Genomic DNA, 135,399 nt, shown 5'->3' on the forward strand with positions numbered 1-135,399 from the left:
ACGGCTCGCACTCGAGCAGCCGACATTGAATTCTATTGCGCCGCACGAAGGTCGTCACTCGTCACCACTGAATGGGCCGCGAACTCGCAGCCGCTGGCATGTACTTGTAGCGCGGCGATAGAATCGCGGAGTGAGCCGCCCCTGATGGTTATAGTAATGATGTGTGGTCTACTTTAATATCGTCTGTGTCCCCGACCTCTATATAAAGTTGTCAGAGGTAAACAGAGATGCAGTGTCAAACATGGCTGTTCTGAAACTAGTGTTGTTGGTGGTGGTGGTGGCGGCGTGGTGTGAGGCAGCTTCGATGGCGCCGAGCGATCGTGAGTGTACTCATGTTATTAGCTTATTTATTACTTAGTACAAAATTAGGCATATCATATACGTTAAACATATGTCCAACATATCTTATGTTTTACAAAGACGGGTGTCTTCTGTCACAGATCCCACTTGCGGTCAAGAAAATTATCCCATTTGATTCTCAACCTGTTTTTATAGCCATCACCTACGTACCTAATGTAAAGGATTGCGTCAAAGATCATGTGCCAGTCTATTTTGAGCGTAATTCAATATACCCAGGATTAAATGAATAGGTATCTACTCGATACCAATTTACCAATACTAAGCATCTAATGTTAAGGTAAGTCTGGGTGGTCCCAAAGGAATCCGACCATTTTCTTGCCGCTATCTAATTCAACCGAGATATACCACAATAATGATTCTACAACTTACACCTAAGTACAGTGTGTAAGGATGTATATTTAGGCTGATTTTGAATTCTATTCCCACTTAACTTTTATTCAAGTTAAGAACACCAACTCGACAATGAATCAATCAGCCCAATAAGCCCATCGCGATCCCAACTCAAAACTTCTTACGATCAGGTCAAAGTACTTGCTTAGATCGATGCTCAAACGCCGCAGAGGCAATAAATAAACCCGGGAATTTCCACGTGAAACAGACGAGTTTTCCAGAAACTTTGTTCCAATTTCGTGTCAAGTTTTCAGCAGAGATGGAAAAACATTCGCCTTCTATTTCGGAGCAGACAATCACGGGTGGCAATATTTTGTCATCCAATTTTATTTACAAGCGTTGAGCCCGCATTTGTGGTCTGCAGAAATGACGGTCCGGCTATTTATATATAATGGATGGCAGAAATATTTTGTTGACGTTAAATTACATATGATACCACGTTATTACGTGATTTTAGATATTAAAATACGAGGCTACAAAATTAATGGCTAACTAACAACGCTTCAAGTAAACCTCTGCGCAAGTACGGACATCATTTACCTATTTAAATTAAAGTGATCACCGATCACAAAGAAGGCATCGGAATCAATTTATCTTCTGCATTATTTTATAGATTCTGGACTTGATAGTTCGTAATGTACTAATTATACGGCGCCGGCGGCGGACACCGCGTAATGTAACTAGGACTCAGCAATCCTCGCTCAGACTAATTCGTACATCAAATGACTGGCGATGAATGGTATGGTGCCTAATGTTCAGTGTTCTTTGATTACCTACAGGCAACTTTTTCCCACCAACGAGGCTATATATAATTATGGCAGTCTTTCCTTAAACTCGCGGGATGCATTATTTTAATATCTAATGTGTGACGTCAACCATTTACAAAAATTTTACACTGACAATATTGTCCTAAAATGTCTCGTTATTTGAAGCCATATATCTGGTTCTGGCAGAAATAAGTAGTTCGGGTTTCACAGAGGCACGATTCGCGTTGCACATGGGCATGGTACACGTTGCATACAATAATAAAATGTTGTTGTACCGACGCAGTGAGCAACTGGGCCATAATAGCGCTTTTTTCGTACCTGCTAGCTTCCTACTCTACAGATAGAATGACACATACCCTATCTGAATGGTACGAAAGTTGTTTTTCTCTAAATTCTTTTTCCTCGTAGTGTAACTAGAGCATCTATTTTTTCAGGCAGTAAAGCTTTATTTTTAACTCGTAAACCGACAGTTCTTCCGCGTACAGCTCACACAGCGAAAAGGGTTGTTCTCGCCCGGGGCGACCGGGGAACTTGAAAAAACCCCAACGCCCCGTGCGGGCATAACGCGAAATAAATTGCCTCGCCGTGGACCCAGCAAGTTTTACTAGGCAAAACCTCGCCGTAATGCGAAATGTTGTTAAACATCAAGAAATACCGGCGTCGTACCCCCAACCCTCGAATTCATTTAAAACAAACCCAAACAAACTGGCATAAAAGCAGCAGTAAAAAGCGAAAGGAGAGACGTTGAGAAATACGCGCTGGTCTGTCCACAGTGCACAGGAGGAACCAGTTTAGGTGAGCCACGCTCCTGATGGTCATATAATTGGTTCCACTGATGTCGATTCGTTTTTTGCCGTGCCACTTAAAATGTAAAGTCGTCTTTTAAATGGAGCCCTGGCGCGTCCGGTCGCGCATTCTCTTGTAATTATTGGTTTGGAATAAAAGGTAATTTGTACCTCGTGTAATAGCAGAGTATTTGGCTTTGAGGAGCCGGTGTTATCTGAGGCGGAGAAAGTACTGCAGAATGGAATGAGTTCAGTTACATTTTGTTTTCATTGCACTGACATCTGACCTTACTTTTGGCACCTACTTAATGCTCACGCGCTCAAATCAATGAAGCTTTTCAAAGCAAGACTTCAATGTAAATCAGGTTACAACGGTGTAACGAAAACGTGCATAGATATCTGTTCTAAATTATAGATATTTACAACTACAAGAGCAATTTTATTATCATTGACCTGAGTGAGTATGCCGCCTTTGAATTATGTGAGTTTTTATATTGATTTAACGAATTGCACTCATAATATTAGAAATAAACGGGGATGAGGGGCATGGAATTTCTTCTTCGTGGAATAAGAACTCACCCACTGATATCGTAAGTGTTGTGTGTAGGCAAAGTGACAACCCTAGCGCAAAAGAGAATAATCAAGAGCATGTGCGGGTAGTTCGAAAAACTCGCGCGGTTAGAAGATGTTGATGCAATTCTCGCCAGTCTACCCGTGACCACGAACATAATGTGATGTTCGAAACTTCGGGCCAAATATAAATGTGAGTGTTTACGCGATTAAGTCCAGTTTAGTTCTAAAATTATGTGAGATTTTCACTTTATGTATCGGTCTTGGTAAGGTTTCTTTGCTCTATAAAAAATATAAAAATAGTGAATATGACCACATCGCATCAGTTAGGCGTCAGACATCAGCAGTAGGGATACTAATTAAGTGTGAGAAGGGTCGAGGCGTTGTTTAAAACGTTCGCCTAAAACATTTTACCTGCTCTCGGGGACCATTTCATAAAAAAATAATTGCTACGAGCTAGATGAGTTCGCCGATAAACAGAAAAAACAAATTACGGTTATCGTTCTAAAGCGGGGTTATAGTTGATTTATGTTAGCTAAATAATATTTCATTTCGTTTTAATTTTTAAGTATTTTTGTTTTCCATAATCTTTTTCTAATTATTATTACGGACTGATCGGCGATTGACCCTAGTCACACCAGATGGAAAAAGAAGACAGAACTAATCGATCCGAAACCTAAAAATCCAAAACAACGTTATCAATCTTAAGGTTAAAGGATAATCAAATTCAAGATTAGATAAGCTAATACTTACTTGGACATAACTAGGTACATACAATCACTGTCTATAATTAATGCTAGATTGTATGGTTATAATTGTGTACAGATTTCGAGCATTTCGCTTAACCGTATCCAAATTAAACCTTAAACTAATGAACAAACCCATTTAACGACTAAAGTCAGAAATAAACTGTCTCATTCGAGGACCTCTAACTCTGAACAATTTGAAACTAGCTAACTAGTTAGACACATTGGTTTCAACCTCATCTATATTCATAAAGGTGCCTGCCGACTTTGACTGACACTCGCCGAGACTAATTACTGCTAGGCTTAGAGCGTACAGTAGGTAATGGAGGAGCTTTAGGACAAGTTAGGACCTAACATACTCATCTGTCAAAAACACAATGACACTGTGCAAAAAATCATAAAGGTATCCACTGACTATCAGTTCGCCGGACTGCAAGTACCGCAACGGCTGTCAGTTCTTTGGCGCTATCAGGTATTTTTTACTTCTAAATGCGTTTTCAGATTATCCGATCCGATATCGGATGTAGGACCGATATCCTATACATTAAGGATGCCATCTTTGATTTATCCCTTTGAAATCCTTCCGAAATCCGATATCGGATCGGATAATGTGAAAACGCGCTAACTGTCAGGCAATAGCCGTCCGAGTCAGTGGGCGCTTGGTGCTATGCGCATATGTGTGCGTCAAAAGGAGAATATATTTTTATTCAAATGTGATGAGTGTGCTACAGTCCTACAGTTGTGCGACTAATCTGTTTTCGATAGTGTGTTTAATCTTTTCTAAGAGTTACTTAATCTTTATCACCCAATACTCGTATTCTGGAGACTTTTTTGCACGAAGTACTAACATACGTCACAAGTCACAAAAGGCTTCTCCAGTTGTTGTATGCTCTAAGACTAGACCTCTTTAGTACTTTAACTCGGATTAACCGCTTGGGAGCCTGGTTTCGGGAGATTAGCTGAAGTACGCCATTAGTTAGGTGTGTCAGGGGGTTACTCAGTGCTTAGTGCTTATAGGTACTGAAATACATGCTTACAGCCCGTGAAATTTTAAAATGGCTTCGGTTTTCGGGTGAATCCGCGCGTAATCCGGTACGTTATCGTGAAATGGACCTGACATATCATATCTTACAGATTTACCTGTAGTCTGAAAGGCCTTTCTGAAAGCTCACGCACTGTAATAATTAGAAAGTCTTGTATTAAACATCTAATATTTAGGGCCGGTTGCATCAAACCGTCTGTCACCGTTAAAGCGTTTTCGTTAAATTTTATTGCATAGGAAGTTCCATAGACGTCTGCTGCGTGACGATGATGTCTGTCAGATGTGGTTGATGCAACTAGCCCTAAGTGCCAGATTCTTACTTACCTACTGTGGTGCAGAGTCAAAAAGTACGAGGCTGACAAATTCCACATTACCTGAAAAACAAAAAACAATTTCAAAATTAGTAATCAATCAATATCGTGCTGAACTTTTCGTTAAATGGTTTTGCTTTCCATACAATTACAGCTAATAAACCACTATTATTAAAGTATGGAAAACAAGCCACCGTCAATATATTACGTAAACTAAACTAGGGATTTGTTTATGCAAATCTACGCCTATTTGTTAACTAAATGACAGAGTATTGCAATCTCAACCAAAATCTTGATAACCAATATCCCAATACGGTCTCCTCATTGATATTCCACAAGCGTATCCATTTAAGTATGACCTTTCATTTCTCAGAGTAAATACGCACAGAGGGACCATATAATTACAATCAGCTTTCATTAAGGGACCCTTAATTCGGATTCAGGTCTATTTAGTGTCATTCTGAGATAACTGAATCTGTTGGTAAACCTAGGCTGAATAAATTATGGTCTAGCTCCTAATTTATATGTGGCGTTCCAAGTCTGAAGGGTCATTTGTAGAATAAGAACAACTTTATTCGAATTGCAACGAAATTCGGATGAGAAGCACCTTATTATGAAGCATAAAGAGTATAAGGGTTATGACATGGAAACCCACATTAAACGTCTATCTAACTTAAATGAGTACATACTAACATTTGGCTGTAAATCCTATTTTATATAAAGTCTATCTGAATTAAACTAAGCACTTATTTTGACCTAAAATTGACTGGACTCTATTAACAAAATAGTTCCAAATTAAACTAATTTTAGTATCAAACATATTCAGTGTTCACATCACTGACCCGTCAAATTAAAGCTTAAAACTGTAAGTCTAAGTTAGAACGGGTCTAATTTAGGTCAGATTTCACGAGAGATCAGACGGGAGCTGCTGCGGTTCTCTGAGAGGGTCAAGCTGATTCAGTGTAACACAATTTGATGATCCGACGATGATACGACTTGAGTCGTTTTGTATTATAAAACATCTTATCCGCATCAATAAGCATCGGTTGCGCAAACTGTCTGTCACCGAATTTAAAATTTGCAAAATTTTTTGGATGAGAATTTCCTTCTGCTGCGTGACGTTGATGTATCTGTTGACTGTTTTTGATGCCATTGCCACTGGCTCTAAGTGCCACCGAAATGGGTCACACACTTAGGTACAGTCAGCTGCTGAGAAAAGTATAACCCTCTATATATAAATTTGTATGTAAGGGCCGGGATATCCTTTTCTCTGCAGCTGACTGTACCAACTGCGTACTCACGGTCAAGGTCATATCAAAACACAATACCAATTTGTTAAATAGGAGTCGGCCGACGGGATTCAGAGAATGTAGGCCTTGTACGGATACTTCACAAATTAAGGGCATTAAGTTAGGGCCAGCCTTGGGCGGGGTAGAATAATTGAGTATTGCGGCTTAGAACAACGCTGAGCAGTTGACATTTTGATTTATTGAGTTAATTTTAGGGTGAAATTGTTCATCTTGTACATGGTGAAATTGGTGATTAGTATACTGAAGAGGGAGACAATGTCTCATGTTGGGCAAATTTCAGTTACTGACAATTATGTTATTGGAATTACTATGTATTTAATTTTGTTTCTTAAACATTAATCATACCCAAACCCATTATCAAACTTCATATTTGTTGAAAGTTAAAATATGAAACAATTATGAAAGCGGAACAAAGTTAGTAACATACATTGGCACTTCAACGACTTCAAACAAAAGTATCAGACACACTTAAAACGACCAAAAATTCCCGAACCTCAAACAATTCAAACTGCTGGAAAGGGTCGACTATCCGCTTAGAATCAAATATCTTCACACGCCAACAATTTTAATACCACCTACAGCTATAAATTTTACAAAATTTAATCCCTTTATCGCGCCCGTGCCTTTTGTTGGGTCCGACCGAATAGGTTTAGGATTAGACCCTGAAAGGGCTGTTTTGGAGATTTTCGCTGGCCGGAGCTTAGCTAAGCTTAGCATGCCATGTAACATGTCACATATATTCTATTAATTTCTATAAGTTTCTAAAGGAACTTCAAACCGTGCGAGAACTCGCACCTAGCCTTCTTCCCGGCCTAGCGCCAGGGTCCGATTTCCTGCTGTGTTCTCCACTTTGCCCGGTCTTCGGCAGCCTGAGGTGTGAGATTCAATGATTAGGAAAGAGAAGACGTTTTTTTAAACGCGTACTTATTAGGTCCAATTACATGTTTTTTCCACTGTTTTCTAATCTGAATAAAAACGCGATACCATTTTATTATACCGTTAAACAGATCCCCAGCCTGTGGCTGTATACCAAAGCTATGTGGCATGGCATATGACGGCATATTCGAGGTTGAAACGGTTGAATTGCGAGCGCGAGCCACTGAACATGTAATTGTGTTTGCTCGTTCTGTCAATACGTTAGGCTGTATCTGTGACACAGTATAAACCAGTAACAACTCTTCTAACAAATGTACGCCGCGCGGTGTACACACAAGCGCATCGTGTACGCACACAACACATGCAAGCGGATTTGGATGAATGCTGGTGAGAATAATATGTACTTTTTTTGTGTTTTCTGACTGAGATGATGTGGTATTGTTATACTAATGCTTATAGTTAATAGTATTAGATAAGTCGAGTAACATTTATAGTAATTTTGTTCAACCACGTGCTTTCGAACACAGTAGCTATGTACCTTTCGCGCGCCGTTGCCGGAGAGTAACTACTGAGTCGTCTTTATACTGTGTCTGTGAGCCACGGTGTGTGTCTGTGAGCCGCGGTGTGTCTGTGTACGCAGAAATTAATTTAAATCTGACAACGATACGAGGATTTATTGGTGTTAGTTTAACAAGTTTGCTTTGAACACATGTTGTTTATGAACTTGGTAGCTAACAATCTTGATGCGAGGAACTTCAATTCTAGTTTTGGCATATCTGGAAGATTTATTAGGGAAATTCAGCAGACAAAAGTGATTGTTGGCTGGCACTCACTAGCTATTTTACCATTTACCAATTTAGATAAATATTTACAACACTATCAATAATAAAAAGAGTGTTTGCAGTACCTACACAGGTAAGGTCAGTGCGGGCAAGACCGGCATAGTTTATTTGAAATAAAGTTTGAGTGGATAAAACTCTATAATTAATGTAGTCTGGCGTAATGCGCATGGTGCTATGGGATAGCAAATATTATATTTTACAAAGCTTTTACAACATTTTTGGTGACTTAAGGCACTTTTAAGTGATAAAAATCACATTTTTTAAGGCTCGGCGGGTTGACCGTCCTCCCGCGATGAGTACGGAAAGACCGTCTAGTGCTTGTTGTCGCGTAATTTCATATGAGACTAGGTTCCAAAATCATGATCATTGTTATTTTACGTAATAACAGGGCAGAATGTGCTAGATAAAGGCAAGACCGGCATATGTCCCGTAGATGGGGTTCATAACCTTTTCTTTTCAAGTCCAGATATTGCATAATACTGTTTTTCCAACGAACACATGCGAATCCAATTTAGTCACGATAATTGACCCATGACACACTGACCCATAATCCGTTGACCCATGACAACTTTTATGTCAAAGTGACAGTCTGCAATGTCAGATTTCAAATTGGTCATTAATTTTGAAGTCAGCACCCCCAAAAACCTATTTGACGACACCCATGACGACTTTTGTGTCAAGCACAGAACTTAATTTAGATAGAAGAAACAAATTCATATATTTGTATAGGGGCCGAGCGTGTCAAATTTTGTACTGAAGTTGATTCTTGCCTGTAATTTTAAATATGTCTCAGGCTCTTGATGGTTATAATTTTTGTGTTGTTGCAATTGAATATCACGTAACGAGGCATTTTTTATATTTTGGTTGACTTCAACTTACAAAAATTGACGCCCGAAAGCTGCAAGCTGCGAGTAAAGACGGACAACTCGGTGGATTTCACTGAGTTCATTTGACACGCTAAGTAGATACGTTTGCTTGATCTATGGTATATATGACATCTGTGGTGTCAAGTGACAGTCATCAATATCAGATTCCAGATTGGTTATTAATTTTAGAATCAGCACCCCCGAGAACCTATTTGACCACACCCATGGCCACTTTTATGTCAAAGTGACAGTCAGCAATGTCAATTAACGGTCGGGTAGCCGTAAAATAGTCGGTCAAAACCGTTTTAAAGGGTACCCATACGGTCCCTGTTGGGTAATGCTGATTATAAAAATAATGACCAATTTGAAACCCTACTCTTTTTGGAAATATTTGTCGTCGCATGTTGTACAATTTTTTTTTTTACTTAATGCTTTCGAATGATTTTAGTAACACCATACGAATCATTATGAAAACTGTATTTCGAAGTTAAAATCAAAAACGGTACAACTATCACAAGCCAAAAACGTACTTATATATTGATATTGTTTACACTCGACTTATTTCCAATGAAACCTAAAAAAGGTTGGCAACTCCTTGTTTATCATATGCCGGTCTTGCCTTTCTCTTTTATGCCGGACTTTCTGAGTAGGCACAATTTCTAAGTTACATATTTCAGAACATAATACTAGAAATTGAGCGCGTTTTCAGTAGATTAATAGTACTAGTCAGAAAGAACGGTTATTAAATGACTACGTTACATACATGATATACAAATATTCCGACTACTTCTATTTTATTTTAATTTTTTGCGGAACCATGTTGAACTCGATGTTCGAGTTCGAAACACGAATCAAGTTTATTGTTAACTAGTGTTCGTCCTAGGGATATGTATGGAAGACCAATGGATTAAGGATGAAAAACTGCTATACCTCCGGAGGTGTGAGAGGCGTAGATATATAAACACAAAAGTTATAGTCAATAGACGGTCTTTCCGGGTAGACGGTCTTCCCCACACTGACCTTAGATGTAGATATATACAAAGATGAAGATTTTTTTTGTTAGTGGTAGACGATAAAACACTGTTTTATTCACTTCACGAGCAGTTGGGTTCTATTTTCATTCGGACATGCAAACTCTTGAAGAAGTTTAAAGCCTCCGTTCTAAAGTTCTTTCACTTCAGCTTTACCGCTCTCCAAACTTGGCTTTAGCTGTATATAAAGTTAGTCGTTGTATTTCAAGAAATTCCAGACTTTTAAAATATTATTAAAATATGAAATAGGTACGAGTAGGTATTAAGTATATTAACCATCATATTTATTGGAATCGGCTTTGTGTGAAACTCCTTTCAGTGTCACATGATTCATGTATTCCTTAATTAAAACCGGCCAAGTGCGAGTCGGGCTCGCGCACAAAGGGTTCCGTAGCAGCAAATATAATAAACTTATTATGTCAATTATCTCAAAAACTATAAGAGATACTTTGATCAAACCAAAAATCGTTGAAAGAGTTAATTAGCATGCATCACCTCTATTTTTTTTAGAATTTTATACCCCGTAGTTATAAAAATAGAGGGGGGGGGACATACTTTTTACGACTTTGAGAGCTGATATCTCAAAAACCGTTCACTTTAAGAAAAATGTTTTTTAGAAAACTTTATATCATTTTAAAAGACCTTTCCATTGATACCCCACACGGGTATGTACATCGAAAAAAAATTTTCATCCCTCAGTTACATGTATGGGGGCCCCACCCCAATTCTTTTTTTTTACTATTTAGTGTCATAATTTTGTAGCGGTTCATACAACACATATTCCCATCAAATTTCATCACTGTAGTACTTATAGTTTCCGAGTAAATCGGCTGTGACAGACGGACAGACGGACAGACGGACAGACGGACAGACGGACATGACGAAACTATAAGGGTTCCGTTTTTGCCATTTTGGCTACGGAACCCTAAAAATTTTCATTAACATGCTCTGCTTTGACACGCTTAATATGACGAAGATTATAACTAACATAAATGGCCCATTTTTTCAAAGTTGTCCACCCCACCTTTTTTTTGGATTTGAAAATTTTTATGTGTTTTCCACTCAGAATCGCGAGTTCTTTCAATCCTAATAGGAGAAAAAGAGTGTCCCAAAGTTTTTTTCCCATTCCATTACTATTATTTCATACATTTTGTATGACGGTAACGGAACGAAAGGTTCGAAAAAAATTATGGAAATCTTGGGACATTTTTTTCTCCTATCAGGATCGAAAGAGCTCTCGATTCTGAGTATGAATCGCGTAAAAAATACCCATGTTACGAAAAAAGTGGGGTGGACAACTTTGAAAAAAATGGCCCAAATGTTCCAGAGATTAAACACAACATTTTATTATACCTACTCGTCGATTTGTATCGTTTTTACGAGTTTCTACATTTTCGCCTAGGTATTTATTTAAACTTTATTGCACAACCAATGAAACATGTACAAATGGCGGGCTTAATGCCAAAAGGCATTCTCTACCAGTCAACCATTGTACACTACAACCTAGGTACACTGTGTGCAGTTAAGTTGATATTAAACTCGGACTAGCGAAATTGTACACTTATGCCACATTTCGCATTGTATTGTGATCGAGTTACTTGCTCCAGTACTTGTTTTTGGAAGAGCCATCGGAAGTCGGAATGGCGTTTGGAAAGTTGTCCGAAATCGGTTAAATTATTAAACATCCACAATAATAACAAAAGATCCAGTCAGTTTATGTCGAATGCATGCCACTGTTCACGTTACTGTACTTTTTATACGCCATTGCTCGCTAATTACCTGGCTTTGCATTTGCACACACCGATCGGCCTGTTGTCGCTAATTTAGACGTGTCGAGCCACATAACGAAAATTCACCAAACATTTTTAGTATTTTCACCTAGTGTCAAGCATATCATGATCTCAAAGCTCGTTCAAATAATTCGTAAAGTGAGATCTTATCTACCGCCTGGTAAAAATTAGTAGAAATGGATTCTGTATTGTTTATTATAGCAACATGACTCAATAGTTGCTACATGCAAAACTATTTACATAGACGGTGGCGCCCCTATTAATTTCTACACTTTTTAACTTGCTTCAGTCCTTTTTAAGTTTTGACGTGTCTGTCTGTGGTATCTATCGTAGCTTTCGAACGGATGAACCGATTTAGATTTCTTTTTTTTTTGTTTGAATGCTGAAGTAGTCAGGAGTTCTTAGCCCATGTTTGATGAAAATCGGACCACTATGTCAGGGGTTTTTGTTTTCAAAACGTTAATTAATTTTGTTGGTTACATAAAATTGTCTTCGGTTACCATAGTTATGAAATAAAACTATGGAAACGGATTCGTATAATGAATTTACAGTTCATCTCGACGTTGACCACGAAGGCTGTAAAATGTTCGAAACGTCGGAATGAACTTTAAATTCATTATACGCGACATAATCCGTTTCCATAGTTTTATTTGTTGGTTATGTTATTTGCTAGGCTGTCCTGATTTGTAAGGCGTTGTGAATACCGCTGTCACGCCAAAATTGGGCACTGAATCTCGGTATTGGCGTAAAACGAGCTAAATAGGATTTATTTTACAATGTTGCCGTGATACAGTGGTCAGTGGACATACTTAGCTATTGAGTAAAGCAGTTTATTAGGGGTTGCTTCGAAATGTTCGCGCTCTAAACATGAGGTGGCTATTTAGCAATTTGTGTGTCTAATAATACAAACATATGGCGATAAGCATCTTATTTTTTTAGGATTAATGATAAGACTTTGTACATGTCATGATGAATAACGGTTTCCTAGTCAAATCTTAGCACCGGTGTTTTTTTTTTTTTTTATTATAAATGGGCTCACTCTTGGCCACAGACTGGCCCACGATGGAGTGAGCTCGTCCAGAAGATGCCTGTTCCCCCTTGATTTGAAGGGTTTTTAAACTAGCACCTAAGTAAAAACCAAGTAGAAAACACGAAAACTTTGAAAAACGGCAACCAGCACGGGTTAGCCAGCGTTCCCACTTAAGCGTCGCGTGTCTCGGGGCGCGCAACGGACGTCCGCGCCACGCCACCTGAGTGTAATTCAAAAAACGTCTCCTCAGTACATTTTGTATAGGAAGGACGTAAGACGCGCCGCCAAGCGGCGGGGCGCGCGCCACGCCGCCGCCACGCCACCTGGGGCGCGTCTTACGTACTGAGGAGACGTTTTTTGAATTAGGCAGCGTTCCCACTTATGCGTCGCGTGTCTCGGGGCGCGCAAAGGGCGTCCGCGCCACGCCACCTGAGTGTAATTCAAAAAGCGTCTCCTCAGTACATTTTGTATAGGAAGGACGTAAGGCGCGCCGCCAAGCGGCGCGGCGCGCGCCCCGCCGCCGCCACGCCACCTGGGGCGCGTCTTACGTCTTTCCTATACAAAATGTACTGAGGAGGCGTTTTTTGAATTACACTGAAGCGGCGTGGCGCGGACGCCCGTTGCGCGCCCCGAGACACGCGACGCTCTGGTGTGGCCGGTCACTTACACTCAGGTGGCGTGGCGCGGACGTCCGTTGCGCGCCCCGAGACACGCAACGCTCTGATGTGGCCGGTCCCTTACATGGTCGCGCGATAGACGATAAAATATCAGGCCGTCCCTATATCGCACTACTAGTAAGTGCGATAGGGACGGCCAGATGTTTTATCATTTATCGCGCGACCATAATTGCCTGCCTGGTCTCGCAAAAGATCACGTTAAAGCATTAAAATCAGTTAGAAGTAATTATTTCGTCAAAATTGTATACAACCGAGGCTTTTATTAGAACCGTCACGCACGGGCTTTTAGGGTTAAGTATTTCATTTTAAATTACATTTATCACTCGTACCTAAATTCTAGAAATTAAATTCCTATTTTGATATTTCGTATTGCTTGTCAACGCCAGTACTAGGTAGGTATGGTATGTATTCACAATAATTGTCATAAGATAAATGAATAACTTGGTCAACAGTGTCAACACAATACCATGTCTTCTGTATCAAACTTGTAAATTTCATAAAAGTGAACCTAGGAGTCGTTAAAGATACTAAAAGTACTGGAACTAACCAATGTAGGGTTTTATGGACGTTAGTTAAAAACGCTAAAATTATTGTCATAAATAGCTTACCGACTAGCATATTTACATTCCAAACTTCAGCAACCCTCGATATGTAAATTCGACACTGAAAATACGCACTACCGACTATTCCGTGCTCGAAATCAATTTAATTTTACGATCCGGCTTGTTTTTCTGCTCACGTCTAAAAGTAATCCAATATCAGGCGATAGTTCCACCATCTAGTCGAATGCTTTAGACAATCCCTTAGGTGAATGTTATTAATTTAAAATCCATTTACAAATGGCGGGCCCGCGAGAGCTCCCCCACTGTAAAACATCCTGATGAATATTTTAGTTGGTGGATTTATACGGTTCGAAGAATTGTTTACATAGGCTCTGGTTCAGAAGAATAAGGCCTGATTTACACGGCGTGCGAACTCGCATGCGATTTTATTTACATTGCGGGCTGTTGAGGTCACTTACAATTTTGCACAGCTATCAAATACCGCCATGTAATAAAACTCGTATGCGAGTTCTCGTACCGTCTAAATGGGCCCTTATGGAGAGAAGATATATACCTACGTAAATGTACCTACTCATTATGGTGAGAAAATGTTGAATATATCAGGGGACCGATATTTGAATCTCGACCGCATGAATTCGCCGTTCGAAAGTCTGTGGAAAACGACGTAATGCGTTCGAGATTCAAAAATCGGCCCCCAGCATAGGAATCAGAAATGAATATATAATTACTGCACAATTAGTTCGATTCGACAATAGTACCTATTAGACTTATATTGACCGGGATATAGACCGTGATTACCTTTTTGATTTTTGTCGAGCTCCCGATATTTCGACGCAGTTGCATGCATCATGATCACGGAAAACTGACGAAGGCGGGTGGATGTTAAAGTTGTATAGACAGCGCGCGATCTACCCTCCTTCGCGCGCGTCGGCTGCGTTCACTTTCAGCGTTACCACTGGTCGCGTTCACACTCCCGTATAACCGTGAATCATTCAAAACTCTTAATAGTACCTATGTATAGAGAACAACATTTTTTTGTGATTCCATCATTCCAGATTACCGGCTCTATTAAAAATTCATAGTAAATAAATATGAGTATACAATCGCCTTTATAATCTGAAAAGAAATATTCCATTATAAAATTAACAGGAAAGAAATAAAAAACTTCACTCTCATGGGAAATGAGTTAGTGTACACGTTTCACTCAATTGTAAGGTTCTAATAAGCAGTTTTGGATGATAAATTGCACGTCAATGGACTACCAACTATTAAAATAAATAGTTAAACAAAACAAAGATATCTAGGAACAACTAAATAAAGCGAGCGAGTAAATTGAGTATGTTAGTCCAAGCTTTACCCTGTCTGTTGCCCATAAAACGGGGATGATTTTACGCAAACACTTTTATTTTTCTAACTACTGGTAGTTTTAACGAACTCTCTCGTGTTTATTGCTGCCAAAGAGTTTTTAGGCTATAAGTGTAGGTAAAATTTACACACGGACGAAATTTCATGAATTACACAACTTTTATAAAACCGCAATATTTATATATCGCACATTAAAAAACAGGCGACTTGTCCATTAGGAAATCAAAATATATTTCGTTAAATAACTAATTTGATTTGCACCCTAGTTCAAGGCAACTTTTATGAAAAAGTTGTGTAAAAGCTTCGAATCACAGGCTTATAAAGGAATAATTTATATTCCCCGCGACACATGACTTGAAAAAGTGGAATGAATTATTTAGGGGTTGTTAGTTACATCACTTTATTCAAAAATTATTACAATTAAAATGGTAAGGCCGATGTGACAAATAAATTATTTGAAATAATTAAACAAAGCGTTTCTGTTTATATGTAAGGTACAGCAGGGCAAATCTCGACTGGAGATTTGCCCCGCTGTACCTTAGTTGTAATTTTCTAACCTGAACCTGACCTTTTATAAGCTCATAGTCCTAATCAAAAGTCCTCCATTTGATTTTTCATAATAGTAATTTTATATGTTTGTGCAATAAAGTTTAATTTAATAAATACATATCCATAGTCCCGTATCTAAACAAAATTTTACATATAAAATTATGTTCAGATACGAGACTGATTTTAGGTAATATTTATGTAGCCGGTCATACATTCTGGGTTTAATTTCAGACGGGCATAGGCACGTGACTGGAATGACCGTTAATTACGTTTTCAGGTTGTTTTTTCAGCGCTGAAAGCGAAAGCGACCCCTCGTATGAAAGAGACAATATTTCTGATTAATGGCAACATTGCCACGATTTATCGTAACGATTATGTTGCGTGATACAATTTGCAACCCTTGTTACATTACAGTTTGATTTACCTAAATTATAGGAGCGTTGAATAGGGGTTTAATTTGAGTCTTAGGCGTTTTAGCTGAAGATGCAATACTGACTGCCGTGGCAGGTTGAATATTTATAAGCAAAGAGCGGAATTCTTCATAGCAAAAATCAAACTGTCAAAGTGATTGACCTAACTGTTTTATCGACTTATCGATATTACGGTATAATATCGCATTAGGTATCCATAATCAACTTAAAAGATTATTCTGTAACATTTTACCTTTTTGATAAGCAACTTGCATCTCCATATTAAAGTAAATCATGTCAGCGTTACATATGTCGTTTATGTCACTTGAGTTTTCATGATAATCCTAAAATAATCCTAAAAGAAAAACAATAAAAAAATGGATACAGAAAGATTCTTCTCTTAGTTCCAAATAAGATTCTTCCACAATATATTGCTCTAAATGTGATGTTCATTTACATCAGCTAAAGAACATTGTGTTGAAAGTCACTTAGTAAGTAAAACATCATTCGTCACAATACTCAAAAAGTACGAGTCCAGACACATTATATATAGATTTAATCATATTTTTAGTTTCGTGCAACATTCCATGGAAAAAGATTAACAATCTACAGTTTATGAAAGTTTTCCAAAAATATATTTGATTTCATTACTTTAACTTTGTTTCGTTAAGTGACAAATATTTATCGATGTCGATAAAACAGTTAGGTCAATCCCTTTGACAGTTTGATTTTTGCTATGAAGAATTCCGCTCTTTGTTTATAAGAGGATCAAATGTTTTCTTCTTCTTCCTCGGTTCCTCATGGCTGAGGGTCGCGACCACATGAGGTCCTTATTTTGTACACCAAAGCTCTCTAAAGCGGGTCTTCTGCAGGATCAAAATCAGGTAGATGAATAAGAAGAACATAACAATATTCTTAATTTGTGTAGTAACAATATCAATGTAAAGTGTGCGTTTCTCCAACAACTTAAATTCTAACTTTTTTACTTATTTAAGTTAGGGAAATATAGTGTCTAGTTTAGTAAATTTATGCCAGGAGGACATTTCTCTGAGATATTTAACCAAAATAAGAGCGAGCTATCTCTGAGATGTTATCCAAAATAAGGTTATAAAAACGCGTTTTAGCGGTAATGTGGGGTGGGACCGTGGGACTACTGAGTGTACTTATTCATATTCATATTTATTGATATTGTACATATACATTACACGACAGAAACATTAAACATTCATTAAACTAAGTAATCAAAGCTTAAGCTTGTAAGTAAGCTTATCAAATAGCTAAATAAAGCCTGGTATATATCATCACAGCCTACGATGTTGCGTGATTCGCTTGTGCATATGTATAACCGAAGAAAACTTAAAAATGGCTCACCCAGAAATATTAAATTCATCACTGGTTGCCATAGGTTGACGTTACCAAAACATATTTTTCTTGAAAACAAACTGTTACTCATAACTTATTTACAAACGAAAACCCCAAGGAAATTAAACACACGCCATTTCTTCCCAATTCAAAGCCATTCCAGTGGATGCAGACTCTCGGACCGTTTGAGCATAATTATTTGGCGAACTTCCGCCATTACGGATTATTGCCGGAAGTGAGCCAGTAAAACTGACAGCTATTGAGTAATGTTAGCAGTGTTAGCACTATGACAAGAAGTCGAGGTTAGGGAATAGAACTGAAAGCCACGAGTATGATCAATGCACAAGAACAGATAAGTTGAAAATACAAGAAACTTAATACAATACACTCCGACAATTTAATGACTTGGTTGGCACGATTACTCAAAATGACCTATTAGACGCGGACCAGGCAAAAATTTTGTGAGCCACTAAGTCCATCCACCAACAAACCGGCAGCTGACGTCCACGAGAGTTTATAACCAACGCCGTTAACCACTATACGAAGTATCGCTGAGAGGCGATTGGTCATGAAAACTGTTCGTGGCTTGGGGTCTTCAACGAAAGAGCACATTTTACCCAGTCCTGCGCAGTATTTTACTAGCTTTCACTGGCACCGAGCTTATAGATGATGGGTCAAGACTCAAGAGTAACATGAGTCACGATTTTATGGCATGTTTAATTTATTCACGATGCAAGTTCGAGTGATAATCTAACCCTAAATAAGTGTTACTTTCCCGATAAATGCATAATTCTTTTCATTTGCAGCTGTAGTTCAAATAAACACCCAATGAAGTCATGACTCACGTTACTTTTAAGTGGATTCACCCTATCCGTCTATCGATGCAGGATGGTATGCAACTATGCAGTTGTGAAATCGACATTACCGACAAAAGAAAACAAACGAATAGGACCCAAAAAAGACAACGAAGAATTTAGGAATAATCTGAGGACGCTTAGTGCGTTTTCACATTATCTGATCCGATATCGGGTGTAACCCGATATCCCATACATTACAGGCGCCATCTGCGATTTTATCTATTGAACTCCTTATCCGATATCGGATCGGATAATGTGAAAACGCACTTAATCGGCAGATTTCCACAAAACTGTTGTATTCAGGAATACTTGCCAAATATAGCAATATACATTTTAATCTAAAGTTTGCTTCCACGGGTAAACAAAGCAAACACCAACAATACATCACAGTATGACTCACAAAGTTCGGGAGCTCAGATGAATCAGATCGATGCTGTATAGACTTCCACTCTCCTCAGTTTATAAACGACTGAAACATCGTATAAATGTAGGGACATACGACGTTTTAAGTGTACGGAGGGTTCTAGACGCAAGTTGTTGTAACATACTTGTTAACAGAGCTTTAGCAGTCGAAGATGATAGTTACCATAGTACTCCTTTAATGAGATAGCTGCTATACCCGTAGTTACCTGCGATTCCTGCGAATAAGTTACTAACGATGTAAGATGTAATATAGTTTTATGGGTGTTATCGCCATACTATTTCATTTTACAACTCCTGTTGATTTACGATAACTTATTGCCCTCATACTTTGATGTTAAAATATGATGCCGAAATATTACCAAAGTAGGTATTTAGTATCCAACTTCATATAGATCGTGTTTTTCACGGCGAGTTTATCCAATCTAATCTTAAATGGTATGACACGAACGAGGGTCGCATCTTTGAGGATGACACGATATAAGTATAAACGTATAGACATGTTGATAATAAGCAGAGGGTAGGTAAACTATACATTTCCAAAATTCTAATGAAATATGACCTTATGGACTGTCAATTCCTAGTCTATCTATCTACCTACACCTGTCAAGTTGAGCTCTTTGCAGCAAGCACACTTTCAGAAGGAAATTTTCAAAGCATCATAACCGTCTACAGGTAATCCATAAGTTTGAGTTCGTGCATTTTGGCCGTAATATCATAACGGCGGTGTAGTAAACACGGCGGATATAAAAGTTGAACATACGAACAAGGCCATAATTTTCACGGGAGTCGTAAAGAGTCGGCCGCCATTTTGGAACATGGCGCGTGTTTTGGCGGGAAACCCCGGTGTTTGTTTTCCTTTGTATAACAACAGGGTGCGCTCTGGCGCGAGTGGATTTTGCTTCGTATTAAACTGAATCAAAAGTGATTCGGCGAATGTTCGTGATGCCATCTCTCGCTAACCGAGGGAAATGAAAGAGACACCGTCAGGAATATTCCCCGAATACCATACATGTGTGGATGCAGCATCACAATATGAGTGTTGAGTTACAGTTAGGGCTGCATGAGATAAGTTTTGGATATAATTGGAGTTGACAGGCGTTCCAGGATTTTGGTTTGAAATTGATCTTGTTTTGGCTCTAAGATTAGTTGAATTTGAATGTAATGAGTCTGCATCGGAGGGTGAATCGATTTTTCCTAGCTACCGACAAAAACATGAGGTCCAAAAATGTTATCAACTAGAAATATTGAGATTTTTGGAACTTTCCGACGGCACATTCAGTATCCACGTTTTCTAGTCGCGCAAATTGTTAATTTATGTTAACCGAACCAATCTTTATCCAACATAAATGTTATCACACGAAACGCGCAGGTCGTTTGATTACAAATTACGAATTATAATTACATTTAGCGGCATTGGGACCGTTAACCGTAATAAACATTTCAACTCACGCCTGATTCTACGATTTCAAATTAAGTTTACTATCCAACAGATATAATTAAGATAACACAGTACATAACACCTGAAAACATCATAATACTTATACCCGTTATAAATTGCACATACCTAAGCCATTCCAAAACTACTTATATTGTGGTTGCTATTAACTGCCAGGTTCCCGTACTTCCCGTTTAACTATTATAAGCAGTATACGGTATATAACTCTTAAAAAGAAAATACCAAACGGTATAGACGGTATATCGTACATATGTAAGCTGCAATAAGACTGTTGCGATATTACTGTTGACGACTGGTCTGGCTCAGTCGGTAGTGACCCTGCCTGCTAAACCGCGGTCCTGGGTTCGAATCCCGGTAAGGGCATTTATTTGTGTGATAAGCACAGATATTTGTTCCTGAGTCATGGATGTTTTCTATGTATATAAGTATGTATGTATCTATTTAAGTATGTATATCGTCGCTTAGCACTCATAGTACAAGCTTTGCTTAGTTTGGGGCTAAGTTGATCTGTGTAAGGTGTCCTCAATATTTATTTATTTATTTTACTGCTGCAGATTTTGTGTCGCTGCATGCAGTATCTGTCAATGGATTTTCTTGATTCAATGAGATTTTTGCCGCGATATTGCTGTCATGATTGTGATATTTGTGATGTAGGTGTAATCACACTTGTTCAGTAGGTAACACCGGCGGCATCAACGCCGAAAACTCTGATTCCAGTTTTATTCAACGAGTAGGATTTTTCTATGGCATCAGAGTTTGAAGTTACGCGCCTCCGATGTTTATAATTAAGGTGATCCTCACATTTCGCAATTATGTATAAAATCACGATATTTCTATGTATCGATATTTCTTTGCAATTAAAATACTGCTATTATTTTTACTGCGCCTCATTCCAAAACGAGCAATGCAGACGCTGATAGGGAAACTTTGTTATCTAATCGTCGTAGGCAACATTGGAATTACACTTACATTGTTTGCGATTAACGGCGTAATCGACTCGCGAAGTGAAACAAACTGACGTTCATAAAAAGTTACGCTGTAAAAGCCTCAGTACTTAAGTTTTAAAGCTTTTTAAAAACACTGTCGTAGTTTAGTGATAATAAAATATTAATGTACATACTCGTATATGGTCAACTGGTCAGTTTTAAATGTTTTGAAACAATAAGACAGACGGACAAACAGAGTAGCACCAAAACCATATTGGCGACAAAACTATAATGTTTTTCTTGTACATTTTCCAGTATATCAACATTAAAACTCAACTGAAAAACAATGAACTAAAGAAATCGAATGTAGGCAAATTTACAACCCCCAGCGAAAGTTGGCAGTTTTTTCTCCGCGCAAAGTTATTAAGCCATAATTCCATTTTTAACCGACTTCAAAAAAGGAGGAGGTTCTCAATTCGACTGAATGTTTTTTTTTTTTTTTTTTTTTTTTTTTGTATGTATGTTACTCGATATCTCCGAGAATCGTGGACCGATTTTCAAAATTTTTTTTTGATCGAACGGGTATAACCCCGAGATGGTCCCATTGGCACCAAGTCAGGGTCTGATGATGGGATCTTGGAGAAATCGAGGGAACTCTTCAAATGTTATAGGCACATGTAATGTTTTTAGTGTATTTTTCAAAGGTACACCAGTATTTACGCCTGACGGTAGTAATTTTATGTGGCTGAGCTGATGATGGAAGGTCAACTCCTCAATGGTTAGGAGTTAAAGGATAATTCTTTCACTACTGTACATATATTCGGACTGATACATATAATATCACTAGGAACCACTAAAAATCAACAAATAAATTAACTTTTTAACAAAAAATAAAACCGCCTTCAAAAATAAGCGCGTTACAAAACACGGAGAAACTAAAAAGCAAAAAATAATAAACCTTTGAATTCAGATTTCTTATCGTATTGCAATAATCTAAACATCCAAATTATAAACAAATCAATTATTTTTGGAGTCGGTACCAGCCTGTGTATGGTTGGGTGGGGCAAACAGGCAATAGCAAGGCGACGAACAGGTCTGGTACCGACCACAAAAATAATTGATTTGTTTATAATTTGGATGTTTATGTTTAATTGTTTAGATTATTGCAATACGATAAGAAATCTGAATTCAAAGGTTTATTATTTTTTGCTTTTTAGTTTCTCCGTGTTTTGTAACGCGCTTATTTTTGAAGGCGGTTTTATTTTTTGTTAAAAAGTTAATTTTTAATTACACACACTTAGTTTTTGATTTATGATTAATGCATGAAGCATCACAAAAATATTCAAATGAGGTGTTAGCGCTAACGACACAGGGGTGAGATGTTTTTATACGTGTCGGCGCGGCGGCGGCATTTTAATATGTTTCCACGCATACATTATCCTAGTGGACAGGAGGATATAGTTTTGATGAATATAGACTCACTTATGACCCTACTACTGAGCAAACACAGCTTGTAGAGTACCTAGGTCTACCTATATCATGATTATCATGAATGTCGGCGGCCGATCGTTCAATCAAGATCCTTTGTAATGCTAATGTTTCGATAGTAGACAATTATTAAACCAATAAATATTGAATAGGTTAGGTTTGGTTGTTTCAGATACTGAAAGCCAAACTGTATATAAATAAAAGAGCCTCGAGGACGCAGTAAAAAAAGATAACCAAGTTCACGTTTCTCGATAATTATGCCTATTAATTTGACGATCATATTACGATCGGCCGCGGACATAGACAAACAGAAAAACGAAGAAGATTCGAGGCTCGAGGCTTGGGTAAAAGGTTTTAAAAATCGAAATTTATGCACTGGGGTAGCGCCGATATTCAGTTATTTACCATTCAACACGGGTATCGGTATTATAAAAAGTTACATTTTCCTTCACAATACGAAATCGATTGGAGGTAATCTAGTGAAAAGGATGAATTTTGACAGAAATTGTTTACTAGTCAATAAAATTGTCTGAACTTGCTTTTTCAATAAATTACGAGCACTTCTCACTAGTCATTACCGTCTAAGCGAGGCTGAGGACAAATTAAATTCGTTTTACTGTAAAAAATAAACAGCGTCAGGCCAGGCGTAGACCAGGTATTACCTACACCTAAAAAAATATAAGGTACTATTATTAGCTGCAAAAGTGCATGGCGAATTTATCAATGAATTCATTCATAATTTCTCCATGCATAGTACTTACTACCTCGATTTTTTTCACATCCGATCCGATATCGTAAGGATTTCTATCCAAGATGGCGCCTAATGTATGGGATTCAAGACTTCCGATATCGGATCGGATAGTGTGAAAACGCACTTATACCTACTAGGCATTCAAGACTTTACAGATATTTTTGTCATAACTTAAAGACATACCTACGTACCCGCCAAGAATGTCCAAAATATAATGAATTGTTATACTTTAGGTCCACGTCATTGCTCATTCCGACTCACAAGACAACTGTTTCAAACTCCGCTCTTAGCTTAGAGTTAGAATTAAATTCCAACTTGGGGCATTCATAAGACAATAAAACAAGTCACAACTTTCCGAAACTAACTCCAAATCAGCATTAAAACGGAATAAGAATTGTTTTGTAGAGTAAAATATGGCCGGAAACTTGTGAAAAGTGTCTAGTCTATGTAGGAAATAAACTTCCATAGGTACTATACTAATATTATAAATAGGAAAGTGTGTGTCTGTTTGTTTGTCGTCTTTCACGGCAAAACGGAGCGACGAATTGACGTGATTTTTTAAGTGGAGATAGTTGAAGGGATGGAGAGTGACATAGGCTACTTTTTGCCTCTTTCTAACCTCCTTACTTCGCTAAAATTGGGGGTTGGGGGTGGAAGTTTGTAATTTTATGGAGCATTTCGCAATTTCCGAATTTAACGCGAGCGAAGCCATGGGCAAAACTAGTAAATAAAAATAATGCCGAATAAAGCGAATTTGTCTAATTTGATTTTGGCGTCAATGACTGTGTGCTCTGTGACATGATAGCACTCAGTCGTCCTATTTCGATACCGGTTTTTACTTGAAACACCTTCATTGATAAAAATCGTTCCTTCAGTTTCAAGAGTATTCATTTTTTGGTTCATTTGCTATCAAATGTAGGTAAATAGGTACATAATTATGCCGTTATTTTAGTAAGTTCACTTACATAAAATCCGTCTGTCTGTGCCGTCGACTGCCTTAATGATTCGCAATAGACTTCTTAAAAGGCCACCAGAGCGCACTAAAGCAAAACGCAAAGTAATTTACACCCCAGCCTTAACAAGGTGCCGTGCCGTCACGGTTATTTCGAATAGTCATGCTAGGAAGTTGAGAACTTTTCAGGAGGGGAATCTTTGAAATCATAACCGCGCGGGGTAGAAGCGTGCGGCGTTGCGGCGTACCTACTTAACTTTTATGTTGGTGAAATACGTGTTTAGATACTTTAGATAAGCTATCGTAGCCTATGGTATAAGTTTTTGACTTTAAAGAATAGCGTAAAAGCACCGTAAAAGTCACGGGAAATGTATGTAATTTTTGGTTAGTACCTTAGAACGCCGTATGGGGGCGCTGTTCAGTTCATCCATGCAATGAATGTCATTATCTGTGACATTTGCTTCGCTATTGCGTAAAGTAATTCTGAAAGTCAAGAACTCGCAGCAATGGCTCTGTAGATGTTATTTTGGTTATTATTCTACTTTTTTCAGCAATATGATAATATTCATATTATGTATAGTATAAGCTTTTCTTCGAACAGACTTAATTACTGGTTATTTAAATATGCGGTGCAGTTGTAATAAAACACAGCCCGGGATAAAAAGATTATGACGGCGAGTTTATTGAAGATTTTAAATTTTAATTTGTATTGATTATACCTAAAACTTTAAGTTCGCGCGTTTTGTACAGGTAAAATAATTATATTGAAGTAATCGCGTTCAACCTGTAGTATAGATCTACTAGATTTTACAATGGAAAATGGAACCATTCAAACTCAACCAATGAAAAGATCTGTAAACTGATTTTGTTGATTATTTACGACAATTTACCAAAATTTAGAGCATAATAGCAATTATTTATGCTTAACGCGTTTCAAGGCGGTCATAAAATTCAATTACATAACTTGACCACGAAAACTGGTTTAGACGCTAGTTTTATCTAACGACATCTTGATTCATATCGATAAAGAGCTTATTAACAAGACGTAAAGAGAGTCAGAAAACTATAAAGTTTTATCAGTTTAATCTATCATGGTGATATTCATATTCATATTCATTTATTTCGTAAATGCACAGATACATTACACGTCAACAGTTAAATAATTAGAATAATAATTGGATTACATTACATAAATGTTTAAATGTCACAAAAATCTTTTACATCGTAGAATGCATTTTTGACTAACCATTTCTTCAATTCTTTATAAAAACAATTAACTTGTGTATAAATAATTTTTAAGAAAAAAAAACCGCCTTCCTTTGGGGTTCTGGTGATAAATACTTTCAAATGTTGGATTATGTTATCAATTCGTCTGTATATATCAACCTGTGAACCAATTTTGAAATTTGGATGATTCTGAAGTACTTACAGATGAGAATGATTATCAGAACGGAACTCTAACCAGGGGCGGCTCACTCTTCATCAGCAGTTCCACTGCACCAAATGTCACTGTTCTGGACGTAAGTTCATGCTGTTCTTATAAAAATACCAAAGTCACTATAAGTGTGCCGTTCAGATTTGAGGAGTTCCGTTCTGACCATCATCAGCAGTTCCACTGCACCAAATGTCACTGTTCTGGACGTAAGTTCATGCTGTTCTTATAAAAATACCAAAGTCACTATAAGTGTGCCGTTCAGATTTGAGGAGTTCCATTCTGACCATCATCAGGAGTTCCACTGCACCAAATGTCACTGTTCCGTACGTAAATGCATGCTGTTCTTTTAAAAACACAATAATCACCATATGTATGCCTTTCAGATTTGAGGAGTTCCCTCGATTTCTCCATGATCCCATCATCAGAACTGCGTTCTGAGAAAAATGGGACCAATCTGTATACTTATACATTCAATCAAAAAAAAATTTCAAAATCGGTCCAGTAACGACGGAGATATCGAGGAACAAACATTAAAAAAAATACAGACGAATTGAGAACCCCTTCCCTTGAAATTTGGAAGGCGGTTAAAAATAGTCACGATTTTTATCAAATTATGCATAGACGCAAGTTATATAGCTAATGTTACAGGATACAGCCATCTCAAGCTGTGACATGGTAGGTCAATTAACAATCGCTGTTACGGTAGCTGAAGGAAAAGACTGAAAATCGGTTTCTTAGAAAAGAATACCAAATCGGGACCCGTGACCGGTCAAGCTCGATAAGACCCTACACACTAATCGAAAAGCTTTTTAAATCTGAACAAGAATAACCAAACTGACAACCTTCAGTAAATACCTATAGTAAAACCATCTAACAACAAGATGTTTGTTTAGTAAAAACACCTGCATATGCTGCATAGAATACAATGAAATTTTCTGATATATTCTAAGACCTCGTTATCATTCAGTAAATAAAATACGAATGGAAAACAAACGGAAGAAAATCAAGTAGCTTGTTCAGAATTACCGTCTCGATCAATTTTTTATCGATTTCAATAATAAAATACCTAAATTGTCGAGAAGTGATAACATCTTGACAAAGAAATGCTTTTATTTCCTCCGAGACTTAAATTATGCCTATTTTTATGCTTTGAATTGGAAGATACTGAGATTATTTTCGTTTTTTTGTTTGATATTCACGTTTTCTCAAACGGCGATTGACAAGATCCGATTTAAATTTCAGTAATAATTTAATGCTTTACCGTTTTCCTGATAAAAAGGTAAAGAAGCTAAGGAACTAAGGATTCATCTCTTATTTAGTTCATCATCTTCTTCATGTTGTTAAAGTTGAATCGATCGAATCGTTTATCTTGATCATTAAACATAATGTACTTACTTTTGTCAACAAATGCACTATAGTTGGAGGCATAATACTTTGGGACCTAATTGCTATATTGTGTGACCAGCTAACTCTCAGCGATTAAAAAAACAATAAGTACCTTTAATTTTATTATACCCGACACCCGACATTGAAGCGCTCTTTCCTTCAGTACGATTTTTACCGATTTGCGAAAACTACAAGTATGTCTTAGAAAAGCAGTAAAAAATATGATTTATAAATTACTACGTACTCCACATATGTAGGTACTATGCATAGCTGGGCATTAACTCGTTAATCCGTTAATCGTTAATTAACGAAGTTAACATTTTGATTAACGGATTAACTTTTAAGTTAACTTTAAAAAATGTTAACGGATTCGTTCACTTCCGTTAAATTTCATAGAGTCCGTTAATCGTTAATCAAGCACCCCAAGCGGCTCGCTGCGCCGCGAAAACCACGTTCTTACTGCTACTGTAAAAGCTCATAGTACGGCAAAACCTAGGTTTTATCGGTAAAAGCAGATCCGTCGGTTATAAAACAGTCTAAAGACCAATTGGCGACTTTGGATCACTTATTCGAGATCTTCTAAATCTTATTAGGCGTGCTAGATCGATCACTAACCTGGGAATAGTGTGCAAATAAATAGTGCAATCATCAGGCATGACAGACAAATCGCGCAACCGACACATCGAGAGTCCGGCGCGGGCCTTATATTACTCTACCGTGTTATCGTGGCCCACAACATCGAGTTGTCATCTCAAATCTCAATCTGAAGAACCAACGCACCACGATCGCGACCGCATGAATGACCCAATAATTACCAATCCGAAGTAAAACCTAGGATTTAGCCAACCAACGGCGGTAAAAGCCCGAAGAGACCGTAATTATTACATTTCGGTTTTTTACCAATTGGCGTCACATGTTTTAATGCTTTTTGGTGGATACTTATTAAATATAAATACATAATACCTACAGTGGAGTCCTATTTTTATGACGTGTTAACGGATTATCGATTAACTTTAACTTCCGTTAAATCTACCGAAATGTATCGCTTTAACGATTAACGAAGTTAACTTTTTAAGTAACGGATTAACGATTATCGAAGTTAACTATTTGATTAACGGTGCCCAGCTATGGTACTATGTACCTAATTAAAAACTTGCTATCGCAGGAAGTGCAGAAAGTCTCACTTATCAAAACGAACACTAACGCACTGTTTCACTGTAAATAAAATTATTTGCGTTAATATTATGGCAGAGTTTTTTTTATCTTAAATTAGTTATAAACACGTGCAGTCAGCATAGATATAGGTACTATGCCAGCCAAAGCGTCAAATATACTGGGGAACACATAATTATCATTAAGATGACAAAGGTATAATATATTGTCTTCGCCGGTTACCGCGATAGTTACTCATGAAATAAAACTATGGAAACGGATTATATCGCGTATAATGAATTTAAAATTCATCCCGACGTTTCAAACACTTTACAGCGTTCGTGGTCAATTCAACGTCGGGATGAATTGTTAATTCATTACACGCGATATAATCCGTTTCCATACTTTTCTTTCATGACAAAGGTATGTTACTTAGATGTTAGGGATATACATATTTGGCGCTTGCTGGCCTATAGACATTTGCACAGTATTCGATGCTAACTGTAAGTACCTGTCGCCTTATAATTCGATCGTAGTTGTAGCGGAAAAATCAACAAATGTGTGCCATAAAGATCATTGCAACAATAAATGGGATAATTTGACTGACAAAATGAGTATCTATTCTAATCGATCGAGTGATAATGCACCGCCCCTTGCATTTTGTACCCCAAAGGTCAACGACCGCGAAACCCCTAAAGTTTTGGGGCGAACTGTACTTTTAATTCAATTATCTGGCGTAATTCATTAGATAACTAAAACAGCTTTAAATAATAGTTAAAAAGTTACTGCGTGACAGTAATATACGTCAAAAGTAAAATATGTAAGAACTAATGACGTGGGTTTATTTGCTAAGGTCCCGCTGGCTTCCTCTACAAAATTCAGATTCTTTAGAATTTCCTGGCACCCGATATAAATATACCTCATTAGTCTATTTTGGAACTAACCTAACCATTGCACTAAATCGACTTAGTAGTGAGTTCTAAGTGCGAAAACAAAAGAGAGCAATATCGACCAAACCCTCAAAAGTGAGGGGGAGATCCTGCCACCCTCTTTATGAGTCAGAGGGGAGGACCCTTGCTCGTAGGTATATTACTGTGCCCTCAGTACCGCGTGCACTCTGCGTTGCTATCGATTTGGGTTTTACGGACTATGCGAGTTTTGACCTCATCCTTTAGAGTCAGGCCAAGCTTCGTTGGCAACCATTTTGATAACGCCTGCGCAAGGGTTAAGGAGTCACAATTTCATAGTAAGTAGTTATCGTGTTCTCACACTGGGCTGTGTTATAAATATAACATAGTTAGTTAACCCGAGGATTAACCCACCATTTTATACGGAATTTTTTGACAGATGACAGCCCACTAACCCTGAGTTAAGTGGTTGGTGCAAGTGGGCCTTAGACGCTTAAAATAAAGCAACATTTCTACAGGCAGAGCTGTCAAAATCGCTGCCAAGTTAGCTTGGCATGTCTTAGAATAGAATAGAAAATATTTATTTGGCAGATACGTGATAAAAACATCAAGTAATTAATAACTAGTACACCAAATAGGATGCCACTCAGCGTCAGCTGTGTCTTATAGACGCAGCACTGAGACACCGGTTTTCAGGGGTCATTGGCTATTTATTATGATCAAGTAAACGGTACAGTCAGAAAAACCTTAACCCTGAAATGTCTGCATAAGTTTCCTGTTTCTTGGTATTGACATATCACTGCTTTTTATTAAAGTCAAGTCTGCAATGAATTTTGTTAGCGATAAAAACTACTGAAGGAATACATGCGGTTTTCACCTAAACCTTCCTAAAGAGTCAAGAGTGATTCTTGAGGAAGGTTCGAGACAATCGAGACATATCATTGAGTGTATATTTTGGTTCAGATTTAAACTGTGCAAAGTTGAGGGTGGCCAAAATTTAGTATAGAAAGATCACATTACCTTATTGTTCCTTCAGTAGGTACATTGGTTTGACATTTGTTGAGCAGACCACAATCGGACTACGTACCAACATAGACTTCTGCATAAAATTCGCCGGTGATTAAAGGGCTCTAGAACAAAAGTAGGTACTTGATGCTTAAACTAAAAGCTAGACAGTTTTAATACTTACCCTACATCTTGAATTGAAATTGAGCAAAACCATGGGAACCACTTTTCTTGACCTGGCAAACTAGCACTTCATGGGCTGTCCCATAGGTACAAACACTTTTTTATCCATTAGGTATATATAAATATTTAATTATTTACCTATATACTCGTAAATGTTTCGACGTGGTTGACAGAAGTTTGACGTTAGTACTAGTACTTTTTTTAATGTAAATGATCTGAAATTATCTTAAATCTGCGTTTAGCAAGTAGGTAGGTAAAGAACGCTTTTTAAGTTCAGACCTTTTAGTGAGTATTATATTCTTTGGTTCAGACACAGAATATTTATTTATTTTATTTATTTGAATATATACGATTTGACAGTACAAATAAACGCTTGTTTTCGAGACCAGTTCAGACAGCAGTATTGGACCTTAAACGTTGGTCTACCATTAACTTACGTAGAGTAAAGTCAACCAATTTATAGAATAGGTACATATAGTTTTTATATTGGAGGCGTATTATCATGACCTGCCCAAACGTCTTGATAACATGGAACCTGTTGAAATAAATTTAATAATTTCCTCAAAAGTCATAATAGAAAGAATTTACCTAATAATTTCCTCATAAGTCGTAACAGAAATTATTTGTACATTACATGGGGGCAAAGTTGCAATAATATTGATATCCGAAGCAAGCGAAAGATAGATCTTTATTTATTTGCATTTCAATATGTTACATATCGTCACTACTTTGAAAAAATCTCGTATCTCACGCTGCTCCTCAAAGTTAAAACGTAGTAAGTCTATATGCATTCCATACATACTTACTACAATTTTCTTTTCATTGACAGACGAAGATACAAGTTTTTTTAACAGTAGTGACGATATGGGCGTATACATAATGGACCCTGTGTTGTTTTGTTTTGCTACACCCTTCCGGGTGTAGCAAAACATTGTTTACAAACATCTTGCATTACTAGTAATAACGATAAATTTTACAAATTTTTCAAATATATCATTTTGGTGAAAATAACATCAATAGTTTAACTACTTATTATTATCATTTATCTACTTAAGGTACCTAATGGCGCCCATTAACGTGGATTCCAATATTGAACTGCGAGCGGAGCGAGTGGTTCAGAAAGTAGAATCTTGAGCGTTGCGAGGGTTTCATGGCATGTTTTTCGAACAATAAAGAGAGCCTTTACAGCCGTTTGGTTGCAATGAAACTAGTGTTTTAACCTCCTTATATACCTAGTAATTATAAAGTGGTAAGATAATCATATCTGCATTCGAACTCCTCTAAATGAAATCCAAAATTCAAAAAATAACGTAAGAGATGCCTAGCCTACGTTACCTACGTAACTATACTAACTACCTCAAATAAGATACCGCTAAAGAAACTTTAAAAATTCTACTTTACCTTTTTCAACCGATAACAGAAACATCGGCATGAATGAAATAATAAAATAACCAATCACGATCAAAAGTTGTAAGTAGACCTTATTCATCAAAGAGGTTAGTGACTTGAGACACCTGCGCGACAGGTTGCACTCAACTTAAACTTACCTTTAAAGTCCTGGAACTAATTGCCCACCTTAACTCCAAAGTTGCAAGTATTTCGTCACTTCAAATAATAACACACACAATAATCACTCACACTTATTTTCACCACTCAAAGAAAGTTCCAAACAAGTTTCTCCGCGAGTTTCCGACGTAGAATTCGAGCGCTACAAAACCAGCTCACGCATTCGAACGCAATCGCAAACTAACGAACAGTAGCTCTGACTCTACTCTACCGGTCCACGAACCCCATAAACTTGATTTACAACTTTATTTCCTACAGCGCCATCTATGCATTGTAGACTACTTTACTTAGTAACCGTGAGCGTACATACCGTGCGGGCCGGCTGCGTTAGAAATCATAGTACGTAACTTGTAGATAACGAGGTAGATGGCGCTTTTAGACATCAATAGAGTTTAAAAGGGTATTTTGATGCCTTAAAGATATCCACCTGTAGTGTGAAATGGTGTGGAAAGGTAACAAGAAGCTCAAATTTAAAAACAGACGGCATTACATTCCACAAATAAGTCATATTTATAATTTATTCAGAGCCGGCATAGGTCAACTTACATTGGCCACTTTCGCGTCAGTAGAGGGACAGTCATACTTCTGTCCCTTTTCATCTGGCGCGACTGCCCGCCGTCCTTGAAACGGCCAATCACAGCGCGCTTAACACATTCCCCGCTCGCTCCTCGCACCCCTGGCACTGGTGACTCGTATCGCGAACAAAATATACAAAATTGCCACTCTATAGGAGGTTCTCTGTGAACTCAGTACTAGAAGGGGAAACATGTTGGGGCACCTGATACGGCACGATACTTACATAAAATCAATAATCGAAGGGCGAATAGAAAAGAGGAGAGGCAGGGGAAGACCGAGGCGTGCGTTTTTAGACCAACTTAAAGAGAAGACCAACGTAGTGAGGTATCAGGACCTCAAAAAAGCGGCAGAGAAAAGAACGGAATGGCGATTACTCCACAGACAAGAGCCTGGCTCTTAAATAATATGATGATGATGTAACTCAGTACATCGCTACACGGCCTACTTAACGCGAGTTATCGTCGCTGGTACCTCTTAGTTTTCGAGTTATTTACAGATGGCGCTATTTTCAATGTTTAAAAGTGCCGTCTAGTGAGATAATAATTAATTACATTGCCGAGTAACCATATCTGAATATGATTCAATATTTTGAGCCGGGCGGCTCCTTGTTTTTTGGCTTAGGGGTTAGTGTATTTGACTTGCACGTCTATGATCCCGAGTTCGAGACCCAGGTCCGGATTTTTTTTAATATGTTTGAAAAACAGTTATATTGTTGTTTTTTACTTTTTTTTATATATAATTGAATATTAGAAAAATAAGTATGATTTGAAGTTGAATCATAGAAAAGTAAGTATTGTTCGCGCCGACTTGTTGTCTGTTTATAAAAACCATAGGTATAGGTCCTATACCTACTCGACTCTCTAATCACTTGCCGCCGAAGTCAAGAGGACGGAATAAAATAATAGGTCATATGAATTATTTAAATCATGAGTTGTATAGTAGGAACATTAAATTGTAGGTATGTAACCTCAACAAATGTACTAGTAAACCCTCAGTACCAAAAAGTACGGAAGAACCGGGATTTACCGGTTCTTTCCCAGTACCGGAAATCTCAGTCACGGTTCTGGGACTGGTACCGGTTCTGTATTCCCTAGTAGTGAGGTGTTTTATGAAAATGAAAAAAATTCTATCTTTTTATTGTATCGTCCAATTTTGACAAAACGTATCTCAAATGAAAGGTATTGCTATATAAAATAAAAAATTCCGAGGATATCATAATTTCATCCCTTAGGACGACGAGCGTAGCGAAAAAAAATCTTATTTTTATAATAATTTTTGTTTAAAATTTTTTTTAATTACATAAAGCAATACCTTTCATTTGAGATACGTTTTGTCAAAATCGGACGATACAACAAAAAGATAGAATTTTTTCATTTTCATAAAACACCTCGCTACGCTCGGTTTCCTAAGGGATGAAATTTCAATATCTTCGGAAAAAATCGTTTACTATGATGTCTACTAGCTATCACCATGCAAAGCGGCTTGCTTCCATCCAAAAGTGCAGCTTTTGGCCAGAAATTCTCCATAACAAGTATGACTATAAAAAAGCTCGTGTTATTATTTTGAAGTTTATTAATAAACGTTACGAAAATTTATGTTTAAGTAAATAAATAATTTTATTTTTAGCAAAGTGCCTTTCTTTTTCTGTATACCTCATGTTCATTTAAGCAAAGATTTCTTTATTATAAATATTATAATAAAGAAAATTTGTTACTTTTCTTAATTATAAATATTATAATAAAAAAGTAACAGAGTAAAACAAGAAAAAATGCAAAACGATATGTCATTCTTGGAATTGGAACCGGGGACCTCACGTTTGCATAGAGTTTAGTTTAGTCGTAATCTTGTAGATGGCGTTGTGTTATGAAATTGTGTGCGACTAGAAGTTCTTAGAAATATACATTGTATTGGTAATTATTGATATTCTATCCATAATCTTGTTTTAAAAGTTCATACTCAAATAATAGAGCTTACTCAAAAGTAGCTTTTTTTTTCGTTCTATCTGTTATACTCAAGGTGAAGGCCAGGCACTATTTCCATCATAGCTTCAATATGAATTCAATCATATTATCAAAGGAAAGTCATGAAATAAAAAAGATAAGAAATTGTTACAATAGGTATAATTAATTAACAATCTTTCGAGATTAATATTTTAGTCCTAGCTGTCCTCCTCTGACTCTGTTTCACTATCGCTGGGAGGCCACATAGGTCTTGTGTCTTTTTCCTTTTGAGCAGACTCCAGATATTTTGCCTGCGCTTCCAGAACACTTTTACTGTCTGTACAAGCAGCATACAGATCTAATGCTTCATTATTAAGTTCTAAAATGAATGACCCCATGAAAACTTAGAAAGGTAAAACTGTGCCTCCTTTTTGTGTCCTGTTATATACATAGCAGCTGCCAATGCCTCCACACAACTCAGTTGGTATGGTTTACCATAATTTATAGGATTAGCTGCGACTAAAAATGGCAACAACCGGGGGTGAGGTGATTTCATCCTACCAAAAGGTGTTTCGTCAATTTTAGCCCATGAACAGTCAATAACTGCGAGTCCAGATTTTTCAATAATATCCTTGTCATTAGGACTGACACATTGGGTACCAACTGGAGATAGCACTAGTCCTGGAAACCGCTGCCCTAGTTTTAAGTTTTTTATTATATTGTGTCGGAGAAGTTTTCTTCCGGAGCATTTCTTTGGATCACAGTGATTTAAATCCCACATGGCTACTGTAAAGGATGCCTCAGTTCCTTCTCCGTCAGAGCTGCTGCCATCGCTGCTATCTTCTGACGACGCTACAGTGAGCTCATTTAGTCTCTCTGCATAGTCTCTTTCCGTATGTTGGTTGGACCGTTTACTGCGATTTTTGTTCTGGTTCTTTCCGGGCGCCATGGTGCTGAAATAAAATAACATGTTATAGGCATGTTTAAATTCACTGTCGTGAATTAAATGCAGCATATTTATAAAACAATGCAATGGTAAAGTAACTATTTTTCTCTTTGTAAATAAACACTGTCAATACTTGGAAAAACATTTGTGTATGCTGCTACATTTAATAACTTAAACATTACCAGTTAGTGATGTTTATTGCATTCACCTCTAATAGCACAGTAATGTGTTCGTTCAAGATGTAAACCTAATATGCTTATAATAAATACAACAAAACAAAGTTTTATTTAACCTCACTGCATTCGACAATTTCAACATGAGATGTTAGCTGTCAATGTCACTGTCACGTGTGCTGTCATATGTCATGATGTCATTGTAGATGAATGGCTGCGTTCGTAATATTCAAGTAGGCACTTGTAAATAAAAAAGTGTATTATTCATTTTACTCGTTACTTTCGAAATTCTCACATTTAATAACATTTTAAATAAATAAAATATATCTGGTCTAGACTAGAGTATTTTCTATTCATATTTATTTGTTTATTTAGCAGGCACGTTGCCAAAGTTACCCAAAAAACTTTATAAGCAAGCGAGCAAATAAATTTGTCACTGTCAAAGTATTAACATCTTTAGATATTGTTTTTACAGAGGTGATTGAATTTGTATTTTTAAAGTTAGCTGATAATCATTCAAAATTGATTTTACACGAGGAAGGATGAGCAGCGCCTCCATGGCAGGTAATTTAAAATTATTGTATATTACTTACAGGCAACTTTACCAACGTAGTTGGAACAGGAAGGGATAGCTGACTATAGTCATGAGGATGGCCGCCGGTATACCGGCGATCCTAAGATAGTGGATTAGTAGTATTATTTATATTACTATTACTATCCTGACCAAAGTACACACTGTCCTACTAATGGTCTCTCGCCAGGCTCATATCACGGATGTGGCAATGTGGCACATGCGAGCACATCGTAGTCGCACTAGCTGTACTTGTTTGTGTGGAGTAAATGATATAATTTTAGTGCACGATGAAGACTACAACGGAGCCAAGCATGAGTGGGCAGCTACAGTATTATCCAATTTAAAGCCAAAGTTATTATGTGGCAGTAGATTGGAGTACAGTCAGCATCGAAGCGGATCAAAGGTCGTTAATTTCGAACGATCGTAAAAAGCGCAATCGGTGCCCGGAATAGTTCCTCATTGCAGGCAGACTATTGAACTTAAAATTATTTAGTCTTAAAGACTGTCACAGTTATTCCGTAAAAACTAGTGCCTAATACTCCCATGAGCATAGCTGGGCATTAACTCGTTAATCCGTTAATCGTTAATTAACGAAGTTAACATTTCGATTAACGGATTAACTTTTAAGTTAACTTTAAAAAATGTTAACGGATTCGTTAACTTCCGTTAAATTTCATAGAGTCCGTTAATCGTTAATTCAGCAGCAGCACCCCAAGCGGCTCGCTGCGCCGCGAAAACCACGTTCTTACTGCTACTGTAAAAGCCCGTAGTACGGCAAAATCTAGGTTTTATCGGTAAAAGCAGATCCGTCGGTTATAAACAGTCTAAAGACCAATTGGCGACTTTGGATCACTTATTCGAGATCTTCTAAATCTTATTAGGCGTGCTAGATCGATCACTAACGAACACCCCCGACGCAAAAACGACGGGGTGTTATAAGTTTGACGTGTCTGTCTGTCTGTCTGTCTGTCTGTCTGTCTGTCTGTCTGTCTGTCTGTTTGTCTGTGTGTGTGTCTGTCTGTGGCATCGTAGCTCCCGAACGGATGAACCGATTTCGATTTAGTTTTTTTTATTTGAAAGCTGTGTTAGTCGGGAGTGTTCTTAGCCATGTTTCATGAAAATCGGTCCACTAGGTCGCGGTCGGGGGTTTTTCAAAATTTTAATTTTGTGGTTAGGTTAGGTTATTATGACGTGTTAACGGATTATCGATTAACTTTAACTTCCGTTAAATCTACCGAAATGTATCGCTTTAACGATTAACGAAGTTAACTTTTTAAGTAACGGATTAACGATTATCGAAGTTAACTATTCAGCTATGCCCATGAGCCGTGGCAAATACCGGGATAACGCAAGGAGGATGATGATGAGAGTTATTTCGGAACGACCACTGTAGAGATACTAAATAATATAATAAATACTTATCTCTGTAATCTGTAATGTACTTAGAAAATTATTCCATGGTAGGTACTGCTTGAGTCAGATCGCAGTAGGTGGGTGAAAGGGTACCATCGCAAAAATTCACGATAACACCTGGTTTAAGGATTAATTGAGTCAGAAAATGCGAAATGAGGTATACCCACAGACCAACCCCTATAGACATCCATTACAAGACGACTCGCGGTCGCCAGCCTTCCTAGTATTTGCACTGATATAAGCGCGGGCGCTCGCCGTGCCCGATCAGTATCGACCAAGTAACAGACCCGAAAGCAGCGCGTGTTTTTCGCACTAAAAAATTGGAAAAGGGTATTTTGATGCCTTAAAGATATCCACCTGTAGTGTGAAATGGTGTGGAAAGGTAACAAGAAGCTCAAATTTAAAAACAGACGGCATTACATTCCACAAATAAGTCATATTTATAATTTATTCAGAGCCGGCATAGGTCAACTTACATTGGCCACTTTCGCGTCAGTAGAGGGACAGTCATACTTCTGTCCCTTTTCATCTGGCGCGACTGCCCGCCGTCCTTGAAACGGCCAATCACAGCGCGCTTAACACATTCCCCGCTCGCTCCTCGCACCCCTGGCACTGGTGACTCGTATCGCGAACAAAATATACAAAATTGCCACTCTATAGGAGGTTCTCTGTGGGTATACCTAATCCTGTAGATCACGCTGCGGACTTGGCCCATGCGTATTGGACTGTTTAGTCATAAACGTTATCCCTCACGTTACTCACGTTCTAACACGCCTAACAATGACTTTTGGTACTTTATTCTATTATGATGTTGACCGTACCTATAGTTAGCAGGAAAAAATAATTCGATTAGGTAGCTACCTACTTATTGTTTGGGTTTAACAATGGGTATAATCGATAGACCCATGTCGTCATGGTGCCTGCCTGCTATGCTAATCTTATATTGTACTTAGTATATTCCTACTTATGGTACCCAACTTTCGTATGTTCGTAAGTTAGTTACCAATCTTGAGTATATATCACACCTTTTTTTTGCGCCACAATGAAAAAGGCCGTTTTTGGAAATTTTTAGAATTAGAATTAGAATTATTTATTGCGTATCACATTACAAGCATTGGATGGAGTGGAACATATAGGTAGGTATAGGTTTTGATTGGCTCTAGAATCTTTAAAAAGCAGAATATCAAAAAAATCAAAACGGTCCGACACAGATAAAAATAATAACAATCTGTGTTGAAAAAATCATTGCTCTATCTTCAAAAACCAATGAGGAAATAGTCGAGAGCGTTTGTATGGAGAATTGACCTCTACCGTATCGTCTAAAAGTCGCGTTTGATGTATTGGACTCGCGCGCGACAAGGCAAGTTGTGCTAAAGGGTCAGTATGCTGTCCCGCACACCTCGCTGGTTCCGCAGAAAACCAGCGCCGTTGACACGCCTGTCGTGTCAGCTGCATTGCTGAGTGGAGACCATTTCGGCCTCTCATTTCTATTTCTACTTTGTATTTGCTATTTCTGATGTTTGTAGTGATGTATGGCTGAATATATGAATTCTATTCTATTCTAATATATAATACATATAGTACTGGTACCTTATTTACCTATCACAGCACTAATGTACCTACAGTCCATTAGTGATAGGTACCATTACGAATCAGCTACCATGTTGTGTCATACAGTATCTGTGACATCTGTGTCTTTTATTATTTATAGGCACATCAGATAGGAACTTTAGGTTCAGCAAACAATACGTTAAAACATATTATCAACGGATATTGTTCGATTGTGACTCAGTCGGTCTTTTTGTAGGTTAACCCTATAAACTTGTATCGCGTCATATTTCTCTGAATTTCAATTTTCTTTGCGTCACGGAAAGTTGCTTTTGTAATAATATTTCATAGTACCTATTTACGATTGAAAGTGTTATAGGTAACCAGCCGGCGTAGGCGAATGGCAATCGTCGATGCCAGACGCCGACAGAAATACGGTCTGGCTCTGTCGCGCCAATACCTACGCAAAAGCGATAGAGATAGATAGCTACGAAACAGATATTATCGTGAACGTTTGTGCATTTGGCTACGTACCCTGATACGATAAAGTCAAAGCCATTTCTACGGTGGAATATCGTCTGGTTGATTTGATGAATGATAGCGTTGATGGACAATTTAACGTTCATAAATAATCCGTTTGGTGGGATTTTGGGCAGCTGACGGGCATTTAGTTGATAAATAACTTTCCTTTTAATTTGATTGGTAATACTTTGAAAAGGTACGATGTGTAGTTTCAGACAGGTGTTGAAATAAGTCTATTATTGGTAAATTAAAACGGGGTAGTTTAGAGGTGTTGTAATACTTACCTATACGTTTATATTTGGCCCGACGTTTCGGACGTGACACAGTTTTGACCCTTTCCAATCCTGATTTTTTAGAGATCGAGATGTCGGAAGGAAGGAAGGAGAAAAATGGGTCGAATAATGGGTGGGTCGGCAACTTAGATAGGGTGAACTATCGTATCGGAAACTAACATGGCGCGACAGAGCCAATCGTGTATCGTTCGCCACGGAGCGTCAACGATTACACGTTTGACTAGTCTATATAGATGATCAGCCATGTTCCTTTGGCATTGTTCTGGACTTCCCTACAATCGTGCCAGAGGAAGAAATAAGAATCAATGTTCACATCTCAGTCTCTCCGCATAACATGATTGCTTCTTCTGATTCTTCTGCACTTTTAGCTACTTATATAGTATTTTATGCAACAGGCGTTTAAAGGAGGTCAAAAAAGACGAGTGGTATGGGTAACAATTTGAGGCGAAGCCGAAAATTGTTATTAAGACACCACGAGTTTTTTTTGACTCAGTTAAACACCGTTGCATACAATACTTATTCTACGATCATGCACTTAGTTTTTCAGTTTTCTTGAATAGCTTTCGTGAAATTCACACTGTTTCCTGTATTTTGACGCAAGGGTTTGCACTGTCAGCTCAGCTGCCCAAAGCCTTCCGCGCGCAGTATCGTTATAACAATGCGTTGCCATGGTTACAGAGCCAAACAATGCGTTTTCAGTAGGGATGTACCGACTAGTCGCCGACTAGTCGGGAAAGCCGACTATCCGTCCACATTTGTAGTCGGCGATTAGTCGGCGACTAGTCGGCAAAAAGGGCCGATTAGTCGGCACTTCATTAGTGATCGAAAAACAGTACAAAATTAAATTACCATCTGAAAATTATGGTTGTATTATGTAACTATGTATTCGTAATTCCTTTTTTTTTTGTCAAAATAACAAATATCTGTATTTATCACAGAAATAAATATCCTACCTAGGATTATCAACTTCATAGGCAGGATCACTACCCACTAAGCCAAGCCGGTTGTCAAAAATGGAAAATGTACATAAATATTGTCATGAACCTTTGAGCTTGTAAAAAATCATGAAAAGCGCGTTCCAAGGACCAAAAATGACATTCAAAATGTGAATTTAGTCGAAAATTATGTTTTGGCAACCCAAGCGCCGACTAGTCGGTAGTCGGCCTAGTCGGCCAAAGCGAATATTTGCATTCGCATTCGCATATGCGAATGATTCTAAACATTTGCATTGACATTCGCATTCGCTTCAAACGATGCGAATGTTTTGCGAATGTCGGTTCCTCGCCCGCGCCGGCCGCTCCAATTGCCTACGGTCGACTCGCGCATGCGCAGATAGCTCAAATTCGTACGGCGTGAAGTTCGTACTCGGCATTTTGACCAATAGTAAGCATTTTTAATTGCTTGGTTTTTTATGAAATTCAGCGATATTCGCATTCGGTTCGCATTCATTCGCATTCTGAATATTCGCATTTTCGCGAATGTTTTTCGTGACATCCCTAGATAAACCAATAGTCGCGCGTTTTTTCATACTGCGTGCGTGGAAAGTCGGCGGACGCTGGCTTTGGGGAATAGACTTTTATGTAGGGTTTTAAAGATCTATGCACGACCCTGTAAATGACGAATAACAGTTCGGGAGTAGAAAAAATACTTATCTACGTCCACATCCAAGGCCGTCGCCAAGTTATAAGGCTTCTTATTTATTACACTCTTTATAGAGTAGATAGCCTTCGCCATTAATTATGGGAATCTTTGAGCTTAGTCGCAATTCCTCCCGCAGAACTACTTTCCTTGATCATTACGCAGTACAGCTTCGATTATCGGTCGGTCGGTCTTTTCAGTAGCAGTCATCCTCTAGCCGGGTCACCTCTCAGTCTTCCTTGTACCACCAGGTGCCATAGCCGAATGGCATTTCTGCGACGCGAAACGAAAACGAAACGCCGCGAAAGTAGTCTTAGTTAGTCTGGCTCTGTCGCGCCAATACGCAAGAGCGATAGAGATATATATCTACGAGCGTTTGGTTTCGTGAGCGTTTGTGCCATTCGGCTACGTATCCAGACGATCTGACGTTCTATGGATGATGTTGCCGACGTGCCCAAATAATTTTTAAGAAAAAAAAACCGTCGCCTTTCGGGTTCTGGTGAAAGCTACTTGCGAATGTTGGATTATGTAGAAATGTGTAAGTATTTTTTAAAACTGCTTTTAATGCTTTAATTATTAGATGGCAACACAAATGAATACACGTATAACGTTAAGGTTTGAGGAGTTTCCTCAATTCCTCATGAGGAGTTTCCTCAATTCCTAATGAAAAAGACATACGACTATCCAGCTAAAGAACTTTTTAAGGATTCTAAAATTATAACACTCCCGAGTGTATATATCCTAAACGCCTGTAAATATGTGAGAGCAAACTTGAGCACATACACCACTCATTCCAGTACTCGTAGAAGTGATCTATTAGTAGTTCCACGTTGCAGATACGCAAAGACCCGGAAGTCACTCGCTATCGTGGGTGCAAGATTGTATAACTCACTACCCGTGGAGATAAAACAAATAGAAAGCGACATTGTTTTTAACTTTATTATTAAACCTCGCTTGTTATACAATCGAAGAGTTTGTCGACTCGTGTAGGTACCTAAACCTAACACTTTAAATTAGATTAAATGTAAAAGTGACGAGTGCACGAAATAATAAAGCCATGTATTGTATAATAATACCTAAATAAAAATAATATGTAATTAATAACATTATACCAAACTGTATGTCGCTTGCTTACATAATACTAAGTTAATTTATAAATTGCTATGTATATTATTGACATGTAAAATATTGTGTTTTATGAATAAAGATCTGAATCTGAATCTGAAATCCGATTATATTATAAGAAATCGAAGCTTGACAAACTTTGACTTGAAAACTCAATATGTTTAACAAACATAACTAAATAAATGTCACTGTTCTGAACTTAAATGCATGCTTTTCTTACAAAAATACCAAAGTCACTATGAGTGTGCCGTTCAGATTTGAGGAGTTCGGTTCTGACTATCATCAGCAGTTCCACTGCACCAAATGTCACTGTTCTGGACGTCAGTGCATGCTGTTCTTATAAAAATACCAAAGTCACTATAAGCGTGCCGTTCAGATTTGAGGAGTTCGGTTCTGACCATCATCAGCAGTTCCACTGTACCAAATGTCACTGTTCTAGACGTAAGCGCATGCTGTTCTTATAAAAATGGCAAAGTCACTATAAGCGTGCCGTTCAGATTTGAGGAGTTTGGTTCTGGCCATCATCAGCAGTTCCACTGCACCAAATGTCACTGTTCTGGACGAAAGTGCATGCTGTTCTTATAAAAATACCAAAGTCACTATAAGCGTGCCGTTCAGATTTGAAGAGTTCCGTTCTGGCCATCATCAGCAGTTCCACTGCACCAAATGTCACTGTTCCGTACCTAAATGCATGCTGTTCCTTTAAAAGCACAAAAATCACCATATGTATGCCTTTCAGATTCGAGGAGTTCCCTCGATTTCTCCAGGATCCCATCATCAGAACTGGGTTCTGAGAAAAATGGGACCAATCTGTATGCATATACATTCAATCAAAAAAAATAAAATTTCAAAATCGGTCCAGTAACGACGGAGATATCGAGGAACAAACATAAAAAAAAAAAACATACAGACGACTTGATAACCGTCCTTCTTGAGAGATAAGCTAGGAACATACTACGCGGACGTCCGTCGTAAATCGACCGCGGACGGGAATCTGGACAATGAAATTACATATAACCGTGCAAACTATCGGTCGACGGACGTGGACGTGGCCTTGAGCGCATGGACGTCCGATCGAAATCTGGCTCGCTGGATGTTTTGTGCCGTGCACACTGATCGGTCGCGGTCGCGGTCGATTTACGACGGACGTCCGCGTAGTATGTCCCTAGTTATATGTGGCGACGGTTAAAAAGATGAATTGAATGTATACTCCGTACGCACCGTTTGCACCATAATGTATTCTTGTTTTTTTTTATTTTAGATTACCTAGTAATACGAGTATTTAACGAGTAATGAGCTAACTCTAAACTAAATATGGTAATACCGTTCTTCCTATGGTTGTGGCTGTTATGGCGTCACATAATCTATATCATATGTATATATATATATATATATATATATATATATATATATATATATATAAAATGCTAACGCTAATGTACGTATGTCCGGGGTTTTCTCTATCACCATCAATTCCAATCAACCCCCCGTTCGGGTGGTAAATACCCCTTGGTCTCTAGATGAAAGTAAGAGTTTGGTCGCGGTGGGTGGAAGTGGGTGGCGAAAATGTTAAAAAAATATATATCTGTCCTTCTTCTGTACTGCACATCTGTACTTCTGTATCACGCAATATAATTTTAAATGTGTCACGCAATATAAAAAATGTGGGTAAGTGCATCTGTACTTATACATCTGTACATCTGGAAAGTTCTAAAAATTTCTGGATTGATCTAGAAAAGTCCAGAATTTGTGTAAATGTTTCAATCGATCTGGAATGTTCTAGAAAGTTCTAGAAACTTCATGTTCTGGAAAGTTCTGATATTTTCTAGAATGATCTAAAACGTTCCAAAATGTGTAAAACTGAATGTTTTTTATATATAATGTTCTAGAACGTTCCAAAATGTGTAAAACTGAATGTAGTTGATATAGAATGTTCCGAAAAGTTCTAATATTTTCTAGAATGATCTAGAACGTTCCAAAATGTGCAAAACTGAATGTAGTTGATATAGAATGTTCTGAAATTTTGTAGAATGATCTAGAACGTTCCAAAATGTGTAAAACTGAATGTAGTTGATTTGAAATGTTCTAGAACGTTCCAAAATGTGTTAAACTTAATGTAGTTGATATAGAATGTTCTGAAAAGTTCTAATATTTTCTATAATGTTCTAGAACGTTCCAAAATGTGTTAAACTTAATCAGTTTTACATATTTCTAGAACATTCCATATCGTTTAAGACATTTACACACATCCTGGACTTTTCTAGATCATTTCAGAAATTTTTAGAACATTCTGTCTGTCTGTCTGTCTGTCTGTCTGTCGTCCGTCCGTCCGTCCGTCCGTCCGTCCGTCCGTCCGTCCGTCCGTCCGTCCGTCCGTCCGTCCGTCCGTCCGTCCGTCTGTCCGTCTGTCCGTCTGTCTGTCTGTCTGTCTGTCTGTCTGTCTGTCCGTCCGTCTGTCTGTCTGTTTGTTTGTCTGTTTGTCTGTTTGTCTGTTTGTCTGTCTGTTTGTCTGTCTGTGTGTGTGTCTGTCTGAGGCATCGTAGCTCCCGAACGGATGAACCGATTTAGATTTAGTTTTTTTTGTCTGAAAGCCGAGTTAGTCGGGAGTGTTCTTAGCCATGTTTCATGAAAATCGGTATACTATGTCGCGGTCGGGGGTTTTTTAAATTTTAATTTTTGTATCTGGTTGGTTATTATTATTATGATATACCTAAATCCAGATATAGATTGAAGGAAATATATCACACATTGAACGCGGGGAAAACAACAACACAAACTGCAGAAGTGACTAAACTCAACATACTCCCACGAATAAGGATCAAGGTTGTATGAGTAACTGCAGTCTCAAGGTCAGTCTACGTTATCTCGCCAAACTGACTCATCTTACGCTAAAAATAATCTAAAATAAAGACTGTATCGTTAAGTATAAGGACAAAAAAAACCTGGTCTAAATGTTGACATGTGCATAATTTTGTATTATTATGTTCCGAGAGTATGATCTGAAGGTATTGGTAAGCACTATTTGATATAAGAAGGTCTGATATTGATTTTATTTTAGGGAGTTTATGGTACTTTCATTAAGGTCTAGCAAATACATTTGGGACAACCCAACAAACAAAGGTTAATATCTGCTTATTTTAATATACAGCATTCTTAAATATACAGAGAATATTCCAATGACTCATTAGTACGATTTCAACAAACAAATAGGTTAATATGCTGCCAAAACATATTTTAATGAGATGGTCGTGCTAGATAGGTGGTACTTCCTGGCCCGACCACACTATATTTATGTTTAATTTGATGGTCAAATGAATACTAAACAAGTGTTTTGATATTGTACTATGTAAATTACTTCAAAAACTTAGTGCGGTCGTGCCAGGGAGTACCTATCTAGCACGACCACAACCCATGTCGAAACTCCGAAACCATGAGGGTACTTTTTATAAAAAGGTAAGTACAGAAAAGTACATTTTTTTTCGTGAATTTGTACCACTACAGAAATTTAAAAAATCATTAAATATAGTGTGGTCGTGCCAGGAAGTACCACCTATCTAGCACGACCACACCTCATGTCAAAACTCCGAAACCATGAGGGTATTTTTTTTTAAAGGTAAGTACAAAAAAGTACATTTTTTTTTCGTGAATTTGTACTGCAACAGAAATTTAAAATCTCATTAAATATAGTGTGGTCGTGCCAGGGAGTACTTACCTAGCACGACCACGGGCCCTATGTCGAAACTCCAAAATCATAAGGGTACATTTTTTTTAAACGTCAGTACAAAAAAGTACATTTTTTTTCGTGAATTTGTACCGCATCAGAATTAATAAAATCATCCGTGGTCGTGCTGTATAGTATCACACCTAAACAAACACTGTATGATATATAAATTCGACATCAAAGTCGATGTTAGCGTAAGCGCCATGCCACATTCTCTAAATGGCCGCCATACACAGATCCGAAACTTTATTTTTTTTTAATAACAGTGGCTAGACTATGTCCAGATATTCTGCTTTGTGGATCATGTGTAGTTGAGGTTCGCACCGTACAATTTTTTTTCGCAATCGTATCGTCTTGTACGCAGTTTGTGAATTTTCTAGTAGCATTTGTCCGAAATCGTAATTGGTACTCGGGAAGATTAAGTCAATACTGTCTAAACCACATGCTTCACGTCGAGTTTCTAGGACAAAATGCGCACTTTATTATGTGACTTATTAAGCTCGTGTCTTGTTATAAGATAAAAATATAATATATGATCAAACGAGCTTCGCAAGCGAAGTTCGATCGATATTATATGACTCGCTTCATTGTTCGATATAATTATTAAGTTTACATTATTGTAGTTTATTTAATCTACTGGCAACATATTGCACGCTTATTTTAGAGATTTATAAAAAATAAGTATTTCAATTGCCTCTAAACCCCACCCTCAGGTCGGTGTCAACCGGCGGTGGCAACCTCATTATTTTCAGAGATTATTCCAAGCAAAACTTTGGAATCTGGGTGTATCGGGAGGGAGGGTAATTATATCTTCCAATGAAGCGAGTCATATAATATCGATCGAACTTCGCTTGCGAAGCTCGTTTGATCATATATTATATTTCCTCGCTTCATTGTTCGATATAATTATTAAGTTTACATTATTGTAGTTGTTTAGAGACAAAGTTTTGCGTTTGGCAATTGTGAAAACAAAATTAAATATTTATCATTCAATTTTGTTGCATAATTATTACTAAACAACTAGCAATTACATAGTTATGTAATTTATACACAAGATCAGTCTTATTCAGTAACACAGTTCATAATTAATTATAGCAAACTGATCTTGCAAATAGGTCAACTATTTGACGATGGCAGAATTTAGGAAATATTTGCGAGGTTGAGGTCCAACCCGCAGTTTTTTTGATAATGTCAAACATTGACCCCTGCCGAAACGGCAGTAGACGTGGTAGCATGGCGAGTGCCTGTGTGCACTAAATGTTGCCACGTCCATCCCGATCTCCGCTAGTACTTGTTTTATCCACCTGCTTATTGACTGTGCCATCGCGTCCCTGTGAGGGTGCTTCGCAGTTAATAAGAGGTGTTCTGAGTTCGGAGGCCCTTTTATCGCTTGTTAGAGTAAGATACTCGCGAAGGACCGAAGTCGCGTGACACGTTTCTTTAAGGTACGAAAGGAACAGTATAAGTATGTCGGGGCAGATGGTTATATCTGACACGATAATTTTTACTCCATTTGGGTAGTGTATATTCACTCATTTAATCAGTAAGAATGTTGGCACGCGATGGGCAGTGCATAATGCCAATAATACGACAAGCTTTTTAGTACCTAGGTAATCTGCTCTATAGTCGTATTTGGATACCATTCATCAATGTAATCCAATACTATTTTTGGATCCCAAGAGTAATTATATTTTGGAAAAATAGGTCTCATTTTAAATGTGCGTTTTAACAAACGTTTAACATGTTCTTTTTTTTTTTTTTTTTTTGTCCTGAGAAACAGGGATAATGCTGACCTTATGATTGTTTATGGATCCATAATATGACGATCCTGCGTTAAACTGGTCCGTTAAAAATCTTAGAATCAACTTAATCGAACTACTAAAAAGGTTTTGATCGAGTTGTGATCAAAATGTCCACCATAGTTTAAACCACGTTTAAACGAAACGTTATATTGCTGAATGGTATTTTTAGAAATAGATGCGATCACATGAAGTTTCCTCAGATAACCTTTACCGGAGAGCACCGCTGCACCCAGGAGAAGGCGCTTGTGGAACGGATTCCTGGTGCTGTGATCAGAACAGACCTTATGTTCTTCGGGGCTCATGTAAATAATATCGGATTTTACTAGTGACATTAACAAAGGAAACTACGCTTGGGATTGCCAGACGGGGAAGCTAAACTTCCTGTTACTTTGTCATAAATTATCTTTTTTTTTAAAGATTTTAAAATGATCGGCAATGGAGGAAAACTGTAAAAGTCTAGTGTAAAAGCATCTACAGCTGATGCATCTGGGTCTTTCCACCATGATAAGTAAGTGTACATTTGGCATTGGAGCGAGAAGAGAAAAGATCAATATCAGGCTCACCAGCAGTATACATTATGCGTAGCAGTATAAACGCTTCATGAGATAGTTCCCATTCAGTATCGAGATTCACATTTCGTGATACCCGGTCTACTTCTATATTGTTTTTCGTATATTTAATATTTATATACGATGCAAAAAAACCAAAGGTTTAGCTTCTTCGCACCACTGCCAAATCCGTCTGAAAGGGTCGGTCAAATTTCGAAATTGAACGTTGCCCATGCGATTTTCATCGCTTATATCAGTTATAGCTTTCGTATTGTCTATACGAATTAATATAAAACAGTCACAACGACGGTCATTAAAGAAATATTAAGAGGTAAACATACTGCTAACATTTCCAATTGGTTTATGTGGAAAGCTTTTTCCTCGGATCTCGACGCTCCGTGTGCAAGAGAATATAATATTCATCCCCCAGTTCGGATCATTTAATATTTAATTTTCTTACTATAGTTTGGGTCGCGTTGCAAGGCTAGAAATTTTTGGCGTTCTAGAATTTTAGTATATAGCCACCCAAATTTAGCTGCAGGGCATGCGTCAATAAGTACTCCGATCAGTTGAGATAATTCTCTAACGGAACAAGAGTGTAGTGACAGAGATTTTCTAACCATCACGTCGATTTTTCTCTCATTTTTCCCGTAGGTAAAAAAATCGACTGAGTTGAACATAAAACCTAAGTCTCGACAAACCTGTCGCGGTTTTAATGTCCTATTAGTATAGTTTATGACAAAGCACAAGCATTCTAGTAGGTTAACGTTTACGTTTCGTAAACACTCTACATAAGAGTACCCGACACATAAAATACCGCGCTAAAAAAGACCATAAGACAAAGCCGTAAATTCATTTAAGTTAATAAACTAGGGTTTTCATCTTCAAAATGGACGCTCAGATATTTGCGGCACTGTCTCGCAATAAGAATCAGTGGGTAAGCTTCCTTCAAATCAACTGTAGCCATGAAGCTACCTGTTAGTAAGTATAAGCTTAACAGTTGGTCTGTGGTTTTCCATTTTGAAATGTTCTCTAAGGAATAAATTTGTTCAGCTTTTCGAGATTTGGAATAAAACGTTTGGTGTCATTACATTTTTGTGACAAAAACGTTCTCGAAATAAACTGGTCATGCTGTGGGATGCAAGGGACAACTGCATCCAGCTGAATTAAATTTTGGACGTACCTCCATAACGGCTTTTTCACTACTTGCCCAATTTATTTGAGGTACAACGTCTTGAAAAACCGGACGTTCAAAAGTTACCGAGCAACCGTTTTTAAGCGAATCTAAAATAACTTCATTTGATGTTATTTTTGACCAGCAATCATAAAAAATATTTTATTTTACCAGCGTGAGGTAACTGACTCATTGTTGAGGAGTGGCACGGGGCTTGCCCTGGCCTGCTGGTCTGGCTGGAGGGTTCGGGGTTGGTTGACTGCTGTCCTTCTCTGGGCTCCCCCCCGCCGTTTTCGACTGGTAACGAGGAAGGCCTGACCCGTTTCCCTGAAACTGGTATTGGTTGCGCGCCGACGTTGTTGTCGAAGTTGATGGAGCCGTGTTGCTCTTTCCCGAATATACAGACTTTTTTATCTGTAGCCATTGTTTCTCAATTACTTTTGAGGCTTTTATTTTTTCCGGGAGTATACTTCCATAGAGTAAATCGCCCGCATCTTGAATTATGGTCAAGAAGGGTTTTTATAACCTGGGTGTGACAAGCCTTGTACGTGCTTGGGTTTTGCAATAATGCAAGTCTGATAAGATGCGACAACTGTCGCTTAACAGCTTGGTAGCAGTGATCTTATATATCATCAGACGTCAATAGAACAGCAATAGCTCGGTTTATGGCTGTAATGCCTACACCCAACTGGCAGCTGCCACAAACAGCATGGCTGTAATGGCCGCAGAAATTTCTGCATGAAGCATCTAAATGCTTAAAAAAACGTACAATTTTCGGAGATAAGGTATTCTTTTAATATCTTATCCTTCAAATCTTTGGTAAACCCTTGCGGACTAATGATAACCAAGGGGAGGCTAAGTTACCGTGAATTTTTCCCCAAATATGGGTGTATGGTCGGTATATAGCCTCACCTAAACGCGGTAACCAGGTCTGGGTCCAAATCAGGTACTTTTGGAGCTGAATTTTCAGGAGTTGAGCCTGGCGCCGTACCCGCAGGGTGTTGCGTCTTCAGGTAAGATCTCCGGAACATTCTCGATGTATGGAGAATTCGAGTCCTGGTAATCGAGTTGGTTGTCCGGAATGTACCATTTCGGTCTCCGTGACTTCTTGTTCGAGAAAGCAACGGTGCTTTCTGAACAGAACAAAAACCAAGCCATAATTTAGTTTTATAAAAACTAAAATAAAAATAGTACCAAAATTGTGGGTACACTGAGAGAAAATACAACCAGTTTCATGTTCGTTCAACAAATTTTTTGGTTAAAATAGCACCTACGTGCTCTTTGGTTCAGACAACAAGCTACTTGTCATTTGAATCGGCAATATATTTGAATCAACAAGTCGATTTTATAAAAACAACTTGACACATATTGTTTTAAACATACGTTTGGCTGATTCAAACGGATAAACCGCAACAAGTCGAACTTGTTGAATTCACAATGCAAATTTCTCTCGGTGTAGATTTCACCCATATGCGCGAATGCGCGTCTTACTTAGTGTTATCTCGCGGATAACATTCAGTAACAGAACTAATGTTCATATCAACATGTGTTCGTAATAGAATCACCATGTCTTACATGAGTTATGCCTTCGTGTTGACTCACGGTCAACCCCCAGGCTCGCGTCTTGTTAAAAGTACGCGTTGTGTGATCATCCGTAGATGATGATAAAAATACTAGTCCACTGTTTTTCTTGGTCAGTGCGTTTTACGCTTTGGCATTGCCAACGACCAAGATAAACTTAGTATCAAAAGATAGTGCAGTGGACGCGTGCGTCTGTTGCCGTGCACGAAAAAATAATGAGGTTGCCACCGACCTGAGGGTGGGGTTTAGAGGCAATTGAAATACTTATTTTTTATAAATCTCTAAAATAAGCGTGCAATATGTTGCCAGTAGATTAAATAAACTACAATAATGTAAACTTAATAATTATATCGAACAATGAAGCGAGGAAATATAATAGAAAATAAATACGGCTACTCAAAGTTATGTTTATACAACTTAACGATACAGTCTTTAGATTAGCTAAGTAGTTATGTGTCCCAGACGTCCTAGACTAGGCATATATTATTAACGAAGTGTTTTATAGTTCATCGATTTTCTACAACCGTGTGACAGGTGCTGCCTGTCGACACTGTTGTCTTTGTGCCGATCGGTGGTAGTCGTCCGTAACGGATTCACTGTAAGTACCTATTCATAATGAATAATGACTGAATTACAAATTGCTTGACAGGTAAATATTTTTCTCAAACATGGTATGAAATATTGATGTTATGTGCCTTATAATTGGCAGCGAAGTATGACGTTGCAGGTGCGGCTAGGACGATTGATAGATAATGGAATTTCATACAAACCTTGCAGGCCAAGGCCGGCAAAGTCCTCTTTTTTAATTTCCAAACACAGATAATTGTGACATAACATCCAGGTATTTAGTCAATTAAAAAAAAAACTATAAGGGGCTTTATAGACGTGCCGACTGCAACTGGTACGGGCCCTAGACAATATTTGATTTTGGGTGCGTTTTCATACAAAAAAAATTTTTTCCGTTTTTTTTTGAATTTTTTTTTTAACTTTTTGTTTTTTTATAAGCGTATACGGAGTATCAAAGGGGTATCGATTATTTTTGCGCTACGACGCACCGTTTAGGAGATACAGCCATCCAAAGTTAGAGACTTTATTTATTTCATAACATCTTTGAGAAAAGCACTATACATACCTCGGCGGGAAACCCCCTTTGTCCCGCCCGCCTCTGTAGTAATGTACTATTATTGCCGCTGTTGTAGACTGTACTTAACGGTAGTTCCTATAGAAGGACGTTTTAGGTAAAGTTTATTTTATCCCATTTTTAACCCCCGACGATGCTACAGACAGACACACACACAGACAGACAGACAAACAGACAGACAGACACACACACAGACAGACACGTCAAACTTATAACACCCCAACTTTTGCGTCGGGGGTTAAAAATGGACCAGTTACATTTGCCCCCCAGTCGAGATTTGCCCCGCTGTACCTTATGTGCAATTTTACAGGCAACTACAGTTCGCGTTACCATTTATGTGTAATTAAGTATGCATATTGCATATGTTTCGTATGCAAGAATATCACTACATAGTATAAAACAAAGTCACTTTTTCTGTCCCTATGTCCCTATGTCCCTTTGTATGCTTAAATCTTTGAAACTACGCAACGGATTTTGATGCGGTTTTTTTTAATAGATAGAGTGATTCAAGAGAAAGGTTTATATGTATAATAACATCCATTAAATAGTGGAGAAGTACTGTTATTTTTGAGGTTTCTAATGTGATGTCGTAAATAATTACATGCGGGTAGATTATATTTATTTGTCTACCCCGAACATTTATATAAATTAATATCGGGTAGTTTTGTGTTGTTTACATCTCCGGTGACATTTCGCTGGGACGTCAGTCTTCGCGACCACGGCCAGTGCAACCTGGCCGAAACGTTGGGAAAAAAGGTAAAAATAATGTTAATTAATCGCATTCGACCTGTATGTGACTTTAAATATGTGTACAAAGCGCGAGAACTTAGTGTTATCTTGATAAGGGATAGGGATAGCGATAGGGATAGCGATATCACTACATAGTATAAAACAAAGTCGCTTTCTATGTCCCTATGTCCCTTTGTATGCTTAAATCTTTGAAACTACGCAACGGATTTTGATGCGGTTTTTTTTTAATAGATAGAGTGATTCAAGAGGAAGGTTTATATGTATAATAACATCCATTAAATAGTGGAGAAGTACTGTTATTTTTGAGGTTTCTAATGTGATGTCGTAAATAATTACATGCGGGTAGATTATATTTATTTGTCTACCCCGAACATTTATATAAATTAATATCGGGTAGTTTTGTGTTGTTTACATCTCCGGTGACATTTTGCTGGGACGTCAGTCTTCCGCGACCACGGCCAGTGCAACCTGGCCGAAACGTTGGGAAAAAAGGTAAAAATAATGTTAATTAATCGCTTTCGACCTGTATGTGACTTTAAATATGTGTACAAAGCGCGAGAACTTAGTATTATCTTGATAAGGGATAGGGATAGCGATAGGGATAGCGATAGGGATAGCGATAGCCATAGCGTTAGCGATAGCGATAGCGATAGGGATAGAGATAGGGATACGGATACGGAAACGGATACGGTTACGGATACGGATACGGATACGGATAATATGGGTATCGTTAGAGGGATACGGATAATCGGTCGGCGGTCTCTTACAATCAAAGTGCTCTAAGACGATCGTTGTTTGCTTGCTTGAAGATTACGTTTGCGATAAGTATAAGCAAAATGTAAAAAATTGTAAGGGATAATAGAAAAAAGTACTTTTTACCCACCGATCATATAGTGTCGAAATACGGGCTATGTGGGATGTTTATAAAGGTTTCCCCAGCGTATATAGAATTACCTACGCTGTGGTCGATGTGTAATATTTCTACAATCATTGCAAGCAAAAGTATTATGTGCAATCGAAATAATCGCAGATAAATATACCAGAGAAACCTAAGGATCCAAATGAAAATCTTAATGAATACTTTTATTACGCGGGCGAAGCCGCGGGTAAAAGCTAGTTTACAATAAAAACATGTTTTACCTTAATCATGTTCAATTGTATTGTTATGGCAAGTTATACAGTCTAATATGTGACTAAGTTTGTTTTGTCAATTTGAATTTATTATAATTATCCTGTACTTACAAAATAAACAATATCTGGGCGACCGAGCTTCGCTCGGTTCTATTTTAATATGTCACGTCTTTAGATAAAAAAAAACTCTTATAAATACAAAAACAAAAAAAAAAGACAAAAAACAAAAATTTTATTTCTGGCCGGGATTCGAAACCCTGACACCTACGATCTATCTGCGTACATTAGACCGACCTCGTACGACTGAGCTAAGCGGAATCGATGCGCGCGCGGCGAAATTAACGACCATATTTTACGTTTACTACCGCGAAAGAAAAACTCATGAAAACTCGAAAATTCGCGTTTTCCGGGATTTAAGACTACGCTAGATCGATTTTTCACCCCGAAAACCCCCACATAACAAATTTCGGCGAAATCGTTAGAGCGGTTTCCGAGATCGTCGGTATATATAAATAAATAAATAAATAAATATACAAGAATTGCTCGTTTAAAAGTATAAGATATGTAGTACTAGTACTAGGTATATTATAAGTTTCGCCCATCACACGTACTTTTTACTTTTTCGAGATGAAAAAAAAATTTGAATTTAATTATTATTTTTGTTTCTGAAGTTACATAAGAAAGAAAAACTCGGGTACTCATAGCCCTGATAAGTGCCTAAGGTACTTATGTAAGGCACTTTAAGTATGTGGCTGTAGGTACATACAAACGGTAAAAGGCGCTCAAATTTTTATGTACGCCGACGACGTATCGGCGATAGTAAGCACGACCTCCGAGCAGGAGTTGGAGAGAGCACTAAATGGTGTAATGAATTAGCTGTACGTATGGTTCCAAACCAACGGTTTGGCCCTTAAAAAACGTCCTTCATGACCATCAAACTGAACGGCCATGCCAGCTCACCCCTGAGAGTGTGTGCGGGCGGTGCCCCTATACTATACAGCAGGTGACCTGCACACGCCTCCTCGGGTTCCAGCTGGACAGTGCTTTAACATGGGAAGCACACGTTGACGAGCTGTGCGGCAAGCTTGGACGAGCGTGTTTCGCGCTGCGCAGGCTTACGCACACCGCGGGAAAGTCCGCGGTAAGAGAGTGCTACTTTGCCACAGTGCACTCACTCCTTACATACGGCGTAGAACTGTGGGGCCGTGCAGCTGACTGGAAACGTGTGTTCTCCATGCAAAAAAGAGCAATTCGAGCTATGACAAGCAAGGCAGCGGATACCCCGGCTCGTGATCTCTTTCGGGATATGAAGATCCTCCCCTTACCTTGTCTGTTTATACAACAAATAGCACTATTCATTCACGCGAGAAAATATTGCCAGGTACAAATGTAAAGGTGTTAACGAAAAGTATAACCTCCGCAGTAACAAACATAAAAATAGGTTGGTAGTCGAAACACACCGACTCGCCAAATCAGCAAAATTGACACAGATTTTGGGACCTTGTATATATAATCGGTTGCCCGACACTATTAGAACTGCAGCTACCACCGCGGCGTTCAAAAAAAATTAAAGTTGTGGCTATTGACCCACTTGTTTTATACTCTTGAAGAGTTTTTGAACCTACCTATCCTTACATAATATTATAATGAAATTGTAATTTTTACTCAATTACTCTATAAGAATCCTGATAACTTTTAAAATGTATACAAATCTTATACATAATACCAACCTGACGTGTAACTTTATTATTAATAAACTATTTCATTTCATTTCATGATCATAAATGAACACGCTGTTTATTGTAGGATTTTCAGCTTCAATAAAATGAGTGTTTCCTCTTGAAAACCCCTGGTTATAGGGATAACCTAAATAAAGAAGATATATGGAACAACCAAACTGTACGAATTTACTCAGATAATTTAATCAACAGTGCAGCTACCTAAGTTGAGAATACTTTACTCGTATGTAATTTTTGTTTGTAGGTACTTAGTACCTAAGAGTAATTAAGTAACCGTTTGAGTTTCCACTTTTTTCGTACATTTTCCAAACTCATTCTAGCTGAAAGTTGTAGGTAAGCAAAAAGGACGGATCAAGCTTAAATATTTGTTTTTTGAAATGGTCTAAATAATTGTATTTTTTGTATGCGCAGCCTAGACCCAGGCGGGTGTCATAACCCTCACCCCAACAGGTGTTCGAGTCAATGGCCCTACAAAATAAAACCGGCCAAGAGCGTGTCGGGCAGCACAAGGCCGCACTGGCAGGATCGCCATGTGATGTGGGACGTTGAATCAAACAACTATCTCGGAGTATAGAGTTATATTTCCTCAAATAACCTAAGTGACAGCTTATATAGTAGACGAATACACGTGTGTGGGTGAGGTGTAGTACACACACTACAGTTCCGTAGTTTTCCGTATTCTGCAGAGCCTTGAACATCGTAGGAAGGTGGCATGCTTATCGGTTTTCTACAGGATACATTTTAGGGAGTGTGCGATGGACTTACATAATCTAATCTAGGGATAAGTTCGCCTTTGTACTGAAACTTTTTATTTTAAATATTATGTGCTGTCTCAATAAAGTGTTTACTTTCTGTCAACGCGGGACTAGGCGCGGACTTGCGTTTCACCCTTACGTCGTTTCCTTGCCAATGATTCGCACTAAACGATTTGCATCTAGCTTTATCATGCGAACGGCTAAGGGTCACTTCCTGCATGTCTATTTCCAACCCACTATAATTTGGATCTTTTTAAATCAAGAGTGAATAGACATTTTTTGGGTAAACATGCTTCATCCTAGACTGCATCGGCACTTTCCATCAGGTGAGATTGCGGTCAAATGGTTTACCTGTTCCTCATTAAAAAAAAAAAATCACAAAAACTACTGAACCTATCAAGTTCAAAACAATTTTCCTAGAAAGTCTTTATAAAGTTCTACTTTTGTGATTTTTTGCATATTTTTTAAACATATGGTTCAAAAGATAGAGGGGGGGGGGACGCACTTTTTTTCCTTTAGGAGTGATTATTTCCAAAAATATTAATATTATCAAAAAACGATCTTAGTAAACCCGTATTAATTTTTAAATACCTATCCAACAATATATCACACGTTGGGTTTGGAATGAAAAAAAAAATCAGCCCTCACTTTACATGTAGGGGGAGTACCCTAATAAAACATTTTTTTCCATTTTTTATTTTTGCACTTTGTTGGCGTGATTGATATACATATTGGTACTAAATTTCAGCTTTCTAGTGCTAACGGTTACTGAGATTATCCGCGGACGGACGGACGGACGGACATGGACGGCCCAGCCACGACAGACATGGCGAAACCCATAATGTATGGCCGCCGCTCGCCGCTGTCGCGCTTAGACCAATGTCGTGGGTTCCTAGTTGACTACGGAACCCTAAAAATGCAAGTTCGCGAGCTCGAATCGAATAGGGTTTGATGACTTGATTAAGACCTAAGGGGAGAGGGGAGGTTGAAATGGTCTAATTGTATATTTTGTATGCCCAGCCTAGACCAAGGAGGGTGTTATAACCCTCACCCCAACAGGTGTTCGAGTCAATGGCCCTATACAAAATAAAAATGAAAGGTCGCGAGCTCGAATCGAATAGGGTTTGATGACTCGATTAATACCTGAAGGGAGGGGGGAAGGGTTTTAACCCCCCTGAATCCTCCCCTTATACGAAACGATATAAGAACACCGCCCTATGATCAAAGAACATAACTAGTAAGTTAACAATAACCTCAACCTCAGTTATTTAACCAACTTGTAAATAGTCAATTTACCGCTATTGCATGCGCCATTTAGTTTAGAATTTTTATGTGTCATAGATAGGGGTGTCCTATTACATATTTACATAAATGTAAAAAGATAATACATTCGTGGAAATCACGCGAAGGCCGGCTGCCAGAAGAATGGCGGAAACAGTGGACATACCTTGACCCAGTCAGGAAAGCGTAGCTTACGGGTCGGGAAATGCAACTGCGATATCGAGCCTATTTTATGCGGGGACCGAAAGAATGCATTTCTTGTACACACAGCCAGAAGTATAAAGGTAGCTGTCCAAACATGCTACTCAACTTGTCTTATTTGTACAACTAGGGAACAAATCAAATTATTTTATTGAATTTTTTTTTTTTATTTGAGTCACACTACTATATATAAATTATAAATTTAAATAGATATCATACACGAAAGAAAAAACGACAAGGCCCACTGGTGGCCGAGCCGGGAATCGAACCCGGGTCTTCAGCTTACGCGGCTAACGTCTTCACCACTAGACCACCCGCCCGCCCGGCTATTTAAATTTGTCTTATTTGTTTTCAAGGAAAATAATGGGTTCAATTCAGAGTTAGAGGTGTATCAAGTCAAAACACTGAAACAGAGTAGGTACTTGTTTTCCCCCAAACGGTTTAGTTACAGTAAGTATACATACTAAACCTAAAACACATACATTTTCTGTGACGTTTTCTCTATAGAGTTACGTTTTCTGAACGCATGGTACCCAGACCCACCCTGCTGATCTACTTTAACCTATTTAATTACCCAGTTCCCTAAACATTGAAATGAATCATAGGTACTCCCACTCCACATCAATATCGTATCCATTACCTTTTGTTCAGTGTATAATTAAAAATAAATTGGGTGACCCACAAGCAAAGGATCGCGAACATCATCATTATAATTTTATTTTACCTATTAAAGAGACAAAAGTTCAACGAAGCGGGTATAAGTAGGTGTGGTTGATAGTTTGATAGTGCCTTTTTAAGTATTTGTCAACAGGGGAAAATTAAGACTTGTTTCTGTGTTGAAGCGGTGGTTCACTACACTAGGTACTATTCTAGGTAATATTCACTAGGTATTGTATTAAGTACTTATCTAGTGAGTACGAGCCGGGGCTTGAACCCGCGGAACGTTTGTCTTATTCCTGTACAACGCTTATTAACGCGTAACTTAACGTATAACACTTAAATCCACTGGGCGAAGGCCCTTTTGTAACTCACGCGCTATACCTAATTCCTTGACAAAGATGTTTAAATACCTACATAGAAGAAAGATGTTAAACACTATGTTTTGTTGCAGCCTGCTTCAACTACGACGACAAGGCCAAGGCTGAGAAGAAGTTGAAAGACAGCAACATGGATAGTGGACGTAAGTCTCATAATTATATACAACCTATTGATCCATCCTATTTTATAGAGCGGGTATCTACAGTCGAGTTCGTAAATATGTAAACATTTCTTCACCTTAACTCGTTGCACTAAGGTGAAAAAATGTAGGTACTGATATTTATGAACTCGTCTATACTAGTCTACTTACTTACTTACTGCACTGGCTCAGCGACCTAAAAAGGATCTTGGGCTCCGACACAAGATATCGCCACTCTGCCTCAGGATAGGTCCTGCGCCACATCACGCCAGTTCGGTACACCGAGTGCGGACAGGTCTTTCAGGGTTTCCTGGCACTAGCGATATCTGGGACGCCCACGCGGACGTTTTCCACCCGGGTTATGCTCTTCTCACATTCTCTACTAGTCTACTAGGGATCTAAATATGTACGTAATAGCTACCTAATCTATGCACAAGGTCTTTGTTGGTATTGGCTAGGCTAGGTGCAGACTGGTGCTCATTTTATCGGCTTAGCTTTAAAGTTTCAAATTCTATAAATTTAAGTAGGTCTAGGTAATTTGTATTTGAGACAGCGCGCCTCTTCTGCGCACTTTGCCAATAGGTAGATGATCCAATTTGGGTTATTTTTCTTTTAACTATCTATAAATGGGTTTACCTACTCATGGTCACAGATTAGCCGCGAGTTCGCCCAAAGGGTGTCGTTCAACGACTCTTCATGGCTACAGCCATTGACCATTTTCTCTCACGACTTGTGATATAGCCAAATCACAAACTTTCAAAAAAAGTTGTGTTAAAAAAATCGTAGTTAGGGTTTCTTCAATCGTTTAATTTATATGGGATATCAATTATTTTTGTGGTTTATTTATTAGCGTTTTTGTAAGTATATACTTACTCGGACGAATTTCTGTTAATAATCAAATTATACCTTCCTTCTTTCACGTGAAACCTACCAAACATGAGGTCACCAAGGCTTTCACGGTTAGTAGTTTCACCCCAGGGACATTACATGTCGCATGTTTATTAAAAGCCTTCCACACGCCAACTTTATCCACGAACTAATTATAATTAAATGTTACCAAATGATCCGTATCGTAATAAATACATTTTAGAATATGTCCCAATTTATTATTTTGTACGAAGCTAGAACTAGAGAGCTAGAGCTTTAGCTTTAGACTATATTTAAAAAAAAAGTACTTTTTCACCACACCAACTGGTAAAGGCTTACTTTGCTATTCGAAAACAAATAGCAAAATTGCATATTATATGCTCGCTACGCTCGCGGTTCAATATTATCAAATATCATATTGGCACGTGCGGGGTATCAATATTGGCACGTGTGGTTAAACAACAACTTTGCCCCCTTGTAAAACAAATAACTATCTTCTTCTCGTTTAGTGCAGGAGAGGAAGCCTAAGCCCAGCAGTTCGATGTATTTATATGTATAATCGTAGTCTCAATTATTATATTCGAAATTAATAATTAATATTTATTTACTTCCTTTCTTTAGTTATAATATCTGGGCGACCGAGCTTCGCTCGGTTCTATTTTAATATATCACGTTTTTAGATAATAAAAAACTATTATAAATACAAAAACAAAAAAAAGACAAAAAACAAAAACTTAATTTCGGGCCGGGATTCGAAACGATCTATCTGCGTACATTAGCCTAAGCTGAAACGAGAACTTTGTTAACGCTCGGTCGATATTTTTAATTAGCATTCAGTGCAGGTGCAGGTGACTTAAAGCCAATTTGATATTCAAATATTCAGGCCCGCATACTTTCTCCTTCTAACGGGTATTTTTATCATCGTATTGGTATTGCTATACCTAGTACATATTAGCATATTACATATTACATATACCTTCCTACCTACCTTGTTTATAAATAAATTATTGACAACGCACATGTGTCCTCAGGTGCTAACATCCATAATACGCTTCATGTTTATTTGCTAGCTATTACTAGTAGTATCAGATAATCAGATTAAGTACGAGTATCAAAAAGGTGATTCATATAAAATGTAAGCATATTGATCGTTGCATGAAGTATGTCAAGTTAGATATCTAAAAACAATGAAATAGGTTGTTCATTTATGGATATTGTCTGGGAGCGATCTGAACTAAATTCTAGTTTCACGGTCTATTTCACCAAGACAATGACTAACTGATCAGAATCTAATACCTACATTATTATGTCCTATTGTCGCGACTAAAATCGAATGTACATTGACGTCTTTTTCCGTTTACAATGATATAACATTAATTTAATGTCTGGAATTAGCTAGAGAATCTTTACACTATACATACATATGTGTTGCTTCAAACTCGAGTGAATCAATTCTGCTTTTAAGGTTGATGATCCCTCAGATTATATATTTTTTTAATATTTTAATAGTCAACCTTATAAAGCAGAATTGATTAACTCGAGTTGAAGTTAAGCGACGCCTGTATTGTCATAAGGTTCGGCTGAAACTGCTGAAATATCAGCGGCACTCTTAGCAGTAAAGGGGTTGAAAGAAAAGTTCCCGTCGTCGCTCAATATGTTTTCTCACAGGTCCATTCTAAACTTATACTAATACATAATAAGGATATGCGCACGAGATCGACTATGTAGTAGTAGTAGTAGTAAACACTTTATTGTACAGAACCAATTACATGTACAGAGAATAATTATAAGTTATCTACAAAGGCGAGCTTATCCCTTTAAGGGATCTCTTCCAGCTAACCTTAGAATAACTGAGAGAGGAAAATAGATATGTTCATATTGGTGCGACTTATTGTCGTAGCTAGCGCTACGTCGCCGTCGTAGCCGATAACATTGATTTCCCGGCATGTAGCGAAAGTGCTGTGTAATGCCTATAGAGACAAAATGACAGTTACAATGTCGAGATTAGTGGACAATACCCGAAATAAATTAGTGACGTTTTTTTGGAAGCCTCAATTAGAAATTTTTTAATACCTCGTTTTTTTTAGAATTAGAATTTTGGTAAACAAAGAAGCAGTCGTCGTCAACCTATCTTCTTAGGACAAATATTAGATGTTAAGAATTTTAAGGGACACTTTCTGAGGTGGCTGTATAATCCAATACGGGACTGACAGACACGCGCACATTTTGGACAGGTGTGAGTTGCTGCTGATGTAGCGATAGAGGTGTCGCAGCCCTGCCATCTAGGCCTTCCATATGTCCATACGACTGCCATGACATCTGTCAAACAGTAGTTCGCCATCTTGCTCGATTCGCCAATCGCGTCGTCTTGCGTAGGGATGGACTATCACTCGTTGAACCGTCAAAGCTGTTCAATGCAGTCAAAAAAGCCGTTCTTCTTCTCTGTGCATTAAACACAGAACCGAATGCGCTTTAAATTTTGTTTTTTTGCTGATCACTTTATGATGTAATTAATAATATACTGCTGTATATTATGTAAAAATAGAAGCTACATTAAAAAAAAACAGCGTTGCTAGGTATAATGTGCGTTAGTAATTATTAGCGATGCATTAATGAAAAAGCTTTACTAAAAGATATAATTTTTAAGAAAAAAAAACCGTCGCCTTTCGGGTTCTGGTGAAAGCTACTTGCGAATGTTGGGTTATGTAGAAATGTGTAAGTATTTTTTAAAACTGCTTTTAATGCTTTAATTATTAGATGACAACACAAATGAATATACGTATAACGTTAAGGTTTGAGGAGTTTCCTCAATTCCTCGTGAATCCGATTATATTATAAGAAATCGAAGCTTGACAAACTTTGACTTGAAAACTCAATATGCTTAACAAACATAACTAACTAAATGTCACTGTTCTGAACTTAAATGCATGCTTTTCTTACAAAAATACCAAAGTCACTATGAGTGTGCCGTTCAGATTTGAGGAGTTCGGTTCTGACTATCATCAGCAGTTCCACTGCACCAAATGTCACTGTTCTGGACGTAAGTGCATGCTGTTCTTATAAAAATACCGAAGTCACTATAAGCGTGCCGTTCAGATTTGAGGAGTTCGGTTCTGACCATCATCAGCAGTTCCACTATACCAAATGTCACTGTTCTAGACGTAAGCGCATGCTGTTCTTATAAAAATGGCAAAGTCACTATAAGCGTGCCGTTCAGATTTGAGGAGTTTGGTTCTGGCCATCATCAGTAGTTCCACTGCACCAAATGTCACTGTTCTGGACGTAAGTACATGCTGTTCTTATAAAAATACTGAAGTCACTATAAGCGTGCCGTTCAGATTTGAGGAGTTCGGTTCTGACCATCATCAGCAATTCCACTGCACCAAATGTCACTGTTCTGGACGAAAGTGCACGCTGTTCTTATAAAAATAGCAAAGTCACTATAAGCGTGCCGTTCAGATTTGAAGAGTTCCGTTCTGGCCATCATCAGCAGTTCCACTGCACCAAATGTCACTGTTCCGTACCTAAATGCATGCTGTTCCTTTAAAAACACAAAAATCACCATATGTATGCCTTTCAGATTCGAGGAGTTCCCTCGATTTCTCCAGGATCCCATCATCAGAACTGGGTTCTGAGAAAAATGGGACCAATCTGTATGCATATACATTCAATCAAAAAAAAATTTTCAAAATCGGTCCAGTAACGACGGAGATATCGAGGAACAAACATTAAAAAAAAAAAAAAAAAAAAAAAACATACAGACGACTTGATAACCGTCCTTCTTGAGAGATATGAGGCGACGGTTAAAAATAGATGTACGCCACGAATATATATTGTAGTGTATTTAGTAATATTTTGAGTAGCAAATTTTGCTGTGCAATTAGTATTTTTGATATGAATTTGGACTATTTTTGCGTAAAAAAAGTTATTTTTTTGATTTGCGTTTAAATACCACCCATTAAAAAATACGTTCAAATGAGTATTAGTAGATTTGGTAGTAACTTTGAAAATTGACTGGTATCCCCAATGTATGACAGTGATAACGTCACTGAATAATGTTGACATTGTCAGTAAGTGCGAGAGGGACACCAGCCCAAACAATGACCTCTCATGTGGACACACTTTTTGACCTATAACTACACAATCTAGTTTAATAATTCTAAATCTATGTTTCGGTCATGTTGACCAGCTGTCTCGTCATTGCCCAAAATACCAAGCATGACCGCTTGTCGACGAATATCTGTCGCCGCGGACTGCTTTACCGACGGAGCCGCTTGTTGATTCGCCTTTTGGCCGCTGTACACATATGGCCAACGGTTCCACCAACCCTTTGTGAAACCCCTTGGCCAAGATAAGAGCCGCTGTTTACACATTGGCGAACCAATCACTTGGCATTGGCTCTTCATGAAAGATGGACGTGGAACGGAAAAGTCTAGGAAATTCTAGATCATAGACGTTGACAGAAAACTTTGATTAAAAAATAATAACCCCGTAGTAAAATTAAATTATTTGAAATATTAACAATTTTTTGAATATTATGATAAGAACATTTATCTTTTTTAGGAAATACATTAAACATTTGCAAGGTTATTTTATTTCCTAAAATCTACACTATTATTGACATAGATAAACTTATTATTTTCGTAAATATTTCACTACCGTCCTCTCTGACGGCTGACGACCAACTGAATGAAGCGCCAACGTGTAAACGCAGTTGGCCATTGGCGCCAAGATCCTTTTGGCCGCTGTACACACATGGCCAACAGTTCCACCAACCCCCTTGGCCATGTGTGTAGAGGGCTACTTGGCCGTAAGTTGGCAGTTGGCGCTTGCGCTTGCCGGCCAACCGATTCCATCTTTCTTCCGCGACGTAGGTGCAAAACTGCTTTACCGAAGGAGCCGCGCCGCCTTCTCTCAAAGCAATCTTCAAAGGACATTCACTGCTCATATGGCCATAATTATTGCAAAAAAAGCACTTCAGTCCTTTAGTTCGCTTCTCGCCTTCCCCAATCCCCAACGTTCGCTCGCTCACCGTTCAAACTATGTTCAATAGTATAAGCGTTTATTGACAAAAAGAGGCCAAACCTTTTTTTTCTTGACCAAAGCACGAAACTTGGCACAGTTGTTCCTTATATCAAAATAAGCCGATTAAGATCGGGAGCCTTCGGGAGCCTCCCCCCTGACAAATGACAACATTTTTGTAACGATTGAAGAGTATAGGTTTTCTTGGACACCCTGCCCGCTCGCTTGTGATTTTAGTTAAGCGGCCTACACTGAGGCGCTTATCGCGCCGCGATAAGGGCGCTTTACATTGCGGGCTGTTGAGGTTACATACCTATAATTTAATGTTCCTACTATACAACTCATGATTTAAATAATTAATATGACCTATTATTTTAATCCGTCCTCTTGACCTCGGCGGCAAGTGATTAGAGAGTCGAGTAGGTATAGGACCTATACCTATGGGTTTTATAAACAGACAACAAGTATTTAAAATTGCAAACGGGACTTAATCGCGTATTTACTATGTTTTAAACACTATGACAAGAAGTAGGCGCGAACAATACTTACTTTTCTATGATTCAACTTCAAATCATACTTATTTTTCTAATATTCAATTATATATAAAAAAAGTAAAAAACAACAACATATTAGTGTTTTTCAAACACATAAAAAAAAATCCGGAGCTGGGTCTCGAACTCAAGATCACAGACGTGCAAGTCAAATACACTAACCCCTAAACCAAAAAACAAGGAGCCGCCCGGCTCAAAATATTGAATCATATTCAGATATGGTTACTCGGCAATGTAATTAATTATTATCTCACTAGACGGCACTTTTAAACATTGATAATAGCGCCATCTGTAAATAACTCGAAAACTAAGAGGTACCAGCGACGATAACTCGTGTGAAATAGGCCGTGTAGCGATGTACTGAGTACTGAGTTACATATCTTCCTTTATTTTATTTAATCTATGATACTAATTCTCCGTTTACGCCCCGCACTAATGGAGTATTCTATTGAAATGTCTGTTTATGATACTGACACGTTGATGAATGACAGTTGTGGCAAAAATATCTCATATAAAAGACCTCGTGCTTCGTGCTTTTACGTTCTCTCTAATGCTAAAAAAATGAGGTATAGTGGTGAACTGGTGAATAAACCTTATAGTACGGGGAAATTAGCTAAAATTACGGCATAATTAATGGAAGGGTTTTTTTAATTGAAATATGTACGTTATAGACCGAAGTTATTTTTCATCAATCCTCCCCACTCCTCCCCCCTCTGCGTCACCCCTCTACCCCCTTAAAGTGCCGAAAATGCGGTTTTTCTCGATGTCTGACAAAACTGTTGAAGATACAGAAAAAGCGCGTAGGAACGAAGTAATCCTTAATAAATTTACTACAAATCCTTCATTGACACTTTGGTTCTAGCATTTATAGTTTTCGCGTGATCCGTCACGAAAGTTGGTCCTTTGCTGCAATTTTCTTTAATGAATGTTAAGTTTTCGCCCAAAATGCTTACGAAATCGTCGAAATTTGTTTGATATGACTAAAATATTGTAACTCATGACTAAAATAAGATTAAAGGGGAAAAATCACTACCATAGATTCCATCAACATTGCCTTAAAAAACACCCGACTTATTTAAACCCTTAATTCTATTCGTATTGTTAACTGAGCCACTTAATACAATACAATGACGGCGAGCCAGGTCACGCCCTCTACACCTTTAGTTACAACCTGCAAGGCCTTCCAATTATTAAGTTAAAAGACTCCTAATCAGAAAAGGCGTTTTCCCTTTAATGTGTGTTTTTTAGGGTTCCGTAGTCAACTAGGAACCCTTATAGTTTCTGTCTGTTTGTCCGTCCGTCCGTTCGCGGATAATCTCAGTAACCGTAAGCACTAGAAAGCTGAAATTTGGTACCAATATGTATATCAATCACGCCAACAAAGTGCAAAAATAAAAAATGGAAAAAAATGTTTTATTAGGGTACCCCCCCCCCCTACCTGTAAAATGGGGGTTGATATTTTTTTTCATTCTAACCCCAACGTGTGATATATTGTTGGATAGATATTTAAAAATGAATAAGGGTTTACTAAGATCATTTTTTGATAATATTAATGTTTTCGGAAATAATCGCTCCTAAAGGAAAAAAAAGTGCGGCGTCCAAACCCCCCCCACCCCTCTAATAGTACGGGTCCACCTCCTAACCAAAAAAAATTTATCGGTCCCATCCGGAAGAAAGCATGAAACTTGGCATGAATGTCGCTTTCATATATGTGCTTCAATGTCGATATGGAAGCACGCTGAAGAGTCAATATTTCCCCCCCTTCCCCCCATTTTATCTCCCTCATTATAGTTTTCTGGATTTTATTCCAAAACGGTAGGACTGACGAGTTTACTCTTTAAGAACCAAATCATCGTCGATAAATTACCTATAAAACGATACCAAATACATAGTGATAAGATTAATATTTAAAAAGAAAACAGCCATCAACTTATTATGAAATTGTAAAAAGAGGCACATTTTTTCTTTTTTGTGCCATTTATAGAAAAAGTACAAGAGTTGTTCAAAAATAGGCTAAAGAGGTTAAATGCCTTATTCATTGAGCTACCATATGATACTATTATAATTGTGGTAGAGTAATAACTTCCAGAGTTACAGCTCACCCCGTCTGACTCCATGAAACAAGCACCTAAGTTTTCTGCCTTTTCACAATACGCTGCAACTTTATTTGCTTCCAATTCGAGGTCCAAATAGAAATAAAGTAGAGTTCATGTATTGATCCAGTTTCTAATCTATCTGTACATAAAATTTTATCTAAATCCACCCAGCTACTTTCTCGTGATTGAGTAACAAACCAAACTATAAATTTGTATGTGACCGGCTTAGCGTGCCTTCCAAAGCAATGAGGCTGACAGAGAAGGAGCATTTATATACTGATTTATTATACAGGGTTTACCAGAAACATGAAATAATAATTTTGTAAGTGATTCAGTGTATAATATGTAACAACTTTTCCAAAGAAACTAGCTGAATCCCTCGGATAATTCTGATGTCATAATGCTGTCACACATCGCCCATCACATCCGCACTTTTCAAAGTTTGGATATTCTGGGTTTGCTATCAAACTCTGACCCCAGATCAATCCTGCTTGCAATTATATGCTCGTTTAGTATGCTGTTCAAGAACGTGGAATTCAATGCCAAAAGTGACCAAAGTGTTCGAAATATTGTCATGACCTGAAAACGAGATTGAAACCCATCAATTAAATGTTTTGGCAAGATATGTCATACTGACTTACGACAAAACTAGCGACATAGAAGACATTAACAAAGCTAGAAAAGCGTTATTCGTCAAAGGACGGGCCATGGAAAGGTTGCCACCAACACTCGGTGCTCTTGAACAGTATACAAAACGAGCATTTGCAAGCAGGATTGATCTGAAGTCAGAGTTTGATAGCAAACCCAAAATAAACCCAAACTTTGAAAAGTAGGGATGGAAAAAAGAAGGCGGTGACTGGACTCCATTATGGAGTACCATCAAAGAAACTTCCGCATCCTTGAAGGAATTGACGAAGTGTTCGTGTCACATGCAGCTGCATCAGATTACGGTTCGTTACAACCACATTTTATAACACCATGTTCTTAGAATGTCGCAATGTTAAAACGGATTAGTAGTAAAATGTCTAAAAATACAAAAATACCAATTTTCAGTACATCAAAATGCCAAAATGACGTTGGTCGATTATATCTAATAACCGAAATGTATTAGTTTCATAATAGCCAAAATTCAAAATAACACTTTGTCAGAATACCTAAATTTTATTTACAGTGTGCATTATATGCCTTGCACTGTGTTTTATTTATGAAAAACTGTAAACAGTGTAGGTACAGTTTTCATGGAGTACAGTGCACAGTGTTCAGTTTTCATTTTAGGCATTTTGAGAAAGTGAAGTTTTAGTTTTAAGTTAATTTGACTTTTAGACATTTTGAGAATACGGTAATTTGAGAAGTAGGTTTAAGTAAGTAAAGTAAGTAAGTAAAACACTTTATTGTACCAGAAAATAATACAACACACAGGAAAAAGAGCTTATTATAAGTACAAAGGCGAACTTATCCCTTTAAGGGATCTCTTCCAGTTAACCTTTGAGCAATTGAGGGGAATTGGAGATGGTAGGCATACAGTACAAACGGCGCAGGAAACGGATTCTAGGTAATAATAAATTATAACTTACACTAAAATGCAATATATACTAATAAATACATAATATACAACTATACAAATAGCAAATAACATAAATATATACATATATAATATATATTTACATAATAAAAACGACAACTACAAAACCGCATACATCCAATACCTTAGTTTTCATCAGAGAGCCAAAGCTTTTTTAGATTAGCCTTCAGCGACGCGACCGACTGACACTGTCGAAGAGATAAAGGCAAGGAGTTCCATTTAACTGCGTAGATTGTAAACGATTTATTTATAGGACCTATGTTTGTGGGGCGGGATACTCAAAGTGAGATTCACACTGGAACGGAGCCGGTGCCCGCTACCGTCAGCCAAGTATTTAAATCGTTCTGAAAGATAGGGAGGGGAAGTAGGAGAAAATAAAACATTATACAGGAGAGAAACCACGTGCATGTCTCTACGGCGATGGATGGGCAGCCACTCGAGCTGGGCGCGGAAATGAGAGATGTGGTCAAATTTTCTTAAATTAAAAATGTATCTGATGCACACATTCTGCAAACGTTCGAGCTTGTCAAGTAGCTCCTCGGTAAGGTCCAAAAATGCGATATCCGCATAATCCAGAAGTGGAATCAAAAGCGACTGCGCAAGGACAACCTTTGTACGGAACGGAAGGAAGCTTTGGAGACGCCGAAGCGAGTGAAGAGAGGCAAAGAGTCGCCTGCTAATTTCAGTCACATGGGGTGCCCAAGACAGAGTCTGATCAATGACAATGCCTAAGTTCCTGACGGTCGAAGAGAAAGGAATGAGTGTTCCATCGAAGAAGATTTCAGGCACTGTCACTTCAGACAACTTGGAGATGAAATGAGGACTCCCAATCAAAATCGCTTGCGACTTCTTCGCATTAACCATAAGCCAAAAGAAGCTGCCCAAGAACAAATAGAGTGGAGATCCCGGTTGATTCGGCTTATTAAAAAATCTAAATTGTCTATGCTTGCCGCTGAGTAGATTTGCAGGTCATCTGCATAGAGATGATAAGACGAAGCAAGAGACTTCGTGATCCCATCGATAAACAACGAAAAAAGTAAAGGAGATAGTACAGCGCCCTGCGGCACCCCCGCAGGCAGATCGCACCAGGAGGAGACTGTGTCGTCGACCATGACCCGTTGGCGTCTTCCAAGTAGATAGTCACGAAACCAAGAAGGAGTTAAAGGAGATAGGTTATAATTACGAAGAATAGCCAGAAGAATATCAAAATTCACGGAGTTTCGGAGGTTTACGTCATTTCGAATTTTAGACATTATGAGACTTATCTGTTTTGATATTGCGACGTTTTAGGAATATGGTATTATAAAGTTTGGTTGTAATGAACCGTAATCCACAGAACATTAAATTTAAAATATATTAAAAATAAATAAGCACCTGGTTTCTTTTCACATCCCATATACGTTAAATCCACAGATAATACAAGGTGTGACAGAATCATGACATTGGAATTATCCGAGGGATTCAGCTAGTTTCTTTGAAAAAGTTGTTACATATTATACACTGAATCACTTACAAAATTATTATTTCATGTTTCTATCAAACTCTGTATAATAATCAGTATTTATATGCTTCTTCTCTGCCAGCTTCTTTGTTTTGGAAGGCACGCTAAGACGGTTTGTCACATACAAATTTGTAGTTTGGTTTGTTACTCAATCACGAGAAAGCGGCTAGGCGGATTTAGATAAAATTTTATATACAGATTATAAACTGTATCAATACATGAACTATACTTTATTTCTATTTGGACCTCGAATTGGAAGAAAATAAATTCCAGCGTACCTATTGTGAAAAGGCAGAAAACTTAGGTGCTTGTTTCATGGAGTCAGACGGGGTGAGCTGTAACTCTGAAAGTTATTACTCTACCACAATTATAATAGTATCATATTGTAGCTCAATGAATAAGGCATTTAACCTCTTTAGCCTATTTTTGAACAACTCTTGTACTTTTTCTATAAATAACACAAAAAAGAAAAAATGTGCCTCTTTTTACAATTTCATAATAAGTTGATGGCTGTTTTCTTTTTAAATATTAATCTTATCACTATGTATTTGGTATCGTTTTATAGGTAATTTATCGACGATGATTTGGTTCTTAAAGAGTAAACTCGTCAGTCCTACCGTTTTGAATAAAATCCAGAAAACTAGAATAAGGGAGATAAAATGGGGGGTAAGGGGGGGGGGATGTTGACTCTTCAGCGTGCTTCCATATCGACATTGAAGCACATATATGAAAGCTACATTCATGCCAAGTTTCATGCTTTCTTCCGAATGGGACCGTATTTTTCATTATGGACCCCAACTATTAACTTTTGAACAAAATCACAAAAGTAGAACTTTATAAAGACTTTCTAGGAAAATTGTTTTGAACTTGATAGGTTCAGTAGTTTTTGAGAAAAATACGGAAAACTACGGAACCCTACACTGAGCGTGGCCCGACACGCTCTTGGCCGGTTTTTACATAATTATTACCTTTTCCCGAATGTTGATGAGGCATCTTTTCACATTTTACTGCAATGGGCGACAGTCATGTCTTTATCTGACTTTTAATAGCCATATTAGCGCAAATACAACAAACAAATTCATCCAATTATTCCGATTTAGGTTCTCTTTACCGCCTCGCCGAGACATTGACAACGATGGTCTACTTTTAGTGAGTACTTATGTAAGAAATTTGGCAGCCGCTGTATCTCAGGGTCTAACCCTAGTCTGCTAGTAATGTAATAAATAGCCCAGGGGCCTATTGCATAACAATTTACAACTCATATTACAAGCGGTAGTCCCCCTCCAATTCATTTTATAAGAAAGAGAGTTCCGCTTGTAATACAAGTTGTAAATTGTTATGCAATAGGCCCCAGGGGTGTTTCGCTGACTGTACCCAGTCAGGCGATCTGTAGTCACCGGCGTCACCGCTAAGCTTTTCATTCGGTCGATCAGTCGGCCAAAGGATTCGAAGTCTAAAAGACGTACTGTCCGGATTAAGAATAAGAAAATGTTTACGTTTTGATATAAAAGTGGAGGAATCTTAGTGGTATATTAAATGAACATGTTTACATATAATGGTAACATGTATACCGGTAAATCCAAGACAAATTCAAACAGTAAGTTACTTTGTATTCTAAGTTTTGAAGGTTATAAAATCGTTTGCTACGTATTTTGTTTTGGGAAGATTAATGAATTGCTTTTATAATATTAAGAGTTTATTGTTGCGTGTAGATAATTGTACTTAATTTCCGTCATGGTGGGGATGTTAAACTACGTTTATTGTTAGTTTAATCGACTTTAGAACTGAGCTTACACCCCGTTCGTGTGAATATCGATTAGCTCATGTTTTTAGGTTAACTCAGCTGCCGTAGATGGCGGTTATTATCATTTCATAAAGTTATTATTCAGTGAATCTCGAAAGGTATTGTCATTATTATAATCACATTATGTTTGTTTATAATATATACTTGAAACTGCCACGGCTACTGAACACACGAGAAAATTATACCGGGCTGGAACATGGATGTTTAGCACCGAAAAGATTTGGCCTTGAGTTAGTGTGTCGCAGTACGCAAGACACGGCGATGAGGTCAGACGCTCTATGTATCTTATCTTATACTTTTAAACGAGCAATTCTTGTATATTTATTTATTTATTTATACCGACGATCTCGGAAACCGCTCTAACGATTTCGCTGGCTAACCTAAGAAAATTGGCCCCCGCAGGGGATTTGGTTGTAATTTGAGGTGCAGTAGTGGCAAGCCCTAAGAACACTATATGCGTAATATCAACCCTCGAACTTCTTTTATTTTAGACTTATTTACGAAAATGTCAAAAAATCATGGTAATTTTTAAACTGTGATATTAGCTAAACCAAGTAAGCGAGAGTAACCAAATAAATTCAGAATTAAAGAGCATGAAATGGGATTCATAATGCATATTTTTAAAGACATTCATATCTTTGAACTTGGATGAAAAAAAAAATAGTTCTTTTTTAGGGTTCCGTAGTCAACTAGGAACCCTTATAGTTTCGCCATGTCTGTCTGTCTGTCCGTCCGTCCGTCCGTCCGTCCGCGGATAATCTCAGCAACCGTTAGCTCTAGAAAGCTGAAATTTGGTACCAATATGTATATCAATCACGCTAACAAAGTGCAAAAATAAAAAATGGGATTTTTTTTTATTAGGGTACCCCCTCTACATGTAAAGTGGGGGCTGATATTTTTTTTTATTCTAACCCCAACGTGTGATATATTGTTGGATAGGTATTTAAAAATGAATAAGGGTTTACTAAGATCGTTTTTTGATAATATTAACAGTTTCGGAAATAATCGCTCCTAAAGGAAAAAAAAGTGCGTCCCCCCCCTCTAACTTTTGAACCATATGTTTAAAAAATATGAAAAAAATCACAAAAGTAGAACTTTATAAGGACTTTCTAGGAAAATTGTTTTGAACTTGATAGGTTCAGTAGTTTTTGAGAAAAATATGGAAAACTACGGAACCCTACACTGAGCGTGGCCCGACACGCTCTTGGTCGGTTTTTCGCTTATGTTTTTTGCCACTTCTCGCGGAGGCACAACTACTAAAAAAATTACTTAATAAGCCACAACTGGCAACTACGTATACATTAAAAAAGATTTTGAATAATTTTTAAGAAAAAAAAAACCGCCTTCCTTTGGGGTTCAGGTGATAAATACTTTCAAATGTTGGATTATGTTATCAATTCGTCTGTATATTTTTTAATGTTTGTTATTCGATATCTCCGTAATTTCTGAACTTATTTTGAAATCTGGATGATTCTGAAGTACCTAATTACAGATGAGAATGATTATCAGAACGGAACTCTAACCAGGGGCGGCTCACTCTTCATCAGCAGTTCCACTGCACCAAATGTCACTGTTCTGGACGTAAGTGCATGCTGTTCTTATAAAAATACCAAAGTCACTATAAGTGTGCCGTTCAGATTTGAGGAGTTCCGTTCTGACCATCATCAGCAATTCCACTGCACCAAATATCACTGTTCTGGACGTAAGTGCATGCTGTTCTTATAAAAATACCAAAGTCACTATAAGTGTGCCGTTCAGATTTGAGGAGTTCCATTCTGACCATCATCAGGAGTTCCACTGCACCAAATGTCACTGTTCCGTACGTAAATGCATGCTGTTCCTTTAAAAACACAAAAATCACCATATGTATGCCTTTCAGATTTGAGGAGTTCCCTCGATTTCTCCAGGATCCCATCATCAGAACTGGGTTCTGAGAAAAATGGGACCAATCTGTATGCATATACATTCAATAAAAAAAAAAATTTTCAAAATCGGTCTAGTAACGACGGAGATATCGAGGAACAAACATTAAAAAAAAAAAAAAATAAATAAAAAACATACAGACGACTTGATAACCCCTTCCTTTGAGATTTGGAAGGCGGTTAAAAATCATGGTGCGTCATGTCAAAAAATAGTTATTTGTTATACAAGGGGGCAAAGTTGTATTTTAACGCCGAGTGTGGAATTGAAAAACGAGCAAGTGCAAGGATTCTATAGTTGAACCACGAGCGAAGCGAGTGGTTCGAGAATAGAATCCTGAACTTGCGAGTTTTTTAACACACGAGAAGTAAAATACATTTGCACCCGTGTGTAACACAAAACTTTTCCCCTCACTACAGCGAGGAAACTATAATCCAAAAAATGCGTTTATCACTGCTTCCAGTAGTTCCACAGGTGGTAAATCATCTTTATTACTAGATTCACCTACTTTTATCAATTTTAAAGCAGTTAATTTGACTTTATTCAAGGTCAAATTACTTTACCCACTAGTGGATAAAATGCGTTTTTACCCGCTGGTATTAAAGGACAAAACACGTGTTTCCGAGCTAGTGAGGGGAAAAAACATTTACGAACGTATGTTTACTATATGGTAGTGACAAATGAGTAGAGGCCTTCTAAAGGTAAGTCTGTAGTTGGCACACCACGGTAAGAGGGTTGATGGACACATTACATTAGATAGATGTTGACGTATACAGACTTAGCTTTCTGTATACGTCAACCTCTATCTATTCGCACTATCTGTATAAAAGAACACGACAATCATTGATAAATATTTTTTTATTACCATTACCCTGTGCCATTACCATTGGCCTGTGTGGTGACGGGTTAAGAATTTCACCACCCCCTTTCTTCCCGTGGGTGTCGTAGAAGGCGACTATGGGATATGGGTTAAATTGTGGCGTAGGCGAGAGGCTGGCAACCTGTCACTGCAATGTCACAGTTTCGTTTTCTTTCAACCCCTTATTTGCCAAGAGTGGCACTGAAGCTTTAGTAGTTTCATGTGTTCTGCCTACCCCTTTATGGGATACAGGCGTGATTGTATGTATGTTGTATGTATGTATTACCATTACATTTCAACAAATAACTCAGTAGAGCAAACATAACAATACAAATCTTCCATATTTACAGAATCATACACTTCATCGTCCCAAGTATGACTATATTCGATTCCACAATATTCACATTTTTTTTAGGGGCAATATTTTCATCCGAATTTAATTATTTCATAATGAACGAAAGAGGATAAACCTACTAAAGACTCATTTGCCGCTACTACTCTATTGATATGATAATGTTATAGTAATTAAATATACGTTCGTAAATGTTTTTTTTTTGACATGACGCACCCTGATTTTTCAAAATCTTTTTAAATGTATACGTAGTTGCCAGTTGTGCAGCAATTCCCGAAAAGTTTGTACATTTGGATCACGTCTCTGATTTTGATAAAAATTGGTAGGATGATAGAGTCCATGATGCTGAACATGATCCACTAGGTTTCCCAAAATGTCCCAAGCAGTTTGTATGAAACTTTCCTTTTTTGTTACCGAAAATGTATAGAAATCTGGTAACAAAAAAGGTAGTTTGTATGAAACCTTTCATACAAACTACCTGGGACATTTTGGGAAACCTAGTGGATCTTGCTCAGAATCATGGACTCTATCAGCCTACCAATTTTTATCAAAATCGGAGACGTGATCCAAATGTACAAACTTTTCGGGAATTACTCCATTGATGTGGCTTATTAAGTAATTTTTTTGGTAGTTGTGCCTCCGCGAGAAGTGGCAAAAAACATAAGCGAAAAAAAAACCTATTTTTTTTTCATCCAAGTTCAAAGATATGAATGTCTTTAAAAATATGCAATATGAATCCCATTTCATGCTCTTTAATTCTGAATTTATTTGGTTACTCTCGCTTACTTGGTTTAGCTAATGGCACAGTTTAATAACAAAAAATAAAACCGCCTTCAAAAAAAAGCGCGTTACAAAACACGTAGAAACTAAAAAGCAAAAAATAATAAACCTTTGAATTCAGATTTCTTATCGTATTGCAATAATCTAAACATCCAAATTATAAACAAATCAATTATTTTTGTAGTCGGTGCCAGACCTGTTCGTCGCCTTGCTATATTGCCTGTTTGGCCCCACCCAACCATACTCAGGCTGGCCCCGACTCCAAAAATAATTGATTTGTTTATAATTTGGATGTTTAGATTATTGCAATACGATAAGAAATCTGAATTCAAAGGTTTATTATTTTTTGCTTTTTAGTTTCTACGTGTTTTGTAACGCGCTTTTTTTTGAAGGCGGTTTTATTTTTTGTTAAAAAGTTAATTTATTTGTTGATTTTTAGTGGTTCCTATTGATATTATATGTATCAATCCGAATATATGTACAGTAGTGAAAGAATTATCCTTTAACTCCTAACCATTGAGGAGTTGACCTTCCATCATCAGCTCAGCCACATAAAATTATTACCATCAGGTGTAAATACTGGTGTACCTTTGAAAAATACATTAAAAACATTACATGTGCCTATAACATTTGAAGAGTTCCCTCGATTTCTCCAAGATCCCATCATCAGACCCCGACTTGGTGCCAATGGGACCATCTCGGGGTTATACCCGTTCGATCAAAAAAAAAATTTTGAAAATCGGTCCACGATTCTCGGAGATATCGAGTAACATACATACAAAAAAAAAATAAAAAAAAAAAAAAAAAAAATTCAGTCGAATTGAGAACCTCCTCCTTTTTTGAAGTCGGTTAAAAATTACCACGATTTTTTGACATTTTCGTAAATAAGTCTAAAACAAAAGAAGTTCGAGGGCTGATATTACGCATATAGTGTTCTTAGGGCTTGCCACTACTGCACCTCAAATTGCAACCAAATCCCCTGCGGGGGCCAATCTTCTTAGTGCGTTTTCACATTATGCGATCCGATATCGGATGTAGGACCGATATCCCATACATTTAAGCCGCCATCTTTGATTTTTGCCTTTGAAATCCTTCCGACATCTGATATCGGATCGGATAATGTGAAAACGCACTTAGGTTAGCCTGCTAGACCCTTTGTTATGTGGGCGTAGTCTTAGATCTCGGAAAACGCGAATTTTCGAGTTTTCATGAGTTTTTCTTTCGCGTTAGTAAACGTAAAATATGGTCGTTAATTTCGCCGCGCGCGCATCGATTCCGCTTAGCTCAGTCGTACGAGGTCGGTCTTATGTACGCAGATAGATCGTAGGTGTCAGGATTTCGAAACCCGGCCAGAAATTAAGTTTTTGTTTTTTGTCTTTTTTTTTGTTTTTGTATTTATAAGAGTTTTTTTTTTATCTAAAGACGTGATATATTAAAATAGAACCGAGCGAAGCTCGGTCGCCCAGATATATGTATTATGTAGGCAAAGATTTACGAAGTAATAAACATAAAAAAAGTAAATGTATGAAAATATATACTTACTCGTACTTATATCTGTTTACTTACACACATCCTATACTATTATTAGTACCTATAGGAGTTTGTAAAGTATTGAATTCTGGACGGGGTTCACGGGGTAGCCTAAACGACTAGAGTTAGATTAGGTCTATCTGTGCATACCTACTTTATATACGTTAATATTTATAGGTGCTATGCTTGAGATGGATGGTGCAATTGTTAATTCCTGTTTCCTTAACGAGAGCATGTCACTTTTTCCGATCCCGTGCCGTTTCACTGCACCTTATCGGTTCAGGTTTGATGCAAGTCCGCTTTTACAGTGACGCAAATAACCACCTAAATCTTTTTAAACTTATATCATTAGTTTCTATCAATTATAGACATATTTATAAACTGTAGGACGATGAAAAGAAGATTAAGATTTTCATTGTAATTTCTTGGTTCTACAGTAGCATGGCACCGTCCGCAATCCTCGACGTCTCGCGTCGAGGAAGAGTTGATGCAGAAGAGCGCACGAGCTCTTAACAACACCACGGATCCTCTGGAGAAACTGCGTCTGCTGTGTCTTTCACGGGGTGCTTCGGGTATCATGGGGCTGGCCAGGCGAGTACATAAACTAAGTAAACTGGTTCTAATAGTAGCAATATACCTTTCGTAAACTGCAACGTCCTGCGTCGAGGAAGAGTTGATGCAGAAGATCGCACGAGCTGTCAAAAACACCACGGATCCTCTGGAAACTGTGTCTGCTGTGTCTCTCGCGTGGTGTTTCGGGAATCATGCCTCATGGGCCTCGGCAGGCGAGTACATAAACTAAAGTAAACTGGTTCTATAGTTACACTGTTCGTAAAATGGCTGGGCTGGTGAGTAATATATAAACTTAAGTACTGGTTTTAAGCAGCATGACATTGTGCGCTATTTGTGACGTCTTCTGTGTTGTATAAATAAAGTCTGTTCACTTTTAAACCGACCATATACCTAATATACGTCGTCGGCAAAGATGGTTTGATGAGAATGCTCTTCACATCTGAAATTGTCTCCCATGTAATATACACACATTAACTCATGCCTATATTCCCAAAAAGGGTGGTGAGCACATGAAGTCAAGTGTCAGTGCCACTCTTAGCAATTAAGGGATTAAAAGAAAACGAAATTATGATATTGCAGTGACATGACAGGTTGCTAGCCCATGGCCCACACTAAAATTGCACCCCTATCCCACAGTCGACTTCTACGAAAGCCACGAGAGGAAACGGAGTGGTAAAATGTTTAAACACTAATGGTCACCCGTCCATTTTCGCTCTTCAGAAATTTGTTTTAAGTTAGAAAAATGATTTACTTTCTATGATTATTAAATAGAAAATGAAAATTCACAGGATCTTCCGAAGAATGGATGACGATGGAAGCAAACAACTTAACAAGGAAGAGTTTTTCTCGGGCATCAAGGACACTGGACTTGAAATTAGCAACGAGGTAATCCGCCTTAACGAAGCTTTTTCATTCATGACTTCATAAGTTGTACTTATCAACAATGGACTGTGCTTTTCGCCAATTCATAACTGTTCTTTTTGTCCCAACTTTTCTATCCATATTATGTTATCTATCTTATTATGATTTGTATTCTTTATGCTTATTATTTTTCAGGATACAGAGAAATTGTTCACTCAGTTCGACACAGATAACAGCGGTTCTATTAGTGTCGACGAATTCATCAAACAGCTTCGTGTACGTATGAATTCTTTGTAAATTCATAAGCTTACCTTATTACTTACCTACTTAGAAGAGCGCTTACCTACATCGCTTACATTTACTTAGTAAGTTAATTACTAGGTAGTAAGTAATTAACTAGGTACCGCTTCCGGATTTTAGCACTAATCAAATTTGTGTGCAGCGTTCTCTTCTACTCTCTTTAAAGCGTAGGTATTTAGAGTGACATAGAAAGATGCCCGCAATTTGAGAACTTCCATTTTCGCAGTTTTGGCCCTAGTGTAGGAGTTACCAATGTGCCAAATGTGAAAATTTACTAAAATAATTTTCGTCTTTGTGGGAATCAACTAACTGGTTAAAGTCTGTGTTTCAATTTACAGCCTCCGATGTCCGATGGCCGCCGTGCTATAGTCGAACAGGCGTTCAAGAAGCTGGATAAAACTGGTGACGGAGTCATCGCCACAGAGGATCTCCGCGGCGTTTACTCGGTCTCTGCAAACCCGAGGTACTAATTTAAAAAGACTTTATACAAAGAGGCAGATTACTTATGCCTTGGTCGTTCCAACCCGCCACCGCACAGAGGCGGCGTCTGTAATGCTATGTTTAGAAATTTGGAAGTAGTCGGTTTCACCTACAGCGGGCACACGCTGCTCACCGAAAGCGATGAGTAAAAGCGACCGGGGTCTTGGATTAAATTGCATCGAGAATTTGAGACTACGAGATACTAATGTCACGGCAAAACGGAGCGACGAACTGTCGTGACTTTTGAAGTGGAGATAGCTGAAGAGATGGAGAATGACATAGGGTACTTTGTGTCTCTTTGTAACCCCCCACTTCCCTAACATGGGGGGTGGAAGTTTGTATGGAACATTCCGCAATTTTCGAATTTAACGCGAGCGAAGCCGCGGGCAAAAGCTAGTAAGTTATAAGATAGAGAATGAGATTGGGTATCTAATGACAACACGTTTCATTTCAGGTACAAGAGCGGTGAAGAGACCGAAGAACTGATTATGAACAAATTCTTAGCTAACTTTGAGAGCGAGGGCACCGTCGATGGCAAGGTGGGTACAGACAAACAAAATAATGTGGTAAATTGAAAGTCTTATCACATCACATCACATTGATATCCGTGTATGGCATATAAGAGCTGGTGTGAATTATTTCAATTCACGATCAGTATCATCAGTGCTCACGATTGACAGGCAGTAGTTGACATCATTCACAGCTTCCATCCATAGGTACCACATCACGCTAGGTATATACCTTCTGTCAAAGTAACTTACTTAAACTAAGGCACGCCACAGACAGTCTGTGGCCGTGTGGCGTGTCTTAGATTTATTTCAGATCGTGGTCAAACGTCTAGGTACCTATAAACTAAAAAAAAAAGTTACATCCACGTTTATGGCCTTGAACCACGTTAAGTATGGTCCATTTTACCATATTAACATTTCACAATAAAAATATCACGTGAAGGTATTTTGATGTTTTCGAAGTCGTTTATGTAAATGAGATCTAATATTTTTGTGTAACGTAGGACTTTTGATAATATGATCCATTGTACCTCTGCCACACACTTGTCGAGCGGCGTGGGAAGTAGCGAGGGAAGTAGGCAGAGGCATAGTGTGGCCGCGCTACGTCATGCCGCTCGTCATACCCATCGCTCCGGTTGTCTATTGTTTGCCCGACAGTCATTTAACATAATATACATTTTCCCGAATCTAACTTACCTGAATTTCATTTTCCCGAATGATTTGTTTACCATAAAAATCATATGACATACTCGTTGTTTATCCGAATATTACCTTCCATAATCATACAATGCCATACTATTTGTTAGCCATATTATTAAGTGCAATAATATGGTTTCATAGAATATTCAAACGCCATAAGCAATTATTGCCATATTAATTGTTGCCCATATTATTACCTAACCTAACCTACTTTCTGATAGCAGTTTCATTTTCCAGGGGTCACAGTTCTAACCTAACCTACTTTTCCAGCAGTTTCATTCTCCAGGGGGTCACAGTTCTAACCTAACCTAACCTAACCTACTTTCTGATAGCAGTTTCATTTTCCAGGGGGTCGCAGTTCTAACCTAACCTAACCTACTGTCTGATAGTATTTTCATTTTCCGGGGGGTCACAGTTCTAACCTAACCTAACCTACTTTTCAAGCAGTTTCCTTTTCCAGAGGTTCACAGTTCTAACCTAACCTAACCTACTTTCTGATAGCAGTTTCATTTTCCAGGGGGTCACAGTTCTAACCTAACCTAACCTACTTTCTGATAGCAGTTTCATTCTCTAGTCCTTCTAGTACCTATTATAGTAGTTTTCGATTCTGCCAAAGCACATTATGGAAATTGACTTTTCTGGACGCTAATTTGTATGACAAATGATGGTATGGAATGTGGTAATTACGGATTTCGATGATTCTGACAAATGACATTATGGAAACTGACTTTATGGGAAACAAAGTTTCTGGCACTAGATTAATATAGTAAACAATGATTATGGCATAAGATGTTATGAGAAACAATATTATGATTGTTGAATAGGATGGCAAATAAAATTATGGCAAATGAAATTCTGGCAAATGGGGGTATCCCCCATCGCTCCCTATTTTGTCGGTTTTTTTGACTTTTTTGGCGCGAGTCAAAGGGCCGGCAACAACCTAGTCGATAGTTGGGTAGAGGCCGGAGAGGGAAACATCGCGGCAGCGTAGGAGCATAGTGTAGCAGAGGTACTATGTTTACCCAACTCCCAATGATTTTTATTTCCTATCACCAGGTAACGCTCGAGGAGTTCATGAACTACTACAGCGGCATTAGCGTGTCTATCGACAACGACTGCTACTTCGATCTCATGATGCGGCAGGCCTACAAGCTCTAAAGATCAGGCCAGAAGCATGGACCTAATATACTACGTCGCTAGAAAGAACTGACTTCTTGGCACGCCGATTTTTCGATTAACGCGTTCTCGCACACAAATTTGGGATTAGCGGTCGTTGCCTCCATATTACGACAAGCAAGAGTGTTCTTCTTAATTACTTACCTTGGGGTATCCCAGTCTAGTGCCAGGGCCCGCTTGCCGGTTGGCATGTGTGCGTGAGAAATCAGCGTTCCTCGATGTCATGACTGTTCCGCTTTAGATAACGACGTGGTGTACATTTTTCGTCCATGGCCAGAAGTCTTCGCCAAATGTCCATACAATTTGGACAAACATAGCTCAGCACAATTCACACACACTTTAAGGCTTTTGTCGAAACGATGGATGTCGAGCACTCGGTCACTATGATTTATTCAATATTATTAATGGTAAAGATTTATTTATTTAACAAATTATCTATGTTTGAAACATGCGGTGTTTCCTATTAATTAAATATTTTAAGTAAAATATGCAATGTTTTAATTAACTATGACTACGAGTGAACTACATTTAGATACATGTAATTATTTTTTCCCCTCACTAACTCGGAAACACGTGTTTTGTCCTTTAATACCAGCGGGTAAAAACGCACTTTATCCACTAGTGGGTAAAGTAATTTGACCTTGAATAAAGTCAAATTAACTGCTTTAAAAATGATAACAGTAGGTGAATCTAGTAATAAAGATGATTTACCACCTGTGGAACTACTGGAAGCAGCTATAGTGAGGGGAAAAGTTTTGTGTTACACTCGGGTGCAAATGTATTTTACTTCTCGTGTGTTAAAAACTCGCAAGTTCAGGATTCTATTCTCGAACCACTCGCTTCGAGCTTCGCTCGTGGTTCAACTATAGAATCCTTTCACTTGCTCGTTTTTCAATTCCACACTCTGCGTTAAAATACAACTTTGCCCCCTTGTATAACAATAGTTATTTGTTTTACAAGGGGGCAAAGAAGTTGTTTAACCGCACGTGCCAATATTGATACATGAGCAAGCGAAACATTCCAATATTGAACAAACAAACATCAAAGGTTAAACAAACTTTGCCACCGAGTGAAACACAAACTTTTTCACCACACCAAAACGAACAAAATACTGACTATAAAACATCAAAATAAATCAAATCCATCAATTTATTCAATGTTTGATTCAAAATCATTATTTACTGGTAAAATCTAGCAGCCAGATTAAGACATCGAGTTAAAATTTGTATGAAATTACTTTGCCCCCTTGTGGATAAAATGCATTTTTGCTATCTGTTTTCGAATAGCAAAGAAATACCACTTGGTGTGGTGAAAAAACCTATTATAATGCTCTTCGTCATAACTGGCACCGCGGATGTGTGTGGGATGGTATGGGCACTCCCATACCATCCCACACACATCCGCGGTGCCATTTGGCGTGTGGCTTATTTTTCTTTAGTACCGTTTCGTAACTAAAAATTGGTAACCAGCTTCGGCACGGGAAAAAAATCCCAATTCGTAACTGGCTTCCAATTGGGACTTTCCCATTACCGATTTGTAACCACGTTTCGTAAGCGGCTTCGAAACGGGAAAAATAATCCCGTGTTGAAACTGGTTGCAAAATGAGACTAAATCATTACCGATTCGTAGCCATGGTTGGTAACCAGCTTCCAAACGGGAAAAAATATCCAGTATTGTAACTGGTTACAAAATGGGATTTTTTTTGCCGTCATGAACACATGATTTATTCGAATAATGCCGACATTGAGTAATATTTTAGGGTTCCGTAGTCAACTAAGTTAACTAGGAACCCTTATAGTTTGGCTCTGTCCATCTGTCCGTATATACACCGTCCGTATAAACTCCGAGCTTCGATTTGGTAGAAACTCCGATCAATAACTCGGGCCCAATACGTAACCAGCTACAAACAGGGAATTTCGTATTCCCGTTATGTAGCCAGTTACAAAACTTAGTTATCAAACGGTACTTATTAATAAAAGGCACGAATATCAATTGGTAAATAATATATAATCACTTTCTATTCAGAAATGTACAAGTAATAACTAAGACCCGTTCTCGCTCGAAGTCCAGTACAAAGTGAGGCGCGCCGGTGTTCTCCCTTCCACGTCAACTCGGTGGCGTGAGAACCCGTCGGCCCAGCTCTGCTTGCTCGGATGTGACGTCAGCCGACGTCAACCAGTGCTGCCATCTCTCGGCGACAACATCCGGCCCTCCTGCGTACGCATTACGTCCCCGAATGCGTTGACGTCTAATGCATATGCTGCGAACAAAGTATACCTTTAGTGTTTATCACATCATACGCGACCGATAGGTATTATCAATTTCAACGAGTGGCGTATCGCCGTGTCCCGGCTATTCCATCAGCGGCTAGCTTTTGACACCGATACGCTCACTCAATGTGTTCTCTAGAGTCTATTATTCCATCATCGGCCAATAAACTCAAGTTCTCACATTATAAGTAACTTGTATCATAAAAACATCATGTACGAAAGTATATGCACAGTTTTTCATTTTTATTAGCTTTATTGTTCCATCAGCGGCCAATCTCATGCTAATCTTCACTTCACTGTAACATATACTTATTCGTAGCATTATGCATTAGACACAACATACAATATGACAGTTAACTGATCAATGGAATATTTACTTTATCAATTTCTAAATGTTGTAAACTATATTTTATCGAATAAATGGATTTGCAAAATTAGATTCATCTTTTTATTTATTTATGAAGACTTTATTAATGATTCATACATTGCATACCTGACAACATCCGGTTTACACATCCGGGAATACTTAGTCGGCCTGTGCGTCTGTGACACGAACCCAGGGCTTCATATTCTCTGCACACGTGACACCCTCGTATCGTCTTGTGGTCCTCTCAGCGCCTCGCATGTCTGCTACTTTGTACCGGTCATGACCTAGTACCTCTACAACTTGGAACGGTCCCTTGTAAATAGGCAGTAATTTTGTGCTCTGGCCATCATTGCTTTGACTTGGTATCTTAATAACAACTAGCTCTCCTATAGCGTATACTCGGGCTTCCTTTCTTTTGGCGTCAAATAATTGTTTTTGTTTCTCTGCAGCTTTCTTAATGTTTTCATCAACTTTCTTTCTTAAGGCTGTTACATCTACTGCTTGCTCAATCTCGTCAACAAGGTTATCGGAATCAGTTTGCAATCGATAGCCAAAAAATACTTCGCTGGGGACAGCAGTGGTGGCTTTATTAATTGTGGAATTGATGCCTTGCTGTATATTGGTGACATAGGTGTCCCATTTATTGTTATCGGTATCGGCTCCTTTAGTACGCAACGCTTCCAAAATTGTAAGATTGTACCGTTCAACCTGGCCGTTCGAACGCGGCATTGCTGTAGCTATAACATGTTGCCTAATCTTTCCCTCAATACAAAAATCACGAAACATTTTAGATGTAAACGCACTTCCCGCATCACATATAATCCTCTTGGGGTTTCCGAATACTTTAAAGATCTTATTTAATTCATTTATCACGCATTTACTTTTAGTGTTTTGCACCGGGGCTATAAAAACGAACTTTGTAAATGAATCAACAATGACTAACAAGTAGGTATTCCTTTTTGTGGTTTTCACGAAGGGTCCCAAGTGGTCTATATGTAAGGTGTGGAACGGCCTAGCATATTTAGGTATAGGAAACAATTTACCAGCTTTTCTTCCATGAACATTTTTACTGTAAATGCAGTTAACACAGTTATTTACATACTTTGTTACAATCTTTTTCATGTGAGAAAACCAATATTTACTTTTTATGCGTTCAATCGTCTTGTCTACAGCAAAATGCCCTATATCGTCGTGGTTAGCCCTTATCACCTGCCATATGCATTGTTTAGGTACTAACCATCTCCTACCATATTCAGTTCTACGGTAAACTTTATTTCCCAGCAATTCGTAGTTGTTAAAAATTTGTTTATGCGACTCGGCCTCGCCTGACGCTAAGATATCCTTAATTGAGCATATACACGGATCTTGCAATTGTACTGACAATAGCCAATCAGACTCTAAAACATTTATGGCCATCACACTTTCATTAACAGGGGCCGCGGAATTACCAACTGGATTTCTGCTTAGCGCGTCCACGTGTTGCATTTGCGTTCCAGGTCTATGTATAATTTCAAAATTGAACTCTTGTGTTTGTAGTACCCACCTACCTATTCGCGAATTAATTTCTTGCTTCATAATAGTATACCGCACCGCATTGCAATCAGTTACGATTTTAAATTCGTTTCCCAACAAATAATGCCTAAACTTCTTCAAACTCACGACAATGGCCAAAAACTCGAGTTCAAACGAATGGTATTTTTTTTCTTCGACTGTTGTCTGTCGACTATAGAAATAAATCGGTTTTTCACCATCTTTTGTAACTTGTACCACTATACACCCGATTCCATCACGAGACGCGTCAGTGTATAAAATTATCGGTAATTTGGGGTCAAATATAGTAAGCAGCGCGTTTGTTAATAACTCATGTTTTAATGCGTTTACAGCTTTATTTTGCTCTTCACCCCATTCCCAGGCTACGCCTTTTTTTAACAGTTTTGTCAAAGGACTACACAAAACTGCACAGTTTTTGACAAATTTTCGAAAAAAATTTACTAGACCAAGAAATTGCCTAACTTGATGGACATTTTCAGGTATTGGGTAATCTTTGATTGCTGACAGTTTTTTCGTGCCCGGTCGGACGCCCTCGCCCGATATATCATATCCGAGAAAGTTAATTTTGTTTTGAAAAAAATTGCATTTTTCTAAATTAATTGTTAGACCATTTTCTTGTAAAAGACTCAAAACTGACTCTAGACATTGTATGTTTTCATCTAGTGTCTCTGTCGCTATTAATAAATCGTCCATGAAACATATAACTCGTCCAAATCTAAGTTTACCCAGTACCGTGTCCATCAATCTCTGAAAAACCGCCGGTCCGTTACAATTTCCGAACGGCATCCGTAAAAATTCATACTTTGAATCACATGTAATGAACGCAAATTTGGGGATAGCCTCATCTTTAATTTTAATTTGATAATATCCAGAGACTTTAGATCTAATGATGTAAAATATTTACATCCGCGCATTCTATCTATCAAATCTTCAACAATCGGCATCGGGTATTTTTCCTTTACAGTTATTTTATTTAATTGTCTATAGTCGACACACAATCGCTTCTGGCCATTGGGTTTGTCAACTAATAACACCGGGCTCGCGTACGGTGAGTTACTCTCACGTATTATATTGTTTTTCAATAAATCGTCAACTATTTCGCGTGTAACTTTCTTTTCCGATTCCGACATACGATATGGTCGCTGACATACAGGCTTGTTCGTAGTAACTTCAATGTCGAGCTCCACGCATGATGTTTCCCCCAAATTGGATAAGTCATTTGCTACGCATTTCGGATATTTTGTAAAAAGTTTATTTAGAATTTGTACATGTTCTGCATTATCGGCATTGAACATTGATGTTTCAATCAAACAAATCTGTTCTTTTGTAATTGGTTGAAACATCAATGTGTTGCCCACTCTGGTATACATAATATTTTCATTTTCGGTAAAATTTCTACCTATTAAAGTGTCACATCCAGATAACTCGTTTATGACATAAAAATCCACCTCTAAATGAACTTTATCCAATTTGAGCGTCACTGATACTACTTCCGTAACCTCACTACATATCTCTTTTTTGTATCCCGTGAGCGTAACCGGCACGTCTAACTTTCGCGGTACTAACTTCAACTTTGCAACCAGATCCGATTCCATTAATGAGCACGCGCTGCCCATATCAATAAAAGCTTGATGTTTACAATCATTTAGATACACATCTTTATAAAATTTTTCTTTCGTATTAGACGTACTAATAAACTTCACTTCAGCCGACTTCTCGGTCTTTGTTTTCGGTTTGGATCTACACACCGCCTCTAAATGTCCCGGTTTTTGACAAAAGTTACATTTAATGGAGTCTTTTTAATTACAATCAATCTTTTTGTGCCCCACTTCACCGCAAGAAAAACAAGTAATTCTTGTCTGCGAATGGTCGATACTAACAGAGCCCTGATTATTGGTTTGTTCTATTTTTCTAAAAACCGACCCACCATTGTTAGACCGAGAAGTTTGCTGTTTATGTGTCACATTCATTGTATTATTTTTATTTAACAATTTCGCTTCTACCGTCGAATATGTTTTTCCATGTAAAAATGAAGCTAATTCCTCACAATATTGGAAATTGCCCGCCTCTGCCGCTGTACAAATATTTTTATCGCCTATTGTCCCTACTATAATCGAAACCACATCCTTCTCTTTAAACGCAAGTCGCAGCCGATCAATCTTACTTTTTTGCTGGAAGTAGAACTCATACTCATACTCCGTGGGTTTAGCACTCATTAAATCCGATAACAATGTGAACATATTTCTATTTATTTGGAACGTATCTAACATTTCATTGCGCCAATCTTTCCAGTCCCAAGAAGTCCAACACGTACGGTTTTTTTGTAACGAATCGTACCAAGTTTTTGCAGTATTTCGAAGCTTTTGTAACGCCTGATATTTAATTACTTTATCTGACCAACCGAAAGCCCGAGCATTAGCATCAACAACATTTAGCCACATAGATATATCGTCAATCAAGGGATCAAATTCTGGAATGACCGACGATAATAATGCATTCTGACTCACGGTTTCGGAGCGCTTACGACTTCGCTTGGTTTTCCGCCGATGTCGCCTGTTGTCTCCAGAGCTGCTGCTACTACTACTTGACGACGAACTGCTTCGAGACGTGCTTGACTCCGAGCTCGAACTGTCTTTACGTTTACGTTTTCTATGAGAACTTTTATTTTTACTTCTACTTTTACGACTTATTTCCCTACTTTTCCTTTTTGGCGCCATGGCGCAGGTCGAGCACTTCTGATATTAATAAAAGGCACGAATATCAATTGGTAAATAATATATAATCACTTTCTATTCAGAAATGTACAAGTAATAACTAAGACCCGTTCTCGCTCGAAGTCCAGTACAAAGTGAGGCGCGCCGGTGTTCTCCCTTCCACGTCAACTCGGTGGCGTGAGAACCCGTCGGCCCAGCTCTGCTTGCTCGGATGTGACGTCAGCCGACGTCAACCAGTGCTGCCATCTCTCGGCGACAACATCCCACGCTGGTCCAATACGTAACTGGCTACGAACCGGGAATCTTGATTCCCAATTTGTAGCCAGTTACAAAACTTAGTTACCAAACGGTACTACGCTGGCCCCATACGTAAACCGGCTACAAAATGGGAATCAAGATTCCCGGTTCGTAGCCGGTTACGAAATTTTCGGCTACCAAACGGTATTAAAACCCTAATTTTGCAGTTGCCAAATAGGCAGTATACAGATATCATGGGTTGGTGAAAGAGCATTGAATCACTCCGTTGGTGTAGATACGCGCTTGTTTATTGGCGCCGAAGAAAAATAACTTCATACATAATATGAAATGAATGATATAAAAAAAACATCTGCCAAAGCCAAATGTGATGTGCTAGCAGAAATAGACTTCATGCAGTTCCATATGATAGTATCAAACTTGATATTTAATTTATGGCCGTTTGCTGACAGAAACTACTGAAAGTATGTGACATATCTGACTTTTAGAATATTCCTGTGTCCTGTTTATAATCATAAATTTTACGCTTCGTTAATTCTATTCATCATTACATTATACCTTTTGTTTTTGATTTACCGACGACCCAAAATCAATCAAGATGTGTCGAGCACTGAATGCCTTGATCCAGAGCATAATATGCCTGCTCCAGGTATTTATTCGTATATTCATGACTATTTTGCTAATGGCAGAAAATCTTATAAAGATGGTCCTGCAAACGGTGTACAATTTCATATCATTTCTCCTTCAAATGCTGTCACTCGTGCCGGTATGCTTAGTGTTCATGTTGACGTCGAAGTTGAAATGCTTATTGTGCGGTACAGGAGGGGGCATATGTCCTGTGAACAGAGGTTCAGGAGACTGTATCATGACGGCATTAGCTTTCGCACTTCTCTTCTACATATTCCGATGGACCGGATTCCTGGACAAGATATTCTACAATATCGGTTACGCTAAGATCGCTGGTGTTAAGGGTAGGGCGCATGGTTTTGGCGAGGAGCCAGAATTGCTAGGCGCGAGCCTGGGACCCGACTCGGAAGATCCGGATTCCGGCACTGGTGTGATGTTCCTTGACAATGAGAATATGTTACGAGACTACGAGGCCGAAACCGAAACTGAAACTACGACAGAGATTTACCACCCAACTCCTACCTTGACAACGAGACTCAGCCGCAGTAATATGGAATTAAGAAAGTTCTCATATCGCTCTGATACCACTACAAGGAATTTGACGACAGGTTTATATCGCGCTGCTCGTACGATCAAGGCTTTAACTTCTGTTATATACTATCTGGTTTAACAAAATATATCATGATGATATTACATGTTTAATTTCGAATAATACAGGATATTATTCATTGCAGGCTGTAGTATTTATTTCGTTAAGTAATTCGTGGACACCTAGTAGGGTTCGAATTTGGCAAAACATAGAGGGAATGGGACTAACAGTTCTCCATACAAACGTACTCAGTTAACATCTTCAGGAGCGAAAATCAAAATACCAAAAAAAGTCAATTTTACCGATTCACTGTGGTTATTATAATGTTGCTCAATAATGAAATTTGTCGCTTAACTTCAAACTTGATTCTTTCAGATTATAATATCCACACTAATTTAATAAATGGGAAACTGTGTGTGTCTGTTTGTTTGTCCGTCTTTCAAGGCAAAACGGAGCGACGAATTGACGTGATTTTTTAAGTGGGGATAGTTGAAGGGATAGAGTGACGTAGTACTACTTTTTGTCTCTTTATAACCCCACACTTCCCAGGGGTGGAAGTTTGTATGGAGAATTCCGCATTTTAGGGTGCGCGCCCACGGGGGCAACAGTTGCTCGGCGTCGGCGACTTTCGTATTTGTATGAAAAGTTGCGTCGCCTCGTGTGCGCACTTTCATACTAGGCCATGGTCGCGACAAAAAAGTCGCCGACAACAGTTGCCCTTGTGCGCGCTCTCTTACGCCGTGGCTTGCGTGGGCGACGGTCGCGCGACGGCGATGCGACGTATACGAAATCAAACCTTATCGATATGGAAGTATGAGACGCGACGGCGACGGTCGCGCGACGATCGCGCGACCGTCGCCCACGCAAGACACGGCGTTAGAATTTAACGCGGGTGAAGCCGCGGATAGAAGCTAGTATTTTTATAAGTGGCTATTGGACAAAACTATCTTAAGGAGATCCATAAAAATGGGTATAGGCACAGTATAATAAAGAGTACTATCGTACAGTATGGCCACTCCCGCTCCCCGCTGAAAGTGTCGCCCACCCCCTCTCGGTTACCTGACAGTTACCGCCTGTCAAAAACGCGAACAGTCGACCTGTCATATTTCACTCATACAAGCATAGTAAGCGTTCACCTACACGAGCTTAGACTGTGTGCTAGGAACGCGCCTCTTTCATATATTTGATCGCCAGTGTCCGAGGTGTGGTATAGGTCTAGTAAAAGCTTCTGTTTTCGAAAACATTGAACTTGCAGACAACGCAAATCGGTCCACTATGTCGCGGTCGGGGTTTTTTTTTCAAAAGTTTAATTTTGTGTTTTATGAGAAGTCTTAATAAAATTTATTTTCTGAATTTTAGGCGTTCACTGTCCAGTGTAAGGTTTACAATTCAGAGGGTGACACTGGACGTGTTAATTAATACGTCGCTAAACAACCGCACCCGTTTGGGTTCTATCCCGAGTGTAATGAAGATGTTTTCCCCCTTGGTGGTACCCTCATACTACCATATATGGAATAAAGCACGCATACGCATAACTTGCGGAAACAATACAGAATAAAATATTGTGGATAAGTGTAAAATAAATGTTCAGGATAAGCTGGCCAGTTAGTGCGTTGGCTTGTTCGAGTCAGGATGTTTGAACGGGCACTTTGTTTCGCTGTTCTCAGCATAGTTTGCCAAGCCACATTTGGTAAGTAGTTTTTTTTATATTTATAACACATTCCACCTTTTGTTGTCAAAGCGGACCCCAGGCTCCAATGAGCCGTGACAAATGCAGGGATAACGCAAGGAGGATGATGACTTTCCACCGTTTTTAATAAAATAGGGAACTTGAAGACTGTTTTTAAAATAAGATATTTTATACCATGCACGGAATAAAGCATCAGATAATTATTAGAAAAACATGGACAGAAGTTATTTTTAAATCGAATTTTTATTTAATAAGTCCGGTAGAAATATATAAAGTAACTGAATTGACCGTGACGTCACTCAATTCGATTTCATATTAATTCCATGTTAGCAAGTCGTTCAAAATTCGTTTTGACAGTTCTTAAAGAGAAGCTGATTTGACTATGAGGCAATATATTAGGAGGCCTATAAAAATTCGAAAACAGTCAGTTTTCAGGTATTACAATCTAGAATCTAGATGACTGTTAAGCAAATGATTGATGGTATTCAATTAGGTACAGCTTAGGTCTAACTAATATCAGAAATCAGTAGTAATTTACAGGGTCTGTTTTAGTATTTCTCTTTTGTTTCAAATTATAAAAATATAGTCTAATATTTTATTTTCTGGCAGTCGCGATATAGAAAATTTACTCATAAGTAGGCACATATTTATATGAATTACATATTTCTATAGATACACTATAGGAATTCATAATATATGTGACGGGGGATGCTGATATTCAAAAATAATTAGTGACTTAAGTTGATAAATTTCATTAACATTTTAAAGTTTTTGTTCTCTACAGCATTGGCTGATTCTAGTACAACACCCATAACTACTCTTCCACCTATAGTAGCACCAACACCTCTTTCGTAAGTATCACATGACTTATTATCTTATAAATAGGTACCTAATAGGCTAATACTGTATGTAAACTAACGAAAACCATTGACTGGAACTCGTTAATAAATATTTAGGTCTTAGATCTAATAAATTTATTGTTAATACCTTAAGATAAAATATACATATAAAAGATAAGACATAAATAAAATTAATATATTATTAGATTATTACCTAATTAATGACATTTATGACAAGGAAAGAAGTTAAATGGCTAGTTGCTTGTAAAATGTATCTACTTACGAGGAAGGAAAAATATCGATGTCCTCAGTTATTTACAGTGGAATCAGTGGATATTAAAATAATAACTGCAGCACATAATATACATAGGGCAATAGGTAGGTACTATTCATGATATGAAAAGGGCTGGAACTGAAACTGATGAATTAGGATGTGAAATCCTGACAAGAGACATACTGTCACGAACCGAACACTCACTGTCCTCAGACCTTGCACAAAGAAAAAACGTTCCTCGGAATCATAAAGAAAAATTTTGTCTCGCTCAGATGGCGCCACACCTTTGGTAGATTCTTTGATAGATGGCGCTAATATTCATATTTGCCAATTAACAATATGGGTCAAATTGTCGAAACTGAGGATTAAATAAATAAATGGTCTAATCAAGGTCTTGATCAGTGGTAGGCAAAGTACGGCCCGCTACCAGTCCCTCAAAATAATGAGTGATTTCAATTTAATTTTTCAATTTCGTTTATTACACACATTATATTAAGTTAAAACCAAGACACTTGCATGGTAAATATGGCCAGATGGCCAGCGCTGCATAACTGCAGAAACAAATGCATTTTATGTTGTAAATCTGGCCCTCCTCTAAAATTCCTTCAAATTTTGGCCCCCAATGAAAAAAGTTTGCCCACCACTGGTCTAGATTACTCTGGTCTGGATATTCTGGGCATACTTATTAATAGCTGAAATTTGCGTGGCTGAAGAGTTATGTTCTAGTCTACATCAGTAATGTTACAAAATTGCATATATAATATTATTTTCCCCTCACTAGCTCGGAAACACGTGTTTTGTCCTTCAATACCAGCGGGTAAAAACGCATTTTATCCACTAGTGGGTAAAGTAATTTGACCTTGAATAAAGTCAAATTAACTGCTTTAAAATTGATAAAAGTAGATGAATCTAGTAATAAAGACGATTTACCACCTGTGGAACTACTGGAAGCAGTGATAAACGCATTTTTTGCGTTTTAGTTTCCTCGCTATAGTGAGGGGAAAAGTTTCGTGTTACACTCGGGTGCAAATGTATTTTACTTCTCGTGTGTTAAAAAACTCGCAAGTTCAGGATTCTATTCTCGAACCACTCGCTTCGCTCGTGGTTCAACTATAGAATCCTTTCACTTGCTCGTTTTTTAATTCCACACTCGGCGTTAAGGTGGCTCGCTTTCCATACAAAAAACATCTACCATTTATTTAGTCACCGCACACTACAACTAAATAAAAATATGCGCATACATCTACTATACATTTTCCGTCGTCGCGGTAGTGAATGAAATACATTGTTTCATACAGAAATCATGGACAAATCCTTGTGAATTTTTTATTAATTTTACGTAAATGTGCGTGCCAAATTTTGTGTACAGACACAGAGCCGTCATATTTCGCGCATTTTTAGTTGACATTGTCATCAGTGACATTTGGCTCTTGACAAGTAATTATTTAAAGATATTGGTTTAGTTAACTCAAGCAGACTCAGAAATAATGACGCATTTTGTCAACAAAGATACATATCGTGTATTTCGACACTGCTAATGTAAATCGAAATGGCGTCTCGGTCAAACGACTGACTATGATGCAGAAGATCGTGGGTTCGAATCCGAAGTTTTTTTTAATCATTTGAACTTTTATGGATTTATTAAGTATTTTTTATTTTTTTAATGGAATATTTGACTATTACTATATTGCTTTCCTATTTTTTATTTTCATACAAAAATACAATACAATCCTTTATTATGCCTTTGTTGATAAAATAAAATATTACACGTCTGGTATAATACATTATACATAGGTCATAGTGTGGGCATAGTATTAGTAAAGTATTGCATTTACTGAGCTGGTTGACCTATGTTATTGTTGTGTGAATGTTTTTCTTCAACAACTAAATGGTTAGGTATATACAAGAATATGGGTAGCTTTTGCACATTGTAATTTTTCCTCAGTCACCCGTTGACCACGAACGCTGTAAAGTGTTTGAAACATCGGGATGAATTTTAAACTCATTATACGCGATTTAATCCATTTTCATAGTTTTTATTTCATGAGTAACTATCGCGGTAACTGAAGACAATATTAACTAAATGGTTACAAATAATAATTATCATCAATATAATCTGGTCCAGGCAGGCAATTATGGTCGCGCGATAAATGATAAAACATCTGGCCGTCCCTATAATCGCACTTACTAATAGTGCGACAGGGACGGCCTGATATTTTATCGTCTATCGCGCGACCATGCTACCCGTGCTGTACTAGCTTTTGCCCGCGGCTTCGCTTGCGTTAGAAAGAGACAAAAGTAGCATATGTCACTCTCCATCCCTTCAACTATCTCCACTTAAAAAACATGTCAATCCGTCGCTCCGTTTGGCCGTGAAAGACGGACAAACAAACAAACACACATTATCTTTGGTGAAACAACGAATTCTTCCACTTCAGATTATAGAGTAACCAGCTTTTCCCATTTATAATAAACTAGCTTTTGACCGCGGCTTCGCTCACGTAAGAAAGAGACAAAAAGTAGCCTATGTCACTCTCCATCCCTTCAACTAAATCTCCTTAAATAATCACGTCAATTCGTCGCTCCGGTTTTGCCGTGAAAGACGGACAAACAAACAGACACACACCCTTTCCCATTTGTAATATTAGTATGGATTTGACATTATTATTTATATTTAATTAATTATATTATGTATAGCCCAATTTCGTCGGGAACAGCGTGTTATGTAATGGCGTCGTTGGTGTACAGTCGTCTGTCACGCCGTGAAGGTGCGTTCGATTCCCAGGATTCTATTAACTTTTTGTATTTTTTTGGATATAAATTTCGTATTTTTTATTGACCGAGCAAGAATGGAGAGCCGAAGGTATCAATTTTATCTTAGAGAACCTATTGATATTTTTATTGTCATTTTGATTTTCTATTTATTAAGTTGAGATATAAAACACAACTTTTAATACCCTCGCTAAATATAATATTTTATCGAAATTACTCCTTAGATAAAAAAAGTCCACTTGAGTTTTTAAAGCATTACGTTACTCAGTTAACTATTGCATTTTCATTTACTAATTTAAGATTTCAAAAGCGATTTGAATACCCTTGCTCCATCGAAAATAAACAATTATAAAAAAAAATTATTCAAATCGTAGTTTAGAAACTAATTTTTATCTATACTTTTTTGGAATTTTTAAAAATATCAGATTAGGATAATTATGTTAGAAATTCTGAGTTCGACGAACCTATAATAAAAATTATTACCATGTAAGAGAATAGGTTTTTAATCTTTTTTGTGGAAAACGCTCAGTAACTACTGTACGAGTACATATACATTTATGTATAATAATAAAACAAAAAATAGTGTCTCATAGTGTTGTGTTCCTGCCGGTGAGTAAGGCTGCCAGAGCTCAACGAGGTTGTGGGGTGCTGACGACGGGAGGACTTACGGAACTAATTTGTTCCGTCTATTGTCCTTTGAGTCGTCGGCAACCCAAACCCTCCTTTGAACTTGTACACTCCTTTTTGCTGTGCACACGCAGCAAAGGGGAGTGTACAAGTTTCTAATGGGGCGGCAACGCGCATGCGACACTCTTTGAGTTGCAGGCGTCCATAGGTTACGGTGACCGCTTTCCATTAGGCGGACCGTATGCTTATTTGCCACCGACGTAGTATTAAAAAAAAAGAGAAAAAGTCCTGGATTCGAACCCAGTACTTCCATGCAAATCATGCGATGGCACGTATTTACCGCAAGGCTATTTAAACAAGCTGTCGCCGCGTGAAATTATCGACTAGAAGGAATACAAAAACACTGTTTGTATGTGTGAGTGGTACTTAGAAATAGTGTAAAATAGTAAATTTATCTACATTAAGGGGATTAACGTTACAATGAGAAGTTGAATGTTTGTTGTAATAAGTCAATTTTAATATTAAATGTTCGCGAAGCATAATTGAAAGTATATAAATGCCTGTACGACTCCACAAAAAAAATAAGACTGGTAATTTGAAGATTAACGCCATCTAACGCAGCCTGAGCTTCGGGTAACCTAAGCGAGCCACCTTAAAATACAACTTTGCCCCCTTGTATAACAAATAACTATTAAGTAGTAGGTATATTGCATCACATACTGTATGATTTCAGATCATGCCAAAAACTCAACAGTTTTACAGAAATCTACAGTCAAGATTCTCCTGGTTTCGTGAATATTTTAGAATTATGTAACGAAGAACCCAAAGACGCGAACTCGACTACACAAGGGACATCTGTGCTGCTGAAAGTGTATAATGAAATAAAGGGAGAACAATGTAAGTAAAGACCGCGTGCAAGAACTGGTACGCTCTCGTCGCGTAGCTACTATTCCACTAGAGCACACAGTATAATAAAGAGTACTATCGTAAAGTATGACCACTCCCGCTCCCCGCTGAAAGTGCCGCCCACCTCCTCACAGTTACCTCACAGTTACCGCCTGTCAAAAACGCGAACAGTCGACCTGACATATTTCACTCATACAAGCATGGTACGCGTTCACCTACACGTGCTGGAAAGGAACGCGCCTCTTTCATATATTTGATCGCCAGTGTCCGAGATGTGACTAGAGCTCTCTCTATCACGCCATTACGGAAGAGCTATGGAGAGAGAGAGCTAGGATGCGAATGAAACGCTGCGATTCTAGCGATTGTGACATTGTTACTTTGACTCTGAGTTTCTTCATCAATTGAGAACTCGCATTTGCTGAAAACAACCCCACGTCCTCAGGTTTTGATTTCTAACTCAATAAGATATGGTGATACCTAATACTAATATTTTATGTAGGTATATTATGCATCCTATTCGCGTAACTACTGCTGTTCTGTTAAGTCCTATTATAGGTATTTAATTACATTTGAGAAGTTTCATCAGTGAAACTTATAGGCAAGTAGGTATGTATACTATCAGCTGCAAAAGTGCATGGAGAAATTATGAATGAATTCATTGATAAATTCGCCACGCACTTTTGCAGCTGATAGTACAGACTAAATTAAAATTAATTATATATTTTATTAAAGTACTTAATTCATTTTAGGCTCCTTTACGTATAAAATGGATCAAAAGTTGATTAAATGTGTCAACAAAGAACTTGGATTTGATCCAGAGCTGACAGCAGAAGGAGCAAAATCCCATTTTGGACGCAATGGTACACGCGCCTTGCGATTCGAGGTATGTTGGATAGAGGGAAATTGACTCCAGTTAAAATAAAATATTTTATACCATGCACGAAATAAAGGATCAGATTATTATAAGAAAAACATAAACAGAACTTATTCTTAAATCCAATTTCTATTTAAGTTATAAGTCAGGTAGAAATTTAATATAAAAAGTAACTGAGTTGACTGTGACGTCACTCGATTCAATTTCATATAAATTCCATATTAGCAATTCGTTCAAATTCGTTTTGACAGTTCTTAAAAAGAAGCTGATTTGACTGGGAGGCAAGTAGCCTATTAAAAGTGTCTAGAGACTATCGTACTGCACCGCGATGCGATATCGTAGAGCGGTGCGAGAGTCTGTTACAACTATTACAACCCACTACCTTAACATCTTAAACAGGGCGTGGCAAGGCCGTCCCATAAGCAGCAGCAGCAGTGAAAAAATATATATCTCCTTCTTGCTCTCACTAATAGATAGCCCGTTATGGGCCATTAGACTGCATCAAAGCGAGTCAGTTAAGACGCTACAGGAGCGAAAACGCTAAAATGGAAAGTCTTTCAATTTGGGAATTTTAGTTGAATATACTAGTGTTATTAACTAGATTTATCGAAAAAAAATTATCCATTCCGAACAACTCTGTTAAAAGATAATTGCGAAAAAGTCTTTAAAATCGAGGTTCCGCTCTCGACTGTTTCCTCCTTCAAAACTTAATCAATCGTAACGAAATTTGAGAATCTGAATAACAATAAAATAACGGTCCGACCGTTTTTTTGCTAATTGTTACCAATTTAGAATACCACACCTTTTTTTGCGTCATAATTAATAAGGCCGTTTTTGGAAATTTGGGCTGAGGCGTCTTTAAAAATAAGAATATCAAAAAAATCTAAACGGTCCGACACAGATAAAAATAATAGAAATGCCTACGCAACTATGGGAACAAATCAAATTATTTTTAAGAAATATTTTGATTTGTGTTTTTTAAGTAGTCACACTACTATATATAAATTAAAAATCGAAATAAGATGTCATAATTATATTAAAGAAAAAATGACGAGCACCGCCAGTGGTGAAGGCCGGATTCGAATCCCTAGGCCACCCACCTCACCACAGCGGAAGCCGTCGAAATTTCTCTTCTATATGTCATCTTTGTAAGACTAGGCGTCTTTGACCAACTCTAAGGCTCTGAGATCATGGCGTTAGCCCGGATTGCTAAAGACGCCGGCGTTCGAATCCGGCCGTCACCACTGGTGGTGCTCGTAATTTTTTTTCTTTAATATATGACATCTTATTTCGATTTTTAATAAAAATGCCTGATGAAAAAAATATTGCTCTATTTTCAAAATCCAGGGAGGAAATAGTCGAGATTTGTATGGAGAATTGACCCCTCCTGTATCTGTAGTCTTAAACAAAGCAATCTTATTTTATTTCAGGATCAAGAATGCGTAAATGCCGTAAAAGTACGAGAATGCGTGGAAAAAATATTTTCAGAAAAGCGAGTGGCATCTGAGATGTTAGGATGTAAGAAGGCCATACTTCGTGGATTTAATATAACTGCAAATATATGCAAAAAAAAGGCACAAGTAAGTATTTAATTTACCATTTAAATAAGAGGTGGCGACTTCAAAATTCAAAAATTATTTTTTTCGATTAACAGAATTCGATTTAAATGGATTGACAGAGAGCTAGATTAAGACATGTGTCAGACCGGTAACGTGTGTAGGTACCGGACCGCAATCAACCGTGGTCCGGTCAGCACTCAGCACGTCAAGATCAAATTTGTGTAAAGAGAACAACGAGCATAGCGAACGTTTCGCTTGGTTGAATATAAATGTTGAGAAATAGGAAAAAATTACAGTCAAAAAGAGAAGAAATTAAAAATTAGCAAGATTGTAGTGTTGTCTCATTCCAATCAATATGTGTAACAAGAAAGCGGGACGGCACTAAGGATGATGATGACGACGATGATGATGATTGATGAATGATGTTAGGTACTATTTTTTAATATACTACTTAGACTTACCTACTCTTTTGCCAGGCTCTGAACGACAGCTGAGTATACCTTCTCGTAAAACAAATAACTATTATAGATTTGGAAGCATTGAGTATTTAGAGTTTAATAAAATGATATGTGAGTGTGTTTAGTAAAACGTCCCACTTTGTCGGTTACCATTAAGGCGAGATTTACTTGTATATTTATATGAATAAACTGACAAAGCGGCTTTATAGCAATCGATAAAGTGGGACGTTTTCCCGTGCACACTCATATATTATTATGTGTGTGTTGTTTTAGGGTCGTGGTCAAAGAGGCAGTGGCATGAAGTATTTACCTTCGAACTATTTGATTATGGGCACTACAATAATGGTGGTTAAATTTACACTTTCATTCATTTCATAACAATATGTGAAGAAAAAAGAGAACATAATTTTGGTTTACTAATATTTAATTCTAATTAAAAGTTTTGATTTAAAACTAATGATTTAGGTTTTTAAATATAAATAACATGACAAAGAAAACTTAATGTCGTGAAAAAATACTGTATGGAACGGACTTATAATTATTATAATTCTAATTTTAAATTATCATGTATTGTATTCTTTTGTTTCTCGCCTCCTCTTAATTGCTACCTACCACCCCAAATGTCTAGACCAGGCCCCGTAGCCGAATGGCATTTCTCCGACGCCAAACGAAAGCGATACGCCGCTGGCTCTGTCGCGCCAATACGCAAGCGCGATAGAGATAGATATCTACTAGCGCTTCGTTTCGTGAGCGTTTCGTGAGCGATTGTGCCATTCGGCTAGCCACCCCGGCCCCGTAGCAATGGCATTTCTCCGACGCCAAAATTAAAGCGATATTGCCGCTGGCTCTGTCGCGCCAATACGCAAGCGCGATAGAGATAGATATCTACTAGCGCTTCGTTTCGTGAGCGATTGTGCCATTCGGCTAGCCACCAGACCAGACGGAATGATTAAATTAAATCGGTCGATTTCATCATTATCATCTGAATAGAAATTGCATGTCGTCAATCTTTGCATCAATCTCAAATTTAACTATCAAATTATGTCTCTAAGTCACAATAAAATTAATTATTAGTCCGCATTGGTCGCGTTCACACCATGATTTCAATTTAATCACATAATAAAATTGATTGATAAAATATTGTTTACGTCTGGACTGGCCTTAACTGTCCCGGCTCCTCGTCTGTCAAGTCATTAAAAAAACAGAACAGTCTTCGTCTGTCTTGCCCGGTAGTATGATGTGCGATTAATCGATTTAATCGACACACAGTTAACACGTTTTTTATTTAAACATATTTATTAGTATTGCTTTATTTTAAGTGAAGTGATATTATTTATAACTTTAATTATCTTCAATCAAGATGTTTGCCAAGAGTGTTATTGTAGCGGTATTCTTATTAGGTAAGTAATTTCTTGTTTATATTATGTACAGCTTACCCTTGAATTTATTTATGATCACGGAAAATAGCTAAGTCTCTTTTTTTGACCTATAGGTCGCTTACTAGGTAAATTAATTAAATGTGAGATCCGGCTTAGACTTGAATGCCGTAAGGTTATTGAAACCAGCTGACATTTTAGATGGAGATAGACAATACATTGTTTTCATAAAAGATTTAGTTTTCATAGAAGTTTATCAAAAAAACTTTGCACAGTATTTCTAACATTATTCATATTTGTCTCACATTTATATGTTTCTGCTGCTTAGGTACTATAGATACAATACAGTTTTTAGAAGAAACTAAAGTTTTGACAAACATTCATACCTAGTTTATATGTTAAACTATAGCTATAGATGCAACATTAGCAGTGTGCACATTGAGTAAAATTGCAATCCCTAAGGGTCTAGAACTAAGATTTTATCATATCTCTGTATTCCTATGTCAAGGGGCGGCCTATGCTCAGTTGGATGCAGACCAAGAACAAGCAGTGAACACCGCCTTAGAAAATCTGCCTCCCGAACTCCAGGGCAAGGTAGACAAGACACAAATTGAAGAGATCAAGAATAAGTCTGCAGCAGCCTTTAAGGACAAGTGTGCTAAGAATGGAGGACCTGATGCTTTTGGAAATGCTGAGGTGAGTGGCCAACATTCATTGATAAACCATTCATTCCATCCACATTTATTATAGTCAGGGCATTTTGTGTAAACAGCTCCAGTCTTGTTATTGTTTTTGGTGGGTTTATTATCAGATGTTTCTTACAAAATTAATAACAAGGTAAGTATGAAAAAAAAATATTTACCTATATATGTAGGTGAAATAAAGTTAAATTGTTAAAACTTTTTGAAAACTCAATATTTGACATAGTTAGGCACTTGAGGACCTATTGATATCAGACAATCGAATTCTTATAGTAGTTAACATACCTACTTACTTGATTAAGATAATAGAAAATTAAAATTATTTATTAATACAAATACATACAATCACGCCGGTTTCCCAGAGGGGTAGGCAGAGATCACGGATTTCCATTTACTATGATCCTGACAAACCATTTTCGCTTCTCACACTTTCATAACGTTTCTCATAGACACTCGTAAGTTTCGAGTACTTCTGACTTGGGCTTTTTGCAATATTTCCTCGATTTGGTTGAGAAAAGTTCGCCTAGGTCTTCCACTTCCAACTGACCCTTCCACTCTTTATTTATTCAAGATAATAATAAAACAGTTTAGTTTCATTACACTTTCCGCCAAACTGTAGAACAGTTTGTTGGCAGGAACAAGCTCCCTTTCATTACATTACTGTTGTTTCTTAAACTTAGGTGCTAAAGTGTTAGTACAAGTTACACACAGAGTCAGTTACTTAATACTACTTACCAAATTATTTTAATTATTTAACTCAAGTTATCACTATCAAGTTATTACTATCAGTTTCAAATTGTTTAATCATACCTTCTGTGTACTTTCACGTCATTATTTAAAATAGATATATGTAAATATGTATGAACTTATATATTTTTTGTAGCTATAAATTAATACTGAAAATAAGTTGTAGCTCAAAACCACTCATCCAGTTTCTTAGTTTAAGAACTTGCAAGTGCTTTACATTATGCTTCAATTGGTAATTTGTCTGATTTTGTTGTACTCTGTAGTTAGTAAATGTATGGAAGTTTGTGATTTGTCTAAATGAGGCTCATATTAATGGTACGGAGTTCAGCAAGATTGGCTGTTAGCTAAATATACAATTATACAGTAGATATATTAAAATAAGGTACAGTAGGGCAAATTTCGACTGGGGGACAATTGTAACTAATCCATTTCTTCCATTATTGCACTATGATGTTGAGTTCTACATGCAGCCACTGAACACGCCTACCATATATAACTGGTGGACACTCTATTTAATAATGCAAACATTATAAACTGAAATAGATACCATACACCAAAGAAAAAGCGATCAAGCCCACTGGTGGCGAAGCCGGGAATCGAACCCGGGTCTCCAGTTAACGCGGCTGACGTGCTAAACCGTTACACCACCTCGACCGCCGAGGTACCCGTCGAAATTTCTCTAGTGTATGTTATCTCTGAATGCAAACATGGAAAAAATGGAGCAGTTACATTTGCCCCCCAGCCGAGATTTGTCCCACTGTACCTTATCTTGAATTTTATTTTTAAATCATGATGGTGCTCTGTGACAGTTGAAAAAAATAAATGTTTTTGCTCATATCATACGGAATTTTCCGCAGAAGGCAATGACCTTATTGACTAAAACTTTTCCGAACGGTGTGTCACATTTGTATCCCTACGTATGTGCAGTATGGCGAAAGGCACACTGCATCCCATTCTCACTTAGTTCCGAAGTATGAGTGGGACGTCACTATATTACGCACATAGCGTTATCTCGCTCAAACTGAAAAATTATGTGCGAATTGAATCGCATGCAGCCTGATGACATACCTAAACTTTAACTATTTACAGTAGTAGATAATATTCACCCAATTTCAGGACAACCTTCAGATTATTTATTGCCTCAGTTGCATCACTTACAATTATCGCTATTATCAGAAATCAGCATTTTGCTCTATATCTCATAAGCGGATATAGGTATGTCCTTTGATAGTTTTGGACTTAACACCTTGGCAATTAGTCATTCGTAATCAACTAATCTTTATGATAGATAATAAATTAAGGTATAAGTAGGTACTTAATTTTGTAATGCGCTGTGGAAATTGGCTTAATGTAGGTAATCTAATTACATTCCAATGTTTTAGGTCAAATTTCGCTACATAAGGCATAGGCAATGTACATACAAGGTAGGTAGGTACGTACGTTCATAATTATGCTAAACCATTGCGTATGTATTCGGAACATTACTACCTATACAGGCCAATCAATTAAGATTCTTTCGAAAAATTATCTTCCAGCCAGCTTGGTCCAAATGTAATTCGCGTTTTTATAATACCAGCAGGGTTAGCACATGATTGCCGCGAGAGTATGTCGCCGTAGATAGACTACCCGTCCTTATGTCATAAATACAGTTAGAAGAAGACGTGTCATCTATCTCGCGGCGACATACTCTCGCGGCAATCATGTGCTAGGCCTACAGGGGCTCATTTTTCGAAGCTACAAGTTACAATTTACAATCGGTAGACAATGTCTAATATGACAAGTTGGAAAAGAGACTTCCGCTTGTAACTTTCAGTTTTGAGAAATGGGCCCCAGCAGGTGCGCATACATGTACCTAATCCATGCAATTGTTATTGAAGTCCTTCTACATAGAGTTATTTCGCAATCTATGGAAAAATGTATCTTCAAAGACTGCCAAAATGTATGGACACCACTTGCGCAAACATGGATCAGGTATCGTTTTACTATAAATTAATTCTCAAAATGAGATGCATGCTAAAAGCATAGCGCTCGGCTGATGATAAGTATACCAGCAAACCAGAAATTAGAGAGTCTAAGTTAAGTTCGCAACGATTTTGATAGTCCCGCCGCCTGCGCAAGGGCTAAGTAAACATCTTAGAAGTTTGACGTTTAAAATAATATTCGCACGTTCGGGGCTGTAGACGCTGCAAACTTAGCTTGGTATGACTATTTTAATATTTATTGCACAGTACTTCATTCAATGCAAAACAGTTTAGCAATGTTCCGTACGGTAACTGTTAAGAAATAATAAAGAAACAAACAAGACCAACGTAAACTCGTGTTGCACGCGATGTGCTTGCGAGGGACTTCTCACTTCAGCTCAGAATATTTTAAATTCATTTTCCTTTGAACAGTCGTGACTCAGGTAAATTTTCCGTGGAAGGATTGGTAGGTATAGCGGTCTAAAGTTCACTTTGAGTAAGTTACATTATTCTTACCATAAATGATAAGTATAAGTAAGTTATAGGGTGTTGTTCCAAAATTGTGCGAAAACTAAGTTTTTTACCATTTTTTCAACACCGTTTATTTACATGTTATATTAACAATTATGTCCCTTGCATACATCATTTGTGACGTATATTTAAGTACATTTTTATATATTTAGTATCAATTTTTTAACAAAAACCGCTTGTAGGTAATAATCGTCGAGATATGAAAAAAGCCGTTAATTTTAAAGGGAAGGTAAGTTGAAACAGCTTGTGTCAACTAACCTCGTTTGTTGCAACTCTTCTCGATATAAATTTACAGTCTAAATAAATTTGCTTTTTCAGAATGCCTAATAATCACCTACATACGCAAGACAAATAGAGGCGACGAAGAATGGGTTCAGTGATTAGGTTGCAAGGGCTGGGCATATGCAGAATTATTGCAGAATGCACAAATGGTGAACTGGACTACATGTGCCAAAACTGTTGGTCTGATGAATTAAATCTATTTGTTGAATATTTCTTATTATGTCGCATTTTTTTATCTCTAGTTAGATATATTAATGTTCTCTGTTTTGTGGTGGAAAAACTACCTACCAATTACCATAACAAGTTAAGTTGGATTATTTTTGTTGGAATCATGAGTAATATTTTTTTATTCCTAAAAGGAGAACACTTGCAATTTTAATTTTTAATGGATCTCTTTTATTGTCTTATCGTTGATTTGATTATGGAGAACTTAAATGTGCTTAAAGTCTCAAACTTATTCAAGTATTTTGGACCTCACTGATTATAATATTGGTAAGAAAAATCAAAATGTGTACCCAGTTGTACAATTAATATGCCTTTTTATTGTTATAAGACAAAACATATTTTTGCTAGTTTATTTTTAATATTTAATCTCGTAGTTATTTTAGTTAAGTTTGTTGCGTAGGTATAATATGGTTATGCTCAAAATTGTCTTTATTATGTATCTTAAAACCTTAATTTATATTTATGTGTCAACTTACCCAGGTACCTGTTTCAACTTACCAAGTACTTGTGTTTTTACATGCAATTTCAGCAAAAAAAAACGCTAATAAATATGGCATCAATCACACATCTACAAAAATCATCATCATCATCAAATCAGCCCTTTATCGCCCACTGCTGAGCATACCAGCAGCGGGTAAGCTATCGCATCGCGTCCTTTTCACACTTTCTATAAGTGCGAGGCGATAAGTGTGACGTATCACGTGACCCTGCTTGCCCGCTAGTTTGCCACTAGATTACATACCCAGCCAGTAAACTACGAAATGTCTCAGATCAGATGTTTGTTGACGACAGTCAATTCAAATAAATTCATGCTGAGAGTCATACATAAATCTGCACTCAACAAGTAATGATTTGCCCAAGGAGTAAACGATATGATAAACATCTACATACTATATGTTCTAATTGTGGCGAACACAATCGGACTTAGACCCAGTTGTTGCTATCGATATGGACTGACATGAACTTTGACACCGGATGGGAGGGCAGCGTCCATTATAAGACGACACGGACCTTTCGTTACTACAACAAAATTGAATATGTAGTTAAGAGCAGTTACGTTTTATTTACATGTAGTATGCAGTTGCAAAAAAACTTTAAAAAAATCATAAAAAAATTGTAACCATATTTTTTTTTTACTTTTTTTTTCGTTGATACAATTTGTCGTAAGTAGTTTCTCGGATTGTCCGATGTGCACATTAAAAAGACTCACACTGTATAATAAATAATAACCTATTCAGAACCCACTGCGTAAGTTTTCTGTTACTACTAATTATATTTAGTTACAAATGTCTGTCGTCATTTAACATCTAGTTTCCTACGGTTTCCAAAGATACGCTAATGGCAGTAGTGGCAGACAATGGCGAGGTTAATCGTCTATCGTCTAGTCATAGTATAAATAAAGAGTATTATCGCACAGTATGGCCACTCCCGCTCCCCGCTGAAAGTGCCGCCCACCCCCTCTCGGTTACCTCACAGTTACCTCATGTCAAAAACGCGAACAGTCAACCTGTCATATGTCACTCATATAAGCATAATACGCGTTAACCTACACGAGCTTAGACTGTGTGCTAGGAACACGTCTCTTTCATATATTTGAACGCCAGTGTCCGAGGTGTTAGTGATGCTTATATAGGTTTTCATTCACATTGACGCGCAGTGTTGTCAAATTTAGCCTTCAATAGTAAGACATTACGAACCAAAGAACGTTTCCTCAATTCCTCATCAAATCAATGTAACTATTCCATATTTTAGTAGACGATGGCTACGCCAATGATGTAGTAAGGCATGCTATCTCAGTCACTGATAATTAAACACTCATTATTGCCTAAGCAACGGCATATTCAAGGAAAACGGTCACCGTTGATTTTACAATGAGTTTTAGATAACACTTTTAGGTCAATATGTTGTTGTGTATATTGTTTTTGTTTATTCCGGTAAATTAACAGTACAGTAGGTGTATGGTTTAATTTAGTTCCTAGATAAGTGGAGACAGTTTACTTGAAGACACACGACGTACCACGTTCTATTTAAGTGCTTAGTAAATTTCGTATTGTAAGATACAGAAAAACATGTTTTGTTGGTTTTGTTAATCTAAGAACGAATGACATCAGAATTTTTAAGAGTCACCCACGAAAACGTTACCATGGCACCGAGTGACAAGTATACATATGGGTATTTATGATACACCTAAATATATTTGTACCAATTTTGTTAGGTTAAACTATTTGTATTGTAACAATTACCGTGACCATGAATCACGTTAACCCAGTTAACTAAATCGATATTTATGTATGAGTAATTAGGCACCGATTTCTAGACGTTCCGATTAGCGTTATACTTTCGGAAAGGCGACCGACGAACGTTGCTTGGTAGGACTTTACAAAGTGTAATACATACAATTTTATTTATAATTCTGTTTTGTGGATCGATCCAGAAAATAAGTATGTTTTTTTACATATTCTGATCTTTTTTGATCACGACGTTCAATTGACGAAAAAAAGAGATATAAAAAGTATTTCTTTTTATTACATAAATTGGGTCACCTCACTATCATCATTGGCCTTCGAGTCTATAACAGACTATACAAGCAGTGTCACCTGGGGCGACAACGTTTTTCATGGTTCATGGCTGTGTAAGCCAATACGGGAGCGACAAACACGACCACAACTCTGGCATGTGTAGTGTACCCGTGGCGAACAGGTATCGCGCTGATGACGCTTGACGCGCTTACTTGCGAGTGCCGCAAACCAAGCATTGTCGTGGATTGTACGTCCGTCGAACACCAGTTTGCGCCACTTGTCTCTGTCTTCGGCAAGCTCTTCCCATTTGTGGACCGGGATGTTGAAGGCTTGCATGTCACGCTTGGCACAATCTTTGTGTCGTAGCATTGGCCGACCAACGCTTCTTTTGGCATCAGCTATGGCACCAAGCATGACACGCCGGCAAACGACTAGGTTGCATTCGATGCACATGCCCCAGCCAGCGTAAGCGTCTCTGCTTTAGCAGCGCAAAGAGGCTGGGCATCAGCTGAGCAATCTCAAGCACTCTCTCGTTCGTGACCTTCCTTCCAGTGTATGCCCAAAATGTTCCGGATGCAGCGCATGTGGAAGGCGTTAAGACGACGTTCGTGCTTGGCATACGATGTCCAGGCAGGCAATTATGGTCGTGCGATAAATGATAAAACATCTGGCCGTCCCTATCGCACTTACTAGTAGTGCGATAGGGACGGCCTGATATTTTATCGTCTATCGCGCGACCATGCTACCCGTGCGTGCAGGTCTCGGCCCACTCACTATAGGTCCACACAATATCAACAAAACGTTCATTAGTGGTAGTAACTAATGAAGATGTCTTATTTTTATTATTTAATGATAATGAGGTTCATTCCGGACATTTTTTCCTGAGAATCCCGAGAGAAATCTGTTAATGAGACGTAATTAGTCAGAATATTTATAACGTTTCTTTCACAGGCAAAATCAATTATTAAAATGACCTAGCCAATTTATCTAATCACCTTAGTGATAAGGGCGTGGGGAAAGTTTATTTTACCTACCTAGGTAATTTAAATAATAGCTTTATATTTACTTGTTAGGAATGATACCAGTAGTAGAAAAAATATCTATAACATCAAACATATACATAATAATAAAAAGAGAGATAAGGTTTTGTTAGCGTATAATGCTGCACCTATTGGGTACTTAATAATTGTTTGTTTAATTCTCTGTCACTGAACCTAGACTTATATGATTTTGCATTGGGGGAATTGGGGCATATTTCAAATAAATTAGTGATGATTATTCAGCGAGCGCCAAATCCACAATACGTTTAAAAAGTCGTAAAAATAGTCCCGTTTTCTCCGTCTCTGGCGTTACCAAAAATGTCCCTGGTGTTACTAAGATATCACATTTACGTTTTAAATTTAATATTTTCTTAATCGCTTGTTTAACATACCCATGCCATAGATAATGTAATTCATACTATACTCGGTCATATACTATATATTTTAATATTATAAATGGAAAAGTGTGTGCGTCTGTTGAAGATAGTAGTTGTCACAGTGGACCCAGGCTCCCATGAGCCATGGCAAATGCCGGGATAACACAAGAAGGGATGGAGAGTGACACAGGCTACTTTTTGTCGTTTTCTAACCCCCCTAAAATGGGGGGTGGAATTTCATATGGAGCATTCCGCAATTTTCGAATTTAACAAAAACTACTTTAAAAGAAATGTGTTATTCAGAAGCGAAATATTTAATAATAGTTTAAATGTCGTGGACAAATCGTTGTCTAAAAGTTGCCTTACTAAAAAGAATACCCAACCCCGTTCGTCTATTATTTCAGAAAGCGTTCATAAACTTCAAATCATGCATGGAGGGTCTCGTGGTGACCAGCGAGCTGGAAAAGGAAATAGAGGCTGCTAAACCCAACGGAAAAATGGACGAGGTGTTTAAGAAGTAAGTATTTCTTCTTCCTAGTTATACTCTATGTATCAGAATGGTCTTGTTCATTGTAGTAGTTGCTTGCTTCTCTATTTATTGCATATCGCGCTCATAAATTTATACATATAATGGTGACGCGATGAGAACCCTCGCTTAATTGGCCTATCTCAACCCGGATCTGGCAGCAGCACAATTAGCAGTTGACAAGTATTTTTTACGCGTGATCTTGATCACCTCGCCCTCTTAGCAACTTCTGCTGCTGACGGTATTGTACCATCCACTAGCTCTGAACAACGAGTATTACTATGGCGTCATATTTCCTGCGCGTAACATGACCAGAGTAGTTAAGGATGCGAGAGTGAATGATGAAAATCTTTGTTTATTATTGAGCTACTGAGAAATCCTTCCCCATCACCACATTGTCATAAAATTATGTACTTAATACTTTTGCATCTACCACAGTTAACACTTTCGCTACCAAGAACCCGACTGTCGTGTACACCGCTCGTAGAAGCGTAGCCGATTACATGGGTTTCCCCGTATGTAGCGAAAATGTCGTAGCGCCGCGTAGAGCCCGGTTTCGAAAGTGTTAATAGACTCATTAACTTCACGCAGCAGAAGTCTATGGAAATTCCCATACAAAAAAATTAACGACGGCTAAATTCGGTAACAGACGGTTAGGTGCAACGTGCAACCGACCCTTACGGCCCGGCCACGACATTGGTCTAAGCGCGACAGCGGTGAGCGGCAGCCATACGTGCGAATAAAAAGTCCCATCGCTGTGTCTCGCTCCAATGCATGGCCGCCGCTCACCGCTGTCGCGCTTAGACCAATGTCGTGGCCGGGCCGTTAGTGTCGTGGTCCTGTTGTTAGAACGCTTTAATTAACTTAATAATGTTTTATTTCAGATATTGTGCCAAAAAGCCCCAGTTCAAGAACTGCTTCAAAGAGGCGGTGGAGGCGGCCAGGCCGTGTTTCTCTGCCGACGAGCAAAAGAACCTGAAGATAGTGTACAACGTCACCGAACAGCTGGCAGAGTTTGTCTGCTTTAAGGACGGCGATAGAATTGCGCGTGAGTACCTTTTTTTAACCAACTTCAGTGTTTGTACTCGTAATGAGATCGGTTTCATGGTTTGCATATCAATGTTTTCTCTGAATTCGCTGTTTCGACTACTTACTAAGGAGAATGGATAAGATGTCACATCTTTTGACACATGACCAGTCTGGCTTGTTGCACATGGGTTCAAATCTGTTAATGTGCTCAACACTGATTTCCTGAGTCGTGGGTGTTTTTACTGTTTAAATATTGATGTACATATTTGTAGACACTGCAAACCTTGAGCTTACGGTGCTGAGTGTACTTCTGTAATAATTTCAATTTCCCTTATTTCTTTATCAGTGTTCATCGCGGAGGGCGGCATCGATTGCATGCAAGCACAGCAGGAGGCTCTTCAGAACTGCACCACAGAGACACTCGGCTCAAACGTGCAGCTCAACGCCAACATCTCTGCTGATTCCATCCCTGAGATCAAATTCACTGTAAGAACTGCGAATGTATCTAATATACTAGTGTCTTCTTCTCTTCTGTCGAGATTCCCCTAAACAGCGCATAGAAAGCAGAATTGTTGACAGTCCTGACGCCTCTTAGGTTAGCCTAATTTGTGAATCTAAATTCAAAGCAGGTGTACGCGTACGCGGAACATGCCAACTTGCTAAGGGTTCCCCTTGTTTTGGCATAATTTTACAATCGAGAATTCTTTTTGGCATTATCTATATTGGCATAATTCACCTTTCGCATAATCTGTTATGGCATAGTATAGTTACGCATAATTTGTCTAGGCATATTTTTGTTTGTCCGAATATATTTCATGCATAAAGGTTATTCGCCGAATGGTTTTTATGCATAAATTATTTCTGCATAACATGGTTTAGTGGAAATTTACTACGCAGAAATTTTATCATAGGTAATACTACTATATTAATGTTGCAGTTCTAACCTAACCTAACCGAAATTCTTGACAAAATGTTTTATTTGTTGAGGTCGCAGTTCTAACCTAACCAAACCGACTCTCTTAACAGCATTTAGTATGGGTGGATATTCTGATTTTAAGAAATATGCCAAATACAATTATGCGAATTAATTTTATTCATAAAAACAATCGGCGTAAACAGAATTATGCGAACTTATTTTCGGACAATGTGTTATTCGTATTATTTTCGATTATGACAAATAAGTTTTCTGCCAAATTAACATTCGGCGAAAATCGATTATGCGAAGTCTGTTATGCGAAAATCGTTTCGGACAATTAAAGTTATGCCAAATAGAGGGAACCTGAATCGAAGAGACCTGAGCTTGTTTATCACCAACGAATCATTTGGCATCAACGTGCAGCTCATATCCGCAGATAGCATACCTGAAACCAAATTTACTGTAAGAAACAAACCAACTCTGTAACTCCGACACCCAAGACTGCTATGCTTAGCTCTATCCTTAGTTGGGCCGATGTAAGATTTTTTGATTAAAGAGTTTAACCCTTTTTAACCGCCGCCTCAAATCTCTCAAAAGAAGGTGGTTCTCTATTCGTCTGTATTTTTTTTTATGTTTGTTCCTCGATATCCGTCGTTACTGGACCGATTTTAAAACTTTTTTTTTTTATTGAATGTATATGCATACAGATTGGTCCCATTTTTCTCAGAACCCAGTTCTGATGATGGGATCCTGGAGAAATCGAGGGAACTCCTCAAATCTGAAAGGCACACATATGGTGATTTTTGTGTTTTTTAAGGAACAGCATGCATTTACGTACGGAACAGTGACATTTGGTGCAGTGGAACTGCTGATGATGGTCAGAATGGAACTCCTCAAATATGAACGGCACGCTTATAGTGACTTTGGTATTTTTATAAGATCAGCATGCACTTACGTCCAAAATAGTGACATTTGGCGCAGTGGAACTGCAGATGATGGTCAGAACCAAACTCCTCAAATCTGAACGGCACACTTATAGTGACTGGTATTTTTATAAGAACAGCATGCATTTAAGTTCAGAACAGTAACATTTATTTAGTTATATTTGTTAAGCATATTGACTTTTCAAGTCAAATTTTGTCAAGCTTCGATTTCTTATAATCGGATTCATGAGGAATTGAGGAAACTCCTCAAACCTTAACGGTATACGTATATTGATTTTTGTTGCCATCAAATAATTAAAGCATTAAAAGCAGTTTAAAAAAATACCTATAGTCAGTTCAGCCTTACTTGTCCAATATAGTAACAAACGAAACGTCAAATATGGTCAAAGACAATTACTAGGGATTGGAAGTGTCGATAAAATGATGTATTAACGATAATTTGACTGCTGACGTCATCAGAGGATTTTCAATTTTACGTCACACAATATCTATGTTAAAACCAAAATTTAATTCTTTTTCGTCACATTTGCAATAATCCTGTGAAAAAGGCTTGTCTCACTTTCGCTTTCTTCAGAAACATGATTAAAGTCGGATCATGATGGCTCTCGGAGTCATCGGTGAACATAAGTACATAAATACGAAACTGAATACAGAACCTCCTCCTTCTACGCAAAGAAGTCGGGTAAAAATCTGATAAATTATTGTAGTTAATATCAACGCATTTTTTCCAAGCTATACAAACTCTAACGTTAATATCGATCGTTCATAACGATAAGTTGTCATCCCAACATTGCGACTCATAGACAATCTAGACTTCGTAATGTCAGGAGTTTTTTATGTCATCCGTTCGTAATTACAATTATTGATGAAAATCGTTCTAGAAATGATATTATTCAGTGGTTTTTTGATTGATTTCAATACTTTGTGAGTTTATTTAAGTGTATAATAACATTTTAAGTGATGGTTAATGTGTAATTCCAGAGAAAATTGAGATAATGTTTTCCAGCAGTGTTTGTTTACATGATTGGACAAGTAAGCCTGAACTGAGTGTACACAGTTCTACATAATCCAACATTCGCAAGTAGCTTTCACCAGAACCCCAAAGGCGGCGGTTTTTTTTCTTAAAAATTATTCACATACTTTCCAGAACAAGGAATGCGGCCAACTAACCGAGCTGCAGCACTGCGTAGTACAAAAACTGGAGACATGCGAGCAACCAACCACGGCCAACATCGTCGAGTCGCTGTTCAAGTTCATCCGCAAAGCCACGCCTTGCAAGGACTTTACTGTGAGTCTTCTATCATTTTATATATCTGTCTCTTGAGTGTAAACACCTATAGTACTGCTTAAGTGCGTAGTATAGAAGCTGCATACCAATGTGGAGTCGGTGGTCAAGTTCATTCGCAAGGCCACGCTTTGTAAAGAAAGGACTTCGCCGTGAGCATTCTGCACCATTGAAGGTATTTTACCATAAGAAACTAACATCTCTAACCCATGACTGCCAAATTTTTCACAATGAAAGAGCTAATGGTAGAAATCGTCTTTATGAAACCCAAATACCCGCAAATGCTTTCTAAAAAAATCTGTACGATTCAAAGAGTTAACTATACGAGTGTCATACCAATTTTGGAGTAGGTGGAATTTTGATTTTATTCCAATTAATCTAATTTCAAATTTGATTAACGTAATCGGTCGGGAGTCGACGACTTATAGAATAGTATAGAATAAGATTTATTTGTACCCCATAATCATAATCTTATTCTATGCTAAGCTAACATTTCTACGAAGTAGTTTTTGAAACAAACAAATCTGATCTCTTCTATCTATCTATCAAATTCTCATTTTTGACGTTTACGTAATACGGACTTAACCCTTAAATAACCTTGACAAAGATTGATTCAAATTTGAATTTTGACATGCTATCAATAGAGTCAAAAATGCATGATGCATATATTTAAGGGTTAATAATGAATCTGAACACGTCAACTTTGCACTTTGCGGTGACGATCAGCGCCATCTAACCGATGAAATAAAAGTGCATGTTATGTTGTGACAGACTGACAGTGTTGTTGAATAGAAATATATTTAATTAATGTATATTGGCTGTCCTGCAATATACTACCTAGTAAAATGTCACTAACACTACTAACCTCCGAACTCTTTATCCAGGACCAACAAGCAACCCCAAAAGCAAGCAGTGGTACCGTTGTAAGTAATCTGTGTTGTGGTTTTGGTTTATGTTCGCCAAACTTCCAGGAAGGGTCTCTTGGTTCCTATGAAGTTTTAAGTCATAATATCGTTTGTCCACATTTTCTTTAGTCATAATTTGTTTTTTCAGAAACGCGTGACTTTTCAAGATTACCATAGAACAAACCTAACATAAGCTATCTATTATAGATGTCCTTAAAGAAAACCCTGAAAAGTAACCCGTTTTCGGATTACGACCAAAGAGGATCAAGTATTATAGAAAGTTACTGTCAAAGTAAAATGTGTATTACAGTGCATAGCCATCTCTCCACACAAGCTTAAAACTTTTGAACCTCAGTTTTGACAATTTGGCCCATATTCTTAGCTTGATATGTGTTAAAATGTCTAATATTAATATTAGCGCCATCTAGCCGAGCGTCCCCCAAAGGTGTATCGCCATCTAGGTCACCGTACCTTTTCTGTATGATTTTGAGGTACGTTTTTTTCTTAGACTTTATCTGTCTGATTATCTGTTTGATTATGATTATGACTAATAAATAAATAAATAAATCAATAAATAAATAAATAAATAAATAAATAAATAAATAAATAAATAAATAAATAAATAAATAAATAAATAAATAAATAAATATTATAGGACATTCTTACACAGATTGATTGACTGAGGCCCACGGTAAGTTCAAGAAGGCTTGTGTTGTAGGTACTCAGACAACGATATATATAATATATAAATACTTATATACATAGAAAACATCCATGACTCAGGAACAAATATCTGTGCTCATCACACAAATAAATGCCCTTACCGGGATTCGAACCCGGGACCGCGGCGCAACAGGCAGGGTCACTACTGACTGCGCCAGACCGGTCGTCAATAATGATAATCTGGCAATCATTACATTATGACTTTCAATCATTATGTCAAACAAAGGGACCCGTTCCAAGAATTTTGGTTATGTATATTGATTTATTGATGACAAGTACTTGTACAATCGAATTCATAAATGTACATTTTTTTGGAATGGGTCAAGATGAGCAAATGTCGGTACACTTATTATGAACTTATTTACATAGTTCAGATTGGTAAAGCTGTGCAATTGTTTATGTTGCTTTTGTTTCGGTCAGATATGTTTTATTTATGTTGGCATGTTCGTATAATACCATTGTCACTATTGTGTATTGTAGATCTTTTTCTTTGTTAGATTCATTCAGCGCTCACATGTGTAAATGTCTCATAGTCTTAATAGGTATTTAAATAAATGTGAACAAAATATACTTCAAAAGTCTGCTTATCCCAGTTGAGGGTAAATGGCAACGTTACACGACCAAATCAGAAGGTTAAAGACAGGTCGCTCAGTGACAGATCCGCCTGGTTTTTGTATTTGGTTGGTTAATCGAAAATTGTTGTAACCACTGATGCGCTGACCGAAACTTTCCAAAATTCTGAAATTTTCACATAGGAAAACTTCGGAAACTTTCCATACTATGTATGGGTAATTGTATGGATAGAAACTTTCCATTTCATAACTTTAAATTCCCTCTAATTTTCGTGAAAGTTTTGTGAATTTTTCAAGAAATTTAAGATTTTTTTGGTAAGTTTCCGCAACTTGCACATGACTATTTGTAACTACCCGAAAACATACAAATGATTTGTTTACGGTCTTTTAAATACCTAAAAGTACAGAGTATAGCATCTATACTACTATCTATTATACTACTAACTATAATAATATTTCAGGATGCTGCTGCTGAGAAAAACAAACCTGGTTCGGCCAGCGGGCTCGCTGTGACGTCACTCAGTCTTGTAATGGCAGCAGCTACTATTCTTGTCTAAACGACTACTGGGATCCCTCAATATTTTAGTATACTAGGCTTGTGGGAAAGAAGAAAACAAGTAGGTGTTAAAGGCGCGCTTAAACTAGGGTTGCCATACATCCTCAAGGTCGATCAGAAAGAGAATTGTCCAAAATCTTATCCCGATTGACGTGTATATACTTATGGCAACCCTAACTTAAACGGACCGCATTCTCACGATTCGTGTTACAAGAAAATTAGTCAGAAATAGCCGTGAAATGTGGGTACACATTGAGCTTCCATTGCTTATAGAACAACGAAATACATATCGTTATAAAATTTAGCAACTGTGCCAATTGCAGACCCCTGCACCGATCACCGATATAGTGTTGACTACTTTTAAAGTGCTGCATTGGTGAAGTGTGGCATTCTGTATCTAAAGGGTCCTTATAAAAAACAATTACTGGATTTTTTGATGAAAAGAAAAGTCCCTTTTTAGGACTCTTTAGACATATAAAGCCACAAATATAGTTTAGTAAGTGCAAATGAAGAATACAAATCTTCGCGCTGGCAGCCAATTGAATTCCTACATTTAGAACTAGAGCATACGTGAAACGTATAGAGAGCTTTTTGCCTCAATTGTTGCAATAGTTTTGGAAGTAATGTACCGATAGCTATAATTTAGGGGTTAAACCGAGCTTAAAGTATAGTTTGTACGCAGTAGTCTAAAGCTTAAGTGACAGCTACTGTTTTTAAAATAGATGTTGTAGAAAGGACCTGAGTGTCCTGAGAACATTTTGTACAGATCAGTGGTATTCAACCTTTTTCTATAAGGGCTACAAGGCTCTGTAGATCCGGTGCCAAAGATTAATTTCATATGGCACAGGTCCCATCAAAAGCGAGTGAGCAATGAGCTATCGGCGATAGAAACGAACAAAATATTGTCGCTCCCGTGTGTATAAAAGAGACGGATAGCGCGAGCGAGTTATAGTTCGTTGCCGAGCAGGTTGAGTACCGCTGGTACAGTCGAGTCCATTAATATCTGTACATTTCTTCACCTTAACTCGTAGTAATAAGGTGAAAAAATGTACACATATTTATGAACTCGACTGTACAAACCAAATTCATGATTACATCGAATGATTTCTTATATAAATGCCAAAAATGAAGTTAAGACTACTTCGGTTGTGAGTGTTGTGACAAAAATGTGTACATTCCATTTTTTGTCTTATTTTTTTTTGGTTTGTGGCAACTTTGACAAAATGTCAACAACAAATAAAATGTCTTTTATGTCCAATATAAACGTCCAATCAATAATATATTACATGTCTATTAATGTTATACAATGTATACTTAAATGTCCGTACTGAAAAAACGGCACACGTGGCTCGATTTTAAATATTTATTGTTATAATTTTTTTTATTTTTAACAAGCAGAAACGTCTGCTAACGATTCTAAACATTTTTATATTAAAGAAAAAAATTAAATTGGTTAAGAGCATTGCACGGATTGCAAAAAAGGATGCGGGTTTAAGTCCCGCCGGAAGCGTAAATTTTTCCATTTTTTCCTTTAATATAAAAATATTTATTTTTATATTTAATTGTTGAAAATAGTCGTTAAGGGATATGTTTATTTTTTGAATTATTTACATTCCTTTTTTTACATTCAATGTTGCGTCAATTTGTTACAATATACATAATTTTTATTGTTATTTTAAGCATTTTGCTCAATTAGTTGCTCTAAGAAATTAATTTAAACCTTTGGTGATTTTATTACAATGACATATTAATTAATCGTTTGTCAGTCATTACAAATAACTTTCCCAAATGATTGGTTTATTTTGTACTTATTATTTTCTTAAAAATAAAACCTTGGCTTAATACAGATTGGCATATACATACAGCGTGTGTATTCCGTACGGGCGAATATCTTAACAACGATTAGTATCGGACCTAAGGAGTTTAACTACATGGTTTTTATTTCGAATAAGAGAGATATTTTTTTCATACATAATAATTCAGCACGCAATGTATTACGTCCACATCAATTAGCGTACCTACCTAAACGTCATTACGACATGACGTTTATGTCATATCAAATTAAGTTGGACGGCGTACATTGCTGCTTGGTCAGATTAAAAAAAATAATTACTCTTAATTAATAACACTTTTTAACAAAATGATTATCCTATACGATTCGTATGGTCAGATACTATAACTGGATATATTATTCGCCCGTATGGAATCCACACGCTGTATAAATAGTATGTTATCAATTACATTATGTATCACTAAGTATTATCACTATTATCAGATAGGCTACGAGAGTCCACGCGACTTTAAGGTTTGTGATAGATTTTCAAAATGGTTGGAGTTGAAAGACGAAAATATTTAAAAATGAAGACTGACAATTAAAAACAAGGTGTCCGATTTATACTTAAATTGCTTAACCATGACGTCTTATTTTATCCATAAAACCTAAGTCATTTAAATAAAATTATCACTTGACATGACAGTCGGTGTTAATTAACTTTATTGCTGGTATAATAGCATAATAGCGTGGAAGCGTTGTTGTAAATGTCTATGAAATCATGACATTTCGAAAAAAAAAATTATGCTTGGGCTTGCTCTAGAGATGGTCTTATTCAATATGGCGAGCAGATTTGTCAAATATAATCTTTACAGTACATAATACATATATGGCGCTATATTACTGCACTAGTTAAGTAATGAGCTCATTGCGCAACTATGTCAAAAATTTAATTGGCCATAAGTACTGTAAAACGTCGTATGAGACATATGCGTAGAAGGAACTCTTTAACTCTTGTCGATTTAAAACACTCCCTCGGTCGTGTTTTAATTTATCGCCACTCATTTCGAATTCCCTCATTTCCGCACTTGCAAGCGCCTTCGTAAATAATACAATCAGTACATGCCTAATTTGTACCTAATGGTTAAATATCGGCCATATTTATTTGTAAGAAATGTTTCTTTGGCTGTTAATTTAGTTTCTGGGTGTACTTGTGATAAAGTAGTTGTATGTGATACCTGTATGTAGGCGAGTGAAAATTCTGAATAAAATAAATGGGATGGTTACAATCAAGTTTGTGTTTTACTTTTATCATTGTCTCTTTTGCCATATTTATAATAGTATTTTATACAATCGCGATATAATACAAAGCTTTTCAGTCGAGTACCATGTTTAGGCCACGAAGCTTTGCTGAGTACATATATTATTATAGTTGAGTCGGAACTGCCATAGAGTATCCAACACTGAAAAGTTAGCACTTATAGTTTAGTTTGTGGTGTCCTAATTGACAGATTACAGTCGACGAGTAGAAAAAATATCATAGGTAAGGTATATAGGTACTCAATCGTTACGCTCGTAACAGTTTTTCCCGCTTTGAACAGGTGGCGTAGCCGAATGGCATTTCTGCGACGCGAAACGAAAACGAAACGCCGCGAAAGGTAGTCTGGCTCTGTCGCGCCAATAAGCAAGAGCGATAGAGATAGATATCTACGAGCGTTTTGTTTCGTGAGCGTTTGTGCCATTCGGCTACGTACCCTGAACAGATAACGAAGAGATACCTATAACAAGCTTTGTTGCCAGCGATTTTGACAGTCCCGCTGTACAATAGTTATTTGTTATACAAGGGGGCGAAGTTGTATTTTAACGCCGAGTGTGGAATTGAAAAACGAGCAAGTGAAAGGATTCTATAGTTGAACCACGAGCGAAGCGAGTGATTCAAAAATAGAATCCTGAACTTGCGAGTTTTTTAACACACGAGAAGTAAAACACATTTGCACCCGAGTGTAACACAAAACTTTTCCCCTCACTATAGCGAGGAAACTACAACGCAAAAAATGCGTTTATCACTGCTTCCAGGTAGTTCCACAGGTGGTAAATCTTTATTACTAGATTTACCTACTTTTATCAATTTTAAAGCAGTTAATTTGACTTTATTCAAGGTCAAATTACTTTACCCACTAGTGGATAAAATGCGTTTTTACCCGCTGGTATTAAAGGACAAAACACGTGTTTCCGAGCTAGTGAGGGGAGAATGTTATTTTAACACGCTCGGTGCCGGCGACACAAGGTTTGTGATCTAAATACACTTATTTATGTCAGTGACACGTGTGTGTGTTCAACATGGTTCAACAAGTTTACCGGCCTATGCCGACGACACAACAGTTGTATTCTAAACGTTCATTGTTTCTATACTGCTGGCATAGGAGTAAGAAGTTGACTTATGCCAGTGTAGGGTTGTAAATAGAAAAAAAAACCAAATGTTTTTTTTCAGAATTGTGAAAAAAAACATGAAAAAAAACCGAGCACCTTGGTTTTTTTTCTAAAAATGGTTTTTTTTCAGATGAACTAATAATACGACAATAACGGTTTTTCGTGAGTTGTAACGTGTTTCAATAACAATAACGTAAATTTTAATTCAATTAACATTCAGTATACAAACGTTTATTGGGGAATCCCCGATGCTGCGTGTAGCGTGGGGAGGCGGTGGTGTTGCCAACAGTAAAAAGTGATAACTACCAACTACAGATTTCGTAAATGTTACTTTTATAAGACCAGAAATTAAAGTTATTTGATTAAATTCGTTTAATAGTTAACATTAAGTCTAAAAAACCGTATAAAAGTATTAACTACTTTCAAATTTTGAGATTTCGTACTTTAGAAAAAAAACATACTCCAGAAAAAAAACTGTTTTTTTTCACGGTTTTTTTTCATGTTTTTTTTCAAGCCAGAAAAAAAACCGTTTTTTTGCAACCCTATGCCAGTGGCATAGGAATGAGAATTTAATGATTTCTACCGGCATAATGTAAGCTTTTAGTAAGACAGGAATGAATTGTCGCCTGCGGTATTTCCGGACCGATACGACCTTCAAATCTTCAAGAAAAGAGCGTACACCCATCTTAAAGGCCGGCAACGCACTTCCAACACCTCTGGTGTTTCTGGTGTCCATGGGCGGCAGTGATCTCTTACCATCAGGCGACCTGTCTGCTCGTTTGCCTCCTATCCCATAAAAAAAAAGTGCCGGGACGAATATCTAACTGAAATTATGCCGTTTACACAGGCGATGAGGGAATGAAATGGTTGCAAACTTGATCTGACTTTATTCTCTCAAAAACTAATCTATATTTAAAAAAAATCGACGTATTTATCATCATTTTTTTCGTGAGCCGGTATCTGGGTGAACTATATGTTGTCATCAAAGAAAACAAAATATAAAAATTAGAAGTTCTTATTAAATTTTGATTATTTATCTCATGGCACATTTTTGCATTCTTGAATATCACAGCCTGTCTCGTTGGCTTCTTCTCCTTATTTCTGTAAAAAAAAAATACAGAAAATAAATAATTTAATGCATTGACTATTGTCACGCTAGTCGTATAGTTGTTACACTGTTTAGTAAAACATCCCACATTTTCGCTTACCATAGAGACGAGATTACCTTGTATCTTTATATGAATAAACTGACAAAGCGGCTTTATAGCAATCGACAAAGTTATACTAAACACACAATAAATCATGGACGTGGAGGGGTCTCATAACATAAGAATGGGCTTCAGAAAAGATCGAAATTTATAATTTACGGACCCCATGACATACATTTAACACTTTCTACAAGCAATGAAAGAAAATATAGTATAGGTAAGTACTAACCGTGTTGCAAGGCGACGCCTTCTTGATGAATTTGTACAGCGACTCTACCATGTTCGCGGGCGTAGGGTTTTCGCAGGCCTCCAGTTTAGTTACCACGCACGCTGACAGCGCATCCAGCTTTTTGCATTTTTCCTGCACACAAAACAGTTAATACATAACTAGGTAGTTATTTCTATTGGTAAAAATCCAGCGAGGCCTATGTGGTTCCTATGAAATTATTTCGGTTGCATTACCTAGTGCTCTCACGCGAGGTGCGTCCTCTCCTGCGAATTTAGCACAGTAAAGACTACCCCACATTAGCGTCTGTCTAATCAACTTTAGGTATCTGCTCGAAGCAACTAAAATAGGTACGCGTTGACGTATTCCATAGTGCTGATTATAGACTCCAACGCTCAAAAGGAGTGGCTCTACGGAACGGGTGCTTTTCCACCAGAGTTGCGATACGTAGATGTGTCCACCAAATACCTTTGTCGAACCCGATCCCACCAGCGCTATGCTATGTAGAACAATGAACATGGTTGGTGGAAAGGCACCCTAAACCGGTAATCATAACTATTTATTAGTCTCGGCCGAGGCATGTCTACGATAACCATTTGCCGCGCGAATAAGGATTTGCCTCGCAAAGATGCTTGCTCTGTGTGGGTCCACGGGCCTACAGGTACTAGGTACCGTACCTAACCAAAGGTACTTACTTCAGTTGAAAGTGCCTTGGCTGCTTCGACGGAGCCGACGCTATCCTTGAGGGTCTCAGCACAAGCCTTCATGTCATTCAATTTTTCTGTGAAACACTCGGGGCCCTTCTCAGCGATGAACACTGCAAAATTCAAGATTACAATAGCGTCAGGCCCTTATTTTATAAATTAACATTTATGCGGTTTTCATTAAAAGTTAAAAAAAATAGATTAGGTACCTACTTGGGCATACAAACAGAACAGAGTACCTACATACCTACTATAAAATTATTGAGATGGCTTATATTTACGTGGCGGAGCGAACACGATAAAGGTGCTTCTAGAATAATTATATTTGGGTTGTGTTGCAGGTAATTATTAAATTTCTCTTGCTTAACATCGAAAAAAACCAAACATTGCAAATTTAAGTGATAATAAACCAATATATCAGTTGTTCACACGCCATAGCGAACTAAATGGTAATATCCAAGAGTGATAGAGGAGCTGATCAGATCGTTCGCTATGGAGCGAATAACGACTATCACCGTAGTCGTTCCAATTGGTAATGCTTTTAATTACATTGTTTACTTTATGTGTATTATATGAATTCGGTTCTTTTGATGAGCTCAGTAAACTATACTCACAAGCGATCCGGTCGCCGTTCTTGTAGCAAAGTCGATGAGCTGGTCGGTGGTGTTGGTCGCTGCTGGCAGATGCACGCGGTGCTCGGTCGGCAGGCACGGTGTCACGCCAGTTGACATTTCTAACCATAAGACTATATATTATTTAGTAACTATGCTCACACGCGATCCGGTCGCCGTCCTTGTAGCACACGAAGTCGATGAGCTGGTCGGTGGTGTTGGTCGCTGCTGGCAGATGCACGCGGTACTCGGTCGGCACGCACGGAGTCACGCCGGTGATGGCGGTGTTGATGCACGTCTTCAGCTGAGATGATTTCGCGCAGTACCTATAGAAAAGACAATTTAGTTATGTTTTTATTGAAATAAGTGGGCAACATTTTTTAAAGTTGTCCACCTCAGTTTTTTTTATTTGGATTTTTTATGTGGGTTCGACTCATAATCGCGAGCTCTTTCAATCCTAATAGGAAAAAAAGTGTCCCAAGGTTTTTTCCCATTCCGTTACCATGTTTTCATACAGTTTGTATGGCGGTAACGGAATGGAAGGTCTGAAAAATGTATGGAAATCTTGGGACATTTTTTTCTCTCTTCTACTAGGATCGAAAGACCTCGCGATTCTGAGTATGAATCGCGTAAAAAATACCTATGTTACAAAAAAAGTGGGGTGGACAACTTTGAAAAAAAAAAGGCCCAAGTAATTGGCAAAAAACTACCCATGTAAAATACTTATACAAGTTTTTACGCTCGGTTTTCGGTACTTTGATTTCACAGGCAACTAATGCTTATCCCGACGACAATTCTTAAGAATGCCTAACGACTATAGTGTATTTTAACGCTCGTGGGCATCTATTTAAGTAGGTACATACTTATATCTATATTTTGGTTTTGGCAGAAAGCTCTTGCTGTTCCTTAATATCCATTATTTGACCAAACATACTAGTAGTAACACCTAATATTTGAATTCTGAATATAATGAGTAATTAATGTATAATAATAATGATGATTTGTACCCCTTACATTTCATTTAAGTGTCGAAAGGGCCTCTACGCGTTGGCTTCGGTCCCGCGCACGCCTCCCAAAGGTCCGGAATACCATTGTTCCGTGATGGGAAAGACATACAAATGATGATTTAATTTATTTAATGACTGTTGTATTGGATTTATTAATGATAATAATTTTTTGTGATAATTGTATGTTACCTTAATTGTATGTTTTTTGGTTTGTAAGTATATCCTCAATGTTATTATATCCGTTAGGAGTAACTTGTTTGTAAGCGCTTTGGTGTAAACTGTAAGCTTGTAAATATTTGAATAAATAATTAATAATTCGTTTCGGCGTTACGTTACGGGCTTATTTGGGCTTTACTATTTCGCTTTCGCGCAGTCGTCGCCCCGCGAGGCAATTTCCTCTCGCAGCAAACTACCGGTGTAAACGTGCTTCGACCAAGGCAGAGAGCACATTTTCCTCATGCTAAAGATTAAAAAGGGGAAGGTCTTACTTCTTGAAGACCTCGTCTAGGGCACCATTTGGCTTGGCTTCCTCGATCTCGGCTTTGATTTGGTCAACGTTGAAGAGACCCTTCAGACAATCGGAGAACGCATTAATGGCATTCTGAAACAACATTAAATGTATTTTTAAAACTTTAATAAATTTCTATTGGATATTCATGGAGGGGAAGCTTTTGTTCAACAATGGGAAACCAATGTGGAACTATCTTAATTCTTCAAAAAAATATGTTTACGTCATATGGGTGTAGGTACCTACATATATTTATTACTTTTTGTCTGTACAATAGTTCTTCAAAAGCTTCATAAATCGACGGAAAAATTCATACCTCCGGCAGGACTCAGTTGGTCAGAGCGATTTGACCGATGTTCCAATAGAGTTTGTTATTTTTGGGTTCTACAGGATATGACATCTATTTGATAGCGAATATTTATTGATAGCGAGCCACATTATCTCGTATTAGCAACGTTTTACAAAATCAATCAAAATCAAAAATATTTTATTGTATAAACATGGTACAAGAAGCTGTGATGAGTCAGATATTTTTTTTTTCAAAAAAAAAAAAAAAATTTTTTTTAAATTCATACCTCCGGCAGGACTCAGTTGGTCAGAGCGATTTGACCGATGTTCCAATAGAGTTTGTTATTTTTGGGTTCTACAGGATATGACATCTATTTGATAGCGAATATTTATTGATAGCGAGCCACATTATCTCGTATTAGCAACGTTTTACAAGAAGCTGTGATGAGTCAGATATTTACCTGGACTTCTGTCGCCTTGTCTTCAGCATTAGCCTTCTTGCAGACCTCCTCGATGGCATTTTTGACCTGCTGCTTATGTTCTTCCGTGACTTGGTACTCCCCGAGCACTCCTGTAATTATTGAATACAGTTTCGCTTAGAGGTTCGTCATAAGGAAAGGCGCGCGCTGTCTTAGGCGAGGTATGTCTGCATTGGCATTTGCCACGAGAGGAAATTATCCCTGTGTGGGTGTGGGACTCAGCTTTGGTAAGCCTTTTCTTTCATTGAACACGGTGTTCACTACGTTCGTGTAGTATACAATGTCCGTTTACTACGGCATTTTAAAAGGATAGTGAACAATTTATTCAAAATATAATATAATCTCAGTCATTAATTGACCGAGCGACCGAAGTTAACTTAAGTAAACTTAGGCAAATAATTATGATTTTCGTATCTACGCAATTTTGTTCGGCTGCTCGGTGGATTGAGTTTCTCGATCGGATTTAGAAATAAACAATCATAACATTCGAAAATGTAAAATACACTTCGAGGATTCAATAGAAATTCCCAAAATTTCTGCATAAAATTATAGTGCAATCAATCGGTGCCGGTAAATTGTCTACAATTTATTTAAATAATGAAACCTACATTTTGTAATTTTAATAATTAAGGCGTTTAAACAGTCAAAGTATTTTTATTAATCTGCAAACTCTACCGTTGACCATGTCACTCTACGAATTATTTCAAAAATGACATACGAGTAAATATATTATGTACTCATCGTATGGTTTCATAATAAGTAACAGAAACTTTATATTATATATTTAAATCTCCATTTCAAATCACTATCACGCCACTCTTATCATAAACTCTAATTTGGCTTGTTAATGCACATATTTTGTTACTAACTACGCCCTTATCAAGTTATCACATTGTTTACTGTCACAACAATCCCCGCTAACCTAAGCGATATCTCCTGACCTCGCAACCCCTATTTAGTGGAACGTGGCAACCGGATGTCGTCAACCTGACATGTGTGACATGTTTTTATTTTCGATGCAAGTATTTGGTACACGGCCTAAGCGACGGCGGCGCAGCCCTACCCAGTCCTTCCTCTACCTGACATATTTAGTCCTTGTTAAATAGTCTGTCTTGTTGCGTGATACCTGTGTAATTGTCTATTTGTAACTATCTTTTTGTAAAAAAGTAATGATTTTGTGCGCATTTGGTACACTAATTTGACCAGCTGATATGAGACTGCATAGGACAAGTCATCATCATCATTGGCTGTCATCTGTAGATGAATCAGTTGCAGCGTCAATTCAAAATGCCGTGTCGCGAAGAGGTTGATTGCAGCGGGTATAATGACTGAAGAGTATACCAGAGCGGTATCATTAATTTACGAAAGCGATCACATGATGAGAAAAGGTCTAGAAGCGAGGAGTATTTTCTGCCTAAAGATTGTAACCAATCTTGGAGACGAGACGGAAGAGATGAAACACTAGTTCGAAAAGTCACATTTTCGAAACCATCATACTTAAGTACGACTCGAGTATGCCTACCAATTAAGAAGTTAAAAGGAAAATAATGTACTCATCGGGTGTTTACAATTATTTACGATTGTGGTCGCAAGTTCATCGTTAGCAATGTCATTATACATATTTAAAGTTACTCACGGGTCGACCATGATAAAATAACATTAATATGTGTACAAAATGCTAGAATTTGATGTGTTATAATGTTACTACATGTATATCTAATTATTACCAAAACAAGTACGTAGCCTTTATAATATGCCTGTTGGTTTATAAGGCCTGATAGAAATGGGACCAAAAACAGTTATGGCGGTCGCCAAGCGGCTTGACGAGGTAAATTGGTAAATGGGTTGGCGACAGGAAGAGGGGCCGCCTTGAGCGGCTTTAGATGGATGCAACTACATTATGCACGTTAAAGTTTATTTATAAAATGTCTACTTAGAAAATTTAATTTTAATTTAAATAATATTGTTTTTGTTCACATTACTATTTAATTAAGAGCGGAGCCCTTTAACACAGGTAATTTGTTTGTTACATAATTAATTACGACGATTCGAATGACATATCGTTTGTCAAATTCTAATGAGTACTTTAGAAGTTATGAGGGAACAGATGAACATACATACATACCAGTGGCGGGGCGTGAAAATTTTCGTTGGTAAAGCCGGAGGGGTTTTTGGAATCTGTTTTGTATGGACTTCTACAGATACTAGAAAATTTTAGGGAACCCGTTGGGAATCGAGTTGTATCGACGCTCCGCCACTGATACATACATACATACATACATACATACATACCCACATACATACCGGTCAAAATCATAACCCTCACTTGAAACTGTATTAAGTATATAAAGTAAATCTTAAACTGAATTTTATAAACATTTTTTTTAAATACTGATATAGATGTATGTAGGTATAATATGAATATGAGATGCTAAGGAAAAAGTAACGGAGCCATGTGATGATGTACCTACTCATTTGAACCGACGTCTTTGTGTCTTTAGCTATCAGTCTATTTTAGTATATGCATAGTAAAGTGACTAGGTACTTAAATCTAAATATTAGACAATAGTTATTTGTTATACAAGGGGGCAAAGTTGTATTTTAACACACGAGAAGTAAAATACATTTGCACCCGAGTGTAACACAAAACTTTTACCCTCACTATAGCGAGGAAACTACAACGAAAAAAATGCGTTTATCACTGTTTCCAGTAGTTCCATAGGTGGTAAATCATCTTTCTTACTAGATTCACCTACTTTTATCAATTTTAAAGTAGTTAATTTGACTATATTCAAGGTCAAATTACTTTACCCACTAGTGGATAAAATGCGTTTTTACCCGCTGGTATTAAAGGACAAAACACGTGTTTCCGAGCTAGTGAGGGGAAAAAAATATTTATTTTGCCACACTTATTATAAAATTTATAATTTACAAAAATAAAGTAAATAAAACTCACAGTTTAAAAAGGTGCTTGATTCGAAAGTTAAATAAAAAAACAAAGCCGTTATGTTAAGGTACCTACCTGTGACAAATATGGCTATGTTAAGGTTTGACGTTACATATATAATCGCAATAATTATAACAGTTAGAGTTATAAGTGTATAAATTCAAATAAACACAAGACAAAATAAAGGAGTCCATTTCAAAACATTCGAATTTAAAAGGTAAAATTTTCGCGTGCACTTAACTCTAGCGGCTCAGTTTTTTTTACGCACACGCAAAATATGAACCGACATAATTTATTAGATAATTATCCCATGTAAACTTACCTACGGCCAGAACAACAACGAAAACGTATCTCAACATTGCTGGATTGTCACGTGTATGTCGAACAAGAATAGTGTCAACTGAAGCTCATCATCTCTAAGGTCACTTTATATACGCGCGTTGATTCACGAGGGTGACTATTCTAACGCGATAAGGCGTTGTGAGATCTTGTATAAATAAACAATTTGAATCTTAAAAGGATAATTGATAATAACCGTGTTCGACTTAATGATGTTTGAGTATGCAGAAATGTTTGTCCGTATTTGTTATTTCCTGTGTTTAGTTATACAGGGTGTATTTTGATACTTAGTGGGTCAGTGAAGGCAGCTACTGGATTTCCTGATGCTACTTAAAATAATAATTGGAAAATAAAAGTTTTCATTCAAATTTTATGTGATAAGTTTGTTTTGCAATTTTACTGGAAACTTTGGTCATAAATAAAAAAGCTTTAATTCTAGGCAGGAATCATTTAAACCGGTTTCTATAAACAAAGTTTGTCAAATATTATCTTTTTGTCGCAATTTGTTTCGTCTTTATTAGTAAAATCTTTATTAATTTTAAATCGAGGGTCTTCTCAGACCGTTTTCGTGTATCTGGTAGCTGCCACTGACCTACAATCAAAATACAACCTGTATATTGTATAGTCAACAAAGTATAAAGTAAATACTAGCAAAAACTAGCACGTAGGTATAATATAAACTAGCAATTTATATACATGCTAGTTTTTACCCGCGATTCCGTCCATGTCCAAGATGTTAAACTGGCTCCTTTTCAATTTCTGTATAATAATGTAGGTACAGTGAACTGCAAAATTGCATGGAGAAATTATGAATGAATTCATTGATAAATTCGCTTTGCACTTTTGCAGCTGATAGTACGTTACATGATCAAAGTCCAGGAAAAGAAAGAAAGGGTCCGTGAAAAACAAAGATGAGATCATGATGAGAAGTTAAGATAAAAAAAGTAATGAAGTAGTTGAGTATATAAATAAATAATAATAATAAATAAATAATATTATAGGACATTCTTACACAGATTGACTGAGTCCCACGGTAAGCTCAAGAAGGCTTGTGTTGTACTACATATACTCAGACAACGATATATATAATATATAAATACTTATACATATATATAGAAAACATCCATGACTCAGGGACAAATATCTGTGCTCATCACACAAATAAATGCTCTTATCGGGATTCGAACCCGGGACCGCGGCGCAGCAGGCAGGGTCACTACCGACTGCGCCAGACCGGTTTAAAGCCTACCATATTTTTTTTTATTGTTAAAAAATGTGCAAGAAATAAAATAAAGCCTACATTTAAGTATGTATTTCATTTTATGAACGATAAAATGCGAGAATAGTTGTCAATCCACATAGTTGCAAAATAAATACATCATAATAGATACTTCATTCATTACCATTAGTCAAGAATTACTCAGCTATGTGTTTACAAGCTAGGTACGTACAATATTGGCGATATTAGTGTGACATAGTTGAGGGGCTCCACACGGTTTTCATATTTTTTTGACAAGTTTTGAGTTGAAACTCCTAAATTTGCACTATAAGTACATCAGATAAAACCATAAGACAAACGGCCATCGGTTCTTCAATCTTTTATCTCTATTCGTAAGGGCCATATTTTGAAAAAAAAATTGAATACTTATTTTTTATGATTTTTTTAAACATGGCCTAAAACACTTTTTTCGAAATTTTATTTTAGTGAAGGGTACATAGGTACATAAAATCAGCATGGTTAAAAATGAAAGAGAGATTTCAATTGTAAACTAATTAAAATAAAAGATATGACCTAAAAAACACTTTTTTGGCCTAAAATTGTTCAACTTTGATACCAAATATCACAGACTGAGCTGTGAAGTAATTAGACGACAATATTTTGCTTACTTAGAGACAATGTTGTGAATGTGATAGGCTTTAGAAATTATCATAATATCAATGGATTGAAATCGAAGGTCATTGGCGCGAGGAATGGCCTTAAATGTACATTCAGAACTAGATATTAACGGCTGCCTAAGTGCGTTTTCGCATTATCCGATCCGATATCGGATTTTCTATAAATGGGTTTGTAAAAATATAGTAATTAGGTAGGTAGTTGTCAATCAATTAGTTGATGATGGCATGATGTTTACTCATCATTTGTGTTGTTTTTTTTTAAGTTGGAATCCATTTAACGGTGTATTCGGTATTGTGTTCTGACCCTTTAGCACAACTTGCCTTGTCGCGCGCGAGTCCATACATGAAGCGCGACTTCAAGTATGGACTCGCGCGCGACAAGGTAAGCTGTGCTAGAGGGGCTGATTTGAATACGACAGCGATATACATTATTGGTTATAGGTAATATAGGTATTATAGGTACAGCCCCATAAAAAAAAGTTTTTTCCCCTCACTAGCTCGGAAACACGTGTTTTGTCCTTTAATACCAGCGGGTAAAAACGCATTTTATCCACTAGTGGGTTAAGTAATTTGACCTTGAATAAAGTCAAATTAACTGCTTTAAAATTGATAAAAGTAGGTGAATCTAGTAATAAAGAGGATTTACCACATGTGGAACTACTGAAAGCAGTGATAAACGCAATTTTTTGCGTTGTAGTTTCCTCGCTATATTGAGGGGAAAAGTTTTGTGTTACACTCGGGTGCAAATGTATTTTACTTCTCGTGTGTTAAAAAATTTTCAATTCCACACTCGGCGTTAAAATACAACTTTGCCCCCTTGTATAACAAATAACTATTGCTCGTTAGTATTTTATGTGTAATTCTAATACGGCTGAATCTCTTCACGGTGGTTAGTACATATAGGACATAAGGAATGTAATTAGATAACTTTTATATATTAATTAAAATTAAAGTTTTATCCATACAACATAATTCGACGCCTGATGTGATGCAAACACATTATTTGAGTTAAACGCTTGTTGACAGTTATTATTAAAGCTCGTATCGGTCATAGCAACTACGTTTACAGTTTATTTAGTTAGAAACAGTTGAACACCTAGCATCTGTCGCCTGACAAAATTCACTACATATTGCCGTCCATCGCCACGCAAACAAGTCGCCCTCAGGTGTCGATGTCAGGAGCGCATTGAGCTGTGATGTGAGAGGAGTTTAGAATACTCCCCCAAACGGCACATAACGATTGTATTGTGAGTATCGTGCGCCGACGGTGACCTGCTCGCTTTCTGATAGCGCATGGAATATCTCCGACATCGTATGTTCCTACTGTTTTTACGAAAATACTTACTGTGAACCGAAAATATTTCTTACGAACTTTTGCCAGTGACTTCGCTCAGAGACAAAATGTAGCCTATGTCACTCTCCATCTCTTCAACTGTCTCCATTTAATAAATCACTTCAATTCGTCGCTCCGTTTTACCGTGAAAGGCGGAAAAACATACAGACACACACACTTTCCCATTTATAATATTAATATGGATTTAATTATGTACATTTTAGAAAACACTAAAAAAATAAAGTGACTGAAGAAGAGTGGCACAGTAACTTGAGCAGTTTCATGTGCTCTGCCTAATCCGTTTGGAAATAAGTATTCGTATGTATGTATAAATATAAAACTAATTAGTACAGTATTTTTTCGATTATATTGAAAAAAGATCTCAATTTTTTTTATTGATATCTACTCTTTTTTGTCCATCTGCCAATTAAATCATAATAGGTAAACCTTCTTTGCCGTACTTATTGCAAAATAATTTTATTTTACTTTTTTTTTTTACCTACATAAAAATAATTTTCACAAATAACATTTTTTAAATGTAATATAAGTACCTAGTACCTACCGAAAATTAACACAATTACCCTACTTGTGTTTAATAGCAAATACATACACATAGTAAACACTAATCAATACTGTTACTTATGTAAAGGGACCGGGCCTTTATAAGATAAAAGTTAATTGATTACCTCCAAATAGATTTGGTGCATGTTGTACTTACGGAGGG

The 135,399-nt window shown here is 37.6% G+C and overlaps 6 protein-coding genes across 10 annotated transcripts; 3 read left to right on the top strand and 3 right to left on the bottom strand.

Moving 5' to 3' along the window:
- Positions 1-208: 208 nt before the first annotated feature.
- LOC125226145 (calcyphosin-like protein) lies at positions 209-83,829 on the top strand. 4 transcript variants are annotated; one of them, XM_048130039.1, is made up of 8 exons: positions 209-320; positions 59,814-59,882; positions 79,181-79,334; positions 80,105-80,201; positions 80,373-80,453; positions 80,816-80,940; positions 81,412-81,496; positions 83,222-83,829. In XM_048130039.1, the coding sequence occupies exons 1-8, from the start codon at positions 242-244 to the stop codon at positions 83,321-83,323; spliced, it is 792 nt and encodes a 263-aa protein (XP_047985996.1). In that variant the 5' UTR covers positions 209-241; the 3' UTR covers positions 83,324-83,829. The 4 variants fall into 4 exon arrangements, with proteins under 4 accessions (XP_047985996.1, XP_047985997.1, XP_047985999.1 ...); XM_048130040.1 differs by lacking the exon at positions 209-320 and adding an exon at positions 36,293-36,329; XM_048130042.1 differs by lacking the exon at positions 209-320 and adding an exon at positions 52,224-52,302.
- On the bottom strand, positions 34,810-35,943 carry LOC125226148 (18S rRNA aminocarboxypropyltransferase). Its single transcript, XM_048130043.1, is given in 3 exon segments — positions 34,810-35,028; positions 35,031-35,599; positions 35,885-35,943. Coding segments are annotated over 3 exon segments (759 nt in total). The 5' UTR covers positions 35,911-35,943; the 3' UTR covers positions 34,810-34,864.
- A 2,308-nt stretch (positions 83,830-86,137) lies between the features above and the next one.
- LOC125226466 lies at positions 86,138-86,707 on the bottom strand. The gene has a single exon (XM_048130450.1). It carries the CDS (start codon positions 86,705-86,707, stop codon positions 86,138-86,140), a length of 570 nt encoding a protein of 189 aa, XP_047986407.1.
- Positions 86,708-93,270: 6,563 nt separating this feature from the next.
- Positions 93,271-102,246, top strand: LOC125226618. Its single transcript, XM_048130650.1, has 6 exons — positions 93,271-93,404; positions 94,189-94,255; positions 98,650-98,813; positions 99,572-99,705; positions 101,127-101,276; positions 101,987-102,246. The coding sequence occupies exons 1-6, from the start codon at positions 93,347-93,349 to the stop codon at positions 102,089-102,091; spliced, it is 678 nt and encodes a 225-aa protein (XP_047986607.1). The 5' UTR covers positions 93,271-93,346; the 3' UTR covers positions 102,092-102,246.
- Positions 102,247-102,914: 668 nt separating this feature from the next.
- On the top strand, positions 102,915-120,679 carry LOC125226174 (27 kDa hemolymph protein-like). 2 transcript variants are annotated; one of them, XM_048130088.1, is made up of 8 exons: positions 102,915-103,113; positions 103,598-103,785; positions 111,877-111,989; positions 112,883-113,046; positions 113,374-113,513; positions 116,035-116,175; positions 117,057-117,095; positions 118,834-120,679. In XM_048130088.1, exons 1-8 carry the CDS (start codon positions 103,074-103,076, stop codon positions 118,927-118,929), a joined length of 921 nt encoding a protein of 306 aa, XP_047986045.1. In that variant the 5' UTR covers positions 102,915-103,073; the 3' UTR covers positions 118,930-120,679. The 2 variants fall into 2 exon arrangements, with proteins under 2 accessions (XP_047986045.1, XP_047986046.1); XM_048130089.1 differs by lacking the exon at positions 117,057-117,095.
- A 3,449-nt stretch (positions 120,680-124,128) lies between these two features.
- On the bottom strand, positions 124,129-131,557 carry LOC125226409 (27 kDa hemolymph protein-like). The gene is made up of 7 exons (XM_048130389.1): positions 131,430-131,557; positions 128,143-128,252; positions 127,374-127,486; positions 126,041-126,204; positions 125,259-125,380; positions 124,567-124,698; positions 124,129-124,230 (listed from the first exon to the last, which is right to left on the bottom strand). Exons 1-7 carry the CDS (start codon positions 131,464-131,466, stop codon positions 124,225-124,227), a joined length of 684 nt encoding a protein of 227 aa, XP_047986346.1. The 5' UTR covers positions 131,467-131,557; the 3' UTR covers positions 124,129-124,224.
- Between the last annotated feature and the right edge of the window lie 3,842 nt (positions 131,558-135,399).

The sequence above is a fragment of the Leguminivora glycinivorella genome, chromosome 5 (assembly GCF_023078275.1).
Source record: "Leguminivora glycinivorella isolate SPB_JAAS2020 chromosome 5, LegGlyc_1.1, whole genome shotgun sequence".
NCBI classification, from domain to species: domain Eukaryota; kingdom Metazoa; phylum Arthropoda; class Insecta; order Lepidoptera; family Tortricidae; genus Leguminivora; species Leguminivora glycinivorella.

Excerpts from the sequence above, each read along its gene's own strand:
- LOC125226145 (XM_048130039.1), top strand. The coding sequence starts at position 242 with ATGGCTGTTCTGAAACTAGTGTTGTTGGTGGTGGTGGTGGCGGCGTGG. Across the intron at positions 79,335-80,104 it reads GGTATCATGGGGCTGGCCAG|GATCTTCCGAAGAATGGATG; the intron begins GCGAGTACATAA and ends GAAAATTCACAG. Across the intron at positions 80,454-80,815 it reads AATTCATCAAACAGCTTCGT|CCTCCGATGTCCGATGGCCG; the intron begins GTACGTATGAAT and ends TTCAATTTACAG.
- LOC125226466 (XM_048130450.1), bottom strand. The coding sequence starts at position 86,707 with ATGCCGCGTTCGAACGGCCAGGTTGAACGGTACAATCTTACAATTTTG.
- LOC125226618 (XM_048130650.1), top strand. The coding sequence starts at position 93,347 with ATGTTTGAACGGGCACTTTGTTTCGCTGTTCTCAGCATAGTTTGCCAA. Across the intron at positions 94,256-98,649 it reads GTAGCACCAACACCTCTTTC|ATCATGCCAAAAACTCAACA; the intron begins GTAAGTATCACA and ends GTATGATTTCAG. Across the intron at positions 101,277-101,986 it reads TATGCAAAAAAAAGGCACAA|GGTCGTGGTCAAAGAGGCAG; the intron begins GTAAGTATTTAA and ends GTGTTGTTTTAG.
- LOC125226174 (XM_048130088.1), top strand. The coding sequence starts at position 103,074 with ATGTTTGCCAAGAGTGTTATTGTAGCGGTATTCTTATTAG. Across the intron at positions 111,990-112,882 it reads ATGGACGAGGTGTTTAAGAA|ATATTGTGCCAAAAAGCCCC; the intron begins GTAAGTATTTCT and ends GTTTTATTTCAG. Across the intron at positions 113,047-113,373 it reads GGACGGCGATAGAATTGCGC|TGTTCATCGCGGAGGGCGGC; the intron begins GTGAGTACCTTT and ends TTTCTTTATCAG.
- LOC125226409 (XM_048130389.1), bottom strand. The coding sequence starts at position 131,466 with ATGTTGAGATACGTTTTCGTTGTTGTTCTGGCCGTAG. Across the intron at positions 127,487-128,142 it reads ACAAGGCGACAGAAGTCCAG|AATGCCATTAATGCGTTCTC; the intron begins GTAAATATCTGA and ends ATGTTGTTTCAG. Across the intron at positions 125,381-126,040 it reads GGACGGCGACCGGATCGCGT|TGTTCATCGCTGAGAAGGGC; the intron begins GTGAGCATAGTT and ends TGAATTTTGCAG.